Here is a 140,703-nt window from a genome sequence, read left to right as displayed (position 1 = left end):
GTCAGGTCACCCCTCTTATGTGCTTTGTGAGTCACCAGCTCTTCATTTGGAAGGAATGAAAGTGTAGGATAACTGGTCAGGGTTTCCTCCAGGAGCCGGTTAGGAGCTAAACTCCAGTGCGCCCTGTCCAATTCCGGTAGTAAAGCAAACATCTGTTCCAAAAACATTGATAAGGAGATAAGAGAAAAATAAAAGGGCACAGACCCTCAGTAGCTCAGGTAAACCTACATCTGAAAATTCTGGCATCTGCAGCATCCCACACTCTTACAAGCGCCACTAGCTTAGCTTATGGCAAGCTAAAGTCATCGGTCAATGAGATGTCGGTCCATGAGAGTGGCACTCTGAGCAGGGTAATGGCTCCCTCCAGATCTGTTTATCTTGGATTTTAACCACTTGTTGTCTTATCAGAGTGCAGAGTATTCAGCCTGGAGCTGATTCAAAGGTTGATCAAATCAGTGTGTGCAGATTCAAGAGAATTAGACCATGGTCACACACTGCTGACAGGCCACCTGTCCAGCTTAGACAACAATCTTAGGTTTACAGGCCATAGTAACAGGTGCCACAAACGCCAAGTTTCTCTGTCTCAATCGGATTTGCTATTTGACTGTGATATTTTGGAGGTGGTCAAAAAGTAGTAAATAAGAAAACTAAAAATAAACAGATTCCATACAATCTGGTGTCATCACAATTGGGGGGTGTCATCACAATTGGGCAATTACTACTTGAACAGTTTCAAAAAGTCAGCAACATTATTGACTTCTGGGATACCCTGCAGTCCCCCCACCCCCCCCATGACTCTTAAATGGAGTAAGTGAGTATAGAAAATGGATGGATCAATGAACAATTTCAAAAAGTCAATTATCATCTTGAGCTGCGTATTTTTCAGTGCCTGATTTCAAGCTTAAGTACAGCAGTAGGGTCTAACTGAAAATCCAACTCTGCAAGCATGAGAAATATCAATATGGTTACACCAACACAATAACACTATGTAACAAATTTTTATTTTTGTTTTGTCCTGGGTACACAGTGTGTTTCCTAACCTGTTATGCCTTAAATAAATAGAAAATAGCTGTTATTCCACAGAAACTTTGCTTCTGTGATCAGGACAATGATATTTTGAATTTGTCTGTTTTCAAGAATATTCTCGATTCACCTTCACTACTACTGAGTAGTCTTCTAGAATATTCTTTAACTGCTAGAACTGTCCAGAATTTTCTAGAAGTTTCCAGAATTATCTAGAAATTTCAAGAAACTTTTAGAACTTTCTAGAACGTTAAAAAAAAAAATAAAATCAAAGTTTGTGCTGAATGTAGTCATTTTTCCATAGACTTTAGACATAAGCAGTTGAAATATAACACTTAGAAGCCGGAACAAAAATTGTGTTACATAGTGTAATCAAAGTCAAATCAAACAATTTCTTTTTTTGCTGGTGGAGGGCATCTTTAACCCCACCCCCATCCCTGGCTGCAGTGCTGGGGTGTTGTGACAAAATTATGAGTGATTGATTGGGTTGAATGGGTGTGGCGGTTCAGGTATATCAAACCTTCTGTGGAACAAGTGAGGTCACGTGCAAGTTGCCAATACTCCCCATCTGACTGGTAGAACTGCATCTAGTCATCTTGAACTGCTTAATCATCAACCTGCTCTACAAAGTTGTATATCAGACAGCAGGCTGACACATGAGCTGTGGATTTTTCAGTCTTCATAGTATTTTTCTTGCCTCTACTGGTGGTTGGCTCTCACTGCGGTATTGTTATCACTTCCTGTTCCGGAGCACAGCGGTGTTTTTCTGTATCTGTTAGCTGTTTAATCTGCGCAGTTAGATTGATCTAGTTATCTAGATTACGATTGTTTCCCAGTGTAATCTTTACGTGCCTTAACTAAAGCACTCCTTCTGCTGAATCACCTCTAAATTATTCACTTTGCGTGTTTTTTAGGAATCCGCTAGGTTAGGTAGCTACTAGCTCTTAGCCGATTTAGCATGCGGCTTCTCCTGTCTCTCCCACACTTTCTGCTCTGGGTGTGAAATGTTTAGTTATTCCTCGGCCTCCTTTAGCAGTAATGTACTTGTAATAAGTGTAGCTTATTCGTAGCTTTGGAGGCCAGGCTGGGCGAATTGGAGACTCGGCTCCGCACCGTGGGAAAATTCTACAGCTAGCCAGGCCCTTGTAGTCGGTCGCGGACCAAGGTAGCTTAGCCGCCGTTAGTTCCCCCCTGGCAGATCCCAAGCAGGCTGACTGGGTGACTGTGGAGGAGGAAGCGTAGTTCTAAACAGAAGCCCCCGTGTACACCGCCAACCCGTTCACATTTCTAACTGTTTTTCCCCACTCGACGACACACCCGCCGAGGATCAAACTTCTGGTTATTGGTGACTCTAGTTTGAGAAATGTGAAGTTAGCGACACCAGCAACCATAGTCAATTGTCTTCCGGGGGCCAGAGCAGGCGACATTGAAGGAAATTGAAACTGCTGGCTAAGGCTAAGCGTAAATTTGGTAAGATTTGTAATTCACGTCGGCAGTAATGACACCCGGTTACGCAATCGGAGGTCACTAAAATTACATTAATCGGTGTGTAACTTTGCAAAAACAATGTTGGACTCTGTAGTTTTCTCTGGGCCCCTCCCCAATCGGACCGGGAGTGACATGTTTAGCCGCCTGTTCTCCTTGAATTGCTGGCTGTCTGAGTGGTGTCCAAAAAATGAGGTGGGCTTCATAGATAATTGGCAAAAGCTTCTGGGGAAAACCTGGTCTTGTTAGGAGAGACGGCATCCATCCCACTTTGGATGGAGCAGCTCTCATTTCTAGAAATCTGGCCAATTTTCTAAATCCTCCAAACCGTGACTATCCAGGGTTGGGACCAGGAAGCAGAGTTGTAGTCTACACACCTCTCTGCAGCTTCTCTCCCCCTGCCATCCCCTCATTACCCCCATCCCCGTAGAGACGGTGCCTGCTCCCAGACCACCAACAACCAGCAAAAATCCTATTTAAGCATAAAAATTCAAAAAGAAAAATAATATAGCACCTTCAACTGCACACAGACTAAAACAGTTAAATGTGGTCTATTAAACATTAGGTCTCTCTCTTCTAAGTCCCTGTTGGTAAATGATATAATATGTTGATCAACATATTGATTTATTCTGCCTAACAGAAACCTGGTTACAGCAGGATGAATATGTTAGTTTAAATGAGTCAACACCCCCGAGTCACACTAACTGTCAGAATGCTCGTAGCACGGGCCGAGGGAGGAGGATTAGCAGCAATCTTCCATTTCCAGCTTATTAATTAATCAAAAACCCGACAGAGCTTTAATTCATTTGAAAGCTTGTCTTCTTAGTCTTGTCCATCCAAATTGGAAGTCCCAAAAACCAGTTTTATTTGTTATTATCTATCGTCCCACCTGGTCGTTACTGTGAGTTTCTCTGTGAATTTTCAGACCTTTTGTCTGACTTAGTGCTTAGCTCAGATAAGATAATTATAGTGGGGGCGATTTTAAACATCCACACAGATGCTGAGAATGACAGCCTCAAACACTGCATTTATCTATTATTGACTCTATTGGCTTTGCTCAAAAAGTAAATGAGTCCACCCACCACTTTAATCATATCTTAGATCTTGTTCTGACTTATGGTATGGAAATAGAAGACTTAACAGTATTCCCTGAAAACTCCCTTCTGTCTGATCATTTCTTAATAACATTTACATTTACTCTGATGGACTACCCAGCAGTGGGTGAAATAAGTTTCATTACACTAGAAGTCTTTCAGAAAGCGCTGTAACTAGGTTTAAGGATATGATCCTTCTTTATGTTCTCTAATGCCATATACCAACACAGTGCAGAGTAGCTACCTAAACTCTGTAAGGGAGATAGAGTATCTCGTCAATAGTTTTACATCCTCATGAAGACAACTTTGGATGCTGTAGCTCCCTCTGAAAAAGAGAGCTCTAAATCAGAAGTGCCTGACTCTGTGGTATAAACTCACAAACTCGTCAGCTTAATGCAGATAACCCGTAAGTTGAGAGTGAAATGGCGTCTCACTAATTTAGAAGATCTTCACTTAGCCTGGAAAAAAGAGTCTGTTGCTTCTATAAAAAAGCCCTCCGGAAAGCTAGGACATCTTTCTACTCATCACTAATTGAAGGAAAATAAGAACAACCCCAGGTTTCTTTCAGCACTGTAGCCAGGCTGACAAAGAGTCAGAGCTCTATTGAGGCTGAGTATTCCATTAACTTTAACTAGTATGACTTCATGACTTTCTTTTGCTAACAAAATTTTAACTATTAGAGAAAAAATTACTCATAACCATCCCAAAGAACGTATCGTTATCTTTGGCTGCTTTCAGTGATGCCGGGTATTTGGTTAGACTCTTTCTCTCCGATTGTTCTGTCTGAGTTATTTTCATTAGTTACTTCATCCAAACCGTCAACATGTTTTTTAGACCCCCATTCCTACCAGGCTGCTCAAGGAAGCCCTACCATTATTTAATGCTTCGATCTTAAATATGATCAATCTATCTTTGTTAGTTGGCTATGTACCACAGGCTTTTAAGGTGGCAGTAATTAAACCATTACTTAAAAAGCCATCACTTGACCCAGCTATCTTAGCTAATTAATAGGCCAATCTCCAACCTTCCTTTTCTCTCAACAATTCTTGAAAGGGTAGTTGTAAAACAGCCAACTGATCATCTGCAGAGGAATGGTCTATTTGAAGAGTTTCAGTCAGGTTTTAGAATTCATCATAATACAGAAAACAGCATTAGTGAAGGTTACAAATGATCTTCTTATGGCCTCGGACAGTGGACTCGTCTCTGTGCTTGTTCTGTTGGACCTCAGTGCTGCTTTTGATACTGTTGACCATAAAATTTTATTACAGAGATTAGAGCATGCCATAGGTATTAAAGGCACTGCGCTGCGGTGGTTTGAATCATATTTGTCTAATAGATTACAATTTGTTCATGTAATGGCGGAATCTTCTTCACAGACCTAAAGTTAATTATGGAGTTCCACAAGGTTCTGTGCTAGGACCAATTTTATTCACTTTATACATGCTTCCCTTAGGCAGTATTATTAGACGGTATTGCTTAAATTTTCATTGTTACGCAGATGATACCCAGCTTTATCTATCCTGAAGCCAGAGGACACACCCAATTAGCTAAACTGCAGGATTGTCTTACAGACATAAAGACATGGATGACCTCTAATTTCCTGCTTTTAAAACTCAGATAAAACTGAAGTTATTGTACTTGGCCCCACAATCTTAGAAACATGGTGTCCTAACCAGATCCTTACTCTGGATGGCATTACCCTGACCTCTAGTAATACTGTGAGAAATCTTGGAGTCATTTTTGATCAGGATATGTCATTCAAAGCGCATATTAAACAAATATACTCAACAAAAATATAAACGCAACCTTTTGGTTTTGCTCCCATTTTGTTTGAGATGAACTCAAAGATCTAAAACTTTTTCCACATTACACAATATCACCATTTCCCTCAAATATTGTTCACAAACCAGTCTAAATCTGTGGATAGTGAGCACTTCTCCTTTGCTGAGATAATCCATCCCACCTCACAGGTGTGCCATACCAAGATGCTGATTAGACACCATGATTAGTGCACAGGTGTCCTTAGACTGCCCACAATAAAAGGCCACTCTGAAAGGTGCAAGTTTTATCACACAGCACAATGCCACAGATGTCGCAAGATTTGAGGGAGCGTGCAACTGGCATGCTGACAGCAGGAATGTCAACCAGAGCTGTTGCTCGTGTATTGAATGTTCATTTCTCTACCATAAGCCGTCTCCAAAGGCGTTTTCAGAGAATTTGGCAGTACATCCAACCAGCCTCACAACCGCAGACCACGTGTAACCACACCAGCCCAGGACCTCCACATCCAGCATGTTCACCTCCAAGATCGTCTCAGACCAGCCACTCAGACAGCTGCTGAAACAATTGGTTTGCATAACCAAAGAATTTCTGCACAAACTGTCAGAAACCGTCTCAGGGAAGCTCATCTGCATGCTCGTCGTCCTCATCGGGGTCTCGACCTGACTCCAGTTCATTGTTGTAACCGACTTGAGTGGGCAAATGCTCACATTCACTGGCGTTTGGCACGTTGGAGAGGTGTTCTCTTCACGGATGATGCGAAGGATATGTGTTGCACTGCATGAGGCAAATGGTGGTCACACCAGATACTGACTGGTATCCCCCCCAATAAAACAAAACTGCACCTTTTAGAGTGGCCTTTTATTGTGGGCAGTCTAAGGCACACCTGTGCACTAATCATGGTGTCTAATCAGCATCTTGGTATGGCACACCTGTGAGGTGGGATGGATTACCTCAGCAAAGGAGAAGTGCTCACTATCACAGATTTCGACTGGTTTTGTGAATAATATTTGAGGGAAATGGTGATATTGTGTATGTGGAAAAAGTTTTAGATCTTTGAGTTCATCTCATACAAAATGGGAGCAAAACCAAAAGTGTTGCATTTATATTTTTGTTGAGTATATGTAGGACTGCTTTTTTGCATTTATGCAATATCTCTAAAATCAGAAAGGTCTTGTCTCAGAGTGATGCTGAAAAACTAATTCATGCATTTATTTCCTCTAGGCTGGACTATTGTAATTCATTATTATCAGGTTGTCCTAAAAGTTCCCTAAAAAGCCTTCAGTTAATTCAAAATGCTGCAGCTAGAGTACTGACGGGGACTAGAAGGAGAGAGCATATCTCACCCATATTGGCCTCTCTTCATTGGCTTCCTGTTAATTCTAGAATAGAATTTAAAATTCTTCTTCTTACTTATAAGGTTTTGAATAATCAGGGTCCATCTTATCTTAGGGACCTCGTAGTACCATATCACCCCAATAGAGCGCTTCGCTCTCAGACTGTAGGCTTACTTGTAGTTCCTAGGGTTTGTAAGAGTAGAATGGGAGGCAGAGCCTTCAGCTTTCAGGCTCCTCTCCTGTGGAACCAGCTCCCAATTCAGATCAGGGAGACAGACACCTCTCTACTTTTAAGATTAGGCTTAAAACTTTCCTTTTTGCTAAAGCTTATAGTTAGGGCTGGATCAGGTGACCCTGAACCATCCCTTAGTTATGCTGCTATAGACGTAGACTGCTGGGGGGTTCCCATGATGCACTGTTTCTGTCTCTTTTTGCTCTGTATGCACCACTCTGCATTTAATCATTAGTGATCGATCTCTGCTCCCCTCCACAGCATGTCTTTTTCCTGGTTCTCTCCCTCAGCCCCAACCAGTCCCAGCAGAAGACTGCCCCTCCCTGAGCCTGGTTCTGCTGGAGGTTTCTTCCTGTTAAAAGGGAGTTTTTCCTTCCCACTGTCACCAAGTGCTTGCTCACAGGGGGTCGTTTTGACCGTTGGGGTTTTACATAATTATTGTATGGCCCTTGCCTTACAATATAAAGCGCCTTGGGGCAACTGTTTTGTTGTGATTTGGCGCTATATAAAAAATTGATTGATTGATTGATATGGCATGTCTTAATTCCCTTTTGCTCAACAATGTCATTTTAGCTCCCCCATGTGGCAAGCTGATAAAGCTCTGATTGATTTTTAAATCATCACTCTGATAAGAACTGACGATCATGAGTGCAGGAACAAGTATTATTATAATTAGTATAGAAAAATAATTTCTAATTTAGTTGTTTTGTGTGTATGTAAAAGCCTATTTTTTAAAAGAGGGGGGTAAGAAAAGACTTAAAAAACACAGATGATGTTGATGGTTTACAGATATAGATAGATATGGCACCAGATATGGCTAAAAACTAACTTTCTTCTGTAGTCTCTGGGTGGAACATCAGTGGTCAGCAATAAAGTGCCAGTTAGAACAGTACTGAAAATAATTTTAATGCATTACAAACTACACACACACACACACACACACACACACACACACACACACACAAAAGATGGTGCTAAACAGTGGTGGGCACAGATAACCAAAGAATTAACTTCAATAGCAGATAATCAGATAACTGAAAAGTTATCTTTGATAAAGATAAAACAATAAACCACCCAAAAATGTATCAGAAGTTACAGATAACCGCTAAATTCCAGTATTGTTGCTAGTACATTTGCACCTACTAACAAACTGAAATTAAGTTTTTAACACCACAATCACTTCTGGTAGCATCAAAAGCAACAACAAACCCAAACAATGAGCCTGCACTTCTGTCTTTGAACATATTACCTCCTGCTGAAAACACTTGTTTATATCCATCACAACTACAAGCTGGGCAACCACAAAGCCCAGCTCTCTACCCAGTCACAACACTCCGGTCAGGCAGAGGACTTGGAAAATAAAGCAATGCTGTGTTATGGTTTGGTGTATAAATAAAATTAATACTGATAGAATAACTCCTTAATGTCAATTCTGTCATTTGTACAAAGGTAAAATATAACATATATCTTTTAATGTTGAATAATGCACTAATTCTGAAGTTTTATAACAACACAGGACAGATCGCAAAGGATTCTGGGTAAAATTTACCTCAGCTAAACACTGATTGGTTGAGTCATTCATTATGTAAACCAACATGTTAATGCTGCCGTGTGTCGTGTGTTGGTGTTTACAGATAAATGTGCTTTTGTCAAATATTCCCATTTTTTAGTTGTGAAACAGGCATTTTTACGGAGCCCTGGAAGTGTCACCGCAAAATGTTTTGCATGTAGAGAGAATGTGCGCTCATTTTATTATATTGTGTGAACGTTTTATTATATTGTGCGCACATTTTATTATATTGTGCACACGTTTATTATATTGTGCGCTCGGTTTTAAGATCGTAAGGGCATGATCTACTTTAAACGTTGCCACAATTTGTAAACGTGAACTCAATCTTGTCTTGACACATAAATGTTGCTATTAGTCAATAAACCAGCAGACAGTGTAATACATTTCCCATTAGAACTGGATCTGGTCAGAGTGCATCATCATGGTTTTGGGCGCACAAGGACATACAGAGAAACTCCAGCGGCCCAGCATGACATCATCTGGAGTTTAAGCACATTAAAAAGGATGCTGAGGGTGAAGCGTTCCCCGTTGACAGGATGACAATTTAGGTCATATTATGAAGTTCATTTGAATGAAAGGAAAACGTGCACAGGGTTTTATTAATTCGATGGGCTCAATTAAAGGAAAACAAGCGCAGCCCAGCTTCAAGCCCAATACTGCCATGAACACTACTGGCCAGTAGATGGCAGTAGAGAGCTTGAAAACTTGCCAAAACAAATTCCAGATAATCTGTGTCTGCTACATTTAAGATGCAGAGAATTTAATAAACGCAGACACAATGACAACGTCTATAAACCCAGAAAATATATTCACGAGAGTTTTAGGCAGTAGAGTTTAATGCTGTTGTCCGTAGAGCCTGATCAGAGTGTTTCAAATGCATTTCTCATGTCGTGAACATACTGAGATTACCCTATCCTACCCATAATGCCTGCTGGGCACAGCATATATCCACACTAAAACCTTAAAAATTAGCAGCATTACTTTAAAACTAAAACATATATATGATATTTTTCACTTTATAAACTTCAGACATGACATTAATTTAAATAACTTGTCGAGTATGTTTGGTTAAAAGTTGAACCATTAGTTAAAAATGTATGCCTCTGGATGACTTTGGTGATATTGTGATTGTATCAGTATGGTATTAAACAAAATTGTTTTATGTTGTTTTTTTTTTTTTTGGACCAGTTCTCCTTTGCCTGCAGAGGATAGAGCAGTTTCTTTTTGAAGTAACTCCACATCAGCTACAAAACATTTAACAGGTAGGTGCTCAATTGATTCTAAATTTTATAATGTTTGTAGCTGTTCAGCTTTATTTACCATGTTATAGGTCTAAAAATTATCAGACAAAAGTGTATTGTAAGATATAAGTCCGGTAATGGTTTTTAAAATTATCTAAAAAGATAATCTGATAATGAAAACATTATCTTGATAATTATCGGAACTGTGCTCACCACTGGTGCTAATAGCATTAAAAGTGCTTCTTTAGCTCGTACTCATACAGGAACCACTTTTACATAGCTCCAAAAGTGATTCAAACCCTGCTCAGCGTGCCGGTCTCGTTGGCGCGTCATCTCTGCTATTTGGCATTGTGGATAGCTCACCCACAGATTGAGCTTGCCGGATTACTTTTGTCTGACCCAGTTTCGGTTATTTGCAAAATGGTGCTGAATTTGCTGACATGAGAAGATGCTGCTGGATGAATGTGAGTATTGACTTACGATCATTTAGGCGTAAAAACACACGAGATATACAATTTCTTGTGACAAATATCACAAATATCTGGAAATTACTTTTGCGCAGAAATTCATCAAGCATGTTGGCCACGGGCGCGTACTAACACAGAATACCCAGAAACTGTCTAGAAGTTCCGCTAAAATGAGAGCATCCACTTTTAGCTTGCCCTACGCTAAGCTAGTGGCGCTCGTGAGAGTGATTCATAGGGGAACCACCTTCCCATGTAGCACCTAAAGGTGCGACATAGCACCAACTTTGGTGGCATATGGCACCAAATATAACAGTACTAATTTCCCCACTAGGGGCCATATCAGGAACAATATTCACATCATTTAAAACATTTATATAAAACATGACTAGCCAACAAATACCATGTCATTCAAAACAAATTCATACCACGTGCGAGTATGTGAACATCAAAAACATAAAATTGATGGTGTATGTAAAATTGAATTCAGAGTCTCATCCCGCAAACATGACCGACCTGACTGTTTACTGGTAAGGAGCTCCGCATGCCGTCCACTGAAAAGCAATTTCCATCGAGAAGAAGCACTCGTTGACCTCAACCCATAACCACTGTTACAAACCGTTGAAGAGGTTTTGTCCCAAATTATAGATGTATAATAAACATTAAATTATCAAAGCAAATCATGCTTTTTAAACTATATTGCAAAACTGATGAGGATTTGGTTTTAATGTATAATTTTCAGTGTTAAGCACACGATATAGGTATTCCATTACTGGACTTGATCCTGCCTGAGACAAGGCTGTGGGCAATAATATGCAAAGTGCTGACAAATGATTTCATGCATGAACATTTTTGTTGCATTTATACTTATGTGATTCTGTGGCCTAGTATTCCACTGACACATGATTGGTGGAGAGGAGGCGGCTGCGATTTTTGGTTTGTTCAAAATCAAGCAACTGAGGTGAGGTGACAGTGAACAGCTGCGAACCTCACACTGAACTGTACGAATTTCCTCGCGGATGCCGTAGCCCAGTCAGATACGAGCCTTAAACCTAAAATGAGCAAAGCTGCAGTTAATAACTTATGAAAATCTTTTAAAAAGCTGTTAATTTTTTAAACATGTTTGATGTAGGATGACTTGTGACACTGTCTGTCACTGACTGCTAACAGAACAGTGGAGGTACTAATGCTCACCCTGAACTTTGAATGGAAAACTCTTCATCATAAACATCCCAATCATTGTGTGCGTGCAAATGGAAAATTATTCAAATGATTCATATCTCATGACACATATTGATAAGGTGCAACACATGACAGTTATAGAGATTAGACTGAAATAAAACAGAGTGCATGTGTTTGTCTCTGCCCACTCAGGTGGCTGTCGAGAGAAAATGTGAAGAAGCTGATTCTGCACAACACTGCCATAAAATTCTTTATGCAGAAAAATGACCATCCAAAGTATTTCTGTTGAATATGACGCAAGAAATGAAGACAATGTATTTTTCAAAGGAGACACAGTAACTGGAAGAATTGTGCTGGAAGTTGCTAAAGAAACAAAAATTGAGTGTCTGTCTGTGAAGGCCAAAGGAAAAGCAGTCGTGTCATGGACTGAACATTATGGGCCAAACCTTCATATCATATTCTTCCAAAGAGAAGTTTTTCTCCATTAAAAAGACAATCCTGCAAAACCCAAGAGGAGGTGAGTCTGATGTTTTCACACATTATATAAGACTAGTGTATTGCCCGTGGGGATCCACGGGCTCTAGATTGGGTAGTGTTTATAAAATAGGTAGCTGATGTTTTTCAAGGGTGGTAATAAATTGTGCAAAGTTTCTATAATGAGTTGGAATGGAGTGTGAGTCCACGATGTATTTAAACTTTTGACCTCAACCATTTTTAGAAGAATCAGTCAACCCTTTTATTTTTCCTGTTAATTACATAATTTCTTTAATGTTAATTTACTGTCTTAATGTATTTATAAGTTGTTTAGGTTCTTGTTATCATACATACATACACACACACACACACACACACACACACCTTCAACCACTTAGTCCACTTAAGGGTCGCGCGGGCTGGAGCCTATCCGAGGCAGGGTACATACATACACACACACACACACACACACACACACACACACACACACACACACACACACACACACACACACACACACACACACACACACACACACACACACACTTCACTAGGCATGCTGACAAAATTCGTAACGTCTACAAAAATCACAAACTGCTTATTTGATCCTATACCAACAAAACTGTTTAAGGACCTGTGGCCCACTCTTGGGCCGACTGTGCTGGAAATGATTCATCTCTCATTAACTTCTGGATCTGTTCCTAAATGTTTCAAATCTGCAGTGATTAAACCATTACTTAAGAAATCTAATCTTGACCTTAGTGTATTGAAAAACTATCGGCCATTATCAAATCTATCATTTTGCTCTAAAATTCTGGAAAAAGTGGTGTCACGGCAGCTCATGAATAATCTTTTTGAGCCACTGCAGTCTCCTTTTAGAAAAGATTCCACAGAAACAGCTATCACTAAAGTGGTGAATGATCTTCTGCTTGCAATGGATTCAGACACCACTACAGTTGTGGTGCTGTTAGATCTCAGTGCTGCGTTTGATACCGTGGAACATTATATTCTACTCGATAGGGTGGAGAATCATTTTGGGATTACTGGGAGTGCCCTTGCATGGTTGACATCATACCTGACCAGTCGTTCTCACCGTGTTTTGTACAACACTACCTCTAACCTTAGTGGCATAAAATTTGGGGTTCTACAGTGGTCCGTCTTAGGCCCCCTGTTTTTCTCCATTTATATACAGCACCCCTTGGGCACATATTGTGGCATTTTGGGGTTACCTTTCACTGCTATGCTGATGATACTCAGTTATACATGCCAATAACTGCTGATTGCCTTGCATCAGTGAGAAGCTGGATGTCTAGCAACTTCCTCTGCTCAAATCTCAGTATTTAAATGGAAGTGCTTATTCCTTTAAGCCATGATACATTCAATGTAAATTGGGGAAAAGCAACAGTATCCTCATTGGAGGCTGATGAAAAAAAAAAAAAAACACTAAATAAACATAATAAAAGATCCATAAATATCAATGGACTGATAAATAATAGGAGAGGAAGGGATAACCACAGCTGCCTTCTAGTGGGAAAACAAAATAAATTCCACTTCTGTATTTCTAGATTGACACGGATGTGTAAAGGAACAAAAACAAATCAAATCAAATCAATTTTATTTATATAGCGCCAAATCACAACAAACGGTTGCCCCAAGGCGCTTTATATTGTAATGCAAGGCCATACAATAATTATGGAAAAACCCCAATGAAAAACAAACACTAAATCATCATTACTCCAACAGGTTTATCTACGAGTCCACCTTCGGCGCTACCTGGTGATTGACTTACCGAGAGTCATCCTACCTGAATTAACAGGACATTCTATGGATCCCTCACGTCGGACCTGTACCCTACTTTGACTGAGTATGGAGAGTTCAAGAGTGTGTTTCCATGAACTGTAAATTTTCCTTTTGTATCACCAAAGATGTAAGACTATGGCTGTGCTGATTGTGTGGGTGACAAATGCCTTGTACCTTGTTTTGATAATAGCGATTCTTTTGATTTATTGTGGTTGCCAGAAAAGATGGTAACCCAACTGAGTTGGGTTTAGTATGACTGGCTTTGGGTCTTGTGAAGCGCCTTGAGGTGATTTCTCTTGTGATTTGTCACTATACAAATACATTTGAATTGAATTGAATTGAGTGTGGCATGGTGGATTAGTGGTTATCACTGTTGTCTCACAGTCAGAAGGTCCTGGGATCACTTCCCACCCGGTCCTTACTGTGTGGAGTTTGGATGTACAATTGTAGTAATTGGGAAGTTGCTCTGTATTCTTAGGAGTGCTATTTACCTGAAAACCCAGCCCAGAGCTGTAATAATCTGGATGTAATGACAGATCTTTTCATTAAAACCAGCAGCTCCTGCCAAAATGCTGCAGAGGGGCAATTTTTTGGGTACCCTGTGTCAATTTCAATTCAGTTTCAATTCAATTTATTTCATTTGTGTAGCTCCAAATCACAACAAAGCTGCCTCAAGGCACTTCACACAAGTAAGATCTAACCTGACACAGTGGTAAGGGAAAACTCCCTCTGATGATTTGAGGAAGAAATGTCAAGCAGACCAGACTCAAAGGGGTGACCCACTGCTTGGACCATGCTACTGACACAAATGACAAAACGAATATACAGGAAATGTTGGGCGTCCATGCTGGTGCACAGGACGGGAGGCTTGCAGAAGAAGACACCACCCCATCTCTGGATGGAGCTGCACCTCAAACAGAGAGAACAGCAGATCAGGCATCACAAAACAACAAGTACAGTCGGGGAAACCGGGGCACGGTGAATCACGGGGCACAGTGAATCAGTAGTAGTATATCTGAAAAACTACATATATTTGCAGCAGTTATGCCATATTTTTATGCATAAAGACATCCCCCTTATAAATTAGTGTTTTGTTTTTGGATACTTAGAGGTAAACTAAGTGGCAGTGAAGTCAGTTTTTTCCTGTCAAAGTAAATTTTGTGGAGTCAGTGTTTGCATTTACTTCTCACAAGAGGAAAGGTTGCCCAAAAAAATTATTAGTTAGAAGACTACCCCGTCCAAATGATGAGCATGTGTTATGGCTTCTCCAGACTATCAGCTATTTGATAACATGACTTGTGTCACATGCACCCGGACACAGTGAATCAGTCTAGAAACTGATTTACTAAGCCCCATTATCAAGTGGATGACAAATATTACTTGTTGAAGCTTATCATTTGTGTATGTGGCTCACAATATGCTAAACTGTTATGAAAGTGTAAGATCATTTTTCAAGTTACATGTTTTTATTGCAGACTAGTTTGAAATTGTAGTACACATATATATTTCTTTCATAAACCACAAAGCTCAAGATAACTCATTAACTATTAACTTTAAAAATGTCACTTTTCCATGATGGAAAAGTGAAATTAATAAGAGTATGGACCCTTGCGGATGTTATTTTTGGACAATTCTCAGGTTGTTTTCAACTTGTTGTAATTTCTTAATACGATATCTTTTATACAAATTGACGATGTATATCATAGAATACATATTTCAAAGTAGAATGCCCATTTAAGTGTAAGTGTTAGCTATAGTTTATGCGACTTTTAACCATCTATATCTCCCACTTGGTTTTGACAGACAACGTAACATCCGCAAGGGTCATTTTTAATTTAATTTTTTTGTACTTAAAATTGACTCAAGGGCCTTTTATTTACTTTTAATTTTTCATTTCATGGGTTTTCTATTGACTAATGCACAATGCAATTGCCTTGAGGTTGGTTTGAAAAAAATATGACCTGGTTGAAAAAGTGAGGTCCAATCGTGTTATAATATATGATGAAAAAAGTGGATTTTCCAAACTTCTTTTCAGTTTTTCTTTATTTTATGAGCAACGAAATACACTCATTATGCATACTATATATACATTAGTTACATTAGTGTTAACAATAACAAACATTTCTATTCAACAATCCATATTTAATAAACATATTCATGAAGTACCTCAGGTGTAATATAATGGTTTAGAATATTATGAGCCATATAAACAACTGTTTTCACATTTGAACAGAAATTATGACAGTTGTATTATAATAGTTTTTAAAAGACTTATATCACTATATACAGGGTGGCCAATAAAATGTTACCACTTTTTGATCGTACACAAGTTTTTGAAATGAGACCTTATTCGAAAATTTTATTTACAGTCTTGTAACAGAAGCATCAGATTAACATTTGATACCAAAGGTTTCCCACTTTGTCTATTGTTTTCCGCACAGTTCAGTAATTGATGACGTCTTCAATCCAAGCTCCTCCTCTTTGGATTACAGCAGCAACATGCACATTGAAGTTTGTGATGACATTGCCACACATCTCAAGAGGGATTCTCAGAATTTCCTGACGGATGTTGGTCTTCAGGGCCTCAGTGGTCTGTGGGTTGTTGTAGTACACTCTGTAACTGTACGAATTAAAAAAGTGGTAACATTTTATTGGACCACCCTGTAACACACTCACACATTACATAGCTGGTTTGCTGGATTATAGTTTGTATATGTATCAGCATATATTTAATAATTTTGAAGAACTCTTTATAATCATGTGTTTTTTTCATTATATTCTAAGATGATTCACTGTGCCCCGTGAATTAGTGCCCAGGGCACGTGCATCAAAATTTTAAATTCAATTTTAAACACCTGTAAATTACACTTGGGAGACATAGCTACAACCCCAATTCCAATGAAGTTGGGATGTTGTGTAAAATGTAAATATAAACAGAATATAATGATTTGCAAATCTTCTTCAACCTATATTCAATTGAACACACACCACAAGACAAGATATTAATATTCAAACTGATAAATTTGATTGTTTTTGTGCAAATATTTGCTCATTTTGAAATGGATGCCTGTAACATGTTTCAAAAAAGCTGGGACAGTGGTATGTTTAACACTGTGTTACATCAACTTTCCTTCTAACAACACTCAATAAGCGTTTGGGAACTGAGGACACTAATTGTTGAAGCTTTGTAGGTGGAATTCTTTCCCCTTCTTGCTTGATGTACGACTTCAGTTGTTCAACAGTCCGGGGTCTTTGTTGTCATATTTTGCGTTTCATAATGCGCCACACATTTTCAATGGGCGACAGGTCTGGACTGCAGGCAGGCCAGTCTAGCACCTGCACTCTTTTACTATGAAGCCACACTGTTGTAACACGTGCAGGATGTGGCTTGGCATTGTCTTGCTGAAATAAGCAGAGACATCCCTGAAAAGGATGTCGCTTGGATGGTAGAATGTTTTGTTTCAAAACCTGGATGTACCTGGTGCCATCACAGATGTGTAAGTTGCACATGCCATGGGCACTAACACACCCCCATACTATCATAGATGCTGGCTTTTGAACTTTGCGCTGGTAACAACCTGGATGGTCTTTTTCCTCTTTTGTCCAGAGGATACAACGTCCATGATTTCCAAAAACAATTTGAAACACGGACTCATCAGACCACAGCACACTTTTCCACTTTGCGTCTGTCCATTTCAAAAGAGCTCGGGCCCACAGAAGGCGGCTGCGTTTCTGGATGTTGTTGATGTATGGCTTCTGCTTTGCATGGTCGAGTTTTAACTTGCACTTGTAGATGTAGCGATGAACTGTGTTAACTGACAATGGTTTTCTGAAGTGTTCATGAGCCCATGCGGATACTTTACACAGTGATGTTGGTTTTAATGCAGTGCCGCCTGAGGATCGAAGGTCATGGACATTCAATGTTCGTTTCATCGCCTTGCCGCTTACGTGTAGAAATTCTCCAGATTCTCAGAATCTTCTGATTATTTTATGGACTGTAGATGATGGAATCCATAAATTCCTTGCAATTGAACATTGAGAAACATTGTTTAAACTGTTGGATTATTTTTTCCACACAGTTGTTCACAAAGTGGTGATCCTCACCCCATCTTTGCTTGTGAACGGCTGAGCCTTTTGGGGATGCTCCTTTTATACCCAATCATGGCACTCACCTGTTTCCAATGAACCTGTTCACCTGTGGAATGTTCCAAACAGTGTTCTTTGCGCATTCATCAATTTTCTCAGTCTTTTGTTGCCCCTGTCCCAGCTTTTTGAAATGTGTTGCAGCATCCATTTCAAATGAGCAAATATTTGCACAAAAACAAAAAAGTCTGTCAGTTTGAACATTAAATATCTTGTCTTTGTGGTGTATTCAATTGCATATAGGTTGAAGAAGATTTGCAAATCACTGTATTCTGTTTTTATTTACATTTCACACAATGTCCCAACTTCACTGGAAATTAGGTTGCCTTATAAACAATAACTTGCTGTATTAAATCCACAACAGAATGACCTAAACGTATGCATAATGTGATTATACTGGCACAAAACAACATTTCTGATCCACTGTGCCCCGGCTTCCCTATAATTTGTCAGCATTAAGCAAAAGAAAACGGAGAAATACTATGTTACCTTTGTCCTCAGTGCCTTTGTTTAGGTTTTTGGTGCAAATAATAAACAATTTATTCATAATTAATAAAAAGGGATACGCATCAGAGGTGATATTGAGTGTAGTCTCTGGTAGAGTCGTGTAGAACATTGTGAGCAATCACAAAGTTTTAAATTGAAAAAAAATGTGAGGATAAATTGCGATCCAAAAAATGTGAATAATCAGATTTATTTGGTGCAGATCAGGGGTAATCTTGTATAAAAGCAGGTGACAATCATTTAATGGGAATCGCACATGTTCTGGTTTACTCTGCAATGACAATTGTATGGAATCGGATATAAAATAGTAGGCAACAGTAAAAACTGCAATTATATACAAAGTGTTACAAAGTACATTTAAGTGCAATGCAGTCCAATACAATACATCCACATGGTTGGATTTTGAGCAGAAACTATGATCTGAACAATCAGGAGCTTTTTCTGCCAAGTTGCATTTTTACAAGTTGTGCCTTTTTTTCTGGCAACTGTGTGCATAATGTGCAAGAGAAATGCAGTTTCACTTTTGCACTCATGTCAAAGGATCTCACTGTAAGAGGGTGGGTCAGTGAAACTAAACACCTAGGTGCTTTTGTTCAACTGATACGCTTCAGAAAAAGCTTGTTTACTCTCCAGGAAGCTTGAGATTGGTCTTTTTTTCAGAGCAACATGACCAGCAAGCTGCCATGCATTTGTTTTTCTATAAACTGTGTTGCGCTTACGAGTCTGTGCATGTTTTTTAACCTGCAGGCAGATTAGCATGCTTTGACAGAATCCGGCTGAACAGGATTTGCACACTGTCCAGACGGCTTCGTCCTTGTAAACCATTTGGGTTTTGCACGGTGCCGTTTTGGTAGAAAATGACGATTCAGACTTTTGCAATCCAGTACGACGCCATTAACAAGTGAAACACCTTCACCAATGGAGACATCATCAAAGGTAAAATCATTCTGGAGCTTTCAAAAGACACCTCAATCCAGTCTATAATATTCACACGAAAAGGAAAAGCTTGGGTTTCGTGGAAAGAACATCACGGCCCACACAAAGGTCGTCTGTTCCACGCTGAAGAGACATATTACAGCATCAAACAGGACATTTTAAAAGAAGGAAGACAAGATGGTAAAGTGCCACATTAACACTAATATGTGAAACACTGTTTTGATAATTAGCTGTTACTCAGTGAATTTACCATTTTTTCAGGCACAGAAGTTATTTGTCAGGGACGACGTGTTTCCTTTTACCTTCAAAGTGCCTGACAGGTGATTATGGTTTCCGCTGCTTCATCAATCTGCATGTTCAGTGTTCTGCTTCTCACCTTGTTTTTAATCTTTGCTATGCTTTACAGAAAGATGCCGTCAACTTTTAGCGACCACACCGGCAAAGTGATCCACACACTAAAAGCTGAGCTTAAACAGTCGATGAGGCTCACGGAAGAAACCACGGCCGAATTTGTCTTCATGGACAAACCAGATAAGAGTATTAAAGGACTTCTGGTAAGCAGTTATTCATGCACCAAAATACAGCAGTGTAATGGAAGCAGAAAGAATGAATGATATATTTGTTCTGTTAGGCACGTCAGCATGAGCAGATGACTAAATCTGTGAAAGTCTTTGGTTCTGGAGAGATTTTCATGGATGTTTACACTGACAAAATGGGATACCACCAAGGTAACAAGCTCTTTAACTTTTCCCCCCACATTTTTATACTCTGGTGTTCCTTAAGCGAGAGAGATACTATTTTTTCACCATAAGCATAAAACTGAACATAAAAACTAAGGGTGTATAAAATGTACCCCCCCCCCCAAAAAAAAAACTGTAACTTAAAATTTTAAGTTTTTTTTACAGCATTTTAAAATAAAGTAAGACTTTTAGAATTAACAATGGTTGTATCTCGTTTGTTCCAAATATTCACAATTCTATTTGACCAGAAATGTTTACATGTATCCCTTCTTCAATAAAAATGATACAAATTGTGATTGTGGCCTCAGCTATTTGAGTATGATTTTATACAATTCTTAATATTTACCGTTATAGTACAACAATAAATCAGCTTTTACACATCTACATTCTAACGATTCAAGGTTAAGAAGTGAAAGTCTTTCAGAGACATCCCTTTACAAATATTCAATTTTCTAGTGAAATATCAGATGGCCATAACTTTTGTGCAAAGACACATAAAAGTTATAATCATGTCCCTTGAAAGTTCTGAAAATATTTCTGATCACAAAATGTGTTTTTCTAACAACAGAGTTACAGTGATTTGAAATTTTCAAGTTAGATTGTATAACAACCCCAACATCACAAATACTGTCCAGAGTGTCAATCACACAGTTATCCAGCTGGTGGCCCATTCAAAGATTCTAGAAAGATCTGTTGTGTGTTGGGGGGTGTGGCTGGACATTTTGGTGTTCTTTTCTTTTCTTTGCTCTCCAGGTGGCATGAGAACTGATTTGTCTGTGGAGAAGGTGCTGGCTGAAGAGTCCTTCACCCTCATCAACATCATGTGCAGCACCTGTGAATGGTGCTCACGTGCAGCCTTAAAGACTTTCAGCTGAAGCAGATAATTGGATGGCGTTCTGCATTTAAGTCATGTGTGATTCAAGCAGAACGCCGGGAACTCGACCTTGTGATGTTCGTTTGTGAGACGCTGAGGACCGCGCCTGGGTTTGACACATCGAGCCCGTGAAGGAGGAAGGGTGAGGGACACATGCTGTCAGCACACATTAGAGGTGATTAAGTGTTTGACTAATTGTTGATAGTAACTTGGTATTTTGTTACGCAGTATATTTGAATTGTGATGGGAATTGTGCAGCTGGCTTCTCACTTCTGTGACGTGTGGACAAGTGATCCTCCACCTGTTGTGAGAAGCTGCTCATTTGCATAAAGCTTAAAATACAGACCTGAAGGTGTTGCTGACAGTGTGTGTCTTTTGAAGGATATTAGTTGTAACTGCTGACTTACCTCACCTCTTCTAATCCTTCGCAGAGAGTTGGTTTGTCGTGTCCACCTGGGGGGTGTTTGGCGGTAGTGGTGAGTCCAGGAGCACCGGGCTTCGATCCTTTTGGGCGCTGGAGAGCGTGCCAGCCTTCACTCCACCAGAAGGATGCTATTTTAGTTTTAACACTTTATTATGCACCAGCGGGTGAAATCAATAAATTGTTTTTGTTATTGGAACCGCTTTCTGGTTGTTTTTAGCGCTGGGTTCCGTCTGACGCAGGTCCGCTCCTCAACCCGCGTCGACACATAACAAGATCAACTTGTAACATTTCAGAGTCATTTATAGAGCTAACAGATTTATAAACCTTGGTATTATCCGCATACTATACTGATGGTAGAATCAGAATAACGATATTAATATCTGATGAAAAACACAGGAAAGCAAAGGTCCCAGGACTGTGCCTTGGGGAATCCCAGAAATAACATTTTTAAATAGATATACTATCCCAACTTTGACACCTACTGGACTCTGTTTGAAAGAAAATTATCAATCCACCTCAGGGAAGATCCTTGAAAACCATACCTATTCAGCGTGTAAAGTAACTTAGAATGTACTACAGTTTGAAAAACATTTGTGAATAGTCTAAGTATACAATGTCAGTTTGTATCCTTTGTCAAAACTAGAAGTCCAGGCTTCCAGGCATTCTAGTAAATTTGTTACACTTGACCTTTTGGGTAAAAATCCATGCTGGTTTTTACAAATAACACCATTTTCAAACAAATAATTCAACATTTGTTCTGTAACCACTTTTTCAAGTACTTTACATAACACAGAAGACAGACTCACAGGTCTTTAATTATTGGGTCACTGAGTATCACCCTTCTTATAAATAGGTATGATATATGCAACCTTCCAGTCAGGTGGGACATACCCCTCATCTATACATTTATTATACAAACCATATGCTCCCCTCCACAGCATGTCTTTTTCCTGATTCTCTCCCTCAGCCCCAACCAGTCCCAGCAGAAGACTGCCCCTCCCTGAGCCTGGTTCTGCTGGAGGTTTCTTCCTGTTAAAAGGGAGTTTTTCCTTCCCACTGTTGCCAAGTGCTTGCTCACAGGGTGTCGTTTTGACCGTTGGGGTTTTTCCGTAATTATTGTATGGCTTTGCCTTGCAATATAAAGCGCCTTGGGGCAACTGTTTGTTGTGATTTGGCGCTATAAAAATAAAATTGATTTGATTTGATATAATGGCTTGGCAATGCTAGTAATTATGGTTTTCAGAAAAAAAAGGTGTAACCTTATCCAGTCCTGGTGAGGCCTTGGACTTTAACTTCTTAACGATCTTAATCATGGGTTTAACATCACAATGAAATTTTTCAAACCTGGTATAATTAATATTACACTCAGGTATGGTGCCATTGTCATGTACAAACACTGAAAAAAATATTCAGAGAACCTTTCAGCCTTTTCAGCATCAGAAGTGGCTAAAGAATTTTAAGACCCTTTCATACATGGTATTAAAGAACATACAGTGTTCTGCTTGCGTATATAATGATAGAACTTCTTAGGATTAGATGCTTTAACATTAAACAATTTCTTCTCAAAGTCACACTTACAGCACATAAATTCATGCTTGCACAAATTTGCACTTTCCTTAAAGTTTGCATATTTAAAAACATTTCTATTTTTACAATATCTCTATAATACCTTTAAATGCATAAAATAATTGTGAGCAGATAAACAGTCTCCATAAATTTCATCCCAATCAAGGGCAGACAAGTAGCTATTAATCAAGGTGTAATCAGCTTGAGAAAAACATGGGTTCAAGGCTCTAGTTTTCTATTCTTTTGAGAAAGGCTGCATCTTATATAGTAGCTGCTGAGGTTTCCATTAATTTTGAATATATTATATTATATTAATATATATAATAAATTGTAAAAAATCTCAAAACACCAAAATGCCTTATCAAGGAAAACACAAATATTTGCCCTCCTTATTTCCAAATGCTTCGTTCTACCTCTATACTATCAGTGCGTGTATAGCCCCAACAGCAAAAGTATGCTGTGATTTTGAGCCATGATGTGACTTTCTGAACTGCTGCTAAAGATGCTCTATATGGTAAAATCAAGAAAATACACCTAAGGCCCTGATGGTTAAAGATAATGGATGAACCCATTACATGACCTATGATTGTGGAAAAACTCTTGGCAAGATTTTTTTTTTCCAGATCACCGCTGGATTGGTCTCTATATTTATGTTTGTAAGCAAGATATTTGAGAAATTTTCATAAGGACTATTGCAACGGTTTGGTGTTAATCAAAAGTAACCAGAAAACAGTCACTAATCACATGACAGAAGTTTAGGTTTTGTTTGCTCTGTTTGTAGGTGAACAGATCCACGTCACAGCTGAAATCACCAATGACTCTTCTCGTGTGATCATGCCCAAGTTTGTATTGTTTGAGAAACGCTCCTTCTATGCAAAAAGTCACATGACAGCGTACACAAACGAGCTCCTTAAAGAGAAGACAGAGGAAGTGCCTGTTTCTGGAAAGCACTTTGTGAAAAAAGTGATCACTGTCCCCAGAGACCTGCCTCCAAGTGTCCTTGAATGCTCCGTCCTCAAGCTGGAGTACAGGCTGAAGGTAGATACCATCAAAACCTGTGAATTTCTTTATCTTTCTTTCTGGGACATTCTGGTGTTAATATATTTAGGGGTTTGTATTTTATGTACATATGACATAAATATAGCATTATCCTCGCTTTGGCCTTGACAAGGAAGTTTTGTTTTCGCCTGCATGAGTTTGTTTGTATGTTTGTTAGCAGGAATACACATAAACTATTCAACTAATATTAATAACTCTTGGTGGAGGGATGGGGCTGGGACCAATGGCATTTAATTTTGGATCTGCATCATGCAGTGGATAAAGTGATCGAGATGAAAGGTCAGCAATCTGGAACAAAGTTCAGTTAGCTGTCTGGATCAAAGTTCTGCATCTGGGATTAAAAGTTGGGACAATGGTCAAAGATGAGATATCAAGAAAAAAGATCAGTGTTCAAGATCCTAGATCAGCAATTAAAAACAAACGTGAGTCATTAGGTGTAAATTTGCCAATTACACTCTAACATCACGAATGAAGATCAAAGGTCAGCAGCGTGGAGAAAGATGAGTGATCAGGAAATAGATTGGTATTCAGGATCATAACGAGGCATTCAAAAATGAAAACAGCTGCTCAGGATCAGAGTTCATCAATTAGGCTGGAAGATCAGCAGTGAAGACTGAAGGTCAGGAACAGGATCAAAGATCAGTAATTAGATAGAAAGATCTGGTTTACAGGCCAGCAATTGGAAACAAAAGTGACGAATCAGCATCAGAATCAGAAATAAAGCTGAACAATCAGAATTTGAAACAAAGGTGAGCAATCAGGATCCCATGATTATCTTTCCACAGGTATGCATTAGTCCAGAGTCATATAATAATCTGGACCTTATGAACAAAAAGTATTTCTGAACAGGGATGGTTTACTAGAGCAGACTAAGAATTGAAACATGGTTTTGGACTTAACTTGGATTTAAGGGGAGGTGTGTGGACACTCCACCGAGTGCATTTTATTTATCTGTATTACTCATCACTCATGTTCAACCGCTTATCTGGGATTGGATCCAGCAGGGAACCCCAGACTTCCCTTTCCCGGGGCCACATTGACCACCTCTGACTCGGGTATCCAAGGCGTTCCAGGCCAGTATGGAAATGTAATCTCTCCACCTAGTCCTGCGACTTCCCGGGGTCTCCTCCCAGATGAATGTGCCAGGAACACCTCCCTCGGGAGGCATCATTACCAGATACTCGAACCACCTCAGCTGGCTCCTTTCAACGCGAAGGAGCAGTGACTCTAATCCGAGCTCCCCACGGATGACCGAGCTTCTCTCCAGCCGCCCTCCTAAGGAAGCCCATTTTGGCCTGTTTGTACCCGTGATCTGGTTGTTTCGGTCATGACCCAACCCTTTGTACTAGTGATTTTCATTAGTGACTCTCCAACCTTAATATTTTCGATGCAAATGTTTGATGCTTCAGGCTGTAATACAGGAAAATGCCAACAACATCCTGTTGCGGGTTTGTCAGTGGACCACAGAGAAGATAAACATGGACTAATGATCTCATAGGAGCCAAAACTGCAACTACAGATGATATCTAGGGGCAAAACTAATGACAAAAATAAACAGAAGCTGTTTTATGAAGGAGAAATGGGGAAAATGCTCCAGTGATTCACGTTTCATCCATTCATTCATTTTCTATACCTGCATGCTCCAGTCAAGGGTCACGGGGGGCTGAGCCTATCCCAGCAGTCATGGGGCAAGATGCAGGGTACACCCTGGAGAGCAGCCACATATAGACACGCAAACCTGTGTTCAGCTTAGAGTCACTAACTTACTGAACCTGCATGTTTTGGAAGTGAGAGGAAGCCGGAGCACCGGGCATGCACGCAAACACAGGGAGAACTTGCAAAAGCCACACAGAAAGGACCAGGTGGGAATTGATCCCATGACCTTCTTGCTGTGAGGCAACAGTGCTAACAGTGTTTCACATTGCCCTTTACAAATGTTTAATGCAGACTTACAAAATATGAAATCATCTTCATTTTGGCAGGTTTATCTGGATGTAAAATATGCCAGAGATCCAGACGTGAAGTTCAAGATAATCATCCTACCTGAAGTTCAGGTTCCTTCTGCAGCACATCTGCAGGATTCTGCTGGCTATGGATTTGAAGCATATGGAAACCCACATTATGGAGGGCCTGGAATGTAGCCGCCCGTGGACGACTATGGCAGGAAGTCTTCATGATAAGAGATGGCAACTGAGTGTATTTAGCTGATTTTGTCACACAATTTAAAAAACATCTCCACAATGCAGTAGTCTTTCTCTCTTTGTGCATGCTGAGCCTCAGGAATGTGTTCTAAACAGTATATACTGTATTATTTGTCTTAAAGGACATGTCACACTTTTTTTTAACGTCTCAGCAAGACAACATAAAAGTACTCATGACTGTAATCTCTCTGCACATGTGCTAATATTAATGGTCTCTGATGTTTTATACACTGAGCGTAGCAGATGCATTTCTGGAAAACGCCTCACTCGACATTCTCTGCATTTTTCTACATGTAAAGTGCATCTTAGAATGAGCAGTAACATCCCGATGACTGACAGAGGGAAAACAACCTGCTCCATCTGAAAATGAAAACTTCTGAGCTGCCATGATGCTCGAATTTACAGACAGGAGACGACACACTCACCCTGAAAATTTAACTTTTTCAGAGTGTCGGATTTGGATGTGCTGTTTGTGTGGATGCTGGTTTACTTAAGCTGTGGACATGGACGTGGGGACACCTGACACTGTTTTTAACAGACTTCCTGACACGGAGATGGATTTGTTACATTGGAAAAAGTCAGAAAACAACATTTCCAGGAGTTAATGGACTTTACTTAATGTGCCACAATCGTGAAAGAACTAAAGGCGGAGCTGCAGCTGGTGATCACACGTGCATGCATGGGGACTTTGATTGTGTGGAGTTTACATTTGGAATTAAATCTAATACTGGGGTAAGTCTGGCATTTTCAGAATTTTCGACCTTTTGTGTTTTGTGGCAAGCTTTTTTTTTAACTTTGAGTGTGAATTGGAGCCGGCATATATGTATGTGTGTTTGTGTGAGCTGTGCAGCTGATGAGATGGGGAGCAGCTTGTGCCGCTGTGAACATGAATGTCTCCACAACATTTTTTCTCCGGCAGCAGATGTATTTGTTTAGACTGTATTGATAACAACACATAATTAATCATGCTCAAAGCTAAACCTGGAGCAGCAGGGATTCAGGCTGCGTTAATGGCTCATGGCTGTGCAGGTGCACAGAAACCTTCACAGAGCTGCAGCTTTTACCGTGAAAATCAACAGCCATCACTTAAAAATTATTCATCATAACACGACATCACACTTACATCAACTTTGGAATTAATCTGTGCCTCAGTTCTTAATATTAACAGCTACATTCCAATGAAGCACACACTGGGATGCTTCTAATAGCTACGTCACCTGTCAGAAATACAGAATTACTTTTTTCGAAAGTCCTCCGTAGCTGTTGCTACAAATGCTGTATACTTTGAAACCGGTCATGGATGTGCACAATGTAATCCCGGTGGATCATTGGATGGTCACTAACAGCCTAAATCTAAATTGTTATGATTTTGGTGTGACATGTCCTTTAAGATCCACTCTCACTTTCATGGCTGTGCATCCCCAGAATTAACAGTCTATAACCCTAACAAACTGCCTTGTGAAGATCATGTGATCTTGTGTTCAGCTTGACGATGTAATGCACGGGACTTGTACCAAGTGAAACGTACAATAACAACTGTAGACTAACCATAGCATAACAGCAGCATATGTGCCCATAGCAGTATAACGTAGTACAACTTGGGTGCTTCCAGAAACCTCCCAGTGATGTCACCATGGGTACCCTCCTCGATCAGTTAAAGTTTCCAAAATATGGGCAGGGGTGCAAAGAGTGAGCTCCCAGGATGCAAATCCGTGAAAGAGCTTTAAAGTGCTGAAAGTAACAGAAAAAAAAAAATATGAAAATGTCTTGAGGCAGTTCTGGGCAAAATGAGGATGAAAGCCTTCATGATGGTGATGAATATGTTTTAACCCGAACATACTGGGCAGCTGTAGCACAGTTTAACTCATGGTTTTCTGCATTTGAGATTGAAACTTTTGGTGCTCTTGCTGGTACTAGAACAGCTTAATGTCTATACCTGAATGGGAAGCCACATATAATTCAAACCATAAGGTGAAAAACAAGTAAGGTAGCTAACTGGGGTGGTCATTGGGTATCCCATTGTTGCTGACCGAATGGTCCCCCCTAAAAATCGGTCCACCCTGCCTTCACTGCACATGCGTCTTTTTGGAGCATCAACAGCGATTCACTGATTATCGCCTTGTTTCTGCTTTAAACTGCACTCCAGTCATCTATCTCAGTGACAGATATCTGAAGCTTTTGTACAACAATTATTTCCACATAAATAGGTGTTATTATTGATGAAAGAATTAATTGGAAAGCTCATATTCAACATATTCAAAAGAAAGTGTCAAAAAAGTATTGCAGTACTAAATAAGGTAAGGCATGTTCTTGATGGCAAAGCACTTCATACTCTGTATTGTTCATTGGTTGCTCCCTACTTTGCTTACTGTGCTGACATTTGGGGCAATAATTATAAAACTACATTGCAATCATTATTCATTCTTCAAAAAAGCATTAAGAACAATTCACAATGAAGGTTATCAAGATCACACCAATTCATTGTTTATTAAATCTAAAATATTAAAACTTCACAATGTGATTACATTTAAGACTGTGCAATTAATGTATAAAGTGAAAAATAAGCAACTGCCCCTCAGAATTCAAGAATTTTTCAAGGAGAGAGAGGGGAAATATAATTTAAGAGGCTTGTATCATTTCAAATTGTTAGCGCTCAGATGACCAGGAAAGATTTCTGCATTTCTACTTGTGGCCCTAAAATATGGAATAATCTGGCGAAGGAACTCAAGTGATGTCCAAATGTCAATCAGTTTAAACGCCAATATAAGAAACTGATGTTTTCTGAATGTGAAAACTGTCTAAACTCTCTGAAAATTCAATTCATGTTTGAAGGACTATATAGCTGTTGGTTAAAGTATGGACAATTAAGTTATTGATTTTTTTTTTTTTTTTTTGGATTATCTGATGTGTGCTGTTATTGGTGTGGATATGATGAGGAATTTGAGTTTATTGATTATTTTAAGATGTCTCTGTTTTGCTGTTCTGCTCACTTTGTTTTGTTTTTGTTGTAATAAGTAAAAGTTGCTGAGGTAAAAGGGGTAGGTACACCCTTTCGGTTGCATGGGTTGCCTGGCTGAGAAATCAGTTTTGCTTTCTTTTGTTTTGTTGCAAAGTTCTTTCCTTGAACCGAATAAACTTGAACTTGATCTTGAATCCTGATCTATTTATAATGTTTGTTCTTTGATTGCTGATGCTTATTACTTTGATTTTGTATGTCAGTGATTAGAATTCCAAAGTCAGGATCTGACTGATGGTGATGATTTCTATGATACTGTTTATTTGGTCAAAGAAGAAGAAAAAAAAAGACAAGTGGTGCCAAAAATGTGAACTCTTTGGCAAGTTTCAAAGGCCACTTCAACAATCAGGATCTCAGGACGGGATTGAAGATGAGTGATCACAATTCACATACCAAGAACAAAGTTCCACAATCTGGATGAAGGATGTCACATAAATGGATGTCAGATGAAAAGAATAAGGAAAGCATACAACAAAGGAGATAAAAGGAAGTGAGACTGGGAAGAAAGATGAGTTTTGAAAGTGCTGGCTTGTCTCCAAATAAGACTTTGGAAACATTAAAAAAGTCTTTACTTTCAGTAAGATTATTCCACAGTAATCATCACAAAACATAACTGTTAAGTTGACTCTGCATTAAGTATATATGGTCTAATAATGATATTAAATCAGGTCATTCGTATTGATTCCATGTCATCACACTGATGTGACGAACTGGAATTGAGATAATTTACACTAAGTGTTAATTTAACACTGTTTTGAATTGGAACACACTGATTCACTGCAGTGTTGATTTACCTCTGCATATTTACTGCGTGGATTTGTCTGTAGACCAGGAATCACCAACCCTCCTCCTGGAGATCACCTGTTGATTGGCTGAGCACACCTGACTTAAGTAGCAGTGTTTTCAGCTTGAAAAGTTGGTAAAGATGCAGAATAGATGATCTCTAGGAGTAGGGTTAGTGACCCCTGCTGAAGATGGTGTGTTGGTGAACAGGTGCAAACTGGTGGACTAAATCTAAACAATTTATCTGCAAAATACAGAACCTATTACAGCACCTTTCATACATGCATACATATATAGTTGTATGCAGTTGGTGCTTTGTTTCGTGTTTCACTCATATGTGCTGTTTTGCCGTGAGTCACCCTGAGTTGTACTTATTTGCACTCTGTGTGAAGGGGCCCTAAAACAGATCAGCTCAACCAACCATATGACAAAAGATTAAAGAACATAAAAAGACCAACACTGGAATGGAACCACAGTGCCGCCTTGAGGAAGGATATGGACCCTTCAATACATGAATATACTGTTTTAACAAAAGAGAGAAATTGTAATTTCTTTTCCTTTTATAGTTCCCAAAGACAAAATGTATGTTCCAATTTAATCTTTAACATGTTTCTTTCATGGGACATTATGAGTATTCATTTTATAACTCTTGGTGCATGTTTAACTGTTATTTGTTGAATTGTCATAGTGAAAACAATGTTTCTGTTGATCATTGCTCTGCTTCCATTAAAAAGTTTGTTTATACTGTTTATGAGATGACTCAGTCAGCTTATATTTTGTTAGCCAAAGAAGAAAGTTGTGTTGTTCAAATAGCTTTCTTTTGGGAGGAAACCTGATGCCAAGTGGGTGGAGTTTGACCATGTGCATAGGCTCTTTAAAATAACCCTGGAACAATGAAACTCTTCTGCTCTTCCACTCTTTTCTGATCCCTTCCACCCTGCGTCAACTCTTCCTCTCTTCAACACCCTCTAAGTCCTTGGTCTTACAGTGAGGAAAATAAGTATTTGAACACCCTGCGATTTTGCAAGTTACAAATCATGGAGGGGTCTGAAATTTTCATCTTAGGTGCATGTCCACTGTGAGAGACATAATCTAAAAAAAAAAAAAAAAAAAAATCTGGAAATCACAATATATGATTTTTTTAAAATAATTTATTTGCATGTTACTGCTGCAAATAAGGATTTGACCACCTGATAACTTAGTATGAATTGGGGTTCTTTAGCATTGTTCTGGCTGAGACAGTTTTTTCCTTTTCATTTGTTTTCTTCCTCCTTCTTCTTGCCCCCCCCCCCCCCCCCCCCCCCCCCACACACACACACACACACACCTTCAACAATCACAGGAACATTTTTGGCAGAGGCAAAATAAAAAAGGGAAGACTGATACATAAAAAGGAATCAATTATGAAAAGGCACTGAACATACATATGCAGCAAGGTGAAGTCCAGATTGAAAAGATGTTCCTGCTAGCTTGGCTTGCGGAGAATTCCCCTTTGGCTGACCTGGAAGAGTTTTGGTCTTCAGTTCGAACAGTCTGCTGTTCGAATCCCACTGCCGTCCCGGCCACAAAGATAGGTCCTCCGGTCACACATCACAAAGTGTCTCATCTCAGTCTGACCCACAAAAAGGTAGAAATAGCCACAATCAGTCCACAGGTATTCACCTGGTGCAGTGCAGATAGTTACTGAAATGAAACAAAACAAAACAAAAGCCTCTAGTCTTTGCACATGTCCTGCATAATCTTGTCAGTATTTGCTACAGATTGCAGCCACTTTCTCTCTCCACGTTGGGAGAGTGACGCGCAGTTTAGCTGGACAAAGCAGCGCAGGCCCGAGTCCCCACTTGTAGAGTTCCGACATGACGCCCCTAAACTCCACATGCAGTTCCACCACGTCAGGGCTGTAATCTTTGTAGGACCGAATCTTATGTCCATAGTAGGTCAGGTCACCCCTCTTATGTGCTTTGTGAGTCACCAGCTCTTTCATTTGGAAGGAATGAAAGTGTAGGATAACTGGTCAGGGTTTCCTCCAGGAGCCGGTTTAGGAGCTAAACTCCAGTGCGCCCTGTCCAATTCCGGTAGTAAAGCAAACATCTGTTCCAAAAACATTGATAAGGAGATAAGAGAAAAATAAAAGGGCACAGACCCTCAGTAGCTTCAGGTAAACCTACAATCTGAAAATTCTGGCATCTGCAGCATCCCACACTCTTACAAGCGCCACTAGCTTAGCTTATGGCAAGCTAAAAGTCATCGGTCAATGAGATGTCGGTCCAATGAGAGTGGCACTCTGAGCAGGGTAATGGCATCCCTCCAGATCTGTTATCTTGGATTTTAACCACTTGTTGTCTTATCAGAGTGCAGAGTATTCAGCCTGGAGCTGATTCAAAGGTTGATCAAAATCAGTGTGTGCAGATTCAAGAGAATTAGACCATGGTCACACACTGCTGACAGGCCACTGTCCAGCTTAGACAACAATCTTAGTTTACAGGCCATAGTAACAGGTGCCACAAACGCCAAGTTTCTCTGTCTCAATCGGATTTGCTATTTGACTGTGATATTTTGGAGGTGGTCAAAAAGTAGTAAATAAGAAAACTAAAAATAAAACAGATTCCATACAATCTGGTGTCATCACAATTGGGGGGTGTCATCACAATTGGGCAATTACTACTTGAACAGTTTCAAAAAGTCAGCAACATTATTGACTTCTGGGATACCCTGCAGTCCCCCACCCCCCCATGACTCTTAAATGGAGTAAGTGAGTATAGAAAATGGATGGATCAATGAACAATTTCAAAAAGTCAATTATCATCTTGAGCTGCGTATTTTTCAGTGCCTGATTTCAAGCTTAAGTACAGCAGTAGGTCTAACTTGAAAATCCAACTCTGCAAGCATGAGAAATATCAATATGTGTTACACCAACACAATAACACTATGTAACAAATTTTTATTTTTGTTTTGTTCCTGGGTACACAGTGTGTTTTCCTAACCTGTTATGCCTTAAATAAATAGAAAATAGCTGTTATTCCACAGAAACTTTGCTTCTGTGATCAGGACAATGATATTTTGAAATTTGTCTGTTTTCAAGAATATTCTCGATTCACCTTCACTACTACTGAGTAGTCTTCTAGAATATTCTTTAACTGCTAGAACTGTCCAGAATTTTCTAGAAGTTTCCAGAATTATCTAGAAATTTCAAGAAACTTTTAGAACTTTCTAGAACGTTAAAAAAAAAATAAAATCAAAGTTTGTGCTGAATGTAGTCATTTTTCCATAGACTTTAGACATAAGCAGTTGAAATATAACACTTAGAAGCCAGGAACAAAAATTGTGTTACATAGTGTAATCAAAGTCAAATCAAACAATTTCTTTTTTTGCTGGTGGAGGGCATCTTTAACCCCACCCCCATCCCTGGCTGCAGTGCTGGGGTGTTGTGACAAAATTATGAGTGATTGATTGGGTTGAATGGGTGTGGCGGTTCAGGTATATCAAACCTTCTGTGGAACAAAGTGAGGTCACGTGCAAGTTGCCAAATACTCCCCATCTGACTGGTAGAACTGCATCTAGTCATCTTGAACTGCTTAATCATCAACCTGCTCTACAAAGTTGTATATCAGACAGCAGGCTGACACATGAGCTGTGATTTTTCAGTCTTCATAGTATTTTTTCTTGCCTCTACTGGTGGTTGGCTCTCACTGCGGTATTGTATCACTTCCTGTTCCGGAGCACAGCGGTGTTTTTCTGTATCTGTTAGCTGTTTAATCTGCGCAGTTAGATTGATCTAGTTATCTAGATTACGATTTGTTTCCCAGTGTAATCTTTACGTGCCTTAACTAAAGCACTCCTTCTGCTGAATCACCTCTAAATTATTCACTTTGCGTGTTTTTAGGAATCCGCTAGGTTAGCATAGCTACTAGCTCTTAGCCGATTTAGCATGGCGGCTTCTCCTGTCTCTCCCACACTTTTCTGCTCTGGGTGTGAAATGTTTAGTTATTCCTCGGCCTCCTTTAGCAGTAATGGTACTTGTAATAAGTGTAGCTTATTCGTAGCTTTGGAGGCCAGGCTGGGCGAATTGGAGACTCGGCTCCGCACCGTGGAAAATTCTACAGCTAGCCAGGCCCTTGTAGTCGGTGCGGACCAAGGTAGCTTAGCCGCCGTTAGTTCCCCCCTGGCAGATCCCAAGCAGGCTGACTGGGTGACTGTGAGGAGGAAGCGTAGTTCTAAACAGAAGCCCCGTGTACACCGCCAACCCGTTCACATTTCTAACTGTTTTTCCCCACTCGACGACACACCCGCCGAGGATCAAACTCTGGTTATTGGTGACTCTATTTTGAGAAATGTGAAGTTAGCGACACCAGCAACCATAGTCAATTGTCTTCCGGGGGCCAGAGCAGGCGACATTGAAGGAAATTTGAAACTGCTGGCTAAGGCTAAGCGTAAATTTGGTAAGATTGTAATTCACGTCGGCAGTAATGACACCCGGTTACGCCAATCGGAGGTCACTAAAATTAACATTAAATCGGTGTGTAACTTTGCAAAAACAATGTTGGACTCTGTAGTTTTCTCTGGGCCCCTCCCCAATCGGACCGGGAGTGACATGTTTAGCCGCCTGTTCTCCTTGAATTGCTGGCTGTCTGAGTGGTGTCCAAAAAATGAGGTGGGCTTCATAGATAATTGGCAAAGCTTCTGGGGAAAACCTGGTCTTGTTAGGAGAGACGGCATCCATCCCACTTTGGATGGAGCAGCTCTCATTTCTAGAAATCTGGCCAATTTTCTTAAATCCTCCAAACCGTGACTATCCAGGGTTGGGACCAGGAAGCAGAGTTGTAGTCTTACACACCTCTCTGCAGCTTCTCTCCCCCTGCCATCCCCTCATTACCCCATCCCCGTAGAGACGGTGCCTGCTCCCAGACCACCAACAACCAGCAAAAATCTATTTAAGCATAAAAATTCAAAAAGAAAAATAATATAGCACCTTCAACTGCACCACAGACTAAAACAGTTAAATGTGGTCTATTAAACATTAGGTCTCTCTCTTCTAAGTCCCTGTTGGTAAATGATATAATAATTGATCAACATATTGATTTATTCTGCCTAACAGAAACCTGGTTACAGCAGGATGAATATGTTAGTTTAAATGAGTCAACACCCCCGAGTCACACTAACTGTCAGAATGCTCGTAGCACGGGCCGAGGAGGAGGATTAGCAGCAATCTTCCATTCCAGCTTATTAATTAATCAAAAACCCAGACAGAGCTTTAATTCATTTGAAAGCTTGTCTCTTAGTCTTGTCCATCCAAATTGGAAGTCCCAAAAACCAGTTTTATTTGTTATTATCTATCGTCCACCTGGTCGTTACTGTGAGTTTCTCTGTGAATTTTCAGACCTTTTGTCTGACTTAGTGCTTAGCTCAGATAAGATAATTATAGTGGGCGATTTTAACATCCACACAGATGCTGAGAATGACAGCCTCAACACTGCATTTAATCTATTATTAGACTCTATTGGCTTTGCTCAAAAAGTAAATGAGTCCACCCACCACTTTAATCATATCTTAGATCTTGTTCTGACTTATGGTATGGAAATAGAAGACTTAACAGTATTCCCTGAAAACTCCCTTCTGTCTGATCATTTCTTAATAACATTTACATTTACTCTGATGGACTACCCAGCAGTGGGGAATAAGTTTCATTACACTAGAAGTCTTTCAGAAAGCGCTGTAACTAGGTTTAAGGACATGATTCCTTCTTTATGTTCTCTAATGCCATATACCAACACAGTGCAGAGTAGCTACCTAAACTCTGTAAGGGAGATAGAGTATCTCGTCAATAGTTTTACATCCTCATTGAAGACAACTTTGGATGCTGTAGCTCCTCTGAAAAAGAGAGCTCTAAATCAGAAGTGCCTGACTCTGTGGTATAACTCACAAACTCGCAGCTTAAAGCAGATAACCCGTAAGTTGGAGAGGAAATGGCGTCTCACTAATTTAGAAGATCTTCACTTAGCCTGGAAAAAAGAGTCTGTTGCTCTATAAAAAAGCCCTCCGTAAAGCTAGGACATCTTTCTACTCATCACTAATTGAAGAAAATAAGAACAACCCCAGGTTTCTTTTCAGCACTGTAGCCAGGCTGACAAAGAGTCAGAGCTCTATTGAGCTGAGTATTCCATTAACTTTAACTAGTAATGACTTCATGACTTTCTTTGCTAACAAAATTTTAACTATTAGAGAAAAAATTACTCATAACCATCCCAAAGACGTATCGTTATCTTTGGCTGCTTTCAGTGATGCCGGTATTTGGTTAGACTCTTTCTCTCCGATTGTTCTGTCTGAGTTATTTTCATTAGTTACTTCATCCAAACCATCAACATGTTTATTAGACCCCATTCCTACCAGGCTGCTCAAGGAAGCCCTACCATTATTTAATGCTTCGATCTTAAATATGATCAATCTATCTTTGTTAGTTGGCTATGTACCACAGGCTTTTAAGGTGGCAGTAATTAAACCATTACTTAAAAAGCCATCACTTGACCCAGCTATCTTAGCTAATTATAGGCCAATCTCCAACCTTCCTTTTCTCTCAAAAATTCTTGAAAGGGTAGTTGTAAAACAGCTAACTGATCATCTGCAGAGGAATGGTCTATTTGAAGAGTTTCAGTCAGGTTTTAGAATTCATCATAATACAGAAACAGCATTAGTGAAGGTTACAAATGATCTTCTTATGGCCTCGGACAGTGGACTCGTCTCTGTGCTTGTTCTGTTGGACCTCAGTGCTGCTTTTGATACTGTTGACCATAAAATTTTATTACAGAGATTAGAGCATGCCATAGGTATTAAAGGCACTGCGCTGCGGTGGTTTGAATCATATTTGTCTAATAGATTACAATTTGTTCATGTAAATGGGGAATCTTCTTCACAGACTAAAGTTAATTATGGAGTTCCACAAGGTTCTGTGCTAGGACCAATTTTATTCACTTTATACATGCTTCCCTTAGGCAGTATTATTAGACGGTATTGCTTAAATTTTCATTGTTACGCAGATGATACCCAGCTTTATCTATCCATGAAGCCAGAGGACACACACCAATTAGCTAAACTGCAGGATTGTCTTACAGACATAAAGACATGGATGACCTCTAATTTCCTGCTTTTAAACTCAGATAAAACTGAAGTTATTGTACTTGGCCCCACAAATCTTAGAAACATGGTGTCTAACCAGATCCTTACTCTGGATGGCATTACCCTGACCTCTAGTAATACTGTGAGAAATCTTGGAGTCATTTTTGATCAGGATATGTCATTCAAAGCGCATATTAAACAAATATACTCAACAAAAATATAAACGCAACACTTTTGGTTTTGCTCCCATTTTGTATGAGATGAACTCAAAGATCTAAAACTTTTTCCACATACACAATATCACCATTTCCCTCAAATATTGTTCACAAACCAGTCTAAATCTGTGATAGTGAGCACTTCTCCTTTGCTGAGATAATCCATCCCACCTCACAGGTGTGCCATACCAAGATGCTGATTAGACACCATGATTAGTGCACAGGTGTGCCTTAGACTGCCCACAATAAAAGGCCACTCTGAAAGGTGCAGTTTTATCACACAGCACAATGCCACAGATGTCGCAAGATTTGAGGGAGCGTGCAACTGGCATGCTGACAGCAGGAATGTCAACCAGAGCTGTTGCTCGTGTATTGAATGTTCATTTCTCTACCATAAGCCGTCTCCAAAGGCGTTTCAGAGAATTTGGCAGTACATCCAACCAGCCTCACAACCGCAGACCACGTGTAACCACACCAGCCCAGGACCTCCACATCCAGCATGTTCACCTCCAAGATCGTCTCAGACCAGCCACTCAGACAGCTGCTGAAACAATTGGTTTGCATAACCAAAGAATTTCTGCACAAACTGTCAGAAACCGTCTCAGGGAAGCTCATCTGCATGCTCGTCGTCCTCATCGGGGTCTCGACCTGACTCCAGTTCATTGTTGTAACCGACTTGAGTGGGCAAATGCTCACATTCGCTGGCGTTTGGCACGTTGGAGAGGTGTTCTCTTCACGGATGATGCGAAGGATATGTGTTGCACTGCATGAGGCAAATGGTGGTCACACCAGATACTGACTGGTATCCCCCCCAATAAAACAAAACTGCACCTTTCAGAGTGGCCTTTTATTGTGGGCAGTCTAAGGCACACCTGTGCACTAATCATGGTGTCTAATCAGCATCTTGGTATGGCACACCTGTGAGGTGGGATGGATTATCTCAGCAAAGGAGAAGTGCTCACTATCACAGATTTCGACTGGTTTGTGAATAATATTTGAGGGAAATGGTGATATTGTGTATGTGGAAAAAGTTTTAGATCTTTGAGTTCATCTCATACAAAATGGGAGCAAAACCAAAAGTGTTGCGTTTATATTTTTGTTGAGTATATGTAGGACTGCTTGTTTGCATTTTTGCAATATCTCTAAAATCAGAAAGGTCTTGTCTCAGAGTGATGCTGAAAAACTAATTCATGCATTTATTTCCTCTAGGCTGGACTATTGTAATTCATTATTATCAGGTTGTCCTAAAAGTTCCCTAAAAAGCCTTCAGTTAATTCAAAATGCTGCAGCTAGAGTACTGACGGGGACTAGAAGGAGAGAGCATATCTCACCCATATTGGCCTCTCTTCATTGGCTTCCTGTTAATTCTAGAATAGAATTTAAAATTCTTCTTCTTACTTATAAGGTTTTGAATAATCAGGTCCCATCTTATCTTAGGGACCTCGTAGTACCATATCACCCCAATAGAGCGCTTCGCTCTCAGACTGTAGGCTTACTTGTAGTTCCTAGGGTTTGTAAGAGTAGAATGGGAGGCAGAGCCTTCAGCTTTCAGGCTCCTCTCCTGTGGAACCAGCTCCCAATTCAGATCAGGGAGACAGACACCCTCTCTACTTTTAAGATTAGGCTTAAAACTTTCCTTTTTGCTAAAGCTTATAGTTAGGGCTGGATCAGGTGACCCTGAACCATCCCTTAGTTATGCTGCTATAGACGTAGACTGCTGGGGGGTTCCCATGATGCACTGTTTCTGTCTCTTTTTGCTCTGTATGCACCACTCTGCATTTAATCATTAGTGATCGATCTCTGCTCCCCTCCACAGCATGTCTTTTTCCTGGTTCTCTCCCTCAGCCCCAACCAGTCCCAGCAGAAGACTGCCCCTCCCTGAGCCTGGTTCTGCTGGAGGTTTCTTCCTGTTAAAAGGGAGTTTTTCCTTCCCACTGTAACCAAGTGCTTGCTCACAGGGGGTCGTTTTGACCGTTGGGGTTTTACATAATTATTGTATGGCCTTGCCTTACAATATAAAGCGCCTTGGGGCAACTGTTTGTTGTGATTTGGCGCTATATAAAAAAATTGATTGATTGATTGATATGGCATGTCTTAATTCCCTTTTGCTCAACAATGTCATTTTAGCTCCCCCATGTGGCAAGCTGATAAAGCTCTGATTGATTTTTAAATCATCACTCTTGATAAGAACTGACGATCATGAGTGCAGGAACAAGTATTATTATAATTAGTATAGAAAAATAATTTCTAATTTAGTTGTTTTGTGTGTATGTAAAAGCCTATTTTTTAAAAGAGGGGGGTAAAGAAAAGACTTAAAAAACACAGATGATGTTGATGGTTTACAGATATAGATAGATATGGCACCAGATATGGCTAAAAACTAACTTTCTTCTGTAGTCTCTGGGTGGAACATCAGTGGTCAGCAATAAAGTGCCAGTTAGAACAGTACTGAAAATAATTTTAATGCATTACAAACTACACACACACACACACACACACACACACACAAAAGATGGTGCTAAACAGTGGTGGGCACAGATAACCAAAGAATTAACTTCAATAGCAGATAATCAGATAACTGAAAAGTTATCTTTGATAAAGATAAAACAATAAACCACCCAAAAATGTATCAGAAGTTACAGATAACCGCTAAATTCCAGTATTGTTGCTAGTACATTTGCACCTACTAACAAACTGAAATTAAGTTTTAACACCACAATCACTTCTGGTAGCATCAAAAGCAACAACAAACCCAAACAATGAGCCTGCACTTCTGTCTTTGAACATATTACCTCCTGCTGAAAACACTTGTTTATATCCATCACAACTACAAGCTGGGCAACCACAAAGCCCAGCTCTCTACCCAGTCACAACACTCCGGTCAGGCAGAGGACTTGGAAAATAAAGCAATGCTGTGTTATGGTTTGGTGTATAAATAAAATTAATACTGATAGAATAACTCCATTAATGTCAATTCTGTCATTTGTACAAAGGTAAAATATAACATATATCTTTTAATGTTGAATAATGCACTAATTCTGAAGTTTTATAACAAACACAGACAGATCGCAAAGGATTCTGGGTAAAATTTACCTCAGCTAAACACTGATTGGTTGAGTCATTCATTATGTAAACCAACATGTTAATGTGACGTGTGTCGTGTGTTGGTGTTTACAGATAAATGTGCTTTTGTCAAATATTCCATTTTTTAGTTGTGAAAACAGGCATTTTTACGGAGCCCTGGAAGTGTCACCGCAAAATGTTTTGCATGTAGAGAGAATGTGCGCTCATTTTATTATATTGTGTGAACGTTTTATTATATTGTGCGCACATTTTATTATATTGTGCACACGTTTTATTATATTGTGCGCTCGTTTTAAGCATCGTAAAGGGCATGATCTACTTAAACGTTGCCACAATTTGTAAAACGTGAACTCAATATTGTCTTGACACATAAATGTTGCTATTAGTCAATAAACCAGCAGACAGTGTAATACATTTCCCCATTAGAAATGGATCTGGTCAGAGTGCATCATCATGGTTTTGGGCGCACAAGGACATACAGAGAACTCCAGCGGCCCAGCATGACATCATCTGGAGTTTAAGCACATTAAAAAGGATGCTGAGGGTGAAGCGTCTCCCCGTTGACAGGATGACAATTTAGGTCATATTATGAAGTTCATTTTGAATGAAAGGAAAACGTGCACAGGTTTTATTAATTCGAGGGCTCAATTAAAGGAAAACATGCGCAGCCCAGCTTCAAGCCCAATACTGCCATGAACACTACTGGCCAGTAGATGGCAGTAGAGAGCTTGAAAACTTGCCAAAACAAAATTCCAGATAATCTGTGTCTGCTACATTTAAGATGCAGAGAATTTAATAAACGCAGACACAATGACAACGTCTATAAACCCAGAAAATATATTCACGAGAGTTTTAGGCAGTAGAGTTTAATGCTGTTGTCCGTAGAGCCTGATCAGAGTGTTTCAAATGCATTTCTCATGTCGTGAACATACTGAGATTACCCTATCCTACCCATAATGCACTGCTGGGCACAGCATATATCCACACTAAAACCTTAAAAATTAGCGCATTACTTTAAAACTAAAACATATATCTGATATTTTCACTTTATAAAACTTCAGACATGACATTAATTTAAATAACTTGTCCGAGTATGTTTGGTTAAAAGTTGAACCATTAGTTAAAAATGTATGCCTCTGGATGACTTTGGTGATATTGTGATTGTATCAGTATGGTATTAAACAAAATTGTTTTATGTTGTTTTTTTTTTTTTTTTTGGACCAGTTCTCCTTTGCCTGCAGAGGATAGAGCAGTTTCTTTTTGAAGTAACTCCACATCAGCTACAAAACATTTAACAGGTAGGTGCTCAATTGATTCTAAATTTTATAAATGTTTGTAGCTGTTCAGCTTTATTTACCATGTTATAGGTCTAAAAATTATCAGACAAAAGTGTATTGTAAGATAATAAGTCCGGTAATGGTTTTTAAAATTATCTAAAAAGATAATCTGATAATGAAAACATTATCTTTGATAATTATCGGAACTGTGCTCACCACTGGTGCTAAATAGCATTAAAAGTGCTTCTTTAGCTCGTACTCATACAGGAACCACTTTTACATAGCTCCAAAAGTGATTCAAACCCTGCTCAGCGTGCCGGTCTCGTTGGCGCGTCATCTCTGCTATTTTGGCATTGTGGGATAGCTCACCCACAGATTGAGCTTGCCGGATTACTTTTGTCTGACCCAGTTTCCGGTTATTTGCAAAATGGTGCTGAATTTGCTGACATGAGAAGATGCTGCTGGATGAATGTGAGTATTGACTTACGATCATTTAGGCGTAAAAACACACGAGATATACAATTTCTTGTGACAAATATCACAAATATCTGGAAATTACTTTTTGCGCAGAAATTCATCAAGCATGTTGGCCACGGGCGCGTACTAACACAGAATACCCAGAAACTGTCTAGAAGTTCCGCTAAAATGAGAGCATCCACTTTTAGCTTGCCCTACGCTAAGCTAGTGGCGCTCGTGAGAGTGATTCATAGGGGAACCACCTTCCCATGTAGCACCTAAAGGTGCGACATAGCACCAACTTTGGTGGCATATGGCACCAAAATATAACAGTACTAATTTCCCACTAGGGGCCATATCAGGAACAATATTCACATCATTTAAAACATTTTATATAAAACATGACTAGCCAAACAAATACCATTGTCATTCAAAACAAATTCATACCACGTGCGAGTATGTGAACATCAAAAAACATAAAATTGATGGTGTATGTAAAATTGAATTCAGAGTCTCATCCCTCAAACATGACCGACCTGACTGTTTACTGGTAAGGAGCTCCGCATGCCGTCACTGAAAAGCAATTTTCCATCGAGAAGAAGCACTCGTTGACCTCAACCCATAACCACTGTTACAAACCGTTGAAGAGGTTGTTGTCCCAAATTATAGATGATAATAAACATTAAATTATCAAATGCCAATCATGCTTTTTAACTATATTGCAAAACTGATGAGAGTTTGGTTTTAATGTATAATTTTCAGTGTTTAAGCACACGATATAGTAATTCCATTACTGGATGATTTGCCTGAGACAAGGCTGTGGGCATAATATGAAAAGTGTGACAAAATGATTTCATGCATGAACATTTTTGTTGCATTTATACTTATGTGATTCTGTGGCTAGTATTCCACTGACACATGATTGGTGGAGAGGAGGCGGCTGCGATTTTTGGTTTGTTCAAAAATCAAGCAACTGAGGTGAGGTGACAGTGAACAGCTGCGAACCTCACACTGAACTGTACGAATTTCCTCGCGGATGCCGTAGCCCAGTCAGATACGAGCCTTAAACCTAAAATGAGCAAAGCTGCAGTTAATAACTTATGAAAATCTTTTAAAAAGCTGTTAATTTTTTAAACATGTTTGATGTAGGATGACTTGTGACACTGTCTGTCACTGACTGCTAACAGAACAGTGGAGGTACTAATGCTCACCCTGAACTTTGAATGGAAAACTCTTCATCATAAACATCCCAATCATTGTGTGCGTGCAAATGGAAAATTATTCAAATGATTCATATCTCATGACACATATTGATAAGGTGCAACACATGACAGTTATAGAGATTAGACTGAAATAAAACAGAGTGCATGTGTTTGTCTCTGCCCACTCAGGTGGCTGTCGAGAGAAAATGTGAAGAAGCTGATTCTGCACAACACTGCCATAAAATTCTTTATGCAGAAAAATGACCATCCAAAGTATTTCTGTTGAATATGACGCAAGAAATGAAGACAATGTATTTTTCAAAGGAGACACAGTAACTGGAAGAATTGTGCTGGAAGTTGCTAAAGAAACAAAAATTGAGTGTCTGTCTGTGAAGGCCAAAGGAAAAGCAGTCGTGTCATGGACTGAACATTATGGGCCAAACCTTCATATCACATATTCTTCCAAAGAGAAGTTTTTCTCCATTAAAAAGACAATCCTGCAAAACCCAAGAGGAGGTGAGTCTGATGTTTTCACACATTATATAAGACTAGTGTATTGCCCGTGGGGATCCACGGGCTCTAGATTGGGTAGTGTTTATAAAATAGGTAGCTGATGTTTTTCAAGGGTGGTAATAAATTGTGCAAAGTTTCTATAATGAGTTGGAATGGAGTGTGAGTCCACGATGTATTTAAACTTTTGACCTCAACCATTTTTAGAAGAATCAGTCAACCCTTTTATTTTTCCTGTTAATTACATAATTTCTTTAATGTTAATTTACTGTCTTAATGTATTTATAAGTTGTTTAGGTTCTTGTTATCATACATACATACACACACACACACACACACACACACACACACCTTCAACCACTTAGTCCACTTAAGGGTCGCGCGGGCTGGAGCCTATCCGAGGCAGGGTACATACATACACACACACACACACACACACACACACACACACACACACACACACACACACACACACACACACACACACACACACACACACACACACACACACTTCACTAGGCATGCTGACAAAATTCGTAACGTCTACAAAAATCACAAACTGCTTATTTGATCCTATACCAACAAAACTGTTTAAGGACCTGTGGCCCACTCTTGGGCCGACTGTGCTGGAAATGATTCATCTCTCATTAACTTCTGGATCTGTTCCTAAATGTTTCAAATCTGCAGTGATTAAACCATTACTTAAGAAATCTAATCTTGACCTTAGTGTATTGAAAAACTATCGGCCATTATCAAATCTATCATTTTGCTCTAAAATTCTGGAAAAAGTGGTGTCACGGCAGCTCATGAATAATCTTTTTGAGCCACTGCAGTCTCCTTTTAGAAAAGATTCCACAGAAACAGCTATCACTAAAGTGGTGAATGATCTTCTGCTTGCAATGGATTCAGACACCACTACAGTTGTGGTGCTGTTAGATCTCAGTGCTGCGTTTGATACCGTGGAACATTATATTCTACTCGATAGGGTGGAGAATCATTTTGGGATTACTGGGAGTGCCCTTGCATGGTTGACATCATACCTGACCAGTCGTTCTCACCGTGTTTTGTACAACACTACCTCTAACCTTAGTGGCATAAAATTTGGGGTTCTACAGTGGTCCGTCTTAGGCCCCCTGTTTTTCTCCATTTATATACAGCACCCCTTGGGCACATATTGTGGCATTTTGGGGTTACCTTTCACTGCTATGCTGATGATACTCAGTTATACATGCCAATAACTGCTGATTGCCTTGCATCAGTGAGAAGCTGGATGTCTAGCAACTTCCTACTTTTTAAACTCTGATAAGACTGAAATGATGGTTCGTGGTCCAGTGAGACATCTGCATCAATTTGACCAGTTAACGCTTCACCTAGGCTCATGCATCATACATCACACTGACAAAGTGAGGAACCTTGGGGTAGTTTTGGATCCTACGTTGTCCTTTGACCTCCACATTAGAAATATTATGAGGATTGCTTTCTTCCACCTGCAAAATATAGTGAAGATTTATCCCACCCTGTCTACGGCTGATGCTGAGACCCTGATTCATGAGTTTGTCTCTTCTAGATTGGACAACTGCAACATTCTATTTTCTGGTTTACCACAGTCCAGCATTAGGGGTCTCAAATTAGTTTGAAATGCTGCTGCCAGAGTTTTGACACAAAGCAGAAAGTTTGACCACATTACACCCATTTTGGCATCTCTTCATTGGCTTACCATCCCAGTGAGATCAGATTTTAAGGTTCTGCTACTAGCCTATAAAATTGTTCATAGACTGGCACCTCCCTACCTATCTGACCTAATTAAACCCTACGTACCGGCCCGGGCTTTGCATTCTCAAGGTGCAGGACTACTTAGTGTCCCTAGGGTGAATAAAAAGTCTGCGGGTCAAAAGTTTCTCTCATGCCCCTGTTCTGTGGAATGATCTCCCTGCATCAATAAAACAGATTCTGTGGAGACTTTCAAATCCAGACTTAAGAAGGACTTATTTTCCCTTTCGTATGGCTAGCATACTGGCATAGTATGTTTCTATGCTTTTTACTCTTAATTAATTTTATTAGGAAATGAGCAGGTCGTGGCCTCAACTTTATTTAAATTCTGGGTCTTTTAGTGAAGCTTAGGGCTAGTGGCCGGCAATCACCTTAGTATTTTTTCTGTTTTTCTTCTTGCTTAATGCTGACAAATTAGACTGCATTTGTCTTTCTGATGCTTGATTCTGCTTTTTTTTTTCTTTTCTCTCTGAGGTGTGGCTCCATCCAGAGATGGGTGTAGTATCTGTTCCGGAAACTGTCTTGTGCACCAGCAACATTTCCTATATGTTCTTTTTGTAATTTGTGTCTGTAGCATGACCCCTTTGAGTCTGGTCTGCTTGAGGTTTCTTCCTCAGAGGGAGTTTTTCCTTACCACTGTTGCTCAGTGGGTTGTTAAGGTTAGACCTTACTAGTGTGAAGCACCTTGAGGCAACCTAGTTGTGATTTGGCGCGATATAAGTGACAATAAATTGAAACTGAGGGAGATGGAGAGAGACGCTTCCACACAGAAAGTAACTAAAAAAAAAATCAAAATAAACTTATCATCTGGTTGTTTCACAGTGACTAAATTCTATAATTCGAATAACAGTCACAAGTCCCCACAACCCTGCAGAAAGGATTTTCTCTTACTATAACCAAAGCAGACACTTATTCCTTCTCTCTCTCTTTTCCAACATGTAGCTTGAAATGAACTTGTCAGTTTCTTCTGTGATGAACGTATCAGATTCATTAACCACAAAAAGGGTCTTTATAAGTACAACTCCAATTCCAATGAAGTTGGGATGTTGTGTAAAATGTAAATAACAGAATACGATTTGCAAATCCTCTTCAACCTATATTCAATTGAATACACCACAAAGACAAGATATTCAATATTCAAACTGATAAACTTTATTGTTTTTGTGCAAATATTTGTTCATTTTGAAATGGATGCCTGCAATACCTTTCAAAAAAGCTGGGACAGTGGCATGTTTACCACTGTGTTACATCACCTTTCCTTCTAACAACACTCAATAAGCGTTTGGAAACTGAGGACATTAATTGTTGAAGCTTTGTAGGTGGAATTCTTTCCCCTTCTTGCTTGACGTACGACTTCAGTTGTTCAACAGTCCGGGGTCTCTGTTGTTGTATTTTGCTCTTCATAATGCGCCACACATTTTCAATGGGCGACAGGTCTGGACTGCAGGCAGGCCAGTCTAGTACCCGCACCCTTACTACGAAGCCATGCTGTTGTTACATGTGCAGAATGTGGCTTGGCATTGTCTTGCTGAAATAAGTAGGGACAGTTGCTTGGATGGCAGCAAGTGTTGCTCCAAAACCTGGATGTACCTTTCAGCATTAATGGTGCCATCACAGATGTGTAAGTTGCCCATGCCACGGACACTAATACACCCCCATTCCATCACAGATGCTGGCTTTTGAACTTTGCGCTGGTAACAATCTGTATGGTCTTTTTCCTGTTTTGTCCGGAGGACACAATGTCCACGATTTAGAAAAACAATTTGAAACGTGGACTCAGACCACAGCACATTTTTCCACTTTGCATCTGTCCATTTCAAATGAGCTCGGGCCCAGAGAAGGTGGCGGCGTTTCTGAATGTTGTTGCTGTATGGCTTTCACTTTGCATGGTAGAGTTTTAACTTGCACTTGTAGATGTAGCGACGAACTGTGTTAACTCACAATGGTTTTCTGAAGTCTTCTTAAGCCCACGCGGTAAGATCCTTTACATAATGATGTTGGTTTTTAATGCAATGCCGCCTGAGGGATCGAAGGTCACGGGCATTCAATGTTGGTTTTCGGCCTTGCCGCTTACGTGTAGAAAGTTCTCCAGATTCTCTGAATCTTCTGATTATATTATGGACTGTAGATGATGGAATCCCTAAATGCCTTGCAACTGAATGTTGAGAAACACTGTTCTTAAACTGATGGACTATTTTTTTTCATGGAGTTGTTCACAAAGTGGTTATTCTCACCCCATCTTTGCTTTTGAATGCCTGAGACTTTTGGGGATGCTCCTTTTATACCCAATCATGACACTCACCTGTTTCAAATTCACCTCTTGAATGTTCCAAACAGGTGTTCTTTGAGCATTGTTGTCCCATCCCAGCTTTTTTGAAACGTGTTGCAGGCATCCATTTCAAAATGAGCAGATATTTGCACAACATTTGTGGTGTATTCAAATCAAATCAAATCAAATCAAATCAATTTTATTTATATAGCGCCAAATCACAACAAACAGTTGCCCCAAGGTGCTTTATACTGTAAGGCAAGGCCATACAATAATTACGGAAAAACCCCAACGGTCAAAACGACCCCTTGTGAGCAAGCACTTGGCGACAGTGGGAAGGAAAAACTCCCTTTTAACAGGAAGAAACCTTCAGCAGAACCAGGCTCAGGGAGGGGCAGTCCTCTGCTGGGACTGGTTGGGGCTGAGGGAGAGAACCAGGAAAAAGACATGCTGTGGAGGGGAGCAGAGATCAATCACTAATGATTAAATGCAGAGTGGTGCATACAGAGCAAAAAGAGAAAGAAACACTCAGTGCATCATGGGAACCCCCCAGCAGTCTAAGTCTATAGCAGCATAACTAAGGGATGGTTCAGGGTCACCTGATCCAGCCCTAACTATAAGCTTTAGCAAAAAGGAAAGTTTTAAGCCTAATCTTAAAAGTAGAGAGGGTGTCTGTCTCCATAATCTGAATTGGGAGCTGGTTCCAGAGGAGAGGAGCCTGAAAGCTGAAGGCTCTGCCTCCCATTCTACTCTTACAAACCCTAGGAACTACAAGTAAGCCTGCAGTCTGAGAGCGAAGCGCTCTATTGGGGTGATATGGTACTATGAGGTCCATAAGATAAGATGGGACCTGATTATTCAAAACCTTATAAGTAAGAAGAAGAATTTTAAATTCTATTCTAGAATTAACAGGAAGCCAATGAAGAGAGGCCAATATGGGTGAGATATGCTCTCTCCTTCTAGTCCCTGTCAGTACTCTAGCTGCAGCATTTTGAATTAACTGAAGGCTTTTCAGGGAACTTTTAGGACAACCTGATAATAATGAATTACAATAGTCCAGCCTAGAGGAAATAAATGCATGAATTAGTTTTTCAGCATCACTCTGAGACAAGACCTTTCTAATTTTAGAGATATTGCGCAAATGCAAAAAAGCAGTCCTACATATTTGTTTAATATGCGCATTGAATGACATATCCTGATCAAAAATGACTCCAAGATTTCTCACAGTATTACTAGAGGTCAGGGTAATGCCATCCAGAGTAAGGATCTGGTTAGACACCATGTTTCTAAGATTTGTGGGGCCAAGTACAATAACTTCAGTTTTATCTGAGTTTAAAAGCAGGAAATTAGAGGTCATCCATGTCTTTATGTCTGTAAGACAATCCTGCAGTTTAGCTAATTGGTGTGTGTCCTCTGGCTTCATGGATAGATAAAGCTGGGTATCATCTGCGTAACAATGAAAATTTAAGCAATGCTGTCTAATAATACTGCCTAAGGGAAACATGTATAAAGTGAATAAAATTGGTCCTAGCACAGAACCTTGTGGAACGCCATAATTAACCTTAGTCTGTGAAGAAGATTCCCCATTTACATGAACAAATTGTAACCTATTAGATAAATATGATTCAAACCACCGCAGTGCAGTGCCTTTAATACCTATGGCATGCTCTAATCTCTGTAATAAAATTTTATGGTCAACAGTATCAAAAGCAGCACTGAGGTCTAACAGAACAAGCACAGAGATGAGTCCACTGTCTGAGGCCATAAGAAGATCATTTGTAACCTTCACTAATGATGTACTATGATGAATTCTAAAACCTGACTGAAACTCTTCAAATAGACCATTCCTCTGCAGATGATCAGTTAGCTGTTTTACAACTACCCTTTCAAGAATTTTTGAGAGAAAAGGAAGGTTGGAGATTGGCCTATAATTAGCTAAGATAGCTGGGTCAAGTGATGGCTTTTTAAGTAATGGTTTAATTACTGCCACCTTAAAAGCCTGTGGTACATAGCCAACTAATAAAGATAGACTGATCATATTTAAGATCGAAGCATTAATTAATGGTAGGGCTTCCTTGAGCAGCCTGGTAGGAATGGGGTCTAATAGACATGTTGATGGTTTGGAGGAAGTAACTAATGAAAATAACGCAGACAGAACAATCGGAGAGAAAGAGTCTAACCAAATACCGGCATAACTGAAAGCAGCCAAAGATAACGATATGTCTTTGGGATGGTTATGAGTAATTTTTTCTCTAATAGTTAAAATTTTATTAGCAAAGAAAGCCATGAAGTCATTACTAGTTAAAGTTAAAGGAATACTCGGCTCAATAGAGCTCTGACTCTTTGTCAGCCTGGCTACAGTGCTGAAAAGAAACCTGGGGTTGTTCTTATTTTCTTCAATTAGTGATGAGTAGTAAGATGTCCTAGCTTTACGGAGGGCTTTTTTTATAGAGCAACAGACTCTTTTTCCAGGCTAAGTGAAGATCTTCTAAATTAGTGAGACGCCATTTCCTCTCCAACTTACGGGTTATCTGCTTTAAGCTGCGAGTTTGTGAGTTATACCACGGAGTCAGGCACTTCTGATTTAAGGCTCTCTTTTTCAGAGGAGCTACAGCATCCAAAGTTGTCTTCAATGAGGATGTAAAACTATTGACGAGATACTCTATCTCACTCACAGAGTTTAGGTAGCTACTCTGCACTGTGTTGGTATATGGCATTGGAGAACATAAAGAAGGAATCATATCCTTAAACCTAGTTACAGCGCTTTCTGAAAGACTTCTAGTGTAATGAAACTTATTCCCCACTGCTGGGTAGTCCATCAGAGTAAATGTAAATGTTATTAAGAAATGATCAGACAGAAGGGAGTTTTCAGGGAATACTGTTAAGTCTTCAATTTCCATACCATAAGTCAGAACAAGATCTAAGATATGATTAAAGTGGTGGGTGGACTCATTTACATTTTGAGCAAAGCCAATTGAGTCTAATAATAGATTAAATGCAGTGTTGAGGCTGTCATTCTCAGCATCTGTGTGGATGTTAAAATCGCCCACTATAATTATCTTATCTGAGCTAAGCACTAAGTCAGACAAAAGGTCTGAAAATTCACAGAGAAACTCACAGTAACGACCAGGTGGACGATAGATAACAACAAATAAAACTGTTTTTTGGGACTTCCAATTTGGATGGACAAGACTAAGAGTCAAGCTTTCAAATGAATTAAAGCTCTGTCTGGGTTTTGGATTAATTAATAAGCTGGAGTGGAAGATTGCTGCTAATCCTCCGCCTTCAACCTATATTCAATTGAATATAGGTTGAAGAGGATTTGCAAATCATTGTATTCTGTTTTTATTTACATTTCACACGTCCCACCTTCATTGAATTGGGGTTGTACATGAAAATAATCAAGTCTTTTGTTTCTGACAGGCTCTGAAATTCTGACCCCTGGAAGGCATGTTCATCCTTTTAGTTTTGAAATACCTTTAATGTAAGTAGTTTTACAAACAAATGTGCAATTAATCCATATTTATTGTTCCATAGATTTATTTATTTTTTTCATCCCTATTATTAATCTGTGTGTGTTTTAGGGATTTGCCATCAACTTTCAAAGGCAAACACGGTAAAATCAAGTATTTCATCGAAGCCAGAGTATCCAGATCCATGATGTTGGACAGCAAAGCCAAGACAAATTTCACTGTACTTTCAAAGGATGAGGTGTCAATTCCTAATGTGATGGTAAACACTTTTAGATGGCCTTTATAATGTCTTCCATATAGTTTATCTATGTTGGATGTGTAACATGATGATGTTTTACAGATTCCACAGCAAAGGAACATTGAAAAACATTTTGTGTTGTTTGCATCTGGAAATGTAACTCTGAATGTGACCACTGAAAAGATGGGCTACCTGCAAGGTGAGGTGTGTTCCATATGATACTGAATTATTAAATCCAACTCGTATATGAAGATGTGCATGAAGGAAAACATATTATGATCCAGCATTGTCAACACCAGATAACTGAAGTTTTGTGTTTAATTGATGTGTCATAAGATATTGACATTGTAAGTGAAACTCCCATTACACTGGTTTATGGATTGCAATGAAACATCAGAGAATAGTGCCACACTATGTGTAGACGTGCATGAAGGGAAAATAATTCTGGTCCATAGTCAAGGAGAGATAGTTGGACTTAAAAAACAACAAAAACATCATATAAGTCAGTTATTGGGCTCTTCAATCTAGAGGTTGATCAGTTTGTTAATTCAGGCATGTTATCACAAAAGATTCACAACCACTGATATATATTATACATTTAAACAGCTAGCATGGCAGAGCAGGGCGGGGGGGTTGGTGGCGGTATCACTTTGACAGTTTCATCACAGTTCTGCAACTGTAACTGCCTGTAACCGTTCTGATTCAGTCTGTCTGTACTCGCTCAACACTGTCACTGTCTGTTATGAATCATACTCGTATAGCAGTCACACAATATCATAACATTCTGTATGATGAGTGTTCAGTTATATTCAGTCACAGAAGTCCATCTTTAAATGAATTAATGACCCCCTTTTTTTAAACAGGAGAATCCCTTAAAGTCAAAGCTGAAATAATCAACAATTCAACTCATACAGTGACTCCCAAATTCATTCTGTACGAGAAGCAATGCTTCTATGCAGAGAAACGGAGAAAAATCTACACCAAAGACATCCTGAAGGAGAAGGGTGAATGTGTTTCTGCACAGACCCAACAGAATGTGACCAAAATACTGACAATCCCTCCAGATCTACCTGGAACCATCTTTAACTGCCCCAACATCCAACTGGAATACAGACTCAAGGTGTGACCCAAAATCTGATTTAAAATCTCCTTTTTGATAGAACAAGTGAGCCATCATGATGAAAGTGTCACAATAAATAATATTATCTCTGTTGTGATGATAAACATACGTTTCATTTTTCAGGTTATTCTTCATGTGTCATTCTGCAGAAAGTGTGAGGTGAGGTTACCCATTGTTGTTCTGACAACTCACACTCGTTCTCAGTCAGAGGACCTGCAGGAGAAACAGAACAAGAGCTGGTTCAGGTTCAGCTGAACAGACGATTTTCCTGACAACTGGATAAAAATGGCACTTTGATTGATGTGTAATAACCAGTATTTACTTCTGCCAAGGAAATCATTGCTGTGGTCTGTATATTTGTCTTTTAGTTGGTGTAGTGAAAAACTGATAACTATTTTGAAAACTATGGATGTTTGAGCTCTCTCAAGAGGCAGTACTCATTCACTGCTGGTGCTGATTCCAATCTGGATCCAGTGCCAAAAGATGAATCGTGTCACTGTTAGATTTTTATTTTTTCTAGTTTGTATATATACCTTTACAACACCTGTGACTGATAAACAGTTCTGGTCAGTATTACTGATACCCTTGAATTTTAATTACAGAATTTATAATATGTTCAGAAAAAAATACAAATGAACCAGTTTGTAAAATCATAATATTTACTAAAGGATCCAAAGGTATTGAACAACAACAAAATACTTTCATATACTGAAATTTAAACACAAAATCACTTTCAGTTTTCTTTTGAAAAGGCAGGAGATAGACACATGAACATTACCAACTCACTGAATATGTGAGTTCATTTACATAAATCATTTAAGAAATTACAAAAATGATGTGTGGTAAATATGTATAAATTAGGCAGTCCTGAAAAATGAGTGACCAACAAGAATGAGGCTAGTGAGGGAAGCCACCAAGACAACTCTGAAGAAATTACAGGCTTCTATAGCTATGATTGGACAGACATGATAATGCACAATGTTTGTTGCATCGGAGGTTGTACAGCCACATAATTTAGTTATTTAGCTGTTTATTTTCCATTTTTCAACTTAATATTTAGTTAATGATGCTGGTGAATTAGTTGAGTGATGTTAGTTGGGTTGGTGTGGGTTGCACAACAAAAATAAAGGTTGCTATTCCATAGAGCCTTGCACTATTTCATTTTCACAAGATGGTCTTTTGTCTTTCTACTTTTTTTTCTTTTTTCAAGTGGATAAATTAATTATTTAGTTTTTGTTGTCATTAGAAAAACAAAAGTTGATATTTTAAACATAAACCTATTTACAGTCATGGTTGGAAGGGTTTACGTACACTTAATTACAGCTACAAAAAAGAAAATCTTTAATTTCCCCAGTATTATATGTATTTCCATTACCTTCTGCTCATAGGCGTAGGAGGTGGGGGGGGCAGGGAGGGCACCCACCCGGGCTCTGCAAAATGCTCAAATTCGGGAAGATGGGTTGGGAAATTTGGGCATGGGCCATGTAGACTCTGAATACAGAATAGAATGACCTAAAATGTCAGACTTATTTTTGCAATTATGTAAACAATCAAACCGCTATTTGGTCACCAATATAAATATAAATATGGGTATATAAATATATGGTAATTTAAAGAGTCATGGGGGTTTCTGAAATTCGGGGAAATTTGGTGTCACCCCCCCCCCCCAAATAGACCCCACCTCCTACGCCTATGCTTCTGCAACTTTTGGATGGATTATCTCAATGTTAAATGCATTTTTCATTTATTGATGTGTCTTCTGTAAAAGGAACATATTATCATGTCACATTGGGAAGGAAAATGAAGAGTTAAATTGCAGTGAAGCCTTCCCAGTTTCTGCATTAAAAAAAGGCTAAAAATATTTGTATTCAAGCTTCAGTAATGGTAATGCTTTATATTGAGGTACCTGTACTAAGTGTTAGTTAATTAGTAATAACACCCTCATAAATCCTCATAAGATGCTTAATAGGACTGTAGATATATTAACCGCATAAAGAATATGCTTATTGTTACATTTTTAGACATTCATAAGCACCTATAATAAAAACCTGTGAACAGTGTATACACTGCTGAAGAACATCACTAAAATTCAGTGTGCTTCTTATTATAGTTTATCATAAACACACTTATTGAATTTGCATGTGAATGTTCTCAGTCATCCAGACAAGGGATGTCAAAATTTAGTCTATAACAACTGGACCTCTTGACTGGCTTTCATCCATTTTGCCAGTCATCCACATGTCTTATATTCAAAACTGAATACAAGAAGCCACTTGGGGGAGTTATGTTTTAGATGTTTATTGTGCTTAACTAAGTTGTTAGCATTTTACCTTTAGGAAGCTTATTTTGGCTTTATTGAGCTGAGCCACAGCTATTTATACAATTACAGTGCATCCAGAAAGTATTTTGTTGATGCACCTTTGGCAGCAGTTACAGCCTCAAGTCTTCTGGAATATGATGCCAAAAGGTTGGTGCACATGTCTTTGGGCAGTTTTGTCCATTTTCTCTCTGCAGCACCTCTAAATCCCCATCAGGTTGGGTGGATATTGAGAGTGCACAGCCATTTTCAGATCTGTCCCAGAGATGTTCAACTGGATTCAGGTCTGGACTCTGGCTGGGTCACTCAAGGACTTTCACAGAGTTGCCCTGAAGCCTCTCCTTTGATATCTGTGTGTTTAGGGTCACTGTCCTGCTGAAAGATGACCAGTCACACCAGTCTGAGATCAAGCATGCTCTGGAGCAGGTTTCCATCCAGGAAGTCTCTGTACATTGCTGCATTCATCTTTCTCCCAGTTCCTGCGGCTGAAAATCATCCCCGCAGCATGATGCTGCCACCACCATTCTTCTTCAGTGTAGTGATGGTGCCTGGTTTCCTCCAAACATGATGCCTGGCATTCGTGCCAAAGAGCTCAATCTTTGTCTGATCAGACCAGAGAATTTTGTTTCTCATGAGAGTCCTTCAGGTGCCTTTTGGCATCCAGGCTGGCTGCCATGTGCCTTTTAATGAGGAGTGGCTTCTGTCTGGCCACTCTACCATATAGGCCTGATTGGATTTAGTGCAGCAGATAACTGAAACAATCCTTCACATGGTGATACAAGCATCAGGTTTGGCATGAATGTTCTTCATAAATCGGTGTTTGAGCAAAAAAAAAAAAAAAGTGCTGGCCACTTGAAAATCCAATATGGCGGCCAGGTAGGGGTCAATTAAAAATTACAAAGGGGCCAAAATGTAAAAATTCTCCAGTCATATTGAAAGCTATACCACATTAGGAGGTCTGTTAGAAAAGTATCCAACCTTATTATTTTTTTAAAAAACCATATGGATTTGAATCACGTGTGATTACATCAGCCAAGCTTGAACCCTCGTGGGCATGCGAGAGTTTTTTCACGCCTGTCGGTGACGTCATTCACCTGTGAGCACGCCTTGTGGAAGGAGTGGTCCAGCCCCCTCGTCGGAATTCCTTTGTCTGAGAAGTTGCTGAGAGACTGGCGCTGTGCTTGATCAAAAATTTTTCAAAAACTGTGAGACACATCCGAGTAGACACCATTCGAGAAATTCAGCTGGTTTTCTGTGAAAATTTTAACGGCTGATGAGAGATTTTGGATTGTTTCTATCGCTGTAAGGACTTCCCACGGAGCGGGACGTCGCGCAGCGCTCCGAGGCGACGTCATCATCCTGTTTCAAGCTGAAAACCTCCAAATTTAAGCCTCTGTAGACCCAGGACGTCGTGAGAGAACAGAGAACTTTCAGAAGAGGTCAGAATCAGCAGTTTATCTGGACATTCCACTGTTAAAGGAGATTTTTTAATGAAAGACGTGCGGATGGATTGGCGCCCGCCGCAGGAAAAACACCTCCGTTGGAAGCCTTAAGGACAAGTTGGAACATGCCCTGCTGTTAAACAATTTCTCAGATACTCAACTGAAAGCCACCAAAAGCTCCCTGGATTTTACAAATGGTTATCAACACGAAGGTGTTTTTCCTGTGGCTTGGCTGATGTAATCACACGTGATTCAAATCCATATAGTTTTAAAAAAAAATAAAACTCTGTTTCTTTTCTAATAGACCTCGTATGTGTCTGATCACAAAGATTCAAAAAATATATATAGTTTGGACTATCTATGACTGAATGTTCTGGAGTTATGGGGTAAAAACATTAAGAATGTATAAATTTCAGTTTGTACAGGAGTCAAAAGTTAAAGTTGCTCCAATTTTGGTGAAAAAAGTGGTGCAAATTATTGGCTGAACTAATAGGACTAATAAATGGAATAGTTTTGACTGAATTGAATGCTTGGTTTGCAAAGTAAATGTCAAACAATGTTGACGTACACTGGATTCTGTGGCATGTGACATATGTTGCTCTGTAAAGTGACAACTGAGCATGACACGTGGTGCAAACTATTCCTTTTTAAAACCCTATTAACTCAACCAATAATTTGCATCATATTTTACAAAAATTGGAGCAACTTTAACTTTTAACCCCTGTACAAACAGAAACTGACCTTTGTCACCATTCTTGCTGTTTTTACCCCATAACATTCAGTCATAGTTAGTCCAAACTATACCTTTTTGGAATATTTATGATCAGACAATGTGTTATACCTTTCAATATGATGGAGCATCTTTAAATTTTGACCCCTGTGTAATTCTTCATTGACCCCTACCTGGCCGACATATTGGATTTTCAAGTGGCCAGCACTTTTTTCTCAAACACTGATTTATCAAGAACATTCATGCCAAATCTGATGCTTTTATCACCAAGTGTGCAATTCTGGCTAAAAGTCATACTTATCTTGTCCACTAATTACTGCAGAGATGGTTGTCCTTCTGGAAGGTTCCTCTTTCCACAGAGGAATGCTGGAGCTCTGACGGAGTGACCACTAGGTTTTTGGTCACCTCCCTGACAAAGGCACTTCTCTCCCGATCAGTTTGGATGGATGGCCAGCTCTAGGAAGAGTCCTGGTGCATGGTAACTTCCATTTACGGATGATGGAGGCCACCGTGCTCATTGACACTTTCAAAGCAACAGATATGTTTCTGTACCCTTCCCCAGACTTGTGCCTTTAACTTAATGCTTGGTTTGTGCTCTGACATGCACTGTCAACTGTGGGACCTTATATGTAGACAGGTGTGTGTCTTTCCAAATCATGTCCAGTCAACTGAATTTACCCCAGGTGGATGGCAATTAAGCTGTAGAAACATCTCAAGTGGAAACAAGATGCACCTGAGCTCAATTTTGAGCTTCAAGGCAAAGACTGTGAATACTTAAGTATGTGATTTCTTAGGAGTTTTTTATTGTTATTTTTAATAAACTTGCAAAAATCTAAAAAAAACAAACAAACAAACTTTCACATTGCCATTGCAGGGTATTGTGTGTAGAATTTTGAGGAAAAATTTATTTAATCCATTTTGGAATAAAGCAGTAACATGACGTAATGTGGAAAAAAGTGAAGTGCTGTGAATACTTTCCTGATGCACTGTACATACATCTTTTAAAAATAAATGATTTACTAGTGGAGAGTAATTGCAATGCTTATCTGCTGTGGTCAAAGGTTTCTATGTTGTTGTTCCCTCCTAACATGTATTCTTCATCTTGCCTGTCCACAGACGTCTGTGCTAATCCACACAAAGTCAGACACGGACTGAAAGGCTGCAAAACCATCACTTGTGCTTAAAGACATGTTGTACACTGTCATGTTTGTCCTACTTGTTCTCTTGTGCAGAATAAAATTTCAGAATATTGTTAGCCTGCAGGACACACTGCTTTATGACCAGTGGTGAGCACAGTTCAGCTAATCCAATAGCAGATAATTATCGAAGCTAATGTTTTTGCTATCGGAGCTTTTCAGATAAGTTTTAAAACCATAGTCGGACCAATTATATTCCGATAAATTTAGTTCCGATAACTTTCAGTCCGATAACATTTTCTTTGCTGGTAAAGTTTAACGGTCGAAAACATTTGTAAACCCTAAAATCAAACATTTTAGTCCGTTTGTTGTGTGTGTTTAATGTGTTTTTACTTGACAGTTTGAAGTGAGTTTTTGTTGTTTCAGAGCGCTTCATACCCATTAAAATTCACCAGAATATACTAAATTTGACTTGCTCTTTTAAAAATTTTCTGGAGGAGACCCCCCAGAATCAAGACTACACCCTGCCCCCCACCACCCTTTTATGTACCTTTAACTTCAGGTTTTGTATTCTTTTTATGCTCGCTCGCTCTCTCTCTCTCTCTCTCTCCTTAGAGGCTATTTAGACTAGATCTGTATACTGTATAATGTGCTTATTGTATTTATTGATGAAAAAAGAGTGTGTGCCCCCACTACGCCACATTTTAGGGAATTGCTGGCATTGATTTTTGCCAGGTATAAATTTCAGTCAGATGAAAATTTATTGCTTTAACCCATGCTATAAACACCATAGTAGGCCTTAGGTAATAGCTTGTGTGTACCCCCCCCCCCCAGGTTTCTTGAATGATTCTGCATTTTACCACATTGGCCATGATCAGTTCTGCTTTGAAAATGTTTCTGCCATTTTGATTTTTGTGAAAAAGTGTATTTTTCCTATTCCTCCTTCAATCGTCACAAAATGTGGCATCTTATAACCAATCCAAGCTTATTGAATGGATCTTTGGTGTTTTTTCTTGTTTTCCTACATTCCCTGCCAAATTTGACTGGGTGTGGTTCTTTAACTAAATCCTTCTTAACTTATAAATTAATAATTCTATTGAGATCAAACTTTGTGTTCACTACAGACTTAGCCAAAATCTGATGATGAAACTGACCTGATGGGGCGCTATAACACCACAGTAGACCTTTGGCAATAACCACGGTTTGGAGTCACCAGCCACAGAGAACAGGAAGGCCAGACAGGATGTTTATCAGGGAGAACAAGTGGGTACTCTTTCTACGGGTACAGGAAGGTGGTGAAAAAACCCTAAACGTATGGAAGGTGAGAAAAGGAAAAACATAACCATTAAATACAAGAAAAGATGTCAGAACTAAAATACAAATTCAAGTATACAAAAGCGTAACATATGGGAATACTCACAAGAGTAATATCTAAAATAAACAAACACATGAAAAGAGCAAACAATAATCACCCTGCGAAAAGAACTGAACCATGACTACCAACTAATTCCAGGAACATAATACAAAGTCAGCGTGGACATAACAGTGAAGAGAACACCAGATAAATCTACTGAAACACATAATGGAAACTGATGAGAGAGAAAACACAAGGGCATGGTGAACCTGAGAAATGAGGAACATAAATAACAGAAGGAGGTGATCAAAACATAAAGACTATAAGAAATAATAATAACCTACACCAAAACTAAAGCAGATAAGCAAAGTGGAACTCGAACATGTGGAGGTGTGTAACAGGAAGACATAACAAGACAGACAGATGAGGATGCAGGGGTGGAACACATGGGACCCAAACCACAGACAACAACAAATGAACATATACAGAAAATAATAATATCCAAAGAATCCAGCAACTAAATACACACAAAAAAGTGCACAGACAATCATACCCACAACACAGTGTCTGTCAGATGGAGGCATCATTGTCATATTTGTCAGTATGTAAATTCAACATGACTTTTTAACCTCTTAAAATAGGTCAAAGTTAGCCATCTCTGAACTTGTCCAATGTCTGTGTCCCAAGAATGTCCCCTGTGAATTTGAAGACTCTGGCAGTAATAGGACTGGACTTATGCTGAGCACAGAAGGATGGACGGATGGACAGACAGACAGATGAAAAGCCTTAGCAATATCCGATGGCCATATTTGATGGCCTCAGGTAATTATGAGGTATAACATACACTAATATTGAAACAGCTCAACAGACTGCTGTGATTATTTTTGTTGTGTGTGTGGGCTGCCAGAAGAGGAGGTACTGCTGGCCCACCACCAGTGGGCGCCCTGCCTGAAGTGCGGGCTTCAGGCACGAGAGGGCGCTGCCGCCACGGACACAGCCGGGGGTGACAGCTGTCACTCATTATCTCTTGACAGCTGTCACCCATCTACTCAACATCATCTCACTCCATAAAAACCAGACGTCATCTCCACCTCGTTGCTGAGATATCGTACTTCATTGGAGGTAATATCCTCAGCCGTTTGTGTTACAATATAATTTGTATATTGTGAGTGTTTGCAGGAGTACCGGTACCTCTGTCGGTGGAAGCTGAGAGAGCGCTGGAAGGCACTCTTTTCCCCTGAGGAATCACTGCGGTACTCTGCAAGTTTCTGAGTGAGAGGTGGTGGTGGCATTCCCACCGTTGTTGTTACTGGGTGTGCACACACCTACACTTGACTGTCTTTGTTCTCGCCAGCAGTACCAGATCCGACAGTCGGGGACGGTGATCACCTGGGAATTCGGGACTTGGCGGCTCCAGTATTCACCAGGTTCGGTGGCGGCGGAAATCGTGTGGTTCCGGCTCTTCTCAGGACAGACGTCTTCTATCCTCGAGCCTGCCCACACGTCACCTTTGTGATTTGACTGTAATTATATTCTGAGATTGTCTGTATTTCGTTGTGCACATTTCACAACATTAAATTGTTACTTTTTGGCTCATCTATTGACCGTTCATTTGCGCCCCCTGTTGTGGGTCCGTGTCACTACACTTTCCCAACAATTTTTGGTCTTTCAAAAATTGAGATGCACACACAAAATAGAGTGATAGACATCTGAAAACCAATCCACCAAGCAAACAAACAAAAAATGTTGACAATACCACCAGCACTCCCCCCCCCCCCCATATTTTCTCTTCCATCTGTGTGATGACCTCCTCAAACCACTCATCATAATACTTCTCCATCTCCATAAGATAGGTAACCCTGCAACCATAGTGCACAATGAAAATTCACTTTGAACATCGATTTGTTTTGATTTAGCGATAAAAGCAACAAGTGCATAAAATATTCATGAAACAAAAATTGTCAAGGATAAGAAATTAAATAAAACATATTTCCGTTATGGCCCTCAGAGCACTGCACATTCAAATAAAAATCTGGCACCGTATTGTACGTTGCAGATTCACGTGCAGTGTGAACATACAACGTGAAATTGTGGTGGCAGAATGACTAATCTGACAGAAACTAACTGAAGCTCCTGTTTAGTAAATCCATGCAATCAACCTCACTCTCTTTGGCTTAAATTAGCCTGTGAGGTAGGCGGCTTGAATTACCTTTGTGTGAAAATGACACCTTGAGGCCTGGTCACATGATCACGGACGTCACAGGATGAGCACAGTGATACCTGCACTGATGAAAGGTCATGCTTCCACCTTCATATGGAATCATTCTGATTAGATTTGGTCTAGATTCTCATGCTTTCAGTCTGAGTTTTTTTGACGTGTGCAGTAACAGTAGAGGAGTTTGATGATGACGGTAAAGCGCCTGTCGGTGGACTGTGACAAGCTGAATGAACGAGGCACCTTCTCTCCGGGGGACACCTTGTCTGGGACGGTCACAGTGGTGACAACTAAACAGATTAAAGTACAGCGTTTTGTGGTTAAAGCCAAAGGAAAAGCGCAGGTGACCTGGACTGAAAAGGATGGACAAGCCACTCTGATCTGCAGTGACAAAAAGAAATACTTTTATTTTGAAAACATCATTCTTCAGGATAAAAAAGGAGATGGTTTGTATAATTATATTATCTGTTGTTGGTTAAAATGTGTTATCTATAGCATCAGCTGCATATTGCATGCAGAATTATTAGACAAGTTTTATTCCTGAGGACTAATTTTATTGCTGAACAAAAACAGTGCTCTCAGTCATTCCAAAATTTTAATAAACCTCAAAGCTGAAAGTTTAACAAAGGACAAGTGAGTTTTGGCTTTCTCAGGGGAATACACACTCAACAGCCACTTTATTAGGTACACCTGTTCAGAATAATAGAAATTGCTGATCTACTGAGATTTCATGCATACAGAAGTCCATTATTTCTAGGATTTACAGAGAATGGTCTGAAAGAGAGAGTATATCAGTGAGTGGCAGTATGGACGGAAATGCATTGTTGATGTCAGAGGCCAGAGGAGAATGGGCACACTGGTTGAATGGCAACTGATTGATCCATACTGACATGATAGCATCATGATAGCATGATGCTGAGGAAGAAACCTCAAGCAGACCCAACTCAGAGGGGTGACCCACTGCTTAGACTATTCTAACAGTTACAAGATTTTTACAAAGTGTTACAAAGGTGAAGAAACAGGAAACAGAAAGAGAGCCAGCATCCATCCATCACACCATCAGTGGGCCCGTCCTCCTGGCTGAGTATATTCCAAAAGTAGACTGCAGTGTGCAGTGTCAGCTGCAGCCATGGCATCTCGTGCTCAGTCCAGCACCATGTGGTGTGCAGCTGTTAGCCTTGTGAGGTGTCGTTTGTACCTCAGACAGAGAAAAAAAGCAGAATCATTTGGCCAGAAAAACTGCACCAAATGCTGCGTTTACACATAACAATGACAAGTCATGAATGCCACGAAGTATACATTCTTTGCCGCTGATCATGAATGTGACGATTTGAGGCAGAGGCGTCAGGTGTCCTCAGGAACTGCTGCAACCTGTTACTATGCGTTCTGATTAATGACACGAGTTGCTGGCAAATTACCAGGAACCATTATGCATGGTCAAGAACAATGTTCCGCGCTATTGCGCATCGTTACATTCTGTCACATTCTGAATGAGGTGAATTGTCTCCACACACACACCCATATTCATCCTACTATACTACCAGCTGCTGAACAATTCAGATCGCTCTAGTTTGCTCCTCAAAATCTAGATTAATCCACAGCAGAAGAACTTTGTGATTGCATGCTTAGTTGGGCTCTGTGCCATGGAGTGGCACAGAGAGGAGGAGGAGACAGAGAGAGCCAGATGTGTGGCTCTTGTCTCGCTTGCGCACGTCAGAGAAGAACGCTGTCATGCTCTATTAAGGATCATCACCAATCAAGACAGATCAACATGCTCAGTTGCGACCTCCATGACATGAGGCAAAATGAGGGTGGTGTGTGACATTTGTGGAAGCCCTGAGCTTCACTAACAGACCCAGAATTTAGATGAAGTGAGGCCGAGACCTGTTCCGTTGCTAATAAGATGATTTAAAGGGATAAGAAGCACAGTACTATACTATGCAGCATGCTAGCCATACGAGAGGAAGCACTGATGCGCCTTAAGTCTGAACTTAAATGTCTCTACATAATCTGACTGTTTTATCTCCGTAGGAAGATCATTCCACAAAACAGATGAACGATAAGAGAAAGCTCTGTGACCCACAGACTTTTTATTCACCTGAGGGACACAAAGTAGTCCTGCACCCTGAGAATGCAGAGCCCGCGCCAGTACATAGGGTTTGATTAGGTCAGCTAAGTAGGGAGGTACTAGTCCATGAATAATTTTATTTGGTTATTAACAGAATCTTAAAATCTGACCTCATAGAGACAGGAAGCCAGTGAAGAGATGAATTGAAATTCACAATGGAAACTGAATTAAATTGAAATCTTTGAGGCATTTACTGGCTAGCCATGCAAGCAAGTTCTTGGATGCATGTGATGGAACATTGTCCTACATAAAAATCACAGCCTTTTTGAATGATGTACACTTCTTCCTGTACCACTGCTTGAAGAAAGTATCTTATAAGAACTGACAATAAGTTGGCAGTTGATTTTAAGTCCACTTGCAGCCTACAAATGTCCAACTAGCTTATTCTTAGTAATAGCAGCCCATATTATACCCCTCATCCACCTTGTTGGTATCTGACTTGAAGTACTGCTGTGTGTCCATTACTGATGCAGCCACAAACCCATCCATGTGGTCCATCAACAGTTCATTATAATTCTTATTCAGCAAAGGTCGTGTTTCAGCCTTCCTAATGTCGGCAGTTCTGGAATATGATGGCACTTGTCAAGTCTTTTGCAGTTAAACTGTGTCTTTTGTTGTATATGGGTTTTTTGTGACCCTTTTGATTATTTGAAACAAAATATCTATCATGCCTCAGTAACCTAGCTACCTGAGAAGTATTGCATCCCTCTGAAAGCCATTGCACATTTGTTTGACTTTTTAATGTATTTTAAATCTTTTTTTTTTTTTTGTTCCATTTTGCCTAAGGCAAAGAAACTATAGGTAACAATTATGCACACCTTGATATAGGGTGTTAATCACTTTAGGCCACACCCTCCCTCATCACAAAAAAATATATTAAATGACAAGAAAGCATTCAGGTTTATATAGCTCGGCGCTGGAAAACAAGCATAGAAATGATGATCACAAAAGTCACTTGCCTAAAAATTGTGCATGCAGTGTAACTTACTTTATTAAACAAATCATCTTGTATTGTATTTATTTTTTATTAGGTTCAGAGGTCATTGGACCTGGGAAAAATGTCTATTCATTCGTCTTTCAGATTCCAAGCAGGTGTGTTCTCCCTATACATCATATGACAGTTAAATGAAAAGTTAAGCTTTTTTTTAGCACTCTGGGTCAAATTAAAATGTTGTCAGTAATGATGCATCTGAGTGCTTTTCTCACGTGACTATTGCATTGATAGAGAGGAATCCTTTTTTTCCAGAAAATACTGAAAAATAATTACATAGGATTGAATTTGGTAACCACAATATAGTCCATGAGTGAGTTGTTAGTTTTGACCTAATCAGTATCACTTAAGGGGACTAAAAGAGACTGGCAATCTAGCCTCAGCATACCATGGCCTATACAATAATGTATGATAGCCATCTCTGGGTGGGAGTTGTAGCCAAGTAGGGGTCAATGAACACAGGGATAAAAAAAAAATAATCTAAAAATGCTCCAATCTTATTGAAAAATAGACAACATTATTTGTCAGGTGATAAAGATTCCAAAAAGGTATAGTTTGGACTGTCTATGTTTGCTCTCCAAAGTAAAGGTCAAACATGTTTAACGTCCATTGGATCCTGTGACCTATGACATATGTGACCATGTAATGTGATAGCTAACCATGACGGATGGTGCAAACTATTCCTTTTTAAAACCTTTTCAACTCAACCAATAATTTGCATCACTTTTTACTGAAATTGTGGCAACTTTAACGTTTGACCCCTGTCCAAACTAAAATTGATCTTTGTCACCTTTTTTTGTTTTTACCCAATAACTCCATAACATTCAGTCAAAGATAGTACAAATATACCTTTTTGGAATCATTATGATCAGTCAAATAATATGGTCTATGTTTCAACATGATTGGAGCATTTTTAGATTCTGGCCCCTGTGTAATTCTTCATAGACTCCCACCTGCCTATAGCTACCATCTTGGAATGACCATTATATATTTTTGTGTAGGCCCTGGTACACTTATGTTGGACTGTAAGTGTCATTAGTCCCCTTAAGTGGTTCCGAAAACGTGTTTGGCTCATGGACTACTAGAGCTGTAACTGAACTCAAGCTGCATTTTTCCATAGTGTAATCATTAATGTAGTTCTTGTGATTTATGATTACTTACAACATATTGTACTAAAAAAAGTTCTCATACAAAAAAAATGCTACAGGAGCATTACTGTTCGTGCATTATTTTTCAGCATAGCTACCCTTAACGTGAATGTTTCAGAGTTAAAGCTTCTCTATCCCTTCATGGAAGAAGGTCACGTCACGAAAATCCATGTACTTTGTGAGGCCAAGAACCTTTTGAAGTACTCTCTGTACACTGCTGGTGATATTAGTACATTTTTACTAGGACTATTTATGTTTGTGGTACTTGCAGTGCTTAATTTGTAAAGTGGGAGGTCCCAGAGCGCAGAGGTTGGGTGGCTCCGGTGCAGGAAAAAAAAAAGAAGTGCGGGGGGGGGGGGCTTGCGAACAATGCTGTGCGTCACACTTAAAATAAACTGCACACCCACACAAACACGCACACACACCTTCACAAATGAAACTAACACCCTGCCTTTTCCTCAAAAATTACTACATTTATGTTTGCTGTCTGTCTCTTTACTTTTCTGCCACTTCTGCGCTCTTTTTCATACTTTCCCCTCGTTTCAAAAGTCACCGAACGCACTTTACCGTAATATATGCAACATATATTATACTGTTGGAGAGCACGGGTTCTTGGCTTGCTGTCAGTGTTGAAATTTTTCAGATTGAGGGCTTACATGAGAATTTACGGTAATGAGAATCAGCGGCGCACTAGTGTGAAACTTCCGTGTTTTTCCTCTGCGTTGTGACATCACAGGCTATGTTTACCGTAATACACCATACATCATTGAAAAGCCCTTGGTGTTAGCTTTACAATGCCCTTTGAATCATTCGGATTGGACAAACTATGGCGGAGTTATGGTAAAAAAATACGCATATGGAAAATATGGCGTGGGCACCATCGCCGTAGATAAAGGGATAAATAGCTGGTGGAGCCAACGTCAGAGGTTCCGGAGCGCGCTCCGGCTTGCTCCCCCTCAAATTAAGCTCTGGGTACTTGTACTATAAATACCTGCTGAAGATTCAGCATGTCTTTATTCAGCTTTTAGTAAACAGATGTCACTCCACCTTAACACAGCTGCGTTATTGCTGATTTGAGGATACCGTTAATTTCGTGATGCTGCATGCTTCCCTGCTCATTCCTTCCAAAAATGTTTTTCAAAAATGGAATTTCTGATTAAACTAAGCAGTCTTCAAAGATGACTAGACTACTAACATCTTAATTGGCCAGCAAAGTTTTCATGACTAGGATTATAAAACGTTAACTTATTGTTCAAGTGTTTTATTCAGCAATTGACAGTATTTCCCTCTTTTACAGAGATATGCCTTCATCTTATGAGGGAAAATGGGGCAAGATTACGTATAGCGTGCAAGCAAAGCTGACTCAGTCAATTTGGGTTGAGCACAAAATCAAAACGGAAGTCCCATTCCTATCCAAGGCTGAGTTCCCCTTTGTCTCCAAAACAGAAATGATCATCATTGGACTGAAGGTGCAGATGTATATGGATTGTTTTGTTTTCTCTCTCTGTTTGTTTGTGGACAAAAATTAATACATCTTGATGAAAGAGCTGTGTTGAACCAAAATTGCACAGCATTAAAAAATTTAAGTTAAAATAAAGATGTTTGTTTCTTTGAAAGAAATTCATACAGAAACAAGAGCAATCAGAGATTTCTGACATCTGCCAATCCGGATCACCTCCAAAATTCAGTGGAGTCTTCCATGCTCTAATATCTATCTGTGTTGAGATTTGGTGAGAATCCATGAAGTTGTTTTGGCATAATCCTCCCAAGTGTATATAAAGTGAGGCTTGATCCAGAATCCAGATCTGGATCCAGCCCAACTCCAAAAGTTAATGAAGTCTTCTATGGCCTAATATCTATCTGTGTTGAAAATTTTGTCAAAATCCGTGCAGTAGTTTTGACGTAATCCTGCTAAAAGTAAGACAGACAAATAAATGCAGGTCATTGGTGGTCATTTTTTATACGTCCTGGTGGACGTAATTTTGGCAATGTTATGAGAAAACATACTTTTGCAGGAAAATGTGTAGAAGCACATTTTGAAGTAAACGTAAAGTGCCTGCTTCATAATTTTTGTTAATTCACACATACAATACACAACAGACAATAGCAAACTTAAAAAAATTTACCCATCTGACAGGACACAAATGCAATTTTGGAGGAGGAACTATACAGGAAAAAAAAAATCTGTTGTTTTTACGGTAAAAACCCGGCCGCTATGGTTACCTGAATAATTCTCTTAAAAAAATAATGTAAATATCTATACAAAACAACCTATAAATTCAGTGGTGGGCACAGATAACCAAAAAATTAATTTCAATAACAGATAATCAAAAAACTGAAAAGTTATCTTCGATAAAGTTAAAACAACAAACCACCCAAAAATGTATCGGAAGTTACAGATAACCGATAAATTCCAGTATTGTCTCCAGTACACTTACAACTACTAACAAGCTGATTTTGAGTTTTAACACAACAATCGCTTCTGGAAGCATCAAAAGCAACAATAGATCCAAACAATGAGTCAGCACTTCTGTCTTTGAGCATCCTGCCCCTTACTGGAAGCTTCTATTTACTAGATGGCTTCCAGCACAGAAGCAACTGAAAAGAGCCACAAAGCTTAACTCTCTACTCAATCACAGTGCTGCTGTCAGGCCGAGGTCTTGGAAAATAAAGCAGTGCTGAGTTATGGTTTGGTGTATAAATAAAATGAATACTGATAGAATAACTCCATTAATGTAAATTCTGTCATTTGTGCAAAGTTAAGATATAACATATATCTTTTAATGTTGAATAATGTACTAATTCTGACGTAACAAACACAAACAGATGGCATTCTGGGTAAAATGTGCCTCTGCTCACACTGATTGGATGATTCATTCTACTCAACAAAAATATAAACGCAACACTTTTGGTTTTGCTCCCATTTTGTATGAGATGAACTCAAAGATCTAAAACTTTTTCCACATACACAATATCACCATTTCCCTCAAATATTGTTCACAAACCAGTCTAAATCTGTGATAGTGAGCACGTCTCCTTTGCTGAGATAATCCATCCCACCTCACAGGTGTGCCATACCAAGATGCTGATTAGACACCATGATTAGTGCACAGGTGTGCCTTAGACTGCCCACAATAAAAGGCCACTCTGAAAGGTGCAGTTTTATCACACAGCACAATGCCACAGATGTTGCAAGATTTGAGGGAGCGTGCAATTGTCATGCTGACAGCAGGAATGTCAACCAGAGCTGTTGCTCGTGTATTGAATGTACATTTCTCTACCATAAGCCATCTCCAAAGGCGTTTCAGAGAATTTGGCAGTTCATCCAACCAGCCTCACAACCGCAGAGCACGTGTAACCACACCAGCCCAGGACCACCACATCCAGCATGTTCACCTCCAAGATCATCTGAGATCAGCCACTCGGACAGCTGCTGAAACAATCGGTTTGCATAACCAAAGAATTTCTGCACAAACTGTCAGAAACCGTCTCAGGGAAGCTCATCTGCATGCTCGTCATCCTCATCGGGGTCTCGACCTGACTCCAGTTCGTCGTCGTAACCGACTTGAGTGGGCAAATGCTCACATTCGCTGGCGTTTGGCACGTTGGAGAGGTGTTCTCTTCAACTTTATGCGAAGGAGATGTGTTGCACTGTATGAGGCAAATGGTGGTCACACCAGATACTGACTGGTATCCCCCCCCAATAAAACAAAACTGCACCTTTCAGAGTGGCCTTTTATTGTGGGCAGTCTAAGGCACACCTGTGCACTAATCATGGTGTCTAATCAGCATCTTGGTATGGCACACCTGTGAGGTGGGATGGATTATCTCAGCAAAGGAGAAGTGCTCACTATCACAGATTTAGACTGGTTTGTGAACAATATTTGAGGGAAATGGTGATATTGTGTATGTGGAAAAAGTTTTAGATCTTTGAGTTCATCTCATTCAAAATGGGAGCAAAACCAAAAGTGTTGCGTTTATATTTTTGTTGAGTATATGTAAACCAACACGTTAATGTAAAGTGTCGTGTGCTGGTGTTTACAGACAAATGTGCTTTTGTAAAATATGGCATTTTATTATTTGTAAAAAAAAGGCATTTTTCAAAAAAAAAAAAAAAAAAGCCAAGTTGTAATTAGATAACCGTCTGATATAATTGGTGTCAAAATAAATAGAACACTGCCATTCGCCCTATTGACGTATCCCTTAATCCCTTGCGCGCCAGAGAGTTGCTGCAGTCAAACAACATATAGAGAATCCACATGATAATTGGAAATTAATATTATACTACAAAATGTATTTTTTATGCTTTTCATCACGTTAATAAAAAACTGCATGCATGATACCCTGAAAACTTGCTGAAACAATTATAACAAATAATCCGTGTCTGCTACATTTAATCTGCGTGGATTTAAGAAAAGCAAACTGAATTTCAGACATCTTATATATTAGTCTGGAACAAAGAGGACAGTGTTGTAAAGAACAATAATCAAGACAATCAGTTTCCCTCAGAACGACATGATCAGGAAGCGAGTGTAGCTCACAGCAGCTCCCATTGAAAATAACAGAGAGACAGCCTGTGATTCTCGCATGTTTACATAAAACAAACGCAATAACAACATCTATAAACCCAGAGAATACATTCATTAGAGTTTTAGGCACAATATAAAAATAGTTTTATGTTGCAATGTTAATGGTGTTGTCCATGTGCAGCTGTTAAAGTGGAGCCCGATCAGAGCGTATCAATGCAGTTCTCAATGTTTTTTTTTTGTTGTTTTTTCAACTTTGGTGTCTCCCATTGACAGTTTTTGTAAATTAAATTTGAAAAAAAAGCTTCTGTTTATGTTGTGCTTCTGGAAACATAAGTCCGACGTGTGGTTTTTGAACATACAATGAGTACAGTTATTGGAAATACCAGCCCAGCTTCAGTTTGAATACTGCCATGAACACTACTGGCCAGTAGATGGCAGTAGAGACCTCTCCTTTGCCTGCAGAGAATAGAGCAGTTTCTTCCAGAAGCAGCTCTTCTCTGTTTGCAGAGGGTAGCACTACCCATCTGTTCACTTTTGTTTACCACGTTAACGGTCTAAAAGTTATCAGACAAAAATTTCTCGGAAGATGGTTTTTAAAGTTACCTGAAAAGATACTCCGATAATGAAAACTTTATCTTCGATAATTATCGGTTACGGGATTATCGGAACTGTGCCCACTACTGTATAAATTTTACAGTATACAGTTACAATAAATAAACAAATATATTTTGAACCAGGTAACATCAACAGTATTTTTTTTATTTATTTTTGCTAAATTAACATTATCTTGTTGTTTTTAACTTAATTATTTACATATTCGGTTGTTGTGCTGCTCTCATGTTGCTCAGGGCCACCACAGGAGGTGTGATGAAAGTCCCCCCATGACTCTTAATTTTAAAATGTGCGTATAGAAAAAAGCATGTCTGTTTCGAAGTGAAGAGACTACATATATATCAATAGGATAAAACTAATTCTGCAGTTACTTAGATTTTTAGACTAACTCTCACTGTATCAAAATGGTGGTGCAAGCAGTTAGCGTGCTTGCTTCCCAAACAAAATAACACCCAGTTCAAGGCTACTTTTGCCCCCATTCTCCATTTATATATATTTTTTTCAAATTACCCTTTTTAAATGTAAAATTTACAGTATTTTCTGCAATGGTATTTAAATGCTTTACTGTATTTTTATTTAATTCATTTTTTTTACAGAATTATTCTGGTGACCACAGTTACTTTTTTTGGTCCATAAAAACAACAGAATTTTCCAGGAAAAAAGAAATACTTTTATATATATATATATATTAATTGCATTTTGGTAGGGGTGGTGGCCAAGTGGCTAGTATGCTTGGGTTTAGCATGGAAGTTTTCCAGTTCAAACACCAAGCTGTGTAAATTTGGGCATTTTATCGTGGGTTTCTATGGGGAATGACACTTTTAGAGCCAGTCTCAAGTGGCCATTCGAGGATCTGCAAGGATTTGCCACGTTGGCGCTTGATTTAATCTTTCAGCATTGGAGCTTGTCACTTAGACCTCTTGTCATAAAAGTTTTATTCTTGTTTTGTTTTTTTTTTTTTAATCTATTTTTGTGTGGCACTTGAGTTTATAAATCCTTACCACAGCCCAGAGTGTCACATATTGTCAAATAAAAGTAATTCCAGTTCATTCTGGACAATTTATCTCTTCATCTGGCAGGAGCCACAGTATGGGACCAGGATTTCATTTTATGGCACTGGAACAGTTACTATGAACGTTTCCTCAGAAAAAATAGGATTAAAGCAAGGTAAACATGTCTATGCTGATATTTTGCCCTTCATGTAACAGCTGTGGTCTTAAAATGTTGTGCTCTGCTTTTCCAAACTGTTCAAAGGTGAAGCAATGGGCGTCTCTGTAGAAGTACTCAACAACTCACCGTACACAGTAATGCCGACGTTCTACCTCCATGAGAAGCAGACATTTGCTGCTCAGTCCAAGAGGAGACTACACGTAAATGATATCCTGCTTGCAACAGGAGAGCCTGTTTCCGTGGCGACCAGTCAGAAGATAAGCAAAGTTCTGAGCTTTCCATCATGGCTCCAACCCACATTCTACAACTGCTCCTTGATGAAACTTGAATACTCACTAAAGGTACACTCGTGGGCTGATTTCACTGTAGATACACTCCATTTTCACATCTTAAAATATGGTGTGACATAAAGCAAAGGTTAGCTCACACACTGTGACCCTCGGTGTGGATGAGCACAGGTGTAAATGGGGATGGAAGGCAGGTTATTCTTCATGACAAAAGTGTAGTGTTCCTATACTTTGAAAAAAATCTTGGCATATAGAGTGGAATCTGGAATGAGTGTGTGAACAGACAGATAGATAAATGAATGAGTCCATAAGCCAATGCTAATAAATGCTATCAACTTGTATGAATCCACACTCAAAGGCCATATAGTGAAGATAAACTGATAACTTTGATGTACCAGATCAATACAAAAAGCAGCTTTGTTCTGCTTACATAATATACCTTAGGCCTGTGTGACATCTGCTGAACACTGTCATCTACTGGACGGTTGCTGGATGGATGATGGAAATTAGGAGCAGGTGTGGTTGAACTTACATGCAACTTGTCTGCCACCTACTGGACAAGCTGGGCCTGTTCCAGGAAATAATATTATCAGATTCATGATGGAAATTAGAAGTAGGTGAGATTATGCTAAATTTAGCTTGAAACAAATTTGGTTATCAGTATACGAGGGCTGTCCGTAAAGTATAGGTCCTTTTTATTTTTTTCAAAAACTATATGGATTTCATTCATATGTTTTTACGTCAGACATGCTTGCACCCTCGTGCGCATGCGTGAGTTTTTATATAGTGCCAAATTCATTTATATAGTGCCAAATCACAACAAAGCTGCCACAAGTAAGGTCTAACCTTACCAACCCGTAGAGCAAGCACACAGGTGACAGTGGTAAGGAAAAACTCCCTCTGATGATTTAGTAAGAATCCTCGAGCAGACCAGACTCAAAGGGGTGACCCTCTGCTTGGGTCATGCTACCGACACAGTTGACAATACAAATATGCAGGAAATTTTTGTTTTTTGTTTCTATCTGCACCTGCGTGAATGACTTATAAGTCCATTGCACGAGTGACAATCTCTGTTGCATTTGTTGTACGTGTACTGTGATGTCTGCTGAGCAAGACCTTGGTTCCTCTCCTGCTCAGCCCTCTGTGCACCTGTTCACAAGTACTTTGTTTTTGGAAGTCTCCGTAACTGTTTGCTGTGAATGCCGTATACTTTGTAACTGGTCACAGAAGTGCACAAAGTAATCCCAGTGGCTCATCAGATGGTCACTAACAGCCTAAATCTAAACTGTTCTGATTTTGAACTGTTCTTACATTTGAAAGCTTGTCTCTTAGTCTTGTCCATCCAAATTGGAAGTCCTAAAAACCAGTTTTATTTGTTATTATCTATCATCCACCTGGTCGTTACTGTGAGTTTCTCTGTGAATTTTCAGACCTTTTGTCTGACTTAGTGCTTAGCTCAGATAAGATCATTATAGTGGGCGATTTTAACATCCACACAGATGCTGAGAATGACAGCCTCAACACTGCATTTAATCTATTATTAGACTCTATTGGCTTTGCTCAAAAAGTAAATGAGTCCACCCACCACTTTAATCATATCTTAGATCTTGTTCTGACTTATGGTATGGAAATAGAAGACTTAACAGTATTCCCTGAAAACTCCCTTCTGTCTGATCATTTCTTAATAACATTTACATTTACTCTGATGGACTACCCAGCAGTAGGGAATAAGTTTCATTACACTAGAAGTCTTTCAGAAAGCGCTGTAACTAGGTTTAAGGATATGATTCCTTCTTTATGTTCTCTAATGCCATATAACAACACAGTGCAGAGTAGCTACCTAAACTCTGTAAGGGAGATAGAGTATCTCGTCAATAGTTTTACATCCTCATTGAAGACAACTTTGGATGCTGTAGCTCCTCTGAAAAAGAGAGCTTTAAATCAGAAGTGTCTGACTCCGTGGTATAACTCACAAACTCGTAGCTTAAAGCAGATAACCCATAAGTTGGAGAGGAAATGGCGTCTCACTAATTTAGAAGATCTTCACTTAGCCTGGAAAAAGAGTCTGTTGCTCTATAAAAAAGCCCTCCGTAAAGCTAGGACATCTTTCTACTCATCACTAATTGAAGAAAATAAGAACAACCCCAGGTTTCTTTTCAGCACTGTAGCCAGGCTGACAAAGAGTCAGAGCTCTATTGAGCTGAGTATTCCATTAACTTTAACTAGTAATGACTTCATGACTTTCTTTGCTAACAAAATTTTAACTATTAGAGAAAAAATTACTCATAACCATCCCAAAGACGTATCGTTATCTTTGGCTGCTTTCAGTGATGCCGGTATTTGGTTAGACTCTTTCTCTCCGATTGTTCTGTCTGAGTTATTTTCATTAGTTACTTCATCCAAACCATCAACATGTTTATTAGACCCCATTCCTACCAGGCTGCTCAAGGAAGCCCTACCATTATTTAATGCTTCGATCTTAAATATGATCAATCTATCTTTGTTAGTTGGCTATGTACCACAGGCTTTTAAGGTGGCAGTAATTAAACCATTACTTAAAAAGCCATCACTTGACCCAGCTATCTTAGCTAATTATAGGCCAATCTCCAACCTTCCTTTTCTCTCAAAAATTCTTGAAAGGGTAGTTGTAAAACAGCTAACTGATCATCTGCAGAGGAATGGTCTATTTGAAGAGTTTCAGTCAGGTTTTAGAATTCATCATAGTACAGAAACAGCATTAGTGAAGGTTACAAATGATCTTCTTATGGCCTCGGACAGTGGACTCATCTCTGTGCTTGTTCTGTTAGACCTCAGTGCTGCTTTTGATACTGTTGACCATAAAATTTTATTACAGAGATTAGAGCATGCCATAGGTATTAAAGGCACTGCGCTGCGGTGGTTTGAATCATATTTGTCTAATAGATTACAATTTGTTCATGTAAATGGGGAATCTTCTTCACAGACTAAAGTTAATTATGGAGTTCCACAAGGTTCTGTGCTAGGACCAATTTTATTCACTTTATATATGCTTCCCTTAGGCAGTATTATTAGACGGTATTGCTTAAATTTTCATTGTTACGCAGATGATACCCAGCTTTATCTATCCATGAAGCCAGAGGACACACACCAATTAGCTAAACTGCAGGATTGTCTTACAGACATAAAGACATGGATGACCTCTAGTTTCCTGCTTTTAAACTCAGATAAAACTGAAGTTATTGTACTTGGCCCCACAAATCTTAGAAACATGGTGTCTAACCAGATCGTTACTCTGGATGGCATTACCCTGACCTCTAGTAATACTGTGAGAAATCTTGGAGTCATTTTTGATCAGGATATGTCATTCAAAGTGCATATTAAACAAATATGTAGGACTGCTTTTTTGCATTTACACAATATCTCTAAAATTAGAAAGGTCTTGTCTCAGAGTGATGCTGAAAAACTAATTCATGCATTTATTTCCTCTAGGCTGGACTATTGTAATTCATTATTATCAGGTTGTCCTAAAAGTTCCCTAAAACTCCTTCAGTTAATTCAAAATGCTGCAGCTAGAGTACTGACGGGGACTGGAAGGAGAGAGCATATCTCACCCATATTGGCCTCTCTTCATTGGCTTCCTGTTAATTCTAGAATAGAATTTAAAATTCTTCTTCTTACTTATAAGGTTTTGAATAATCAGGTCCCATCTTATCTTAGGGACCTCGTAGTACCATATCACCCCAATAGAGCGCTTCGCTCTCAGACTGCAGGCTTACTTGTAGTTCCTAGGGTTTGTAAGAGTAGAATGGGAGGCAGAGCCTTCAGCTTTCAGGCTCCTCTCCTGTGGAACCAGCTCCCAATTCAGATCAGGGAGACAGACACCCTCTCTACTTTTAAGATTAGGCTTAAAACTTTCCTTTTTGCTAAAGCTTATAGTTAGGGCTGGATCAGGTGACCCTGAACCATCCCTTAGTTATGCTGCTATAGACGTAGACTGCTGGGGGGTTCCCATGATGCACTGTTTCTTTCTCTTTTTGCTCTGTATGCACCACTCTGCATTTAATCATTAGTGATCGATCTCTGCTCTCCTCCACAGCATGTCTTTTTCCTGGTTCTCTCCCTCAGCCCCAACCAGTCCCAGCAGAAGACTGCCCCTCCCTGAGCCTGGTTCTGCTGGAGGTTTCTTCCTGTTAAAAGGGAGTTTTTCCTTCCCACTGTAGCCAAGTGCTTGCTCACAGGGGGTCGTTTTGACCGTTGGGGTTTTACATAATTATTGTATGGCCTTGCCTTACAATATAAAGCGCCTTGGGGCAACTGTTTGTTGTGATTTGGCGCTATATAAAAAAATTGATTGATTGATTGATTTTGGTGCAACATGTCCTTTAAGTTCAGGTGCATCCTGTTTCCACTCATCATCCTCAAGATGTTTCTACAGCTTAACTGAAGCCCACCTGGTTGGATATGACTTAGAAAGGCACACAGCTGTCTACATATAAGGTCCCACAGTTGACAGTGCATGTCAGAGCAGCAACCAAGCATGAAGTTAAAGAAATTGTCTGTAGACCTCTGAGACAGGATTGTCTTAAGGCACAAATCTGGGGAATGGTACAGAAACATTTCTGATATTTTGAAGGCCCCAGTGAGCACAGGGCCTCCATCATCTGTAAATGGAAGAAGTTCGGATCCACCAAGACTCTTCCTAGAGCTGGCTGCCCGTTTAACTGAAGTGATTAGGGGTGAAGGGCCTTAGGGAGGTGACCAAGAACCTGATGGTCACTCTGTCAGAGCTCCAGCATTCCTCTTTGAAGAGAGGAGAACCTTCCAGAAGAACAACCATCTCTGCAGTAGTCCAGAAATCAAGCCTGTGTGGTAGAGTGGCCAGACAGAAGCCACTCCTTAATAAAAGGCACATGGCAGCTTCCCTGGAGTTTGCCAAAAAGCACCTGAAGGACTCTCAGACCATGAGAAACAACATTCTCTGGTCTTATGAGACATGAATGCCAGGTGTCATGTTTGGAGGAAACCAGGCACCATCCCTACAGTGAAGCATGGTGGTGGCAGCATCATGCTGTGGGGATGTTTTTCAGCCTCAGGAACTCAGAGACTAGACAGTATTGAGGAAAAGATGAATGCAGCAATGTACAGAGACATCCTGGATGAAAACCTGCTCCAGAGCACTCTTGACCTCAGACTGGGGCGACAGTTCATCTTTCAGCAGGACAATGACCCTAAGCACACAGCCAAGATATCAAAGGCGTGGCATCAGGACAACTCTGTGAATGTCCTTGAGTGGCCCAGCCAGAGCCCAGTGCACCGATGCTCCCCCATCCACCCTGACGGAACTTGAGTGGTGCTGCAAAGAGGAATGGGCAAAACTGCCCTAAAATAGGTGCGCCAAGCTTGTGGCATCATATTCAAGAAAACTTGAGCCTGTAATTGCTACTAAAGGTGCATCAACAAAGTATTGAGCAAATGATGTGAACACTTACATACATATGATTTCATTTTTTATTTTAAATAAATTTGCGGCAATTTCAAAACATAACTTTTTTCATGTTGTCATTATGGGGTGTTGTGAGTAGAATTTTGAGGGAGAAAAAATTAATTTACTCCATTTGGAAAGAGGCTGTAACGTAAAATGTGCAAAAAGTGAAGTGCTGTGAATACTTTCCAGATGCACGGGGTACCTCAAAGGAGGCTTCTCTTAAACTACAGATAAAGAAGTGTGTCACCAATATTTTGACCTCCACTCAAAAAAAAAAAAAAAAAAAAAAAAAAAAATCCCTCACAACAATCAGTTTTTATTTTCTTCCTGACACTTTAGAAATGTGGTCTTTATCCTACCAAACATATAAGGCTACTTTCCTTTCATCAACACAGGTACTATTACAATATGTGAACCTGCGCCACCCTCTCCCCAGGTGGATCAGTGCTATCACACTGCTTCACTAGCATTTACCATTTTACCATTCATGCAGGTGCCCCCTCTCTGCAGTTAAACAGTCTCATGGCAATATGTCTTGCACCTGAAGCAGTACTTCACCTTTCAAGACTTGAATATGATTGACAGAAAGCTTTGACCAATAACTGCTTTTGTCGGAGTTGGTCCCCCTTTATGCATAAAGGGCGTATCACTCAGCTCACTTTCCTCCTCTAAATATTATCTTTGGAAAAGTTGTCCACCTAATAAGCAAGACTAGTCATTTCACTGCATCCTTGCAAAACACACATTTCTACCATTTTGACATATTCACTGTCAAAGTGCAGAAAAAAAACACTGATTCACACTGTAAAAAATTCTGTTTTTCCCCATTCATTTCAATAGAGGCCCTCGAAGGGGCCTTACCGTACATGATGTCATCAAAGTCCAGTTTTCTGAGAGGTTCGGGTTTCTGAGAGTTTATTAGCAGCAGGTGAAATCAGGCTACATTCCCTGTGTATATAACTTAATTTCTCAGGGTGTATGGGCACCAAAAATAAAACAATACATCAATATTTTCATAACTCTTTATTTATTTAGAATAGTCAGCTCATTTAACATTTTATTTACTGGTGATACGCACTTTTAATAAGCTTTTGCATGAGGTTATTGGAGGGTCTGGGTTGGTTGCTTCAGCAAAAAAATTGTATAGTCACCACTGACATATACATGCATATGGTCGGTTTTGTAACTTTCCATAATACATTGGGCATGCCGTAGGTCCAGGCTAGCGGTTTGAGTAAAAAACCTTAGTGCTTACTTCTTCGCCCAGTATTTAAGGCATGGAAAGTGTTTGTTATGGAGGATTGGGCTGTTTCTACCTGTGGAGGGAATATTCCTTGATTCAAACCAAGAAGGATATAATTATGAATGCTGGGACAGAAAATTTCACTGTCTGCAGCCGGCACTGAAAAGCTGACAGAAACAGTCACTTTAGGTTCTGTCAGTGTGAAAAATGCAGATGGACAAAAGACATCAGGGGGACACCTGCCATTGATGAATGGCAACAAAGGACTGAATTTTCTGCTGAAGAAATGCAATCATATAGATAAGTTTCATTCAGTCTCTATTTGTTAGTAGTTACAGTTAGCAGCGTTACAGCGCCCCCTGATGATCATATATCAGTATTTCAGCTTCATACACAATTAGGCAAAAAAAAAAACAAAAAAAGTTGTTTAATGTGTTTAATCCAGTCAGTGTCACTAATGCCACTGAGGCCTGCCTCTTTTGAAAAATAATGTGTGACTTTAATTTTGACAAATGGAAGAGAAAGAAAATTTATATTTGATAAAATGTATAATTAAATTAAATTTCTTCATTTTTGATCCAGGTTACAACACATCCTCACTGTAAATACTGTAAAGTGGGCAATGTGGCAATTATATTACATGTACATTGCGTATTATGCATTCTTTATACTGTATATTTGATAAAACTGTGGTAAACTATGTGTAAGTGAGCTAAATCTAACAGTCTTCTGAATAATCAGTGTCTGTAGGTGGATGGTGGCATGGAAGAGGACACATTAAAATGCAAACCAGCAGCGCATGAGATCAGAGATATTTACAGCTGCCAGTAAAGTCAAGGAGAAGAGCAGTTATTAGCCAACAGAGGTCACACCACAATGACTTGGATACTGTGTTGACTTTTGTGAATGTCAAATCGTACCAAGTTGGCTGCCTGAACTTGCTTGAGCTTGCAGCTATGCACTCATTGCCCATTAAATGTTGTGTGTGTTTTGTTTACAGGTCACTCTGGATGCCCCTCTTGGTAAACAACCAGAGGTCAAACTTCCTCTGATTATTCTGTTGGGCTCTCCAAAGCCATCTCAACAAAAAGCAAAAAGATCCATCTGGTTTAGAAAGTTTCCTGGTTATATGTCCTAGTTGAAAACACAAGTGGTATGTTCGATCACAAAAAGCTCCAGTGTAGACTGCACACACCTCCATGCGGAAGAGTCCCGTTCAGGCATGATGTAATGTGATTCTCCTCAGTGTGGCTGCAAATCCATCTCCGATCTTTACCCTTCCACTCCAGCTGACAGTGTGCATCGTGTGCAGGCAGGATATCAATCAGTCAGAGTGACTAATAAGATCAGCTTTAACAGCACATTTACAGTTAACATGCTAACATGCTCACCAGTGCTAGTCACATGTATCGCTAACATTCCACAGTCTGGATGAAACTGACTTGGTGTGAACTAATTAGAAGTTAGAGATAACAAGTGTGTCTTTAATCTGGATTTAAATGACTGCACAGAATCAGACTGTTTTATCTCTGTGGGCAGACTATTCCACAGAAGAGGTGCACAATAAGAAAAACCTCTGTGACCTGTTGACTTCTTCTTTACCTTTGGAACACATGGTTGTCACACATCCCAAGAATATGTAACCCAGGTTAATTTTACCGGGTCCCTGTGTTTTCTTTGTCTTTTTTTTTCTCCATACTATTATATTGCGGTTGTTATTGCAAGATTTCGTGTGCGAGCTCCCACGCTGGTTTGGCGCGATTTCCTCCTTTGTTATGGTGCGCTCCATTCACTTGAGTATTAGTGTTGGTGTGGGAGGCTAGCTCAGGATGGATACACAGGCGCCCCTACCTTCGAGACGGGACACGTTGTTGGTGCCCGTAATGTGTTTAGAAGAGGGACTGGCCAGGTTCTTGTAGTCAATCTCATCTCACCTGGATTCAAAATCTGACTCCCGGCCCAGTTTTGTTGGATCCACTTCCACTGGGTCCAAGACTGTTCCAAATCTCCACATTCTGGATTTTTGATGGTGAGCTGGAGCCCATCCGAACCGTGATCAAATCCATTGTGTTTCCAGAATCTACTGTGCGGTAGGAGGCGGTGTAGCCTGTCCCCCACCCAACACCAAATACTAGGCTATAGACTTTCAAACAGGTCTCTGAATTTAAGGGAAAATATCCAAATACAAACTGGAGCTCTGAATATTAATTCAGATTTTGGACTAAATCAGTCCATGGACAATTTCTTTTTCCCTATTCTCTTTTTGTTTTGTAAATATTGTATATATGTTGTAAATATTCTTTGTAACTATCAATACACTTTGACACCCTGTTGCACCATACTACCTTGTTTTGTGTCTTAACCTTGTCCACCTCCCTCTCGTGAGACGAATTTACATCTTCTGGTTCTAGTCTGTGTTTATTCTAAAAGGAAAGGGGAAAAATATAATTTATAAAAGTAAACACTCACTAAAGGAGTTGTTACAAACACAAAGCACAGGCCAGCACCCCTTATGAAACAAAAATATATTGCAGTATATTAGAGAATATCATGCAATACATTTATCAATATATTTCCATATATGAGATTCTGCATTTATATTTTTGAATATATTGCAATATATGCGTAGACCATATATGTGTATATATTGGTAAATATAAAAATATATATTGCAATCAAGACCAAAGAGGCCACTATATTTTTACATGTAATAGTCTGACTTTATTTGCATCAATATACGGCAATATATATTGTGCCATATATGGTTATGTGTGTATATACGAGGTCTATTAGAAAAGAAACCGACAGTTTTAGTTTTTAAAAAAACTATATGGATTTGAATCACGTGTGATTACATCAGCCAAGCTTGAACCCTCGTGCGCATGCATGAGTTTTTTCACGCCTGTCGGTGACGTCATTCGCCTGTGAGCATACCTTGTGGGAGGAGTGGTCCAGCCCCCTTGTCGGATTTTCATTGTCTGAGAAGTTGCTGAGAGACTGGCGCTGTGCTTGATCAAAATTTTTTCAAGAACTGTGAGACACATTCGACTGGACACCATTTGAGAAATTCAGCTGGTTTTCGGTGTAAAAAAAACACCTCCGTGTTGATAACCATTTGTAAAATCCAGGCGGCTTTTGGTGGCTTTCAGTTGAGTGAGTATCTGAGAAATTGTTTAACAGCAGGGCATGTTCCAACTTGTCCTTAAGGCTTCCAACGGAGGTGTTTTTCCTGTGGCAGGCGCGCCGCGCCGGCTGTGAGCCGACGCACCAATCCGTCCGCACGTCTTTCATTAAAAAAATCTCCTTTAACAGTGGAATGTCCGGATAAACTGCTGATTCCGACCTCTTCTGAAAGTTCTCTGTTCTCTCACGACGTCCTGGGTCAACAGAGGCTTAAATTTGGAGGTTTTCAGCTTGAAACAGGATGACGACGTCACCTCGGAGCGCTGCGCAACGTCCCCCTCCGTGGGAAGTCCTTACAGCGATAGAAACAATCCAAAATCTCTCATCAGCCGTTAAAATTTACACCGAAAACCAGCTGAATTTCTCGAATGGTGTCCAGTCGGATGTGCCTCACAGTTCTTGAAAAATTTTGATCAAGCACAGCGCCAGTCTCTCAGCAACTTCTCAGATAAAGGAATTCCGATGAGGGGGCTGGACCACTCCTTCCACAAGGCGTGCTCACAGGCGAATGACGTCACCGACAGGCGTGAAAAAACTCTCGCATGCCCACGAGGGTTCAAGCTTGGCTGATGTAATCACACGTGATTCAAATCCATGTGGTTTTTAAAAAAAATAATAAGGTTGGATACTTTTCTAACAGACCTCATATATATATATATATTTGTTCAATTATATAAAACTGTTGCTGAAAGTTTGTTATTTTTATACCAGTAGGTGTTGCACGGTGAAAGGTTGTATATATATATATTGTTCAATTTCATAAAAGTGTTGCTGAACGTTTTAAGTTGCTTTAATTTAAATTTTGAATACCAGCATGTTGCACTGTGGAAGTTTGTTTCAGCTGAGTCTCTGAACATGTTCAAAGTTTGTAGTGGTAAAATCTACCTCAACATCCTGAGGATTTGTGCCTCAAAAGAAAATAAAGGTGAATTTGATGGATACCCATGAGTTTGTGTTGATTATCGTATACGTTTGTATTCATACAAGAAGTGCAGGGTGTTCTCCATATTATTTAACATATATTTAAAATGTATTGTACCATATATTAAACATTATAAATGTACATATATTTCATGTGTTTCCATATAATGTTACATATATTTACAATATATTCCACCATATATTGTGTATATATATTAACATATATTTAATGTATGTTTCCATATAATTTTCCACACATGTATAATACATTTACCATACATTGAACATATATGTGACAATATATTTTTACATAAAATACCAATACATTTGCCCATATAAATTGCAATACATGATGGCTGATATTTATAAACATAAAATTACATATATTTTGGGATATATAAACACATATATATTCATGCTAAATATATTGTAATATATGGAAAGCGGCAATCATTTGTATATTTTACAATATATTGCAATATATTTTGTGAATATATAATATGGTGTGTAATATATGTATCAACAATATATTAATCCATGTATTTACAATATATAATGTATTGGAGGTAATAATGTATTGAAATATATTTCAATATATTAAATATATTGGTAAATATATTTTCTTTTCGTAAGGGACGTAAGGTCTGCCAGATAAGAGAACCTTAAAATCTGGACCTCACATTAGCAGGAAGCTACTGCACTATCTCACTTTTACTACTCTACCTCAGACACTACACTGCAAACACTTGTGCACTTTACTGTTTCTTATTGTGGAAATGTCTTGTCCTGTCATCACTGAGGGAATGTGAGAAACACAATTTTGATTCCTTGTATGTCTAGTACATGTGAAGAATTGACAATAAAGCCGACTTTGATTTTGAGAAAAGAAAAAAAAAGCCAATGAAGTGAAAACAAGGGCAATATGGTCAAATTTGTTTCTGGTCAGAACTCGAGCAACAGTGTCAACTTTGTCACATTTTTGCTGTTTTTCCAACATAACTCCATTACATTCCGTCATAGTCCAAACTATGCTTTTTTAGTATCTTTATGGTCAAATTATGTGGCATACTTTCAGTACCATTGGAGGATTTTTAAATGTTGACCCCTGTGTAAACCTTCATTAACCTACCTGTAGCTGTCACCCTAGAATGACTGTCTTACATTTTGTTTTAGGACATGGTATACAGAAGGTGGATTGTAAGTGATGTTTAGTCCCCTTAAGTAGCACAGAAACCTGTAGTTGTCTCAGTCCAACCTTGGCTGCAGACATAACCTGTCAGAATGGTGTCCCGTCCTGTGGGAATCATACAGCACGTTTACATGACCATAATAATGTGGGTCGAGCATGGCAACTGACAAGATCTCTGCAAACTGATACATTTCTGTAATCCAAATTAAAGAGTAGTGTTTCTATTATTTTGAAAATTTTAGGATTTAGCATGTTAATTTACTTAAATAAATAAATACTACTACTAAGTAATAATAATAATAATGATAATAACACATTTAATATAATGTAATAATACCATGTTGCCCAAATGTATTAGTGCATATTCATATTCTTGTCCAGGCTCAGCATTTTCCTGAAAATGTGTTTCTAAGTGATCCTCCTAACAAGCTCAATGTAATATTTTAGGTGGAGGTAACAACTTTGGTGAATTAATAAAAACTGTATTTAACAATGAAGGATGCCTTCTTTAGGAGCTTTAGGTCACTTCCTATAGATGCCCACTAGATGGAGACTAAAACCACACTGTAGCCTGTTTGCACAACTTGACTATTAAATTAAATTGGACCAAATCTGCAAAAAGTCCAAATATGGGTCAGGCCAACCTAAGAAGAACCTCCTGTTGTTTGGTGCTTATACACGTTTCAATACCGTTTATGCTTTAAGACAAGCTGAAAGTAGCGGAGAGCGTGAGGGTCTTTGGCACGTACGTTGATTTGAGCATCCTGCTCCTTCATCATCTCATCATCATGACTGTGTGGTGACTGAACATTCATGTGCTGTAACAAACAACGAACCAGTGAGAGTTGAGATTCAGATGTTGTGGCTTTCTCACGCCCGTCCTCATCCACCACTTCATTTTGCAAGAGAGCAAACTACAAAACAAAGACACATTCATGATCCCAACAGAGCATGAGTTCCCAGCCAGTAGTTCTTAAGTGAAACCAGGCCCGTGTTCTTCACAGAGGCTCCGAGATGCTTCCCTGCCCAGGAGGGGAACATGTCGAGAGCCGAACGTTTTATGGATGAGAGCCATCGTGGAAACATTAGCTCTGGCTATTGTGGCACCGCAAACACACCCAGCGATCCGGAGGGAGACACAGCAGCATTCTGTTCTGACTTACGGCTTAATGCACCCTCCAGTTCACATTCAGCCCACAAACGCAGATGGAAATTGTCATGTGAATGATCTACACTTGGCATTAATAATAGAACCAGACTGACCAACACAGGCTTCAGTTCCTGTACATGTGCTCAGCTCTTTTATTGTAGGAATTGAAAAACTGAAGTCATTATTCAGCTTGCATCTGTTACAAGTGACTTGACCATCGAGGGAAGGCAGAGGTGACATGAGTTAGCGTAAAAGATGTTCCAAAATGTAAACAAACACATTATAATGATATTTTGTGGGGACAAAGTCCTTAGAACTGGGAAAACTTAATCACACTTTCGATTCACAACCTTTATCCTTTTTGTCATTACTCATGGGCACAGTTCATCTAAATCAGCATTTAGGAGCTAAAACATTTTCGTTAGCAGATTAGCTTCTCAGTTAACTCAGAGAACTATTAGAAGACTAATTAGCTTATACTAAAATTAGTTCTGCTAACATTAAATCAGCCAACTCTATTTTTTAAAGATGTTTCATGGTCAAAAATGTTTGTAAAACATAACCTCACATATTTGTTCCTGTTGGAGCTTATAAACTAATCCAATAAGCGAAACTCACACATCGGGCAAAGGCAACGAGCATCGACATGAGGAGCAGGAGGTCAAGCCAGAGTAAATGCATTAATTACATTATTAAAATTGTTTTCCATGCATGTTATTTCTTAATTCTTTTTCATTTAAAGTAGACCTGCATTGAAATAAATGTGGTCAGATTTCAGAAAGAAATAGCTGATATGTATTTATAAGACCCTTGTGAATGCAGTAAAGTAAATCTGTAAGCCCAAATTTGTAATTCAGCGGAGAAATCTTCATTTAAAAATGACAAATTTGCAGCTAAAATTTAGCCCTCTGTGAAAACAGTTTGTACAGCCGTATCATTTCCATGACGTCAGGGACAAGACGACGCGCTCCCGCCTTCAGTCCGATCCCACATTGACATTGATTTTATCTGTTAGTAATGTTACTTATACACGTCCTGGTTTCAACATCCAAAAGTAAGCTGCAATGAATGTGAGATTTAGATCTGTGTGCTCAGATCAGCAACGACATCAACAGCGGGTGCCGTTCTTCCTCTCCCGCTCTCTGCCTCCGCTACGCTCGCTGTTTTAATGCGAAGCAGCCGGTACACCTGTTGCTGCAAGGACAGACTTCTTGCGGCAAAATCCACAGCACCGCACGTCTCGGCAATTGGAGCCCCAGAGCTCCATGGACGCTGAGAGAGGTTTATATATTTTTAATGACTGGGATTCTTTGCGGGTCTCGCCTCCATATCCCGCGATGGTACCAGAGGCGAAAGACAGTAGATTTTCATTGCGACACCACTCAATCAAACGGGCGTATGAAAAAGTCCCCCAAAATAATTTTCAAGCACAAATAAAAGAAATGTGTACTCACCAAACGTGCCGCAAGACAATATGAAGTTTTAAAAAAAGTAGATCCTTCCGTATAAGACAAGAAAAAGGTGCAGATGCAAACTGACGTAAATCCACAAATTACAACTGGCACAATGCATGCTGGGAGAGGGTCTTGTCCGTGACGTCTCGGCAGCGTCCATGATGAGAGGGACAATTTGCGGAGGGCTAAATGTTAGCTGTAAATTTGTCATTTTCAAATGAAGATTTCTCCGTTGAATGACAGATCTGGGCTTGCAGATTTACTTTACTACATTCAGAAGGATCTCATGTGTAAATGTAAGTCATTTTTTGTTCAAAAAATCTGACTGCATTTTTTTCAATGCAGGTCTCCTTTAATACTTTCTGTACTGTGATTAAACTAGCATGTTGCCCATGGGGATCCATGGGCTCTAGATAGGGTAGCATTTATAAAAACACATTATGGTGGTACGGGTAGTAATAAATTAAGCAAAGCTTTTATAAATAGTTGGAGTGGCGTGTGAGTTCGGAATGTTTTTAGTACCTTAGACCGCAACAACTTTTAGAAGAAGAACTCAACCCTTTTATTTCCTGTTAATTCTGTAATTTTTACCTCCGCCAAGGAGGTTATGTTTTCGGTCGAATTTGTTTGTTTGTTTGTTTGTCTGTCTGTTTGTCAGCAGGATAACTCAAAATGTTTTGAACAGATTTTGATGAAATTTTGTGGAGTGGTTGGAAATGACAAGAGGAACAAGTGATTAAATTTTAGTGGTGATCCGGATCATGATCCGGATCCAGGAATTTTTGAAAGCATTCTTCACCATTGCAAGATAGGGGGAATTTTGACATTCGAGTTTCTAACTCCACAAAAACAAGGCAGAAAGGCTTGAAAAAAAATTAGGGTGTAACATAGTCAAATGTTCTAACATACAACAAAGTTTGGTGATGTTCGGATCCGGATTCTGGATCTGGTGATCCAGAAAATGCAAAAATATAGGGAAAATAGAAAATGTGTCAGTGTGAGGTGACAAATGAAGCTAGAGATGCACAACTAACACCAAATCGTAGCTGAATCTGTAATGATTCAGTAAGGTGTCATCAGATTTGATGTAGCTTCAAATGTTATGGAGCTAGATCCAGAAGAAAACCACCATTACTGAAAAATCATTTTTATACAATAACTTTTGAACTAATAAAGACATAAAAGTGATTCCAAGTTCTAGTGGTATGTTTTCATGGTCAATGATGTCAAATATGTATCATAGTTTTGGTTGTAACACTGAATTGTTGAATAGATCACTGTGCCAAGGAGGGAATCTCTTTAGGGTCAGTGACCCTATGGCCTTGTTAGTAAACGATGTCAAATACAACACACTGCAAAGAGGAAATCCCTCATGACAAACTATACAGGGCTGGGGAGCACAATGAATTTATTAGATGAAGGACTATCATTTGGCATTATTATATTTTAGTGGCAATGAATATCACTATCCAGATTACTTCACTTAGCAAAAGCAAAGTGATGAGTCAGCAGTATACTCAGCAGTGGTTAAATTCTGGTTCAGTGCACATCACTGAACAAAGTACACAAGGTGCAAAACCCACTCCCAGGTGTTGATGAATCACGCCTAGGATCCAGAAAACCCAGAGGCTGACATCAGCACCTTACTGTCGCATATATTCTGCTTCGGTGCACTTCACTGAATATATAGAAGGTGCACTTCATTATGTAGCACATGCAACACTTAAAAAATTGTTCTATTTCAGAATTTACTGTTATTTATTTAGAGAAGTGTTTCATAAATGTTAAAAAATTTATATATTTGCAGTTTAGTTGAATAATAAATTGAATTTTGTCTCATTTGTTTTTGTCTATAAGCACATGCAATATCAATATCAGTGCTCAGATGACAGCAGCTTCTGGGAAAGGTGCAAGTTGTAATAAACTGTGATGCCAAGCGCTAAGGATAGATGCTATCCAGTCACAGCAGATGAAACTTTTTTTACTACTGAGCAAACATCGTTAGACTTTTTTAGGTTCAATGATTCCACGGCGTGTAGATGTTATGGCGTCAGTGACCCCATGGCCTTGGCAGAGGTTTGCACTCTCTGAGTGCTTCTAGTTTAAAATGTAATTTAATGTCTTAATGTATTTATAATTGTTTAGGTTCTTGTTATCATACCCACTATTATTATTATTATTATTTCTACTTCTATTTTGTCATTTGATTTTTAAATGGACCACAATGGAAATAATTGTTTTCACTTTTATTGTTTTTTTAATGTATTTACAATTATGTGCTTATATTGAACTTAAAATCACTCACCACACTCACACTTATAATATAAAGATGACTTAACACCCCCTACTGGAATGGCATGTGGGTCCACAAAGTAGTTAGCAACACGCATGCACACACAGCTGCTGTAAGCAGATGCTTTTAATTTGATAAAGACAGAGGCTAAAGACATTAAAACCACTACACATTTCACTCATGGTACCAACATGAAACTTAAGTTACTCATGGTAATAGCAACATGAGACTTATCTAAACTGACTAAACCAATAGATAATAACAATAACATTGACAACACTGTTAAACTAACATGAACCACAATAACAACATTTAAAACCTTAAAACACCAAACTCCCATGGTACATTGCAGCACAGCATCCATTGTTTATTAGTTAGCTATAATTGATCATTTCTCCAAAAATATTTGTCCTATCAATTTTATGTTTTCACAGCGTTCATCCTTGACCCAAAATACATAAGCATGCCAAACGCCAAATGTCAGCTACACCTGTTTTTTGCGTGATTGACGCCATACACATGCACATAGAGGCCACTTGGCTAATACAATATGGATTTAAAGGAAACTACTGTTTAATTTAATTTGTTCATATTAGGGTTGAGCCGGATACTTGTTTCAGACGAGTATCCCGTATGGCTATAGCATTTTTGACAAGCACGAGCATGATCCGAATAAAACTCATCAATATCTGTGCTCATGCTGAAGAAAAATTCTCATTGGCTAACTGACTGTCTTCACACTCTGTGATTGCCCAGTCACACACAGCGCCCACCCCTTCCTACACAGACACATCTCTCTGCAGCGTCTCACACACACACACACACACACACACACACACACACACACACACACACACACACACACACACACACACACACACACACACACACACACACACACACACACACACACACAGGATTTCTCTCTGTGCTTGGCTTTATTCTGCCTCACGTTGCTCTGTCAGTACTCTAAGTTTTCTTCAGCTCGCCTCTTTTTCGGTTTGTCTGATATTTAAAATTACTTGGTGAACTTGTTTTGTATCTTATGCAGTGCTTTTGACAAGACAAAGCTGAAAATGGCTCCTGTCGTGTTGGTCACTACCTCCACTACAGTTGGGTTTTTATTTATTTATTTATTATTTATTTATTTATTTTTGACCGTTTGTTTGCTCTTCGTTTTGTTGGTGATATAAAGTCAGTTGGAAAACTTTGCTCCTACTGAACGCGGTGCTTTTGAGAAGAATACAGTGAACAAGGCTGACATATTTCCCTGTTTGCCATCACTGGACGTTTGCATGAATCACCAAGTTCACACAGATCATTAAAAAAATAAACAGTCTTACAGACCACTTACACACATACACACGTAGCTGAACACACAAAGTAGCCTATATTAATATTTCTATTGAATATGGCTGCATGCAGTATCTGACACTTTCTCACTGCAGTTTAACCTCTCACACAGTCACACACATGCACACACAGGCAGTCATGCACGCACAGTCATGCATGCACACACACACACACACACACACACACACCTTAATCAATATTGTTTAACTTTGTGTGGAAAAAAAATGCCAAGAATGTTAGGTAGTAAAAATAACTAATTGGAAAAAAAAAATCACAGTTTGATCATAAAATAAAAAAAAAAGAATGTTGTGTTGAGTATGACAACTCTTGTTCATGCATACTTAGTAGTTCATAATGTCCTACTACATTGAATTCCAATTCTCAGGCTGTTTTGTTATTCATTCATACACTTAAGAATATTCATATTCTGAGTTCATAAAAAACATTAATTTAAATCTCAATTTTGAGGCTGTTCTGTAAATAGATTCCAAATAAACATTAAATATAGCAACTTCTGATCAATCCATATCAATTTCAGACTTAAAATAATGTACTGATTTAAGCCCCAGCCATTTTGGGTTAAACCACGCCCACTTCCGGTTTAGGCCCCACCCATTACGAGTACAGATACGGACACAGATAATTTAGATGGTTGAACAGATATAGATACAGATATTGGTGTACTCGCTCATCCCTAGTTCATATATTTATTATTTATCGACATTTGATGGTGGCATGCTAAAATGTTACAGGAACCTTCATGTTTACACTACAACATATTAAAAATCTCAGCTAAAACTAATTCATCTAAAAAAAATTAGCTGTTAGTGGTACTTAGCAGTAACTTCAGCTCAATGCTTTAGCAATTTATTGGCTTAGCATTAACGGAGTTAACTTTTCAGTTCGTGGATTAGCACTTACTGAAGCTAAGGTTTAGGTTTTATGGACACAACTGACCTGAGATCGAGGGTGAACAAAGACATCCCGACATAGTCCAGCACATCTGATCCATCTCACCTTCATGGGCTTCCACAACTCCAGTGAGAGCTGTGTCACCCACTATCATGGACACTATTTTTGTCAAAGGGGGTGAATTCCTTCACTTCATCCCCTCCTTTGAAATCCTTCATCTGACCATTTTTGTCTTATTTCAGTGTAGGTGCTCTGGTCTGAGCCTCAGTATTTATATAGTCTTACACACACTCATTTTCATTTCGTTTCACATTGCAGTGAGCTGCGCTGGACAAGGAAGACCGAGCCACAGCTTTCGTCTTTTCTGCACTCTGCCTCTAGAAGTGCTTTAATTTTTACACATGACAACAAAGAGACAATGGCAGACGTCATCAAACACACAACAATTCACACCTATGGTACCATGAACATGATCCAACCAGTTTAATAAATTTGCATATTCAGATGGAGGTGTGGACAGGGAGGAGCTTGGTTTGTCTCCATGTCTGCTCAATTCCACATTGATTGGGATGTACAGACAGAATGTGCTTGGATCCCTGCGTACGCACATTTTTGTGCTAACGCCAGTGTCTGGGTTTTGGAGTACACCATGTTTCAGTAAATCCATGGAAATCGTTGTACATGATTACTTGGATGGGAGACCACTTCACCATACCAGGTGCTGTAAGGCTTTTGGTCCAGCAGATGGTGCAAGTCTGAGGCATTTGGGAAGTCCTTGGATTGATTGACCAAAATGTCCATTTTTATGCATTGTGTAACTCCGTTGATACATGGAAGCACGAGAGGAATTTCACAGATCCTGTGACATTCCCTCACTGTGGCTGTAATGACCCGAAAAATTATTGTGCGCCTGTGCTCACCATCATCTTTTTGTTGCATGTCCAATTTCCACCATCTTTCCTTTTCCAAAATGTTCTAATAGCCAAAGAAAAACTCCACACAAACACAATAACGTTGCTATAACATAACAAATGTTCTCATAACATTCGTAAAATTAAATTGTTACTTGGGTAGAAAGGACATGGAAGTTACAGGCCACAGTGGTTCCACTGGTAATAGGAGCTCTCAGGGCCGTGACCCCCAAAGTGAGCGAATGAATCCCTCAAATTTAAAGTGCAACATCTGAGGTCTCTATCCAGACTGAGACTCCAAGTTCCTGTTTAATGTGAAGTTTTCCCTTGAAAATGATCTGTATTGACCTTTGACCCTAAAATGATCCCTCTCTGCAGAGATGACCTTAACAGTGTAAAGAATCACAGCTGAAAATGCAGAAAGGACTTTTTTTTTTTTTTTTTTTTTTTTTTGCAAATTGAAAATAATTTGATGCTAAAATTCCAACTATACAAGTCCACAAATCTGCTTGAGGGGACAAATTGCTGAATATCCTGTCAGGCACTGTCAAACAAAAACATTATAATTACCACAAACATTTTTTTTTTTAAATTAGATCACTGTTAAATCATCATACTGAGTGAAAGAGTTGGAACAGAATAGAAAATGGAGAGGTGATGGTCTAGTGGTTAAGTGTTGGGCTTGAGACCAGAGGATCCTTGGTTCAAATTCCAGCCTGACCGGAAAATCACTAAGGGCCCTCGGGCAAGGCCTTTAATCCCCTAGTTGCTCCTGGTGTGTAGTGAGTACCTTGTGTGGCAGCACTCTCACATCGGGGTGAATGTGAGGCATTATTGTAAAGCGCTTTGAGCGTCTGATGCAGATGGAAAAGCGCTATATAAATGCAGTCCATTTACCATTTTACCATTTACCGAAATGTGGGTGTTGTTTTATCCTTCTTCAAGCATATGACACATTTTACTAATCTTGACGTCCTGCTCGTGCATGAAGCTGCCTGCAAAGCTGCATTGCGTGTTCATGCTTTTGTCTCGTGCTGATTAGAAAGAAACTATATTTTGAGTCACCACGCTACACAGATTTAGCTCCTCCATGCCTCCTACTCCTGCATGAAGACAGCTGCAGGAAAGCTGCACGCTTCATGTTCTACTGCGAGATGGTTGCAGAATAAAGGGTTTGTTACCAATTTTCCTGCTTAGCGTCTGACACCTACACCTGCAGAAGATGTCTGCAGAGCAGCAGGCATCGTGGTTGAGTTTTGGCCTCAGCCTGCCTGGTAACCTCCTCTGGATCCGTGCGCAGGCTGTCAGCCAGACACCTCCACAGCCTTGCCTGATTTTGGCGACGGGGTAGGGAGGTGTGGCCTCTGGCACCGCCCATCTCTGTAACCAGAGAGAGCACCATGACAACCATACGGGCCTGTTGGCGACTCCCTGTCTTTATCGGCTCTGGTTGCCATAGCAACTCCCCACGGGGCTCCCGCAAATCAGCAGGATGGGCGTCCAGTTGACTAACCCTCTCCCAGCTGAGGAACTGCTGAGGAAAGAGGGAGGGAGAGACGGGGGGTGGATGTAGGATGCACAGCAGAACCTGAGGGGAGGGAGAGAGCGAGCAATAGAGAAAGAGAGAGAGAGAGAGAGAGAGCAAGAAGGAACAGATCTGAACTGCAGAACCCGGCCTACTTACAGCCTTAAGCTTCCTAGTCTGAAGGCACGAGGCAGAAAAATATGCGACAAAAACACAAAACCTTTGTGTTGAACTTGTTTTGACTCTCTATTCATAGATCTCGTATAAATATTTCACAATTCACCTCATCAACGTTGGACGATCAAGGATTCAAAAACCAACCAGCTTAAGCTTGGAACAGTTATTCCGTCAAAAAGCTTTCTTTTCCCGGTTTCCAGCCATTTCAGCGAGAAAGTGCCACTTTTTGAGATTGGGCCCAGTGTGAGAGGGCCACAGATGGCTCCGTGTGGTTTCAGAAAGCACTGGCATTGGTTAGAGACGACTCAGGGCCTTTTTCAGCTCTCCAATTGCTCCAAGCTGTGTCCCCTCAAAGGCCCAGAGGCACACAGATTTTCACGAGTGACGGCACAAACGTGCACTGGTGCAAATTCATTTAAAGGAGTGACACACATTTTCAGCAAGATAGTATGGGCTACTGGGAGCCTTAAAACCAAAATATACCTAAAAAAACAAAAAACAAAAAAACAAATCCAAGATGAAGCATCCTAAAAGCTTTAAAAGACCCATTTTAAACCACCGGAAAGGAGAATTCTGGAATTTTACAACGTAGGTTCATTTTTTACACATTTTGGTGGTCGTCTTTTCACTCACGACCAAAACAAAATTAACTAGAGCACCACGCTTGTAGAGTGCAACCCTTCGCCAACACTAATTTCCAATTCCACAAATTTTTATGTTGTAAAAATTTTTCAAGGTCAAAGTCCTGTTTGAAGTGACTTTTCATAAGACAAATTAGATCAAATGTCAGCAGTATGTATTTTGTTCATGCACTTGAAAGTTTCTTTGTTGTTGTTGTTGGTGTTGTGAGGGTTTTTTTTTTTTTTTTTTACTTTTTGGTTTCTGAATTCTTTTTCCGACCATTTTTACATAACATTGGTTATCTCTGCTATGCACAATTTCTCATTGCTTTTTGGCACATGGTTTCCGACTGATAACTGGAAGATAGACAAACAAGCATAAAATTGGAACCTCCATCTTATTTTGGTGGTGTAGGTAAATCTATAACATAAAAAAATAGACTGATTGAGGCACTTTTGATTGAGATATAATGCAAAATGTACACCAAATGGGCTTTTCAATATTAAATTCAAATGTCCACAAAATCCACATTCCACATCAGATCAGGATCAAAATTTATCAGGCGATAGTGAGTGCCAGTATTGGCGTGGGGCACACTGAAAACATTCAGAATGAACCACTTTTTGTCGCCACTGAACAGGTGACCACATCTTTAAGGGTCTCCAATAGCACGGAGAAGGTCCCTGCAGAAGTAAACAGGTGCATGTGTACATCGCTAAATGTGAATAAACCTTTTATGATGACCTTTTGTACAGTCGTTGGAGAGTTAACATTTCCCTGAGCTCGTTTTGTCAGACTCAGCCCTTCCTCGGCAGTCAACTCAGAATGACTTAGTGGGCAGCAGCTCATACAATCATTTTCAAAATTTTACATACATTACGTAAGGCAAAACATAAGGACCCACGTCATGGTGCCAAAAACTTCAAATGACATTTTCGTCTGTTCAGTTGTGGCATGAAGTGGGTAACTGAGTGTCTGTCTCTTGCCCCATGCCATTACATTAATAAACCCGTTAGCCCGTGACAGTTTTTGCATTCTCAATTAATAATGTGTCAACTCATTTTGTTTTGGTCCCGAATGAAATGATGAAAACTCAAAATGTGTAAAAACACGGCTCATGTTGTTGGTACATTCATGCTTTGTAAATGATCCTTGTACATGATGAGCGAGTAGATCGAGTGGGTGGTTAAAGCAGCCGCTCTACCATAAATCCAGTGTAGCACAGTCTGTCCATAGCGGTGGCATGTGCAAGCTGCAGTTGGGATGAAATGGAAACTGCAAAAACAAACAAACAAAAACAGTGATCCTGATGTTTGCTTTGACTTCTATTTCATTTTAAACTATATGAACTTAAGACATTTATTGTTTTCTGTGGTCAACTGCATTTAAGGCCTGCAACACATTCAAGGAAAAAAAAACAGTTGAGACATGGGCATTCTCTAATTTATTTATTCTGAAATCTAAGTCAATGATTATGTTTTGGACTTAGCTCATATTAGCCCATATTTCTTTTGGAGCTGTCACGGGTGTCTTGGCATCTTCTCTTACTCATCTTCTTCCCACACTGTCACTCAAGGTTACTTTGAGACCTGCCAGCTTGACACAGACTTACCACATAAGGATCAATGCAGGGTTTTGTTTTGATTTTCATGATGTGGGGTTGAACATAACTCACATGATTTGTTTCATCCATCAATCACCGATGTGCACAGTGATGAAAAAAGTCTGCACTTTTTTTTTATCCCGGTGTACAACCGGTGATGGATTAAATAAATGAGATGAATGTTTTATATATATTTGAACTATCAATCATCAGTTTGGTGCAAATAGACGCCACACTATGCTTCCTGCACTTCCTGCTCTGAAATTACTGCAGAGTTACGGCGTGACATGGGAGCTGTATTACTTGTACGGACAGCGTATTCCCCTTCAGCTACATACCAGTACCAGCAAAATGTCCCAAGGAACTAGAACTTCCAACACATCAAGCTGCACAGAAAAAAATGGCGATTGAAGTTGTAAAACGGAGGGAGGAGATATGAAACGAGACATAAACTGTATAAGCTATCACCAGGGATATGGACATATATCTACAAGATTATTTGTCTTTACAAGTTAGCCAGTTAGCCCCCACTGATGAATTTCATGCCTAAAACCAACATTTATAAGGTACCTAACCCAATATCATCTGGTTGGAAATAAGGAGACCACATCATATTTGAAATTAATTGCGTGTCACTGGTAAATTTCTGTCCACTGCTCAAAGATGTATGATGTTCATGAGAGAACGGGAAGTGAACTCAAAACCAAGTTATTGCAAACAGATATTTAGTCTGTAATAAAAAATAAAAAAAACACATTAATAACCAGTTATTGTTGTTGTTGTCCCAGAACACTAAAAAATATCAAGTTTCTGGCCTTTGTTTTTGTTCTTTGAACTGGTTCAAAGACGAGCCTTTATAAGTTGACCTTGATTTAAAACTGCAGGTGTAAAAATACTCCAAAAAAAAAAACTTGTGGCATGCCTCTGCCTGACAGAAGAGGTGAGCATTTTTTCAAACAGTGCTTTGGTTCAAGGGGTGTTTTTCATGGAGGAAGCAAGCACACTTATATGTGGGGCTGGGCAATATGGTTTAAATAAAATAATTTCAATATGTATCACGATATATAATTTGATAATGGTTCCAGTTTGAAGACTATAATGCCTGAAGCCTGAAGAAACCAGAGGGTTTATTTTAACCCTAGAATACTTGAACAAAAAAATTAAAATACAGTAACAGTGTTAATTATGCGCCTTAACAAAGCAATACAAATTAGCCTGCCTACTGAAATAATTAAAGTTGCGACTTCAATGACAAATTATTTGACTGACGACAAACTAACAACTATCTTATAATGCATATGGTGAAAAAAGCACTCACCCTCAGCAAGTAGTGTCTGTCCAATCTGCTATCACAGTTAAGGTTTTTTGTTTTATTGTGACAGATTTTGTGTGGTAAATCAGCTGACTGTAGACATAGATGGTAAAAACAAACCTTTTCTTTTATGAGGGTAACAAGTTTTGCTCTGTATGGAAAAAGGAAGGGGCACTGGAGTGATGACAGCGCTTTTCTGAAAAGTTCAGAATTTTTCAATAGGGATATCCTGATTTTTGTATAAATTATTATTAGATGTAACACTTATACAGGGTACAATGCAAGCACATTAAAGTCAATCCAATGTATATACTTGACAGTTTACCAGCTCTGTCATGTATTAACAAAAGATATTCAATCCAAGCTGCTCTTGGGTGTCTTATTTACTTTTTAAAATTTATTCTTTTATTTTTATATCAAGTATACATTTTTTTAATATGGCTCATCAATTCCATGTAGTGCAGCACTATAGAAGTGAAACAAGGATACTCAGAGTAATATTGATTGAATGATGTTTTAGTTGTTCTAAATAATTATCATTACTATGTGCAAAAATGTCTTTAAAAAATGGACCTTTTTGCAAAGGTCTGTCGGGAGGGGGTGGGGGGAAGAACACATATTCTCTCACACCTCTGCCTATGCATCTGTACGGTCTCTCGTTCCAGGTGTAAAACAGACATAAGGTGAAAAATTTTAACCAAAAGATAGCAAAACACATTTTTAAAACTTGCACCAATTCAATGCTGACTGTGACTGTGAGTGATAACAGATAATGACTGTTATTGCATCAGCACTGAGTTTATTAAACTAAGTGAGAAAGATGCAGCGATAGACAGTCGTGCACTGTTGATTATTTGTGCAAACAAAACAGACTTGCTGAATATTTAAAAAGAGAAGCAGAGTCTGGTAAGCAAAGATCTAAAGTGAAATTCAACTCAGTGTATCACAGAAATCAACATAAATTTAACTGCAATCACAGTTCAACATTGTTTAATCACCCAGCCCAACTTATATGCAAGTTTGTGACATATGTCACACAACTCTAAAATGAGTTATTTTAGGCTTAAATTTTTCTTGTGGTGGCACAGTTTTTACAAATGCAGATATAAAGGTTTAGAATTTGGGGGATGTTTGACGTGAAACTAAAAACCATTTTAAAATGTAAACAGGAGATTCATCTGATTTTGCATAATATAGCCCCTTTAATGCTTGCACTTCATTGACACTGTGCTGTGTCAAAATGTATCTTATTGTGATGTGTTCATCCAACAAAACCACATTTACAAATAAGATTAAATACATTATAATGAAGAATTTATTTTTGGAAAAAGTCAAGAGATAAATTTCCCATAGTAAACATTTTCTGATCTACTCTGAGTGCAGAAATTTTGGAATTCTTCCATTTCGTATAAAATCCTTATTATATTTTAAATGTATAAAAAGTGACACAAGGCAATTTGTCAGTGTTACAGAAGGCAATATGCCAAAATATTCTAAACTACATCAAATAATCTAGTTCTTCAATTTCTCTACTTAATCCGTGCAATGATATTCCTAGCCTATAACTAGCTCTACGTAGATTGTGGTTATATTGTGCACTTGTTTTGGTAACCTTTGGAATAAAAAAAATTCTTAAAAAAAGATCCTTTTGACACGCATCTGATTACACAAAGCATAAAAAATAGCTTCATTTATGAAACTCAGAGAAGCATCCCCCTCTGCATAGGTGCACGTTGCATATTTTACAGCCAAATACGCTTTCATGACGTAGTCCCTTGTTGGTGCAGTTCCTGCAGCGACGTGAGCGCTCTGACATGCGCTCCAGGCGGTGCCCATATTCTATGGGCGAGTCTGCATGTCTCTTTCGGGCTGCCCGCTCCATCCCCCTCGCACCTTGGTAGTCTCCAATCAGCTGCTGCGCCAGGCGAACCCGGAAGTGACGTTGGGTGAACTGCTTGCCACTGAAGCCGGCTGGTGGAGTGCCGCCCCGGCTCTCCCTCAGGATGATGTAAGCGTTGACAATGCACAGGTTGACATAGAACCACAGGAAGTACCGCCACCACTTTTTACATGGACGGCCTACCTGATAGCATTCCCTCAGCTGGTCACATAGATCCACGCCCCTCATGTTCTCCTGGTAGAGCAGCAAGGGCAGAGGGCGTGGCACCCCAAAGGTCGGGCTGTCCATGCTGTCGCTCTCACCCTCTCCTTCGGTTTCATGGTTCTCCCGCCCTGGGCTGATACCGACAATCCCTGGTGCAGAGTTGGTGGACAGGTAGTTCACCACCTTGGCGTCCCGTGTCACTGTAGCAATCAAGTTGCCACGCTGGCACTGGTAGAACTCACCTGGGGAGAGCTTGCCGATGTTACGAGGTCGGAGGACTTCCGGGTAACCTTTGCGACCTGGGTGGGTGGGGCCGCAGGCATACAGTCCATCCCTCAGGAGCCTCTGGAGGAGGGGCACTGATGTGAAGAAGTTGTCCATGAAGAGGTGGTGATACTGACCCTCCAGGCCACGCACAAGGGAGGTCACCACCCGATAGCCGAAAGACCCTGCCGCCTCGTCATCGCTGGGTTTGACGACATAGATCTGCGCTCGGTGGCAGTAGCCCGACCGCGAGTCGCACAGCATCCACACTGTCAGCCCCTTCCTCAGGGGTTTGGATGGCATGCACTGGGCGGGGGAGAAATGACCCTTTGTGACAATGGCACACTTATCTACTGTCAAACACCGATTGGGCATGTAGGAATCCCACATGGTGTTCTCCACCACGTCCACAAGATGTCTAATCTTGAAGAGGCCATCGTATCCACGTTCCCCGCGCACAGGCTCAGACTCACGGTCGCACAGCTGGAGGTACTGAGTGAGTTTCTCAAAGCGCCTCGCCGTCATTGTTTTCTTAAAACCCGCGTTCCCGATGAAGATGTCACTTGCCCAGTACATGCCCGTGTCTGGAAGCTGGTTGATGCCCATAAGAATATTCAGACCCACATAAGCTCTCATCTCTCTGACATCAGTCGGGTGCCAGTGGGGGTCTGATTTGCCACTCCTCCTTTGCCGGTAGAGGGCGTAATTGTTTGTTTGTTCCACCATGTGTTCAAAAAGTGAATCTGGGAAGAGTATCCGGAAATAGTCCCGGGTGTCGGCATCGTCCCCCAGCGAGTGCTGCGGCCCGCTGACGGCGCTGAACGGCTCGATCGAAATCACCTGGTCCGGTTCGCCCCAGAAGTCCGGAGACGTGCAGTCCACGTCCGAGTCAAAGGCGAAAAAGCTCCTTCGTTCCTCCTCCTCCTCCAAATCGGAGAAATCAATATCCGAGTCGTTGGAGGCGCTGTCGGAGCAGTTGGTGGAGGTAGAATAATAACAGTCCTCTGCGTACTCCTCCTCGTCGTGCTTGATCCCGTTAGTGCCAGTCACCAGAATTATGTTGCAGCCTCCTCCGGCGATGAAGCTGGCCTCCTCCTCCTCATCCTCCTCCTCCTCTGCTTCCTCCTCGGCGGCGGCGGCGGCCGCTGCGCCGCCCGCGAGTCCGTTTTCCCCCTCCGCTGCGCCTCCTCCTCCGCCGCCGTCCTCCTCCACCTCCGAGTCCGAGTCCGGCTTTCTGTACGGAATTTCAAACCACTTCACATCGGCCGAAAGATTAAACGGAGTCTCTTGACTGGCGCACGCTGCGCTACTTTCTGCGTCCGCGCTCGTTTCCAAAATGGTAAAAAGCTCTCTCCCTTTTCTTGCCGTCGCCATGTCGGGGTATTAAAGTGCCCGTGCATGAGTCTTTTTATGTGTAATTTCTCACCGTGGAAAAACAGTCGCACAAACCGCTCATCTGAAATGGTACTTCACGGCTGCTGGGTTGCAGGAAAAAAAGGGAAAAAAAAAAAGAAGTTGCGGCTGGAAGTGTTTTTGCGCGGCGTCTTTTACAGCTCGGTTCGCATTGTTTCCGCTGCTGCTTTTTCTGGGCTTTGTAGCGCAGTGTGGCCGCAGACGTCAGAAGCTGCATGCATGTCCTGCTTTGTAGGGCGTTTTGCCACTGCAGCTGGTGGGGTTGCTAGTTCGCTCGGCTGGCAGATGGCCGCTTGCTGTTCTAATGCCCGCTGGCATTTACCGCTATCAATAAGCTCGGGCAACCCCGAGAACTAATCATGATGAGGAAAAAATAAAAAAAACTAAAGGAATGCCCAAATTCTACATTTAAATTCTGTCAATCAACTGTGGGAAGTCAGAAAACGTTTTTTTACATACTCGGTGTTTTCACATCAGATCTCTCCTTTGTGCATGCAGCATGCGTAAAGGCGCACATGGCACCATTGTAGAAGTGACACGATGACAGCTGAGTGCGTCCTGCACAGACCACACACTGAACTGTGGCACACAAGCAGCCAGTTCATTCATAAACATGCTTCTTCCTCTCTGACAGGTTCCTACATGAATCTGAAGCCCTATAGGCTATTGTGGAATTAGGGACCTCCCTCTATTTTATGAATGTGGGCAGATACTCTTGTGTTTTACTCCACTTCTGAGCTTTTTTTTTTTTTTCCTTTGATGAGATTGATAATTAAGCGTGTGCAGGTTTGAAGAGGTGCTGGATGTCTCATTTTCACTGAATGTTTCCATGCATGGCTGTGTTTAAATTATATCACAGCTATAACGACCCTGCACAATATATACATATACATACATAATTTTTTGAGTGTTGTATGCACCTTTGACAGTTGCTCTGGTTGTGAGAAATCCTTTTTGGATATATGAGTTTGGAGTGCTAGTATAATGAAATATGTTTTTATAAACAATATAATAGTATGTAGAACATGTATTTCAGAAAATGTTATCATAAACCCAAAACCAGGCAATATAAATAACACAATAACAACACAAAATATGCTGCATCTGTATATCTATGTCACTGCATCCACCACACAATGGTACTCTTTTGGATTCTGGATGGCAACCAGCCAGATGGACAACTGATCTATCCCCACCTCTCAAAAGTAACCATCTACCTGCCACAGCCAAATGAAATATGGATGTCCCATTTGGTCTTTTCCAGCCACTGGGGTCCTCAATACTGAGGTACATCTCCAGCAAACACATCCACATTGGTCCCATGTAGGCTCCACATGGGTGGCCCAAATGCAGTTTTGTCCAAATGGAGCCCCCGGACAAAACTGCATTGGCCCCATTTGTTTTTTTGTTTGTTTTCTGTGCAGTCTGTTTATGCAGTAGGCAATAAGTGTCAAGTTAAGGATTGCTGATAGGAGTTTCCTGATTGCCCTTCACAATAAAGGGTACTTTTACTGTGAAAGTTACAGCATAATCATGGCACACCAGCATTTTATCAAACTTTACAGGACTTAGCTGACAAGTTTTCAGAAAAACAAAAATTAGCACCAAATGGTTGGAGGGAAGTCATTAAGAAACATTACATGTGCAGCGTCAATTTGATCATACTCATGACTAATAGGAGCTGAAAACCGCACATTGCAAATGTGTTGGCATGAAACAGAGTTTCCCCAGTTTGGACAAACTTTGAATGTTTCTATGTTTCAATAACCATCCTCTAAGAGGAGAGTAAAGAGAAGTCTGTACACTGTAAGCAGAAGAAGAAAAAAGCTTATAATGATGTAAAAAGAATAAATAATTATTAAATAATCATGAACCGCTGTGAATACTTTCTGGATGCACAGTACATATAAATCTCTCCAAGTTTCAAGTTTCACTTTTTAAGGATCAATAAAGTGAAACTTGTTTAGATATTCCTGTATAGCTATTTATTTATTTCTGTTTGGATATTTATTCTCCTGTTTAGATATTTATGGAGTATGTTTATGCCAGACTTGTTTTTTCTAATCGTGTTTTTAGCTTTCTGGTTTGTAACTAATCTGATACACGATCCAGACTGATTCAGCCAATCGAAGTGTGCGTAGCATCGTACGCATATAATAATATATATATTTCTATTTCAATTTTTAATAATTGAAGGAAGAACGCACAGTTGACCATGTAAATACTCTGACGCCATTTGTCCAGTTGCTTTTGTTCCCGTAAAAATGAGGAATTGCTTGCAAAAAAGTTGTGCAACACTCAGTTCACCAATGAAATTAGCTTAAAATTAAAGCTGAGTTGTGATTTGCAAAGCAGATTAATTTTTTTTTTTTTGCTTCAACACTAATATGATGTGAAAGACATAGAAGATCAAATCTTCACAAATGTCCAGATATCTATGGTAGCAACTGTACGTGCAGTGCTGGGACTGACACAGCCCTGTCACAACAAGAAGTCCAGCCCACTATTTCCTGTCTTAATTCTGTGCCAGAACAGTCAGTAGTGCTGTGGAGGGCCCACAGTCTTTACATTTTCTTTCCAGCATCTGTATTCAGAGTCATAGTAAGATTGACTGTCTGCATAAAACCATCTTAAAGTACACATCTTTTTAAAAATACTGAAGTTTGCAATACAAAATACTTGAAAACTAAAAAGAAGTGTGTATGACCCTGGCAGATGACATAGTCAACAACTAGAACACTCAGAGTACATACCTCTTACAAGGTCCAATAATCATCTGTTTGCATGGTCTTTATTTCCTTTCTTTGATCCAGATCAGTGGTGGTTGGTCCGCGTTGCTGACCTTTGATCAAGATCCTTCATCTTTGATCCCGATGTTTGATTTGGATCAATTATCTTTGATCCATATCATTCATCTCTGATCCTGATCTTTGAACTTTGGTCCTGATTATTTATTGTTGATCCAGATCACTCATCTCTGATCCTGATCTTTGTACTTTGGTCCTGATCACTTATCTTTGATCCAGAGCATTCACCTCTGATCCTGATAACCCACATTTGATCTATAATGTTCATCTTTGATCCTAATCTTTGATTCTGATCATTCAAATAGTCAAATATACTGAATACAAGAAGTATTGCTAACACAAGGATTTATTTGCTACTCATGATATAAGCGCACGCTATTCTGCTTCATTATTGGCTACTGCAAAAATGTCTGCATGTCTTGGCTTGGCTGCCTAATATTAAACAGATATCCTGTCCATGTTTTACATTAAATGATAATTCAGTTATTGAATTTGCTTGAATATGAAACATATATTTGCAGTTCTTAAGATTTATTACACCCTCACATTTAGCTTAGCTTTAGCTTAGCACTGTATTACTATCACACCCACAACAAAAAACTGGAGTGTTAAATTGTGCAAATGAAATTTGTTTGAGTTGATTATGATATTGAAGATGTCACTTTAAGACTAACAGTCTTGGTGTTACATTTTGTTCTTCAGTTATCCGTATAATCTAGGGGTGGAACCATATGCTAGCTGCATAATAATGCAATAACATGCTTTTGGAGGGCGGTATGCATTTTCAGAGATCCGACATTCATGGCCAGTTGCCCAAAATGACAGATATTCGCCCTCGTCTAACTTGGGCGAATATCTGTCATTTTGGGCGATTTACCATGAACTGAGGGACTCAGAAAATGCATACCGCACGACAACAGCATGTTATTTGCATTATTATCACTTACTGAGATACGCAACATGTAACACGTACATAACAAGTTGGCTCACATTTCGTGTCGGCTGGCGCGTGCTGCTCTCCAAATTCGCCAGTGCGTCCTCATCAAGCTGGCTGCTTAATTGGCTGCTGTTCATTGTCGGACTATCCATGAGAAAATCATCCGGAATATCCATATTGGGACCAACACACAATTCTCGCCTTTTTATCGTTTCCTCTGCGGACAGACCCACCCATGGACAGTTCTTGGGCTGGACGTGCACTATGACATCATTTGTTTACGCACAGCGGGCGGATATAGCCAGGTAGCGTCAACTTAAATCTATGATACCAGCCTAGCAACGCCTCGGTAAAGTGATAATAATAATACAATAACATGGTTTTGTAGGGCGGTATGCATTTTCAGAGGCCCAACGTTCACACCCAGTCACCCAAAATGACAGCTATTCACCCTAGTTAGACGAGGGCGAATAGCTGTCATTGCGGGCGACTGACAGTGAACGGAGGGACGCAGAAAATGCATGCCACACAACAACAGCATGTTATTTGCATTATTATCACTTTTTACTGAGATACACAACACGTAACGCGTACATAAAAAGTTGTCTCACTTAACTTCTGCCGCCTGGCACGCGCGCTGCTGTTGAAATTCAGCAGTGCGTCCTCATCAAGCTGGCTGCTTTAGCTGCTGTTCAATGTCGACCTATCCATGAGAAAATCATCCGGAATATCCATATTGGGACCAAAACACACTTCTCGCCTTTTAATCTTTTCCTCTGTGGACAGTTTTTTTTTTTCCCCTCTGCGGACAGTTCTTGGGCTGCGCGCGCTATGACGTCATTTGTTTACGCACAGCGGGCGGGTATAGCCAGATACCGTCGACGTAAATCTACGATACCGGCCTAGCAACGCCCCAGTAAAGTGATAATAATAATACAATAACATGCTTTTGGAGGGCGGTATGCATTTTCAGAGGCCCGACGTCCATGTCCAGTCGCCCAAAATGACCGATATTTGCCCGAGTTAGCATACCGCATGACAACTGCATGTTATTTGCATTATTATCACTTACTGAGATACACAACACGTGGAATCACATTAACAACATTTAATGTAATTTCGAAACGCACGACACCCAGCAAATGCGTACATAAAAAGTTGGCTCACTTTAATTTTTGTCATGTTGGCTAGTACCGTGCTGTTCTCCAAATTCGCCAGTGCGTCCTCATCAAGCTGGCTGTTTTGGCTGCTGTTCATTGTCGGACTATCCATGAGAAAATCATCCGGAATATCCATATTGGGACCAACACACACTTCTCACCTTTTCATCTTTCGTCTGCGGACAGTTCTTGGGCTGCGCGGTATGATGTCATCAGTTTATGCACAGCGGCGGGTATTGGTATACCCGCCCACTACTGTGGGCAGGTATGGACAGGTAGCGTAAATGTAAATCTATGCTACCGGCCCAGTAACGCCTCAGGAAGTGATAATAATACACAACATTTCATTATACTTTATTACATTCCTTTACACAATAATTATTTACAGCTTTAACGTTTCCCATCATCCCCCTGGTGGCCCTCTGCGCTTTCCAGAATGTACCGCAGCACCAGCAGAGTTCCGGCATTTCAAAGCCATGTAAACAGTGACTAGTGAGGATGTGGATGGTGTCGATTCAGTGAGTTCACAAGTGATTATGATGATGACATGTTCTCTCAAGTTCAAAGGGTTATCTAGAGGAGGTGTAGCACCTGTGATGAACTTCTGCTGCGCCCCTATGTTGTCTTTTTGTCCATACTTCAAGGGGTGTGTTTGCATTGTGCCTTAAACCAGAACTGTGCTGAAACCGACTTCTCGCGTGAGTCACAGACCACAATACGGCGCAAGATTCACAACTCCGAAACAGCGAATGCAGAAATGTGATCCGTGGTGAATGATTGATGTTGAAGAAACAAATTATTATGAAATATAAATTGCATTCTTCATGTTATGTGTCATATGTGTGTATTTTATAAATCACGGTGTCAAAATCCAAACCCTTATCTGCTTCGTGACACCTGGGCAGCAGATCAAGTTGGGGATTGCCCGTTGAGGTGAAATATGATGGGGACCTTGTGTGTCCTGTGGCTGCTACTGTAGCCATGAAGGCCCAACAGGAACCCTGAGCATGTGGCAGCTAATGGGGCTCTGGTGAAACAAGAAGTCCTCAATGGCGGATCAGACAGAGGAGGTGATGGCTTGTAACCCGATGGCTTTGAAGGCTGTAGCTGGTCCTTAGACCCCGACTGTTTGGGATTTCCCGGCCATTAGACCAGGCTAAGGATCTGTCAAGGACCATGTGTTTGTCAGCGTGCAACAACATTCTCATGTTAAACAAACCCATTAACACGTGATTCTACATTAAGCCTGGATGACCACCATCCCATCCAGGAATTGACTACGAGACAATCTCCCTTGTCACTGAGGGATTGCCATGATGATTTTGGAAACCAATTTTGCTTCTTCTGCAAGAGGTCATTATTTAGATATGCTTTGTTTTAATCTATAATTTGTCATTTGTTATGAGCCAAAGAGAAAACAGCATTGTAACTTTGTGATAAGCACCAGCAAGAACGTTCTGGGTTCAGATCTGACCTGCTTCTCACTGTGTTTGTGGGGGTTCCCTCTGGGTGCTCCATCTCCCTCATACTTCCAAAGACATGCAGGCTGTGGCAGAAACCATTTTAAAAAGTCTGCTGTTGACAAATATACATTTTTGTTGCAAACAGGAAATGGGTATGCACTTCCCAAGTGCAGGACCAACAGACTGAAAAACTCCTTCGTTCTTCAGGCCATCAGACTGTACAACTTGTCACTCAGGGGAAGGAGTAACAGGAAGACAGAGGACAGGAAGGAGAGGAACAGTAGTAGCCAGTAAACCAGTATTGCTCAGTATGTCTGGTATTTACCGTATTTTCCAGACTATAAGTCGCACCGGAGTATAAGTTGCACCAGCCACTTTATCCATTATAAAGAAAAATAAACCATAAATAAGTCGCACTGGACTATAAGTTGCATGGACATACAGGTATGTTAACATGAAAAGTTCAGATGATAATATTGTGACGGCTACCATTTTCAGATACATATTTCACTAGTCGTAACTTGTAATCTGCAGAGTATGATTTTCTTTTTGGTGGCATTTTTTCGGGCCTTCTCCGTTGTCTTGTTAAGTTATCAGTAATGTTGAAATTTTTATTTTTTATTTTTCTGTGTACTTCTTACCCTGTGTGCTGCTATACAGTGCTGCTAGAATCTCAATTTCTCAGAGGGAGTCTTCCCAAGGGATCAATAAAGTTCTGTCTAATCTAATATAATCTGTTAGCATCTTGGTAAAAGGTCATGGAGGATGGTGGAGCAGTACATCCTAATTTAATTCCTGCTAGTTGATTGCTGACTTGTAGTATGTAGTACTGCAGTAACTAACAGTTGGGTCGTTGGTTCCTAACCAACATACAGTCCATACTAAGAATTCGAATGCGGTGCAGGACTTTAGCGCAGCGCAACATGTGACTGATCTTTAAATTGCTTTCACGATATTGACTGAGATGCAGAGTTCTTACTGTAGTTTGTCGCAGTTAGCTAATATTAGTCAAATGTGCACATCTTCATAGAGAGCTTTATTGCAATTTGTTGAGCTTTAAAACAACAACACTCATCCTCATGGACTCTTTCTCACGTTGGGAGGAGACTAGTTAAAATGCTGTCTCCTGGTATATGGGGGGATGGGCTACAGGAAGGTTCCTATCCAAATTCTTTTCGCCGTGGCTCGAGGCTGCACGGCTGGCTGAACACAGGGCCGCTGCCCCTGGGCCCTGCAGCAGAGGAGCTCTGCAGCTTATTGCAGGGATTCTTGGTGTCTCAGTAGTGTCATATTGCCTGTGTGAGCTGCAGGCCTCGCCGCTGCCTGTGTCGGCAGCAAGCACACCGAGGCTGAAGCACTCACTGGGAACCAGTACGCTGGAAAGCAGTGGAAAATGAGGGAAGTTGTGGTCCTCCAGTATCCAGCATAAAAATAGAATGTAGGGGGGGAAGGCTTGCTCCAGCGTTTCCAGGCCCTTGGAGCAGAGTACTGCAGCAGACCCCTCAGAGACTCCCGCGGTGGGGTGGAGAGACGCCGACCAATGGGGGCTCAGCCGCTCTGTGTGTGTACGAGAGTGTGTGCGGCTAACTCAGCTTCTGAACAGCTCAGATCCTTTTCTCACGGATGACTTCAGAGATGGCGTGTATGTGTGTGTGTGCTTGCGTGCGCACATCTGGCAGCATGTGAGTGAGTGAGTGACTGCAGCCGTTGCTGAACGCAAACCATTCCCTGATTCACAACGACGACATGTCTGCTCTTACAAAAACAGTGGAGTTTAGTCCTTCCCGTCCTAACAGAGAGAATTATATATATATATATATATATATATATATATATATATATATATATATATATATATATATATATATATATATATATATATATATATATGAAATTCTTTATAAACTAGGCTGCATTATGACACATCTGAAAGGCATATTATCCTTCAGAATCTTCCCATTTTTCTGTCTTGTCTTGACCCTAAATAAATATAGAAATAATGTGTGTGACCCTGACCTTGACAAACACTCACCTTGTTGTACCCCTTCCTGTGACACAGCACCCTCTGGTGGTGGTTACGAGGTGTAACATCTAAACCATAAGTGTAAGGTAAGAAGGAGTGAACTTTTCATGGTAATAGTGCTACAAATGTCACATTCTTTCAAGGTTCCGTATGAGCATTTTAAGTATCAGTATGTCACTGACAAATTAAATGTTACACTAAACATAAAGTCAAAGAAAATCAGACTGAGGTGGTTTGTAGACCATTTATTTTATACCAAAAAGCAAATCTCCCTTTGGGTCCTATTTCGACCGTCTATACTGCACTGTCTAAAATGCATATGGCAAGTGCAGTTGGGGCGCATACAGTTCTGCTGTGCGTACACAGTTTCAGTTCAATTTCAATTAATTTAGTTTATATAACGACAAATCACAACAAGCAGCTGATCTGCTCTGTGTCAGCCTGATCCCGTCAGATCTCAGAAGCTAAGCAGTGCAGGGCCTGGTTAGTACTGAGATGGGAGATGTCTTTTGAACACCAGCGGCTGTGTGTGTGTTTCTCCAGGTTGCACTGGAGTTGCGTCAGTTAAGGGCATCCGGAGTAAAACTTGCGCCAAATGCCAATGCGGATCTGGCTGTATCCGCTGTAGCGACCCCAAACAAAAACGGGAGCAAGTGAATGGACATCAACAATGACAAATCACAACAAAGTTGCCTTCACACAACTAAGATCTAACCATACCAACCCCTCCAGCAAGAACACAGGCAACAGTGGTAAGGAAAAACTCCCTCTGATGATGCAGAGGAAGAAACCTCAAGCAGACCAGACTCAAAGGGGTGACTCACTGCTTAGGCCATTCTAACAGTTACAGCTGCACTGTGCATTATCTGAGTTCAAAGTGAAACGCAGAGAGTAAAGGTGTGGCATACATGACACCAATCAGATTGTCCTTTTTCAGTCCCTGTGTACACTTGAACCTGGTGTACCACTATTTAGACAGCAGACCCAGCAAGTGATAGGGGTAAGTGGTTTTCTGGCAAGGAAACAGATCTGCATGTGAACACTGAGCTGATCATTTACAGGAGCAACAGTCATCTACCACATACTGCTTAAAATAATAATAATAATTTGTTGTTTTACAGTCAAAAATGGTAGTTGTGGCTGCCAGAATAATACTGTTAAAATACAGTAAAAATACGTAAATACCTCGACAGAACAACCTATAAGTTTTATTATATAAAATTGTAAGTTACAAAAAAAAATTACATTTTAAATGAATTGGGGTTTTTTGTTTTTTTGTTTGTTTGTTTGTTTTTTTGTTTTGTTGTTGCTACTCCGATTTCATCAGATCTACCACATGAGGTTTGGCATGGGATCCACAGGTTGATCTGCTTTTTCTAACGCAGCTTAAACTGCATGAGAAGAATGAGCTTCAGGTAGCTCATTCTTCTCATGCATGCTCTTTGAGGAACATTATAAACTGAGATGTTTTACTGAGGAAAAAGCACACTTGTGACTGCACTACTGTGCTGTCTGTATGAGCATTGTGTTCTTTTTAATTTGCAGTTGTTCAATTCATTATTAAGACCTTATTGTCTTACATCCAATTTGTACATGTTCAATAAAGCCCCTCTATCAATCAATCAATCAAAAACAATATTTATATTTTAACGGCATCTGCAACAACAACACGAGCTTTTGACAAGAGCGGAAGTTGTGCAAATCAAGGAATGTTTGGAGATCACCCTCTGTGTATTTGCTGGTATTAATGAAACAAATGTAACTGCATAGGAAGTAAGCGTTGAGGTAGCATGAACGTTAATGTCCACGAAATGTCTTGTAAATGACTCCAGAGGTGTTATCAGGTTACAAAACAGCATTTTCAGTTTTAGAAGTGTTTATTTCTCGCTAGCTTTTACATAATATATGACAAAGAGGTTATATTTACACACAAATGAAACAGAGTTTTGCAGCTACCAGCTACTAGCCTGTGATGTCACCTTGCTAACATCACTGAAATAATAATTTTAGAGGTGTTATTAGGTTCCATATACAGCATTTTCAGGTTTACAAGTGATTATTTCTAGCTAGGTTTTACATAATATATGAGAAACATATATAAACAGACAACACAAAATGGTTTTGGAGAGAGTAGCCATTGATTCTGATTGGCTGTTACCCCTGCCACTCAAAAACAAAAGAGACTGAAACAGAATGTGACATTTTAACCTCTTAAAATAGGTCAAGATTAGCCATCTTTGAACTTGTCCAAGGTCTGTGTCCCAAGAATGTTCCCTGTGAATTTGAAGACTGGCAGTAAACGGACTGGACTTATGCTGAACACAGACGGATACACGAATGGACAGATGAAAGGACGGACGGACGCAAAGATTTTATGTAAAAAGTATTTACATATTTTTTACTCTAGGTTTTACAGAATTATTCTGGCAACCACAGCTGTCGTTTGTTTTTCTTGGTAAAACAATGGAAATTTCAGATTTTTTTTTTTACAGTACAGCTCCCTGAGGTGAAGTAGTTGAGCACTTTATTCCTGCAACACCTCTTACAGTGGTGAATGGCCCATAGGGGGCGCTCAGGCGCTGCCCTCTCAGTTGTGGAGGGGGAATATTATAATATAAAATATATATTTTTAAAAAGTATTATCAATGTCAGTTAGTTTTACTTAATAGTATGTGCCTACATGTAATCTTAATTCTTAAAACAACATTTCCACCAACTGACTCATTAAACAGTGCATTTCCACCGACAGAACATGTCGTTTCTTTTCTTTGCGCTCACTCAAGGAGCCCTTTGAAGTGCAGCGAAATAATCAATTGTGTATGGTTGCTAAGGAAAAATAATAAATATTTGGCCAATCAGCATTGCCAAATTTAATGGCTTGGGGGCAATAGAATTTTCGCCCCTGGACCAATTGTGTATGGTTGCTAAGGAAAAAGAATAAATATTTGGCCAATCAGTATCGCCAAATTTAACTGCTTGGGTCGCCCCTGAAACTGCTGCTGTTTTTGGTAGAAACAAAAACCCCACCAACGTTTGGGTTATTTATTTATTTATTTTTGTCTCTGTGTGTTTTGTTGGACTAAGTTGAAGAACTTTGGGACACAGTTTTTGGGAAGTGACGGGGGAACGTGGGATAAAGGAACAACCACAAATTGACGCACACTGGCTGCGCTCACGTAGGTGGCTCGGAGTTTGGTAGGTGGAAAAGCAGCACAACACCAACTAAAACCAGCTCCCAGCCTCACTTCTTACAAATGGAGCCACGTCTGTTTTAGTTTTGAGTTTGTTTGTTTGTTTTTTACGGCGGAGTGTGGTTGCACATTGTTCTCAGGTCTGCGAGAAAAAAAAATGCGCAAACTACTTCACTGAATAGTTCCTGAGCAGGATGACTGTCATAAGTGGGACAAGGATTCAGTGAAGATTTGGAGAAACGTTTTCTGGATCGAGTCTCGGCTGTTGACTGTTTGGCAGAGCTTCGCCTCTTTGAGGTGAGTCGTTCCTCTCGATTTTTGGCCTCTCTCTCACACACACACACACACACACACACACACACACACACACACACACACACACACACACACACACACACACACACACACACACACACATTCGCTCTCTCTCTCTCTCACACACACAGTCCACCTCTCTCTCTCTCACACTCAGTCCCCCAGACCCCCACTCATCTTGGAACCCCCCTCCAACTCATTCATTCACACACACATACACACTCTCTCTCTCTCTCTCTCTCTCTCTCTCTCTCTCTCTCTCTCTCTCTCTCTCTCACACTCAGTCCCCCAGACCCCCACTCATCTTGGAACCCCCCTCCAACTCATTCATTCACACACATACACACTCTCTCTCTCTCTCGCACACACACACACACACACACACACACACACACACACACACACACACACACACACACACACACACACACACACACACACACACACACACACACACCACCTCTCTCTTTCCCTCTCTTTTTTGGAAGGTGGTGTGAACATTGTAGTATGTACATTAAAAAAACTTGTTGCAGAAATGCCAACAACAGACCAACAAACCTCTATCCTGGGAAAGGAAGGGTCCTCCTCAAGAGGACCCATGAAGCCGTGTAGTGAAAGCCGCGAGGAAGCTACGAGGCCGACTCCCCTTCTATCAACTAGGCCCATCAACTTCAGAACATGGAATGTGAGGACCATGTATGAGATGGGAAAAACATTACCTGTGGCAGCGTACCAACCAACTGCCAACCGAAGATGAGATCTAGCGCAGAAGATGGGGGTGGATTGGGCACACTGTGAGGAAACCAGACAGTAACATCACCAGACAGGTGCTGGCATGGAAGCCCCAGGGAAAACAAAAAAGAGGACAGGCAACAAACACAAGGCGACGGGACCTTGAGGCAGACAGAAAGAAGATGGGATATACCTGTAAAGAACTGGAGAGGGCAGCCCAAGACCTAATCTTGCGGACTGTTGTTAGCAGCCTATGCTTCAGGGGAGCGACGGGCATAATGATGATTGCCCTAAAACACCATCCTAAAAAACACATCACACCCATGAGTTTTTTTTTTCCCCCAAGCGACTTATTGAATCCCTGTAATGCAGTACATATCATGTCTGAGACACACATTTCCTGGGTCAAACATTATAGGGTTAAAAACAAAAACTTAGGAAGACTTAGGAAGGGCACTTTTCATAGGGCTGAGGGGGTTTTTGCCCAAATTTGTTATGAGAATCAAAACACAGAAACGTGTGAGCCCTTTAACGTACTGTACATTTATTACTAAAGCTAATTTTAACAAATCAAAAGCTACTAAATTACATTTTTCTGATCTAACATTTTAAATAATTTAGTGGTAGCACCATTGACAACTTGTAGAAAAGAAATACTGGCAATATTGAACAATGCCGCAAAATAAATATTCTATGATAACAATTTCAAACGAACATCTGCCTAATGTTGACATGCATAAACCTCACCAATAAGTATAACTGAGGTTTTGTCTCGCACGCACAGGCATGCACACACGCACACGCACACGCACACACACACACACACACACACACAAATACCTGATACCTACCAATGACAGCTTCAAAACTGAACTTGTTCACACAGCTCCTCTCAATTTTTATAACTGCGAGGCTGGAGAGTTGATGCTGTCCCAAGGGGGCAATGTTGAGGACAAAGAATTATACACCAAGTACTTCACAATTTCAGCTGTTGTTTCCAGCTTGTGGTCAATTTCAAGACTTGGATAAATACCCTTTTCTATCTTTAATTCTTGTTAACAAACAAAGGGTGTTACTGTGTCAAATTTTCACAAAAAGTGTGGCTAGTCTGCTAGCTAGGTGCTAATAGTCTGTGAGCTATCGTGACTTGCTGCAGCTGAAGGTACTGCACGTGTTACAGTTGGCCCCAGTCACCTGTCCTAATATTTAACATGATAATTAAAATACAACAAATTACAGGCACCTGAAGGTTTTACTGCAGTCTACATAAGAAATCACTCATTCCAACGATGCGTAATTTATGTTCCCTTCAAAGTTCATCAAAACTGTATGAATTGCACAAATGGAAAAAACATTCATTATTTGTTTTATATGACACCTAAATAGATGAATGTCATTTGATATTTTACTTGACAGTGGACAGCAGCAGAGCACAGAGTCCATGTGTGTCCATCCAGCAGTTCATTCCATCTCACATGCAACTTGCAGACATGCTGCTAAGCTTAAATGTGCCTGTGTTGAACCTACAACTGAAACGTCTTCACCAACAAGGCCGTGCTACATCACATGCAGGTAGACACTCACGACTATGCTGCTCCACCAGTTAAACCAGCACCAGCATGATTTAAAATGCTGGTCTATGCAGGTTTTTGCAGCAAGGATCAGATTCAGTTTGCTTTTCTGTTATCTTAATGGGCAGCACATTGGTTAGTATGCTTTCATCAATTCAAAACCAAATTCCTTTATGTGTGTAGATTGTCTGTATTTTATGTATGTCCGGGTTTTCCTCCGGCACTCTGGTTTCACCCAAACATCAAAAATACATGTTTCTACTTTTGGTTGTTGGCAGGAATGTCACCTGAAAAATGGTAAAAACATTCACCCAAGTCAAAATGACAAGCACGGAGGCTGGTGCAGTGTGAAGTACCATAACCATAAGGATCAAATGCATAATTAAGCACACACTCTTGAATAACCCAATTATGTTACATATAGGGGGAAGAGAAGTAAACTATTATTCATCAGCTGCTACCATTTGTGGATACATGAGTTTTTCTTGACGCAGTCTACATTCTTTGTAACCCTGGATGTCATCACTTGTTATTTGCCTTGAAACACCCCTGAAGAAGAACAAGAACAAGAAGGGCCTTTACGGAATTTGTACGGAATTTGTCCTATGCATTTAACCTATTATATTTATACTCAACAAAAATATAAACGCAACACTTTTGGTTTTGCTCCCATTTTGTATGAGATGAACTCAAAGATCTAAAACTTTTTCCACATACACAATATCACCATTTCCCTCAAATATTGTTCACAAACCAGTCTAAATCTGTGATAGTGAGCACTTCTCCTTTGCTGAGATAATCCATCCCACCTCACAGGTGTGCCATATCAAGATGCTGATTAGACACCATGATTAGTGCACAGGTGTGCCTTAGACTGCCCACAATAAAAGGCCACTCTGAAAGGTGCAGTTTTATCACACAGCACAATGCCACAGATGTTGCAAGATTTGAGGGAGCGTGCAATTGGGATGCTGACAGCAGGAATGTCAACCAGAGCTGTTGCTCGTGTATTGAATGTTCATGTCTCTACCATAAGCCATCTCCAAAGTTGTTTCAGAGAATTTGGCAGTACATCCAACCAGCCTCACAACCGCAGACCACGTGTAACCACACCAGCCCAGGACCTCCACATCCAGCATGTTCACCTCCAAGATCGTCTGAGACCAGCCACTCGGACAGCTGCTGAAACAATCGGTTTGCATAACCAAAGAATTTCTGCACAAACTGTCAGAAACCGTCTCAGGGAAGCTCATCTGCATGCTCGTCGTCCTCATCGGGGTCACGACCTGACTCCAGTTCGTCGTCATAACCGACTTGAGTGGGTAAATGCTCACATTCCCTGGCGTTTGGCACGTTGGAGAGGTGTTCTCTTCACGGATGATGCGAAGGAGATGTGTTGCACTGCATGAGGCAAATGGTGGTCACACCAGATACTGACTGGTATCCCCCCCCAATAAAACAAAACTGCACCTTTCAGAGTGGCCTTTTATTGTGGGCAGTCTAAGGCACACCTGTGCACTAATCATGGTGTCTAATCAGCATATTGATATGGCACACCTGTGAGGTGGGATGGATTATCTCAGCAAAGGAGAAGTGCTCGCTATCACAGATTTCGACTGGTTTGTGAACAATATTTGAGGGAAATGGTGATATTGTGTATGTGGAAAAAGTTTTAGATCTTTGAGTTCATCTCATACAAAATGGGAGCAAAACCAAAAGTGTTGCGTTTATATTTTTGTTGAGTATACAATTAGACACAATCCAACCACTAGGAGCAGTAGGCAGCCCCAGACCGGCGCCCGGGGACCAACTCCAGTTGTAAAGATGCTGCCTTTGTCAGGGGCATGTTAAGCATGTTTTTGATTGTGGGAGGAAACCAGAGTGCCTGGAGGAAACCCACAGAGACATGAGGAGAACATGTAAACTTCACACAGAAAGGACCAGGCAGGAAGAGATCCCATGACCTTCTTGCTGTGAGGCAATAGTGCCAACCTCGAAGTCACTGAACTGAACTGAATCACTTCTTCACCATAACAAGATCTATGCATTTCCAACAAACATGCATAATGCCATTTTATGTCTACAGAATAGTCACTGTACATGTACAGAGTTGGCATAACTTTGAAACACGAGGCTAAAGGTTAACCCATAAAATGTGACTGTTTTTTCTGCCCACTAGATGGGGGTAGAATACAGACTACAGAGGTCTACATTATAGAGTATATCACATACCATCCAAGCTGTCTGAACAGACCTGGTGAGAGGTTTCAGTGAACATATTGTTCTTTATTGCAACTTTTGCTGAGCTCTTGATAGACAGGTCATGTGTTCCTCATTAGGTTGTGGTACCGAACCAGGGCTGATAGACCTGGTCAGTGTGGCCTTGGCTTTCTTTCTGACAGCACTGTCAGGGCCTTTGCCAAAAACCATGCGATAAACCCTGATCACTGCAGTGGATCTCTTATTTAGTTACTAAATAGAGGCCTTAAAATCTCAGCCATGTTTCAGTTCAGTTATATTTTACAAATTGTTGCACAATGAACGTCAGCAATGTTCTGTCTTGAGAAAAGAAGTATAAATGTAATACTGCAAAGAACGCAAATGGTCATCACAACAAGGTGGGATGTCAGACTTGATCAATACTAACAGCATCTCTATGATTCGGCCGGTCCTTATATCAGTAACACTCCACCCAAAAAGGCAAGCAATAAATATCTGAAGGGCATGTAAATTCTATAAAATCTATTCTTAATCTCATCATTTTCTCTTGAACTCAGTGGAGATTATTGTCATGAACACAGATTTTAGGAATGAAGTCATGATTGTTGATGTGAACAAACACTGTTTCAGCCTTTCATTATGACAAAAGTACATGCTTTTGATGACTTTTGATTTTGGAGAGATGAATAACAATTTTATGCTCATCTCTGTATGAAAACAAGCCATTACATCAGGTGCCGGAACCACTATACAACTGATCTCATGACTAGAGGTCCTCCTAAACAATACCACAGACAGACAGACAGATAGACAGATAGAGACCTCTGATACTGTACCTGGAATTTGGAGCCACTCTTCCAGTTTGGGGGTTACAGCTTCTTTTACCATTGGGACCACTTTAATATCTTTATTGGTTGTTCCCTCAGCCCCTGGTGCGTCTCTTGCTCCTCCTTTTTGATGTTCCCATCAACTGGGATTGCCACATCTATCACAACTGCAGTCTTCTTTTCCAGTGGACCAGGCAAAGAGTAATCTGTGGCTGAGAGAGGTTGTGGGAGCAGTGCAGAGAGACATCTGAGGCTCTGGATGGAGACAGATCAAGTGGTGGTCAATGCAGAGGAGAAAGGACTGGAGGCATATACGCAGTGACAGAACAGGTGAAAAGGATTGAACAAGAGGCTCGTACAGTGACAGCAGCGACCACACGGTAGGATGGGGAATATCAATCAGTTGGTCCACCATGAACCACATAATCTCTGCACCAGGATCCTGCTATGCTCAATATATGATCTTTCAATTCATGTCAACCTGAAAAAAAGGAAGTTGACTAAGTCCAACACATGTAAAAGATTTGGAAAAAGAGAGACACTTGAGCATATTTTGGCTGGTTTTGGTTCATTGCTGGAGATGTACAGATGGTATCACCAAAAGGTCCTCAATGCCCTTGTGGAGACCTTAAAGAAGCAGTGTGAATCCACCAGATCAAAGATACAAAGTCAGCAGATCCTCTTTGTTTGGACTAGTGATACCATCCCATAACCAGTGGAATATTGAAGCAGAAGCGGAGAAGGTACAATATTCCCACACAACATCACAGTCACCAGCCTCTGATGTGACATTGTTTTCTGTTCAGACAAGTCACAGGCTGTCATGTTGGTGGAGCTAACTGTACCCTGGAAAACCAATATGGCATCTCCTACTGGAATAGGCCCCGAAAAGATGTGTGGGCTCCAGCTGAACACGTTGAGTGATAAGCAAGAGACACCCTGTAAAAGAAGAGGTACAGGTGACCTTTTTTGGACTGAGCTAGACCTTCTTACTGTGAGGCAAGAGTACATCACCATGCCACTATATCAGCATAATACATGAAATTGTAACATGATGTAATTCACAAATAATTACATTGACAATTGATTTTTTTTTTTCTTGTGACCCTGACATTCAGGGTAATTTATGGCCTTTCAATGGAAAGAATTTGGGCGCCTCTGATTTACATTGCTAAAATCTGATATTTTCATTTAAGTGTTTTTCCTTTAAATCCACCACCATTAAAATTTCTTCAAAACAAGCTGGAATCTTCTCCAGAAGCTCATTACTGTCTTTTTCTGAAACTGACCGAATATCAACATCACAGTCAACAAACACAGGAGTCCTGTGGAGTGAGATACTTTGACCCCAAACCTTATAAATCCTAAACATGTATTCAATTTTGAGGGGTGTCCCTGAAATCAGCCTGGGAGGAGATACTACATTTATCCTTCAGCTCTTAAGAGAAAAACACAATGTGAATCTGCAGATTCAAGTAAATTCTGATTGGATTATTTTCTCTTGTGAAAGCCTCGACTGCTCATCTTGAAAATATACAGCATTAGAAAAATCCCATTTTACAGTCAGTAAATGGAAATGGTAAATGGACTGCATTTATAGCACTTTTCCATCTGCATCAGATGCTCAAAGCGCTTTACAAATAATGCCTCACATTCACCCCAGTGTGAGGCTGCTGCCATACAAAGTACTCACTACACACCGGGGGCAAGTAGGGGCATAAGGACCTTGCCCAAGGGCCCTTAGTGATTTTCTGGTCAGGCTGGGATTTGAACCGAGGATCCTCTGGTCTCAATCCCAACGCTTTAGCCACTAGACCATCACCTCCCCAGTACTGATTGTTGTCATGTGACAGAATTCCCAAACAGATTTCCACAGTGAGTTATCAAAAACCACAAACTATAATACATGTGATGATTATGTGAACCTCTTTAATCTGCTCTATGGAGACCTATGCTTCTTATGCCTCGAACATTTTTCAGACTGGAATAAACAAATACAACATTTGCTGTGGAGACTATGTCACTCAACATATGTCAGTAATTCAAAGCAGCTTTTGAATGCATCCATGGGAAACAGAGCATCGCTGTTGGTTTGACATTTAATTAATCTTTTGTACAGGGGGCAGTGGATGAAGATCTTTGTCTTATTCCATTCAGTAGAAGGCTTTGTTGAGATTTTATTACAGCAGTAAATCATCTCTTTGCGCCTACTTTCCCTGGAATTGCGAGAGTTGGTTTTAATTAGATCCAAATGGAGTGGTTTGGGGTGGGGGGAGAGAACAAAACAGTTTGTGAATGTTGTGTGCATTTATTTATTAGTGCTGAAAAAAATTGCATTTATTTTGCTCGCAGATCGATGTGAAACATGCACAATACGCTGTGTTTTACTAATGTCGCATTTGAAGATTACTCACTGTATTTATCTTTCAACAGCTCTTTAAACAATGCAAAGCTGTTGTGTCTGCTGCTTGTTTTCAGAAATAACAATTTTTTCTTGGGCCTGCAAAGCCGATTTGAAATTTATATAAATTGTCTTTTAGTTCTTTTACTATTGCATGAAGTAGAAATAAATAACAAAAACCAGGCAAAGATTTTGCTAAAGTGCACCACCCACTATGTCATAAGATGTTCCCCCAAGGACATTTTTTGGACGGGCTGTATCTTTTTGTTTGGTGTGAATTCATTCCCAACATACAAAACCATTTCTTTTCTTCATTATGTCACTATAAGTTCAAAGATAGCTATTTATCTTTGATTCTTTAAGTTTGTTATGTCTAAAAGAGAAACTTAAGCTGGCTGAGTAATTAAAGCCAAAGATTTGTTCTGGAGCCTTAGCGGTGACTGAGCTATAGCGAAGACCATTTTTATTTGAGTCAAGGATCAAAATAGACATTTCCAGCCATTTTCAAAGAAAATCTTCAACTAAACCCAAAACAAATTTGGGGCCATAGAGTATTTAAAACCTAGGGTTACTGATTACAGAGAGTTGAGTAATGGATGAATTTTGTTATTTTCTTGTGATTACCATGGTAGCATTGCAGTTTCTGAGATACTGTTCCATTAGAGTTGATAGAAACATACACTGCCAGTCAAAACATTGCACATACTTTGGTCACACATTGAACTGAATAAGATAAATTAACTGACTACTAAATGGCTACCAGTTTCTGAAATAGAGCATAATGTGTATTAAAGCATGCACAGAGAAGTAGACAGGTGGAATATCCTGTACTGGTTAGATTTTTGTAGACTGCATGCATTTTGTACAGTATTTTCTGTCTTCCTCACAGGCTTATATCTGGAGTATATGAGAAGGCATACAAGCAGTGGTGGCCTTGTTGGCCGCCACAACAAGGCTTTGGAAATGAAAGAATGTAATGGATTTCTTCAAAACCACATGTTGAGAATGGCAGAGAGCGAGGGAAGAAGTGTCTCCTTCAACAATATTTATAGAAAATTCTTCCTGCAGGGTTGTGTGGATTTCTGACCATGTTACAGTATTGGTGTTATAGACTGTTAACGCTGTTAAACAACCAGAAATTAATAAAAAAAAATTACAGCTAAATTCTTTTGGAGCTACGTTATTTTCTTTTGTAGCTAAATTCATACAAAATGCTTTCTGCAAGGTTGGATGGAGGCTTGACTGAGTTTTCAAAGGTAACTGGAGTGAAAGCAAAAGAAAGTAGTGGCTTACTTCTCTGATTTATTGTGTTTCTGTGCAGAAATGGTCTGTCTCACTCAGTAGCAACCACACCTGCTCCGAATCCATCATCAGTCCAGCATGTAGCAGACACATATTTTGGTGATTACTTTTATCTGCAGTGTAAACCCGAGCAAGTTAGCAGAACTCAAAAATATTGAGGCAGTCATTTGCCATAAATTTTTTGAGCTCATAAACTTAAAAGTTAATTGTTCCCAGAACCTAAAAAATTTTGATGTTACTTGTACCTCATGAATACAATTAAATTAAAGTAGAAGCAAGTCCCGGCTGTTTTTCCACAGCAGATCCAAGGTGGATCTGCATGTTAAACTGGCACAAACTTTACACCAGATGCCCTTCCTGACACAACTCCACATTGCATGGAGAAATGTGGCAGTTGGGGGTTTTGAACTGGGAACTTTCTGCACAGAAACCAATCACACTAACCACTTGGTCACCACCCCTGCTAACCCCCTCCTTACGTAATATACAATTAGTTCAAGTCAATCAAAAATTCTGAGATTAATTTACTCAAAATCAAAACCATATTACATACACTTGAAATATTTAATTAAGTAGAATGTTTTCTTAAAACTTTGAGTTTACACTATTTTGAACATGCAGGTTTACAGTGTGCTACATCAAAGTTCAACAGATGTGAAAGGGGTTGTCATTATTACATGCAGCTTTAACTGGATGAAATACAAGATGAGAGCATTTTTTTGTTTGTGAATTATCATTTTAAAAATGTGAGACTGGCCTGAAGGCATGGTGTCCAATGCTCTAGAAGTGTGTATACAGTAGTGTTCAGAATAATAGTAGTGCTATGTGACTAAAAAGATTAATCCAGGTTTTGAGTATATTTCTTATTGTTACATGGGAAACAAAGTACCAGTAGATTCAGTAGATTCTCACAAATCCAACAAGACCAAGCATTCATGATATGCACACTCTTAAGGCTATGAAATTGGGCTATTAGTACAAAAAAGTAGAAAAGGGGTGTTCACAATAATAGTAGTGTGGCTTTCAGTCAGTGAGTTCGTCAGTTTTGTGGAACAAACAGGTGTGAATCAGGTGTCCCCTATTTAAGGATGAAGCCAGCACCTGTTGAACATGCTTTTCTCTTTGAAAGCCTGAGAAAAATGGGACATTCAAGACATTGTTCAGAAGAACAGCGTAGTTTGATTAAAAAGTTGATTGGAGAGGGGAAAACTTGTACGTAGGTGCAAAAAATTATAGGCTGTTCATCTACAATGATCTCCAATGCTTTAAAATGGACAAAAAAACCAGAGACGCATGGAAGAAAATGGAACACAACCATCAAAATGGATAGAAGAATAACCAGAATGGCAAAGGCTCAACCATTGATCAGCTCCAGGATGATCAAAGACAGTCTGGAGTTACCTGTAAGTGCTGTGACAGAAGACGCCTGTGTGAAGCTAATTTATTTGCAAGAATCCCCCGCAAAGTCCCTCTGTTAAATAAAAGACGTGCAGAAGAGGTTACAATTTGCCAAAGAATACATCAACTGGCCTAAAGAGAAATGGAGGAATATTTTGTGGACTGATGAGAGTAAAATTGTTCTTTTTGGGTCCAAGGGCCGCAGACAGTTTGTGAGACAACCCCCAAACTCTGAATTCAAGCCACAGTTCACAGTGAAGACAGTGAAGCATGGTGGTGCAAGCATCATGATATGGGCATGTTTCTCCTACTATGGTGTTGGGCCTATATATCGCATACCAGGTATCATGGATCAGTTTGGATATGTCAAAATACTTGAAGAGGTCATGTTGCCTTATGCTGAAGAGGACATGCCCTTGAGATGGGTGTTTCAACAAGACAATGACCCCAAGCACACTAGTAAACAAGCAAAATCTTGGTTCCAAACCACCAAAATTAATGCCTTGCAGATGTGAAGAAATCATGAAAAACTGTGGTTATACAACTAAATACTAGGTTAGTAATTCACAGGATTGCTAAAAAAGCAGTTTGAACATAATAGTTTTGAGTTTGTAGCATCAACAGCAGATGCTACTATTATTGTGAACACCCCCTTTTCTACTTTTTTTTTTTACTAATAGCCCAGTTTCATAGCCTTAAGAGTGTGCATATCATGAATGCTTGGTTTTGTTGGATTTGTGAGAATCTATTGAATCTACTGGTACCTTGATTCCCATGTAACAATAAGAAATATACTCAAAACCTGGATTAATCTTTTTAGTCACATAGCACTACTATTATTCTGAACACTGCTGTACCTATTTGTGAGTGGGCAATATTTTCAAGCAGCCATGTCATAATAACAAGAATGTAACATGGCAACCTCAAACTACATTGAAATAATGACTGTGGAGACTAGGTTCCAGGTTTTTATTGGGGAGACTGGAGTCAGAGAAAAATCTGTGTATAAGTGTGCATTTGTGTGTAAGTCATGATTTTATTGGTGTGGGAAAGGTGTGGGAAAGATGTGGAAGTGTGGGTGAAAAGAACATAAAGCTTACAGTGGTGTAGTAGGAACTTTACCTAGATCTTCAAGGGAAGCATCCTTGCTCCCGATTTGGTAAACCTGTTATTTCTTTGAAAAGGTATTGGGAATACAGTGTTGTGGATATTTTGGGCCCTATGACTTTCAAAATTAGGTCAAGATCAGTCATCAGTAAAGTTGGCCTAGACCTTGAAGAGATGCATGTTTGCTGCAAATTTGATGAACCCGTCCAAAATCATTGGAAAGTTATTGAAGGTAAAGTCACACACAGACACTAGTTTTGGCTCTGTGACCTTCAATATTTGGTCTCATCATCAAACCTCAAGGGATGCATCCCTGCTGCAAATTTGGTAAACTCGTCTCAAATCTATGAACATTTATAGGGAAAACAGGGTTTCAAATGGATGTGTGGATGCACACACGGAAAGACGGACAGCATGTCACTCCTCTGTCAGGGTGATAGGGGACAACAAACTGAAGTTGATGGACTCATTTATCTATCTTTTTTTTTTTACTCTAGATGTGAGTGAATGTGTTTGTCTGTATGTGGCTCTACGATGGACTGGCAGCTCATCCAGGGTGTACTTTGCCTCTCGACCAAATAACTGCTGGGATAGGCTCCACCCTGTGACCCTTAACTGGAATAAGTGTGTTTAGAAAATGGATGAATGAACATGTATAATGACAATAAAGATCTTTCTGGTTATGACAATTTTCCTGCATTTTTGCAGTATCAGTGGATCACAAAGACGAGCAGCTTTTAATGGTTCAATTAATTTTTCATTGACACTCAGTAGCAGTCGAAGCTTGAATGCATGGACCATTTGGTTTGCAAATAACCTGCTCTACAGGCTGAACTACAGCCACCCCTTTAGTGCAAAACACTTTCAAATACATTACCCAGAATCTGACATGCAGATGCTTGACTTCACTCAAGTATAATGAAATTCTTTGAGTCTGTGCAGATTATTCACACTGTAATGCCTGAATGAAGGTAATCAAAAATTACACAAACTAAATCCAACATCAAAGCCATGACATCTAAGAGGCAGCTTCCAACATATCCATTATGTTCAGCATGTTTTTGCATTACCTAATGCTGAGTTTTGAAATCTGCCAAACTCACAATCCTATTGTCCAGTTTTATGGATTTCATTTTGGTTTTTGGCAATCCACCAATTTCACTGGGAAGAAACACGTCCAGGTTTGTTGCGTTGTGCACATCCCACTGTCAGAGTAAGTTATTGCACAAGGAAGCTTGTAAGACTGTCTTTTTTCTCTCCCAGTCTTTCTTCTTCCTTCACAGGGTAAATAAATGGATTCTGTCATCCTGTTAATACTACCCCCTCACGTTACGGTCGCATAGGGAGGAAGTGACCACATATGGACCTTGTTACCATCCCACAGGCTGGATGTGTGCAGTGTCACAGGGTGTGTGTGATCGTGCATGTGTGTTTTAGCAAAGAACAAATGTCCATTGTGCTGGTGTACAAACTTCTACCAGCCTTCTGAGATCAGACCTCTGATCTACTCACTACTTTAAGTAGTGTATACTGCACTGAAGTGATGCTCCATGTTTATATTTTTCATTTTGTACACACTTAAATGAACTTAAACACTCAAATTCACAGCAATACAGGTTTAAAGACCAGCCTCTGGGAACAGCATCTTGCATTGACGATGACCTTCTTAACGGACCTAATGAACAGATTTGTGAATCTAAACATGAACATTCTCATGACATCAGCAACAACAACAAGTGAAAAAAAGACGAAGAAGAAGAAGAAAAAAGAACATTTTTCAAAGCGAGGAAACTAACCTCTCTCTCTGAGTGTTTGGGTTGAGCACATACTATTTCCGGAGCTCTCTGTAAACGATAAGTGATTATTTGCGCTGGTTATCATGAGTAGAAACTTTTAAGAGGGTGAATAATGTGTCTGCATGAAGCACTGTTTATTTCACACAGTCAAGCAACACTTCTGCACATAACAAATGTCAGTGTGGTCTGTATTTAATGTGCTTTTGTGGTGTATATATATGGGAGATCATGACTTGGTGAAATAAATTTTACAGACTTTTTTTTTATCAGTAATGTTAAATATAATTTATTTTAGGATAGAAATGCAAGCTACAAACTATTTTCAAACCTAATAAAAAGCAAAGATTTGGGATTTGGTAAAGCGATATAGCTTTCCAGCCCAGTCTCTCAGTTTTAGATCGTGATGTCATCACGGAAATCTACTATTTTTTGTGATGGGGCAGTTTAACCCTAACGTCCTACGCTGGGTCCACAAAACAGCCCAGTCTCATGCCAGTTCGTCATGTATTAGATCGTGATGCCATCATGAAGTTGGATTGCGATACCATCACAAAAATCTTCTCCAAAAACTAATCGATTAGATCACTTTACGTAATGCCATCACGAAGTGCCGTGACACTGTGTGGAGATTTCTTGGGCTTGGCCACATGAAGCATAGCTCTATGTGGTGAAAATATCAAACCTACAGTCAGATCCATAAGTATTTGGACAGCGACAATTTTAGTCATTTCCACCACGTAGAACAGATAACTGAGTGGATAAGGAGCTAGCTCCCAATGCTGGCCTAGGCTTAAATGTCGCTCATGCTACCCGTCTGTGTCCTTGGATAAAACACATTATCTGTATTGTCTCAGTCTACCTAGCTGTAAATGGGTACTGACTTTGGTTGGGAAAGTAACCTGTATCTGGCTGGCGTACCTCCAGGAGGAGTCATTGACTCTTGTTTACTTCACACTAAAGAATCCTATCATAAACACCAACAGGTTCCAGAACCAGTAAAGGACAAAAGACAGTGGAGTTAAAATAAATCAATGTAAACTTCCAATTTAAGTCAAGGGGTTTACCAAAAATATTGCATTAACCATTTAGGAATTGGAGCCATATACATAATCCCTCAATTTCAGAGGCCTGAAGTAATTAGACAAAATAAATATAACGATAATTTTTAACATAAAAACCATCACTTTTACAGCTATTTTTACTTTAGACAAGTCAAGGGATAGATACAGAAACATTTGAAAGACAGCAAATATTTTAGTTTTCACTGACATCAATCATTATTAAGAAATCCAAAAAGTATGGTACTGTGTGTGGCAAGTCTGTATGTAGTAGGCAATTCTCAAAAGCTGAGTCACATTGCAAGGAGAGTAGTGAAGGAAGCCACCAAGACCCCCACACAACTCTGAAGGAGTTATAGGTCTCTGTGGATGTGAATGGAGAAACTTTGTACTGTTCAACTTTTGGCTGTTGCATCACCAGTTACACAGCTTCATGGTGGAGCAGCGCAGTGAAAGATTTTCCAAAAACAACATGTGAAAAAAGCTACTGTTTGCCAGATGGCATATGGGAGACTCAAACTTAAATTTGATCAGTTTTCTTGTTTTAAAATCCACTGCTCGACTCCACTATGAAGATGTGACTGGTGATGCAACATGCATGTGTACAACCCCAATTCCAAAGAAGTTGGGACGTTGTACATTCTTCATTTTTCCAGTCTCATCCACAGATACGTTTACCTTTTTCAGAGTTGTCTGGGTGCCTTGCTGTCTTCCCTGACAGGTCTCCTTGCACGGTCACTCAAGTTTTGACAACTGCCTTCCACCAGACAGGTTTGCCATGGAGTATGTTGTATTTTTGCACCAGCCTACACCACAACCACACATTAATTGGTTTATTGCAACTGCACTGTGGTGGTGTACAAACACAAAATGACAAAAAATGCCACTGTCCAAATACATATGGACCTTACTTTATCTCAGTAGTGATATTCATACCTCTCTGTCCTCAGACTTTGAGATTAGGATATGTCTGGGATGAGTGTATGAAGTCATGAGGTCATCAGACAGATGTGACAGGCAATGTTGATCCCATTGCAGGAGAGTGAAGATTCAAGTCTTTCAGGTCCTTGTGTTTCCTGTATCACTGTATGTTTGTGAGACTTAGACACTAACCAATAACCAAATAAAAGGTGACTATTGAATGTCTTTGGTGCAACATTTCATCTTAGGATACTTGGGTACGACTGGAATGAAGACATTCAGTGATTGAATGGTTACTTAGGTAGACTAAAATGAAGGATATCCCTTGCATTGTGATGGAACATCAGCTACGGCATTTTGACTATGTGGCGTGTTTGTTTGGACACGATCCAGTGCTTCAGTGTTGATGATCCCAGCAGCTGGAAGAGGCTAAAGAGAGGCACATTTATCATTAGACTGCAGCAGATAGATAATGACTTTTGGGAGGTGGGGATGGATGTGTCTGGTTCAGGACCCGTAGAGGTTCTGTAGTGTGGTGGATGTGGCAATGAGCCCCACAGATGCATGCTTCCAGACTTAATATGGATATAATCCAATGTTTTATTAATGTGAATATAGTTGATCCCCCCCCCCCACACACACACACACAACTAGCTTACCATGACTAACTGAGACTGGTATGGCAGTGACAAGAGAGGCAATCTATGACGGGAATAACAATGGCACCAACCAACAGAGGGCTGTTGAACTTGTTAATTATTTTCACCTCAAGACAGTGGGTCCAAAACAAAAACGACTCCATTTATTCAGCTCTGAAATTTTGGGTCCTAATAGACACAAGTGAGGACGGGTGAACCTGCTGTTTTGGGCCATATTGGCATGTTTTTGCATGAAAAATGGCCATAAGAAAAAAAAATAAAGACAAGCCTATCAAGTTGATGTGAAGACTTTTTGATAATTGCAGAGTCCTGGTGTCCACTGAAGCTGCTGTTGCTATTTACACTGTAAAGCCTTTGGTAATAATGGTGAAGAGAGAGAGATGATGCTTCCAACAGATGAGTGCAGATGTCAGAGGAGAGATGGTGGTTGGCAGGTTAGTATAGAGCAGGCAGAGAAGGCTGAGCAGGGAGTCAGGTAGCCCGACAACTGGCCCTGAATTGGGCCAGATACTGGCCTCTCTCTCCTAGCCTGTAATTTGTTGGCGGCCAAGACGCTGACATCAGCCCATGCATCAGCCTCATGTTGAAGTGGCGCGAGCGCTGCTCTCCTATTGGTCATTTAGGAGAGGGAATTCAAGCGCTGCTCTCCTATTGGTTGTTTAGTAGTGGGAAAACTCACTCCAAGATGGAGGCCAGCAATTCATAGCCAGGCCGGTTGTCGGGCTAGGAGTCAGGTTCAGTATTGCCAACTCCTCAGTAAGAAAGGTAGCTATTGGCTGTCCTAAAAGTCGCTAAATGATGTCATCATCTAATTTGCATATTATTTGCATTGCATAATGTAACAGATGCTGTAGGAAAAAAAACATGGAAGAGACCATTGATTTACAGTATCAACCTTTTAATATTGTTTGGTAAATTACATATTCGTAAATGCAGAGTATTGGAAAGGCATTTACACGGACTTCTGGCTGAATTTGAACAATGTATAAGCAGATTCTTTGATATCTCACAAAACTGTCATGTTCTATAAGGAAATTTTAAACAGAATTAATGCTAAAGAGTCCCTTTATTTTTGTTATTGTTCAGTTTTTTTTTTCTATCTCTTTCTATTTATAATGATAATACTGTGAATGTTATTTTGGCCTTAATTGTTCGTTTACTGTTTGTTAATGCATTTGTTGAAATGCAATTTTGAAAAAAAAAAATGTTGTGGGAAAGACAAAAAAGGTTTGTCATTCAATACGGGAACAGCGGCAGAAGCGTCACACCTGCGTGTTTGAACGTGAAGCATTGTAGATATCCGCTCAGTGCTTAGAGATCTGTGGCTTTACAGCTGCAGTGGACGTGGGGGAGCCGCTGCCGCTCGGTGAGAACACAAACAAGATCAATACGTGCTTTCACTTTTGAGTCACCAAACACCAGAAAAGTCTCCAGTGACACCTGGAAAAGTAGCTAGATTTGTCGCTAGTTGCTTTTAAAAATAAGTCTTCAAGAGGGTTTGGAAAGTTGCCAGATATAGCGAAAAAGTCACCAAGTTGGCAATACTCGTCAAGTTACTGACTGTCAGGCTGAAATATAAGCGAGATTGGAGTTCCGAGTGCGCATGTGCGAACTGAACATCTGGCAGTGACAGCTCGGGATAAACAAACGTTGTTTCACAATGGTGAAGCATTGTTGAATCGGTTTAAAACTGTGGAATTGTTGCTTTTGTTTCGCCTGATTATTTTTTTATCGTCTGTGCAAATAAATAACATTGTGGATGCGCGAAGGCCCTTGGTGGATGATTTGAAGGTATAGAGTTTATATACAGCTGTATATTTCGATGTTTGTATGTTGTAAATTACACCACTGACCACCACTGTGTATTCATGGTACTGGTAGTATTGGATTTATCATGTTTACCACAGTGCATATATATATATATACATATACATATATATATGTAGTCTTACACACCTCTCTGCAGCTTCTCTCCCCCTGCCATCCCCTCATTACCCCATCCCCGTAGAGACGGTGCCTGCTCCCAGACCACCAATAACCAGCAAAAATCTATTTAAGCATACAAATTCAAAAAGAAAAAATAATATAGCACCTTCAACTGCACCACAGACTAAAACAGTTAAATGTGGTCTATTAAACATTAGGTCTCTCTCTTCTAAGTCCCTGTTAGTAAATGATATAATAATTGATCAACATATTGATTTATTCTGCCTTACAGAAATCTGGTTACAGTAGGATGAATATGTTAGTTTAAATGAGTCAACACCCCCGAGTCACACTAACTGCCAGAATGCTCGTAGCACGGGCCGAGGTGGAGGATTAGCAGCAATCTTCCATTCCAGCTTATTAATTAATCAAAAACCCAGACAGAGCTTTAATTCATTTGAAAGCTTGACTCTTAGTCTTGTCCATCCAAATTGGAAGTCCCAAAAAACAGTTTTATTTGTTGTTATCTATCGTCCTCCTGGTCTTAACTGTGAGTTTCTCTGTGAATTTTCAGAACTTTTGTCTGACTTAGTGCTTAGCTCAGATAAGATAATTATAGTGGGCGATTTTAACATCCACACAGATGCTGAGAATGACAGCCTCAACACTGCATTTAATCTATTATTAGACTCAATTGGCTTTGCTCAAAATGTAAATGAGTCCACCCACCACTTTAGTCATATCTTAGATCTTGTTCTGACTTATGGTATGGAAATTGAAGACTTAACAGTATTCCCTGAAAACTCCCTTCTGTCTGATCATTTCTTAATAACATTTACATTTACTCTGATGGACTACCCAGCAGTGGGGAATAAGTTTCATTACACTAGAAGTCTTTCAGAAAGCGCTGTAACTAGGTTTAAGGATATGATTCCTTCTTTATGTTCTCTAATGCCATATACCAACACAGTGCAGAGTAGCTACCTAAACTCTCTAAGTGAGATAGAGTATCTCGTCAATAGTTTTACATCCTCATTGAAGACAACTTTTCCTCTGAAAGAGAGCTTTAAATCAGAAGTGCCTGACTCCGTGGTATAACTCAAAACTCGCAGCTTAAAGCAGATAACCCGTAAGTTGGAGAGGAAATGGCGTCTCACTAATTTAGAAGATCTTCACTTAGCCTGGAAAAAGAGTCTGTTGCTCTATAAAAAAGCCCTCCGTAAAGCTAGGACATCTTACTACTCATCACTAATTGAATAAAATAAGAACAACCCCAGGTTTCTTTTCAGCACTGTAGCCAGGCTGACAAAGAGTCAGAGCTCTATTGAGCCGAGTATTCCTTTAACTTTAACTAGTAATGACTTCATGACTTTCTTTGCTAATAAAATTTTAACTATTAGAGAAAAAATTACTCATAACCATCCCAAAGACGTATCGTTATCTTTGGCTGCTTTCAGTGATGCCGGTATTTGGTTAGACTCTTTCTCTCAGATTGTTCTGTCTGAGTTATTTTCATTAGTTACTTCATCCAAGCCATCAACATGTCTATTGGACCCCATTCCTACCAGGCTGCTCAAGGAAGCCCTACCATTATTTAATGCTTCGATCTTAAATATGATCAATCTATCTTTATTAGTTGGCTATGTACCACAGGCTTTTAAGGTGGCAGTAATTAAACCATTACTTAAAAAGCCATCACTTGACCCAGCTATCTTAGCTAATTATAGGCCAATCTCCAACCTTCCTTTTCTCTCAAAAATTCTTGAAAGGGTAGTTGTAAAACAGCTAACTGATCATCTGCAGAGGAATGGTCTATTTGAAGAGTTTCATTCAGGTTTTAGAATTCGTCATAGCACAGAAACAGCATTAGTGAAGGTTACAAATGATCTTCTTATGGCCTCAGACAGTGGACTCATCTCTGTGCTTGTACTGTTAGACCTCAATGCTGCTTTTGATACTATTGCCCATAAAATTTTATTACAGAGATTAGAGCATGCCATAGGTATTAAAGGCACTGCGCTGCGGTGGTTTGAATCATATTGATCTAATAGATTACAATTTGTTCATGTAAATGGGGAATCTTCTTCACAGACTAAGGTTAATTATGGAGTTCCACAAGGTTCTGTGCTAGGACCAATTTTATTCACTTTATACATGCTTCCCTTAGGCAGTATTATTAGACGGCATTGCTTAAATTTTCATTGTTACGCAGATGATACCCAGCTTTATCTATCCATGAAGCCAGAGGACACACACCAATTAGCTAAACTGCAGGATTGTCTTACAGACATAAGGACATGGATGACCTCTAATTTCCTGCTTTTAAACTCAGATAAAACTGAAGTTATTGTACTTGGCCCCACAAATCTTAGAAACATGGTGTCTAACCAGATCCTTACTCTGGATGGCATTACCCTGACCTCTAGTAATACTGTGAGAAATCTTGGAGTCATTTTTGATCAGGATATGTCATTCAAAGCGCATATTAAACAAATATGTAAGACTGCTTTTTTGCATTTACGCAATATCTCTAAAATTAGAAAGGTCTTGTCTCAGAGTGATGCTGAAAAACTAATTCATGCATTTATTTCCTCTAGGCTGGACTATTGTAATTCATTATTATCAGGTTGTCCTAAAAGTTCCCTGAAAAGCCTTCAGTTAATTCAAAATGCTGCAGCTAGAGTACTGACGGGGACTAGAAGGAGAGAGCATATCTCACCCATATTGGCCTCTCTTCATTGGCTTCCTGTTAATTCTAGAATACAATTTAAAATTCTTCTTCTTACTTATAAGGATTTGAATAATCAGGTCCCTTCTTATCTTAGGGACCTCATAGTACCATATCACCCCAATAGAGCGCTTCGCTCTCAGACTGCAGGCTTACTTGTAGTTCCTAGGGTTTGTAAGAGTAGAATGGGAGGTAGAGCCTTCAGCTTTCAGGCTCCTCTCCTCTGGAACCAGCTCCCAATTCGGATCAGGGAGACAGACACCCTCTCTACTTTTAAGATTAGGCTTAAAACTTTCCTTTTTGCTAAAGCTTATAGTTAGGGCTGGATCAGGTGACCCTGAACCATCCCTTAGTTATGCTGCTATAGACTTAGACTGCTGGGGGGTTCCCATAATGCACTGAGTGTTTCTTTCTCTTTTTGCTCTGTATGCACCACTCTGCATTTAATCATTAGTGATTGATCTCTGCTCCCCTCCACAGCATGTCTTTTTCCTGGTTCTCTCCCTCAGACCCAACCAGTCCCAGCAGAAGACTGCCCCTCTCTGAGCCTGGTTCTGCTGGAGGTTTCTTCCTGTTAAAAGGGAGTTTTTCCTTCCCACTGTCGCCAAGTGCTTGCTCACAGGGGGTCGTTTTGACCTTTGGGGTTTTTACGTAATTATTGTATGGCCTTGCCTTGCAATATAAAGCGCCTTGGGGCAACTGTTTGTTGTGATTGGGCGCTATATAAATAAAATTGAATTGAATTGAATATATATATATATATATATATATATATATATATATATATATATATATATATATATATATATATATATATATATATATATATATATATATATATATATGCTTTCAATTCATCCCATATTTTTGACTTGGTGAATTCGTCTGCAAGGTTGAGCTTCTCTATAAAGCCCTCTGCACGTTATGTTTGGATTTCATCAACAAAACATTGGAAGTACACTGCAACACGAAGAAACATGTCACCAAAGTTAATATTAAACGGACTAATCTGACTGGCTCCAGAAGAGTGCAGAAGAGGTGCAGCCAGCCCCAAAGACTGCTCCACTTGTCCCAGTAAAGGGGAGTGCTGAGCTCCTGACACCGGTCAGCAACCAAACATCCAGTGCTCAGGTGCATGTCAATTAATTCTATTCATGCAATTAAAATGTGTTTATAATCACTGAAATGTTTAAGTGTGCCGCAGTTATTTATACAGTACTGTGCATGTACTGAAGTGAAATTCAGCACCGCAAAACCAGTGTTTGTATTCGGATTATTGTCAAAATTTGTTTCCACGTTCCATTTATTTCATCTTATAAAACTGCTAACTTAAAAAAAAATGTATTTTATGGCTTTATTTTGACATGAAATGTGCTTTTTCTCAAAGCAATGTGACCGTCGTGACAAGCTCGTCTTTCCTCTTCCCAGCGACTTTGAGCCCCCGCTTTCAAAGGTAATGTTTCAAAGGGTCTACTTTCTAGCGTGAGAAGTCCTTCAGGGACATTTCTTTGTCCGCGTTTTCGCTTGACATGACTGCAATCAGTCTCTCTCATGACATTCACAACAAGCACACACGCGTCACAACACAACCACATGCGGCGTGTCGCGTTTGTTTATCCCGAGCTGACTTTTTCCTACCCATGAGTCCACGCGTGCAATTGGAATGCCAATCTTTCTTATTAACAGAGCAAAGCAGTGATGGAGACTGAAGAGTGGGGAAGACTTGAATCGAGGCTATGAGTTGATCAGGCAGGTGGTTGGACCTGAAGTGATCCTGGAGCACAAGGAGAAAATGTACCACAAGGAACACTAATTCAAAGTGATCAAGAACTCTTGAATGAATGAATGAATTTATTAATTTATTCTGCACATAGATCAACAATAACAAAAACTCATAACAACGTAACAGCGTACCCGTGTGGCAGAAATGGTGTAGGCAGAAGCAAAGCTTATAAATTTCCACCCCTCATACCAGTGGCAGTTCTACACTGAATTACTTTCTGGTCGAGACCCCCTCTGAGTGCTCCCTTGCTGCCCCGCCCCCCAATTTTTTAAAATTATTTTTTAAAAATATTTTACAAGTGTCCCTTAAATTGCAATTGAGATTGACATCAAAAGACCACAGGCTACAACATAACTCTTATACAAAACATCCATGAATTACAAATCTGAATAAACATGCCCTTACATGCTAAATGTCTGTCATTAGACACTTTATTAATCTGTCTTTCAGCTCTTTTATTAAAGTGCATATTTGTCTCAACACTGAGCTTAATATTTAGCTTGATGTTTGTAAATATTAGACTAAATGTGTAAATATTTAGCATTAATTAATCTTCAAAAGTTTTAGGTTTGACAGAAATTTGATAATGTAGTATTTGCCTTTTTTCTCCCAAATTTTTTTTTGGGAGAAAAAATGATTTTTTGAGATCATCTGTGGATCAAAAGAAAATCTAACCTGAAATGTTATTAGCATTCCCATGCCAATGAAATCAAATATGATTCTTTTTCTCCATCAAATAAAACAATTAATTATGAAGATAAGCCTTATTTTAAATTACATTATTATTATTATTATTATTATTATTATTTTATTTTGTCAGTGTACATGACAATAAAAAGAGAGTTTCCAGCTGCTGGAAAATTATTGTCAAAACTGAATAACACACACTCTTTTCGGCACACAAAAAGGTCAGAGTCAAGTCAATTCAGCAAGAAATGTGAACGGAGCTCCTGTCCTCTCCGGTGAGATTCAAACCCGTTGTTCCACCCTGTCTGTCTGCTGTCAAACGCCTTTTATTTCATAAAGTAGCTGCATGCATTGTTCGCTGGAGTTCTGATTCTGCTCTGCTGCATCCTAAGTGGACTTCTGCCAGAGTGGAGATGCTGTGGAGGTGGAGCAGCGGGGAGCAGTGAGCACAATGCGCCATCCAGAGCCGTGGAGCAGAGCGCACAGGCCAAGGAGGAGAGCGCCTGCCCCCGGTTACACAGGACACAACCACCAAGCCTCTGTCACTAATTCAGTTCTGTGCACATCAGCACACAGGGGCACCTGCCTGCAGCTGTGGGATGTCAGTTTGCCGTTTCCACGCACAGTGACATGATAACTGCTTTGCGACACAGAATTTTTTTTTAAGTGGTTGTTGTGCTGCCCCCATATATGTCATGAAAAAATGTGCCCTGGGCGACTGCCCGCCTCGCTCATACCAAAAACAGCATCTGCCGTATACTATAAAAAATAAAGAATGTATACATATATACAACTATATATACTCATAACAACAAATACCAAAGAAGTGTGCGCGAACAATATAACTTAATCAATTAACAAAATTTTAAACCACAACCAGACGAACACTGAAACAATAGTGCACAACGCACAAACCCAAAAACAATAACAAAATCATGCACCTAATTCTTCAAACTATAACAAGTAATTTTATTGTTTTTGTAAAAGCCTTTTTAAAGCCAACTGAGGTACCAAGTAATTTAATATTATCAGGACAATTATTTCAAATATTAACACCTTTAACCTTTTTACAGTAGTTTGGATCGTTAATTTCTCAAATAATAATGTTCCTCTCAAATTATAACTGGAGTCCTTCATTTTAAATAGATCCTGGACATGTTGAGGCAAAAGTTTATTTTTAACTTTATACATAATTTGCATTGTGATGTAATCAACCAAGTCCCAGGATTTAAAAATTTGTAAACAAGCAAATAATGGATTCCTTGGCTCACGATATGGTATGTTACTGATAATTCTTACAGCTTTGGATTAGTATTAGGGCCCCTTCACACATAACATGATTTAAGTTGACTAGCACATGAAGGAGGAATTGCCGGAGAGGTAGGTCTGAGCACACACAGCACAATGAGGTGCCTGTCAGCTGGTGACCAGAGACTCACTGACAGCTCACATAACACAGAAGAGAGTGACACGTTGGTGTGTGCAGTGAACTGACAGGGGGTGTGTCCGCCCACAGCAGCTGCTGCTGAGATCTCTGGTTCTGGACGTCATGGCCAAACATGTTCATGTCCGTGTTTGGACGGACATGAACTGTCCACTGTGACACACGTGTGTCTGTTTGCTGTCCTCACGTGGACATACATAAAAACATATATCGCTGTTGTGACTGGCTGCAGTGAGCAGGCACGCAACATACACCTTGACAGGCTCTCCCAGTTGATATGCACGTCAGATCATAATATGCAGCGGGCAATCTCAATGCCACGTCACCCAAGTGAGTTCTGTTCCACATGATGCAGTGTCTGTCCTGCGGCGCGCCGTCCACAAGATACACGTATCAGGCCAGACATGCACGTGGGACCAGCTGGACACACAGGACCAGTAGATGTGGACAGGATAATGCTTCCTCATTCATGTCATTTCATGACTGTACATCTGTGACCATGGGTTATCTACAGAGAAACAGACAGATCATACTTGTATTGTCTGCTTAATAAAAGGGATTTAATAAAATGTGGTGTTTTATATGGTGTGTGGTTTTATTTTTTTTTAAATACGTCCATCTCTTTGTTCATTTCAGGCATTTTTCTGCACCTTTCACAGGTCAGTGATGGTACCGCAGTGGTAAAGTTTTTGACTGGCAATCAGACCTTTTGTAAATTGCAGGTTTGAATCCTATGGGTGGCATGTATTTTTTTTTTTTTTGACAGCAGCTGCGCAGTGTGGTTGCACATGCTCCAACTGTTCGCACTGTGTTCCCGTTGCGACAGTTTCGTGCACGGTCATGCACGAAACCGTCGCTGCAGGATCGTTCACACCTGCCCATCGGCTCAATGTTTTTGTGGTTCGCACATACAAGCTGTTCCGCCGTGATTTTTCCCTGATTTGTACTTATTCATACTATGTGTGAAGGGGCCCTTAGTTTTAAAGCCAAACTGTCAAAAGCACCAATTTGACAGAGTGGATAAAGAACCAGAGTCAACATACTGCAGGGCTGAGGAGTCAATGGATGACAGGTATGTAGACAGATTAGCAAGCAGTTTAGAGGGTTGAGGAGTGCCACATCACCTACACTACATACACACAGAAAGACAGACAATGGAGAACAAAACACACAGGTTAAATGAACAGAAACATGAGGAATAACAAACAGTCACAGCCGACACAACATGTTATGGCATAATTATGAAAATGTCATAATCATGAGACATTATATTAGAATTATGACATGAAAATGTCATAGTTATGACTTGTGCAGCCACGCTGCTGTGTAAACACCCGATCCTGTCAGATCTCAGAAGATAAGAAGAGTAGATCTTGATTACAACTTGGCTGAAAGACAACATGTGAATACTAGGAGGAACTCATGTGGATCTTCATAGATCAGGTTGTGGCAACTGGGTGCAGATGAAAACAAGAAAATATACCTGACAATTGGGACTTAAGTCCTGTTCACACAGCACTAATAAAGGACAACAGAGCCAAAACAAAACAAGAAATGTGGCTTTCGGAGCCATCATTTAACCATTGTCCAGCTTCATTCCTGCATTCCTGTTGTGATGCAGCAGTTATGGATGTTTACTATGCAGTCTTGATAACCTGGTCAACAAGTGAACAAAAAGGGTCTGTTCTAACAAGTGAGATGTCTTAAAACTGGATTTATAGTCCAGTGTTAAAGTGGGACATCTGGTCACCCTAGTTTCAGCTGCTTTGGTGTTAATGAAATTAACAACAGGTGCACTAGAGGGGCAACAGTGAAACAACACCCAAAACATGAATGTTTTTACTGCATTGTGCAGTACATGGACCCTACACAATTGGCACAGGTAGTCCAACTGCTCCAGCATCGCACATCAACACATGCTATTGCCAGAAGGTTTGCTGTGTCTTCCAACACAGTCTCAAAAGCATGGAGGAGATTCCTAGAGACAGGCAGTTAGTCTAGGAGTGCTGGACAGGACCGTAGAAGGCACTTAACCAATCAGCAGGACCGGTATCTGCTCCTTTGTGAAGTAGGATCAGGATGAGCATTGCCAGAGCCCTAAAAAATGACCCCCAGCAGGCCACTGGTGTGAATGGGCCTCATGTATCAAAGTTGCGCACTTGTGGCGTAAATTTACGGTGTAAATTTGAAGTACACCAAAGTTGCCATGACATGTATCAAGCAGTGCGCACCTGCCCATTTCCAGCGTACGCCTGACGTGACCTTGATAAATGCGGCGGGTGAAAACAATCATAATTATAATAAACACGCCCATAAATATTCAGACTCCGCTTCAGACACACCCTCATTTTACGTCATGGAAGCCAGGAAGACGGCAAAGAAAAAGAACTCCACCAATCACGACACGTGCCAATAGAGCGTCAAAAGCGGCCGTTGTATTAATTG

General features: G+C 39.9%; 2 protein-coding genes and 1 pseudogene across 2 annotated transcripts; all 3 read left to right on the top strand.

Annotated features, from left to right (window-relative positions):
• The first annotated feature begins 19,185 nt into the window (after window positions 1-19,185).
• Window positions 19,186-26,418, top strand: LOC117510406 (annotated as a pseudogene).
• Window positions 26,419-43,495: 17,077 nt separating this feature from the next.
• Window positions 43,496-53,604, top strand: LOC117509778 (arrestin domain-containing protein 3-like). The gene is made up of 6 exons (XM_034169458.1): window positions 43,496-43,787; window positions 51,244-51,304; window positions 51,405-51,552; window positions 51,634-51,730; window positions 52,395-52,651; window positions 52,775-53,604. The coding sequence occupies exons 1-6, from the start codon at window positions 43,532-43,534 to the stop codon at window positions 52,904-52,906; spliced, it is 951 nt and encodes a 316-aa protein (XP_034025349.1). The 5' UTR covers window positions 43,496-43,531; the 3' UTR covers window positions 52,907-53,604.
• An 8,247-nt stretch (window positions 53,605-61,851) lies between these two features.
• LOC117509777 (arrestin domain-containing protein 3-like) lies at window positions 61,852-80,772 on the top strand. The gene is made up of 6 exons (XM_034169457.1): window positions 61,852-62,291; window positions 65,005-65,065; window positions 67,410-67,581; window positions 72,333-72,420; window positions 72,508-72,764; window positions 80,418-80,772. The coding sequence occupies exons 1-6, from the start codon at window positions 62,033-62,035 to the stop codon at window positions 80,553-80,555; spliced, it is 975 nt and encodes a 324-aa protein (XP_034025348.1). The 5' UTR covers window positions 61,852-62,032; the 3' UTR covers window positions 80,556-80,772.
• The last annotated feature ends 59,931 nt before the right edge of the window (window positions 80,773-140,703 follow it).

Source organism: Thalassophryne amazonica, chromosome 5, assembly GCF_902500255.1.
Source record: "Thalassophryne amazonica chromosome 5, fThaAma1.1, whole genome shotgun sequence".
Classification (NCBI taxonomy): Eukaryota; Metazoa; Chordata; class Actinopteri; order Batrachoidiformes; family Batrachoididae; genus Thalassophryne; species Thalassophryne amazonica.
This window is presented reverse-complemented; position numbering and strand designations above follow the sequence as displayed.

Bases quoted from the DNA above. Each gene is read 5' to 3' on its own strand.
- LOC117509778 (XM_034169458.1), top strand. From the start codon at position 43,532: ATGACCATCCAAAGTATTTCTGTTGAATATGACGCAAGAAATGAAGAC. The intron at 51,305-51,404 runs GTAAGTAGTTTT...TGTGTGTTTTAG, and splicing joins AGTTTTGAAATACCTTTAAT to GGATTTGCCATCAACTTTCA. The intron at 51,553-51,633 runs GTAAACACTTTT...GATGTTTTACAG, and splicing joins TGTCAATTCCTAATGTGATG to ATTCCACAGCAAAGGAACAT.
- LOC117509777 (XM_034169457.1), top strand. From the start codon at position 62,033: ATGATGACGGTAAAGCGCCTGTCGGTGGACTGTGACAAGCTGAATGAA. The intron at 62,292-65,004 runs GTTTGTATAATT...ATTTTTTATTAG, and splicing joins TCAGGATAAAAAAGGAGATG to GTTCAGAGGTCATTGGACCT. The intron at 65,066-67,409 runs GTGTGTTCTCCC...CCTCTTTTACAG, and splicing joins GTCTTTCAGATTCCAAGCAG to AGATATGCCTTCATCTTATG.